The sequence below is a fragment of the Ricinus communis genome, chromosome 5 (genome assembly GCF_019578655.1).
Source record: "Ricinus communis isolate WT05 ecotype wild-type chromosome 5, ASM1957865v1, whole genome shotgun sequence".
Taxonomy (NCBI): domain Eukaryota; kingdom Viridiplantae; phylum Streptophyta; class Magnoliopsida; order Malpighiales; family Euphorbiaceae; genus Ricinus; species Ricinus communis.
This window is the reverse complement of record NC_063260.1, coordinates 30,485,225-30,597,362: the sequence shown is the minus strand read 5'-3', so window position 1 is coordinate 30,597,362 and position 112,138 is coordinate 30,485,225. Positions and strand designations below refer to the sequence as shown.

General features: G+C 34.6%; 20 protein-coding genes and 2 non-coding genes across 36 annotated transcripts; 10 read left to right on the top strand and 12 right to left on the bottom strand.

Annotated features, from left to right (window-relative positions):
* The first annotated feature begins 1,243 nt into the window (after positions 1 to 1,243).
* Positions 1,244 to 8,263, top strand: LOC8289828 (anaphase-promoting complex subunit 4). Its single transcript, XM_015722689.3, has 19 exons — positions 1,244 to 1,622; positions 1,707 to 1,818; positions 1,997 to 2,088; positions 2,379 to 2,462; positions 2,706 to 2,945; positions 3,528 to 3,608; positions 3,696 to 3,838; positions 4,042 to 4,202; positions 4,299 to 4,399; positions 4,484 to 4,558; positions 5,306 to 5,485; positions 5,823 to 5,905; positions 5,986 to 6,084; positions 6,237 to 6,341; positions 6,682 to 6,820; positions 6,920 to 7,147; positions 7,223 to 7,375; positions 7,457 to 7,538; positions 7,803 to 8,263. The coding sequence occupies exons 1-19, from the start codon at positions 1,554 to 1,556 to the stop codon at positions 7,895 to 7,897; spliced, it is 2,322 nt and encodes a 773-aa protein (XP_015578175.1). The 5' UTR covers positions 1,244 to 1,553; the 3' UTR covers positions 7,898 to 8,263.
* A 215-nt stretch (positions 8,264 to 8,478) lies between these two features.
* Positions 8,479 to 13,772, bottom strand: LOC8275403 (calmodulin-binding protein 60 D). 2 transcript variants are annotated; one of them, XM_048373886.1, is made up of 9 exons: positions 13,455 to 13,772; positions 12,958 to 13,158; positions 12,351 to 12,426; positions 11,976 to 12,034; positions 10,699 to 11,192; positions 10,402 to 10,562; positions 10,110 to 10,313; positions 9,709 to 9,946; positions 8,479 to 9,580 (listed from the first exon to the last, which is right to left on the bottom strand). In XM_048373886.1, exons 2-9 carry the CDS (start codon positions 13,068 to 13,070, stop codon positions 9,024 to 9,026), a joined length of 1,902 nt encoding a protein of 633 aa, XP_048229843.1. In that variant the 5' UTR covers positions 13,071 to 13,158; positions 13,455 to 13,772; the 3' UTR covers positions 8,479 to 9,023. The 2 variants fall into 2 exon arrangements, with proteins under 2 accessions (XP_048229843.1, XP_015578176.1); XM_015722690.3 differs by having other exon boundaries at positions 12,958 to 13,772.
* Positions 13,773 to 16,093: 2,321 nt separating this feature from the next.
* TRNAG-UCC lies at positions 16,094 to 16,165 on the bottom strand. Its single transcript has one exon. It is a non-coding gene; the product is annotated as a tRNA-Gly (tRNA).
* Positions 16,166 to 16,729: 564 nt separating this feature from the next.
* LOC8289826 (ribosomal RNA-processing protein 17) lies at positions 16,730 to 19,694 on the bottom strand. Its single transcript, XM_002524629.4, has 4 exons — positions 19,324 to 19,694; positions 19,115 to 19,220; positions 18,411 to 18,522; positions 16,730 to 17,181 (listed from the first exon to the last, which is right to left on the bottom strand). Exons 1-4 carry the CDS (start codon positions 19,440 to 19,442, stop codon positions 16,928 to 16,930), a joined length of 591 nt encoding a protein of 196 aa, XP_002524675.1. The 5' UTR covers positions 19,443 to 19,694; the 3' UTR covers positions 16,730 to 16,927.
* A 1,678-nt stretch (positions 19,695 to 21,372) lies between these two features.
* LOC8289825 (sphingosine kinase 1) lies at positions 21,373 to 25,568 on the top strand. Of its 2 annotated transcripts, XM_002524628.4 has the most exons (10): positions 21,373 to 21,950; positions 22,030 to 22,152; positions 22,233 to 22,333; positions 22,842 to 22,914; positions 23,455 to 23,541; positions 23,660 to 23,737; positions 23,939 to 24,009; positions 24,162 to 24,434; positions 24,728 to 24,850; positions 25,158 to 25,568. In XM_002524628.4, the coding sequence occupies exons 1-10, from the start codon at positions 21,632 to 21,634 to the stop codon at positions 25,347 to 25,349; spliced, it is 1,440 nt and encodes a 479-aa protein (XP_002524674.1). In that variant the 5' UTR covers positions 21,373 to 21,631; the 3' UTR covers positions 25,350 to 25,568. The 2 variants fall into 2 exon arrangements, with proteins under 2 accessions (XP_002524674.1, XP_015578185.1); XM_015722699.3 differs by lacking the exon at positions 21,373 to 21,950 and having other exon boundaries at positions 22,116 to 22,152; positions 22,839 to 22,914.
* Positions 25,569 to 27,544: 1,976 nt separating this feature from the next.
* On the top strand, positions 27,545 to 32,047 carry LOC107261692. Its single transcript, XM_015722693.3, has 9 exons — positions 27,545 to 27,973; positions 28,156 to 28,494; positions 28,822 to 28,855; positions 29,077 to 29,292; positions 29,879 to 29,968; positions 30,706 to 30,771; positions 30,855 to 30,946; positions 31,023 to 31,070; positions 31,497 to 32,047. Exons 2-9 carry the CDS (start codon positions 28,157 to 28,159, stop codon positions 31,612 to 31,614), a joined length of 1,002 nt encoding a protein of 333 aa, XP_015578179.1. The 5' UTR covers positions 27,545 to 27,973; position 28,156; the 3' UTR covers positions 31,615 to 32,047.
* A 125-nt stretch (positions 32,048 to 32,172) lies between these two features.
* LOC8289824 (glutaredoxin-like) lies at positions 32,173 to 33,741 on the bottom strand. Its single transcript, XM_002524627.4, has 4 exons — positions 33,490 to 33,741; positions 33,287 to 33,375; positions 32,746 to 32,844; positions 32,173 to 32,629 (listed from the first exon to the last, which is right to left on the bottom strand). The coding sequence occupies exons 1-4, from the start codon at positions 33,543 to 33,545 to the stop codon at positions 32,565 to 32,567; spliced, it is 309 nt and encodes a 102-aa protein (XP_002524673.1). The 5' UTR covers positions 33,546 to 33,741; the 3' UTR covers positions 32,173 to 32,564.
* A 1,390-nt stretch (positions 33,742 to 35,131) lies between these two features.
* Positions 35,132 to 40,671, bottom strand: LOC8289823 (isocitrate dehydrogenase [NADP], chloroplastic/mitochondrial). Its single transcript, XM_048374569.1, has 15 exons — positions 40,240 to 40,671; positions 39,858 to 39,901; positions 39,629 to 39,738; positions 38,966 to 39,003; positions 38,653 to 38,730; positions 37,844 to 37,897; positions 37,658 to 37,759; positions 37,482 to 37,570; positions 37,299 to 37,402; positions 37,096 to 37,164; positions 36,909 to 37,024; positions 36,487 to 36,521; positions 36,253 to 36,395; positions 35,794 to 35,916; positions 35,132 to 35,385 (listed from the first exon to the last, which is right to left on the bottom strand). The coding sequence occupies exons 1-15, from the start codon at positions 40,511 to 40,513 to the stop codon at positions 35,292 to 35,294; spliced, it is 1,473 nt and encodes a 490-aa protein (XP_048230526.1). The 5' UTR covers positions 40,514 to 40,671; the 3' UTR covers positions 35,132 to 35,291.
* A 2,427-nt stretch (positions 40,672 to 43,098) lies between these two features.
* On the bottom strand, positions 43,099 to 45,782 carry LOC125370221. The gene is made up of 2 exons (XM_048375173.1): positions 44,301 to 45,782; positions 43,099 to 44,097 (listed from the first exon to the last, which is right to left on the bottom strand). The coding sequence occupies exon 2, from the start codon at positions 43,890 to 43,892 to the stop codon at positions 43,359 to 43,361; it is 534 nt and encodes a 177-aa protein (XP_048231130.1). The 5' UTR covers positions 43,893 to 44,097; positions 44,301 to 45,782; the 3' UTR covers positions 43,099 to 43,358.
* LOC112535688 lies at positions 44,747 to 44,880 on the bottom strand. Its single transcript, XR_003079768.1, has one exon. It is a non-coding gene; the product is annotated as a small nucleolar RNA Z247 (small nucleolar RNA).
* A 2,471-nt stretch (positions 45,783 to 48,253) lies between the features above and the next one.
* LOC8289820 (polyribonucleotide nucleotidyltransferase 2, mitochondrial) lies at positions 48,254 to 59,113 on the top strand. The gene is made up of 16 exons (XM_002524623.4): positions 48,254 to 48,817; positions 49,881 to 50,036; positions 50,131 to 50,301; positions 51,758 to 51,883; positions 51,963 to 52,124; positions 52,320 to 52,439; positions 52,923 to 53,060; positions 53,186 to 53,348; positions 53,773 to 53,898; positions 53,985 to 54,115; positions 54,377 to 54,596; positions 54,711 to 54,794; positions 55,887 to 55,966; positions 56,581 to 56,724; positions 57,207 to 57,830; positions 58,156 to 59,113. The coding sequence occupies exons 1-16, from the start codon at positions 48,491 to 48,493 to the stop codon at positions 58,258 to 58,260; spliced, it is 2,877 nt and encodes a 958-aa protein (XP_002524669.1). The 5' UTR covers positions 48,254 to 48,490; the 3' UTR covers positions 58,261 to 59,113.
* A 3,173-nt stretch (positions 59,114 to 62,286) lies between these two features.
* On the top strand, positions 62,287 to 65,971 carry LOC8289819 (cysteine-rich receptor-like protein kinase 46). The gene is made up of 8 exons (XM_025158356.2): positions 62,287 to 62,953; positions 63,669 to 63,996; positions 64,096 to 64,221; positions 64,314 to 64,447; positions 64,553 to 64,763; positions 64,995 to 65,229; positions 65,382 to 65,532; positions 65,628 to 65,971. The coding sequence occupies exons 1-8, from the start codon at positions 62,405 to 62,407 to the stop codon at positions 65,901 to 65,903; spliced, it is 2,010 nt and encodes a 669-aa protein (XP_025014124.2). The 5' UTR covers positions 62,287 to 62,404; the 3' UTR covers positions 65,904 to 65,971.
* Positions 65,972 to 67,650: 1,679 nt separating this feature from the next.
* LOC8289818 (cysteine-rich receptor-like protein kinase 42) lies at positions 67,651 to 71,069 on the top strand. The gene is given in 7 exon segments (XM_048374364.1): positions 67,651 to 68,645; positions 69,045 to 69,154; positions 69,283 to 69,513; positions 69,516 to 69,593; positions 69,722 to 69,956; positions 70,052 to 70,196; positions 70,339 to 71,069. Coding segments are annotated over 7 exon segments (1,983 nt in total). The 5' UTR covers positions 67,651 to 67,842; the 3' UTR covers positions 70,720 to 71,069.
* A 1,305-nt stretch (positions 71,070 to 72,374) lies between these two features.
* On the bottom strand, positions 72,375 to 73,281 carry LOC8289817 (putative cytochrome c oxidase subunit 5C-4). 2 transcript variants are annotated; one of them, XM_015722660.3, is made up of 3 exons: positions 73,184 to 73,281; positions 72,963 to 72,991; positions 72,375 to 72,820 (listed from the first exon to the last, which is right to left on the bottom strand). In XM_015722660.3, the coding sequence occupies exon 3, from the start codon at positions 72,809 to 72,811 to the stop codon at positions 72,614 to 72,616; it is 198 nt and encodes a 65-aa protein (XP_015578146.1). In that variant the 5' UTR covers positions 72,812 to 72,820; positions 72,963 to 72,991; positions 73,184 to 73,281; the 3' UTR covers positions 72,375 to 72,613. The 2 variants fall into 2 exon arrangements, with proteins under 2 accessions (XP_015578146.1, XP_015578145.1); XM_015722659.3 differs by having other exon boundaries at positions 72,930 to 72,991; positions 73,184 to 73,258.
* Positions 73,282 to 73,617: 336 nt separating this feature from the next.
* Positions 73,618 to 83,034, bottom strand: LOC8289816 (DExH-box ATP-dependent RNA helicase DExH17). Its single transcript, XM_048374363.1, has 27 exons — positions 82,202 to 83,034; positions 81,491 to 81,671; positions 80,957 to 81,118; positions 80,430 to 80,667; positions 80,310 to 80,346; positions 80,183 to 80,229; positions 79,901 to 79,938; positions 79,668 to 79,689; positions 79,346 to 79,558; positions 79,082 to 79,238; positions 78,931 to 78,982; positions 78,416 to 78,487; positions 78,244 to 78,293; positions 78,023 to 78,140; positions 77,869 to 77,932; positions 77,714 to 77,797; positions 77,476 to 77,601; positions 77,197 to 77,393; positions 76,925 to 77,113; positions 76,561 to 76,812; positions 76,369 to 76,418; positions 76,096 to 76,113; positions 75,574 to 75,656; positions 75,294 to 75,492; positions 75,081 to 75,118; positions 74,623 to 74,991; positions 73,618 to 74,541 (listed from the first exon to the last, which is right to left on the bottom strand). Exons 1-27 carry the CDS (start codon positions 82,360 to 82,362, stop codon positions 73,976 to 73,978), a joined length of 3,783 nt encoding a protein of 1,260 aa, XP_048230320.1. The 5' UTR covers positions 82,363 to 83,034; the 3' UTR covers positions 73,618 to 73,975.
* A 735-nt stretch (positions 83,035 to 83,769) lies between these two features.
* LOC107261689 (pentatricopeptide repeat-containing protein At5g42450, mitochondrial-like) lies at positions 83,770 to 86,501 on the bottom strand. Its single transcript, XM_015722664.2, has one exon. The coding sequence runs from the start codon at positions 86,224 to 86,226 to the stop codon at positions 84,028 to 84,030; it is 2,199 nt and encodes a 732-aa protein (XP_015578150.2). The 5' UTR covers positions 86,227 to 86,501; the 3' UTR covers positions 83,770 to 84,027.
* A 414-nt stretch (positions 86,502 to 86,915) lies between these two features.
* On the top strand, positions 86,916 to 89,605 carry LOC8289815 (high affinity nitrate transporter 2.7). The gene is made up of 2 exons (XM_002524618.4): positions 86,916 to 88,160; positions 89,077 to 89,605. The coding sequence occupies exons 1-2, from the start codon at positions 87,016 to 87,018 to the stop codon at positions 89,327 to 89,329; spliced, it is 1,398 nt and encodes a 465-aa protein (XP_002524664.1). The 5' UTR covers positions 86,916 to 87,015; the 3' UTR covers positions 89,330 to 89,605.
* Positions 89,351 to 93,004, bottom strand: LOC8289814. Of its 5 annotated transcripts, none has more exons than XM_015722681.3 (7): positions 92,754 to 93,004; positions 92,569 to 92,679; positions 92,182 to 92,271; positions 91,864 to 92,090; positions 91,309 to 91,356; positions 90,041 to 90,218; positions 89,351 to 89,854 (listed from the first exon to the last, which is right to left on the bottom strand). In XM_015722681.3, the coding sequence occupies exons 1-6, from the start codon at positions 92,953 to 92,955 to the stop codon at positions 90,051 to 90,053; spliced, it is 846 nt and encodes a 281-aa protein (XP_015578167.1). In that variant the 5' UTR covers positions 92,956 to 93,004; the 3' UTR covers positions 89,351 to 89,854; positions 90,041 to 90,050. The 5 variants fall into 5 exon arrangements, with proteins under 5 accessions (XP_015578167.1, XP_015578168.1, XP_025014123.1 ...); XM_015722682.3 differs by having other exon boundaries at positions 89,351 to 89,755; XM_025158355.2 differs by having other exon boundaries at positions 92,008 to 92,090.
* Positions 93,005 to 93,088: 84 nt separating this feature from the next.
* On the top strand, positions 93,089 to 94,746 carry LOC8289813 (chaperone protein dnaJ C76, chloroplastic). 2 transcript variants are annotated; one of them, XM_025158352.2, is made up of 6 exons: positions 93,089 to 93,229; positions 93,311 to 93,485; positions 93,645 to 93,828; positions 93,902 to 94,008; positions 94,088 to 94,250; positions 94,384 to 94,746. In XM_025158352.2, the coding sequence occupies exons 1-6, from the start codon at positions 93,126 to 93,128 to the stop codon at positions 94,518 to 94,520; spliced, it is 870 nt and encodes a 289-aa protein (XP_025014120.2). In that variant the 5' UTR covers positions 93,089 to 93,125; the 3' UTR covers positions 94,521 to 94,746. The 2 variants fall into 2 exon arrangements, with proteins under 2 accessions (XP_025014120.2, XP_025014119.2); XM_025158351.2 differs by having other exon boundaries at positions 94,088 to 94,292.
* On the bottom strand, positions 94,697 to 97,036 carry LOC8289812 (sirohydrochlorin ferrochelatase, chloroplastic). 3 transcript variants are annotated; one of them, XM_015722685.3, is made up of 6 exons: positions 96,832 to 97,036; positions 96,542 to 96,750; positions 96,351 to 96,412; positions 95,661 to 95,771; positions 95,486 to 95,578; positions 94,697 to 95,212 (listed from the first exon to the last, which is right to left on the bottom strand). In XM_015722685.3, the coding sequence occupies exons 1-6, from the start codon at positions 96,882 to 96,884 to the stop codon at positions 95,111 to 95,113; spliced, it is 630 nt and encodes a 209-aa protein (XP_015578171.1). In that variant the 5' UTR covers positions 96,885 to 97,036; the 3' UTR covers positions 94,697 to 95,110. The 3 variants fall into 3 exon arrangements, with proteins under 3 accessions (XP_015578171.1, XP_015578172.1, XP_002524661.1); XM_015722686.3 differs by having other exon boundaries at positions 96,542 to 96,753; positions 96,862 to 97,036; XM_002524615.4 differs by having other exon boundaries at positions 96,542 to 96,753; positions 96,832 to 96,985.
* Positions 97,037 to 97,071: 35 nt separating this feature from the next.
* LOC8289811 (uncharacterized CRM domain-containing protein At3g25440, chloroplastic) lies at positions 97,072 to 100,673 on the top strand. 3 transcript variants are annotated; one of them, XM_002524614.4, is made up of 5 exons: positions 97,072 to 97,355; positions 97,964 to 98,396; positions 98,939 to 99,340; positions 99,906 to 100,060; positions 100,208 to 100,673. In XM_002524614.4, exons 1-4 carry the CDS (start codon positions 97,294 to 97,296, stop codon positions 100,056 to 100,058), a joined length of 1,050 nt encoding a protein of 349 aa, XP_002524660.2. In that variant the 5' UTR covers positions 97,072 to 97,293; the 3' UTR covers positions 100,059 to 100,060; positions 100,208 to 100,673. The 3 variants fall into 3 exon arrangements, 1 of the variants encoding a protein (XP_002524660.2); XR_001535598.3 differs by having other exon boundaries at positions 97,073 to 97,355; positions 99,906 to 100,152; positions 100,250 to 100,673; XR_001535599.3 differs by having other exon boundaries at positions 97,073 to 97,355; positions 99,906 to 100,152; positions 100,238 to 100,673.
* A 1,051-nt stretch (positions 100,674 to 101,724) lies between these two features.
* LOC8289810 (glycosyltransferase BC10) lies at positions 101,725 to 108,681 on the top strand. Of its 3 annotated transcripts, none has more exons than XM_015722698.3 (11): positions 101,727 to 102,605; positions 103,543 to 103,656; positions 104,018 to 104,118; positions 104,328 to 104,399; positions 105,545 to 105,626; positions 105,771 to 105,851; positions 106,295 to 106,333; positions 106,527 to 106,592; positions 107,035 to 107,181; positions 108,089 to 108,217; positions 108,390 to 108,681. In XM_015722698.3, exons 1-11 carry the CDS (start codon positions 102,357 to 102,359, stop codon positions 108,429 to 108,431), a joined length of 1,122 nt encoding a protein of 373 aa, XP_015578184.1. In that variant the 5' UTR covers positions 101,727 to 102,356; the 3' UTR covers positions 108,432 to 108,681. The 3 variants fall into 3 exon arrangements, with proteins under 3 accessions (XP_048230721.1, XP_015578184.1, XP_002524659.2); XM_002524613.4 differs by having other exon boundaries at positions 101,737 to 102,605; positions 107,032 to 107,181; XM_048374764.1 differs by lacking the exon at positions 106,527 to 106,592 and having other exon boundaries at positions 101,725 to 102,605; positions 107,032 to 107,181.
* Positions 108,682 to 112,138: the final 3,457 nt, after the last annotated feature.

Below are 112,138 nucleotides of genomic sequence, written 5' to 3'. Positions count from 1 at the left end.
GTCCAAAAATATTTATTCATGAGCTGATTCTATGGATCCATTTAATGTTTCTTATTCTGATTTACCTGGTATTTGCTCTTTAATCCGATAAGAATATCGGAAAACAAATGGGTTTTGATGTAATGAACCCAACTTTTAAATGTTTAAAACTATCCTAAATAGTCCATGGACAAATTCCTTTTCAGGAAATGATGCTATTTTCCACATTAACATCTCTTTGGAACGGGAAACAAAAACTCAGCACAAGAAGATCATGAGAAGCAAAGCTTGAACCATTCGGGTCTAATAAAGATTACCTGCCAACTTTATCAGAGAACAAGTTTACAAGTTCACCCTTTTTGCTGAACCAACGACGTAAAATTTCCAAATTCTCAACGGAAGGTGCTGAAATTTCAAGCACCGTACCATTCTGTATTCCATACCAATCCAGGATTTCATCGATAACCAACATTTTCAAGCGAGGCTTCCAAGAAAGATCAAGCTTATAAAATCCACGGCAGCTGAAATATCTTTGGAAGTGAAGCAGGGGAGTCCCATTTAATACATTTTCAATATCCTTGTCATTCAATTTAAGAAACTTTACATACATATTTATTCAACAAGCTAATCATATTATTATATATAAAATTAATAAAGAATAAAAAAATAACCTCATATTCTTCTCTTTTTTTTTTTTTTCTCTCTCTCCCTTTCTTTGTATATATTCCTTAAACACTGACTAAAACTATAAAAGAAAAAGTTATAGGTAGTGTCTTTTAAATGAGTAGACATTAGGGTTGCTTTTAAATTTTGAAATTAAGTGTGCATTGTTTAGTAATATAGTTATCTGATATATTGATTTGGAAAATAGATCTGTGAATTATTGCATCTAAAGATGGTTGTAACTGTGAGGATATAAGAAATGAATATGAAGAAGGGGAAAAAAATAAGATTATTTTTTTTAATATTTATATAATTTCCCTAGCTTATAAAATAGAGAGAAACTTATTTATTCGGTAAGTCTCAATCGGTCGAAAATACTTAGATGTACTATATGTTTTGGGTTTAGACAATTGATGAAATAAAAAAAATTAAAATACCAAAGCACCATCTTAATAATTATTTCTCTAAATAAAAAAGAAAAATTCAGAAAAAATTTCACTAAAATACTCTAAATTTTAATGGAATTCTACTTTGAAATTTGAGGTTTATATTTTATGATTTTGTACTTTATAAATATAATTAATAGCAAGCAACATTAAATTGCAATACTATTAATAAATGCATATTGATTGAAATAACAATAAATATTATGTGTCAATTGGCAACAAAATGTAACTTAACCGTTATTTATTAAGTGTCAGACATTGCTAAAAATGCCAAAAAAAAAAAATATAATATCTTAGAACAAAAATACTTTAAATCCAAAATAGTTTAATAAAAATTTTCAAAAAATTTAAAGGGTCACCCTTTGTTCTCTTCAGGTACTGGTAGCTAGCAGGTAGCTCTTCCCTCTACTCATCATAATAATAGTACTTCACGGCGCTGTTGCCATCGGCGGCTGTTTGTCGGCAATGGAAACCGATGACGAGCAGCGAGTGCTTCCATTTCAGCTTCAATTTGACAAACCAGTCGCCTCTCAGGTTTTAACGGATCTCTAACTTCTCAATTGATGCGTTATGTGTGTACTTCAGTGCACATTATAGTAATATTTATTCTATTCACAGATTAAAATTGCGGAATGGAATCCAGAGAAGGACTTACTGGCTATGGTAACTGAGGATTCTAAGATTTTACTCCATCGTTTCAATTGGCAGCGCTTATGGACTATTTCCCCTGGTAAGTTTTATACACAATGTCTAATCTGTTTGGCTGATATTCCTATTATTTAGATTTCATAAAAATGTTTTATTATGCTGTCTACTTTATTTAATTTATCATTGTACGAATGGACTTTTGAATTAGGCTACAAGGCCTTTTCATGATTTCTTTTTTTTAATTTACAATTTTTTATTAGGAGGTTGCATCACATCGTTGTGCTGGCATCCTGATGGTAAAGCAATAGCTGTTGGACTTGAAGATGGAACCATTTCCTTGCATGATGTTGAGGTGAATATGCTTTTCTGTACTAAATTTAGAATTTATAGGTTTTGTTGACAAATTTCTTAAGCTCGTGTATATTGTGATATAGATTAAACGCACTTAAGTAATTGCAGTTATTTTTTCTGGGTTTTAATTTTTTGTTTTCTTTTGTTGCTTTCTTTTCCCTCTCTCTATACCAATATTTGTATTCAATCTCGGATGTGCCCATAAGCATTGTTATACTCCTTTGCATTTTCTTCGTTATTTGTTATCTTGATTATTGTGCTTCTCTAATCCTGTCCTTGTATATCATGCAGAATGGGAAATTATTGAGAAGCTTGAGGTCTCATACTGTTGCGGTTGTGTGTCTTAACTGGGAGGAAGATGGACTAGTGAATAAAGTTGGTGCCCTTCTTATTTCATTGGCTATGCATAGGGATTAGATTTTTCAAAATTAAGTCTTTGTTCCCTTATTTGAAATATATATCCACTCAAGTAATCATAGTTGAAAACATTGATACGTTTCATAATCATGCGCTGCCTTATTACATTTTTCAACTGAGTTAATCTTTCTTTCTTTTTCCCTCTTCTCCAATGAGCAACGATTTACTATCATCCCCAATCATTATTCGAATTTGGTTCAGGATGATTTGTGTAACTACTTGACATATGAAGATCGCACTTCTCGTTTCTTCCCTCCTGCTCCAAAGCCCCCTCGGATGCCTGGTGTGGTATCTGGAGATACTGGTTTCATGGATGGCAGTGAAGATTCTTATCAAGAGTTATCAAGTTCTTCTTACCAACGCTTTAATATTCTGTGCAGTGCAGACAAAGATGGAAGTATTTGCTTTAGTATATTTGGAATTTTTCCAATAGGACAAATTGTGAGTCATTTATCTGTATCATTCTTTCTCTTCATAACTGTCTGCTTTTTAACTGTATCCCAAAATTGTTGAACCTAGTGGAATTCTAGCCTACGTTTATCAGCTTGCTTCTAATCATATTTGAAATTTGGTTTGAGAGACTGGTATAGGATTGATGATAAATTTGACAGTGTATGACCTGTGCAAATAGCTATGACCTTGTACTAAATCCGGGTTACAACTACTTGTATAAGTACAAACACAGGCACTAGGATGGGGGTTAATTTAAGATGAGCATTCGTGAATTCATTGACTGGTTCACTTAGGCATGAATTATTTTATCTTTTCCCGTATATTTTTTATTTATTCTAAGAAATTCATGCTATAAGGTATCACTGCAAGCATAAATGCTATCCATATGTCTTTTTATTGCTTTCAGCATTTTATTCTTAAATCAGCAAGTCATTTTATTTGTCTACTGATTAAGATAATGAGTTTTTAATCATGATCTTCAACCTGCCACTTAAATCTGCTATGTTTTTCTTTTCCCTAATCTTGAACTTGTGAATTTGGCAATTTGCTATATGTGCAAAATTAATGCAGAATATACACAACTTTTCTGTTTCTACTCCACTTGTGGATAAGCAATCAACTTGCCAGCTTATGAATGCATCCATTTACAAGGTATGCCTTGCTCTATGTGCTCATTCTTAATAGTTTAATTCTACTAAGGCAAGGTGATGTTCATATGTGCATATTTGTTGTCATTAGGTTGCTTTGTCAAAAGACCTTTGTCATTTGATTGTCATGTGCTCAGGAGAATTCAGTGAAAATATGGTTGAATCAAGAGAAAGTCAAATGACTGGGCATGGCTCACATAGTTTAGTGCTTGATACTTCTATATTTTTTAAGAGGTAAGTTATCAAAAAAAAAAAAAAGTGTAGTCACTCACTGGTTGTCTGTAAAACTAGACATTTGGTTTTGAGTTATTGGGATTTTCTCTGCTTTGTGCTCCCTGACCACTATTTCATTCATCACCAAATTCCAATGTTCTAACCTCGAAGAATACTTGTACTTGCTATTAATGTTCTTGTGATTGATTTTCCTGTCGTTTTAGGAAAAACGAACTCCATCAGTTGGCCCAACAAGCTTCTAACATTGAGGAATTAACTGAGGTTATCCGGGCATCATTATCAGTTATGTCAAAGCAGTGGTCAGATGCCATGCGCATGTTTCATGAGAAGTTTGGTTCTCTATCTACTTTGATTAACGACCATGGTAATTGCTGGTAACAACTAATATATATCATTTAATTGGTTGTATTTCCTATTAGGTCTGCCGTCCCATTTACTGGTTTCTACTGCTTTCATATAGCCCTAGAGTCTTCTCCCCAGGAGGAGTTTCTGAGCCTTTTAGGTGGTGCTCGCACTAGTCCAGCAATACATCAATTTCTGGTTAATAGTCTTGGTGAATTGGTAAGCTTGCCCTTATCTATTTGCCTCATGATTATAGTATTCATTCCATTCTTTTTTTATTTTTCTTTTCTTCATGGTTGACAGGGTGTCAAGCGTGTTTCAAAAGTTGTTTGTGGTGCTGGAAAAGAACTTCAGCGTATTGTTCTTGATCATATGCAGGTGGGCACTGTTTGAATTTGTTTTATGCGGTTAATGTGGTATTAAATAAAAGTCCTTTCTACAGTACCTTAGGTTAGGCAGTACTTCATATTGGATGGATCAGTTACCGGATTCAGGATTTGGGTATAACAGAAGCTCTGATGGCATGTATATTGAACTCTTTCAGTGATAGACATCATATGCATTCAGGAATTCACATAAAAATGAGTGTTACTGGTTGGGGTGCAATAATCTATTGAACATATGTATATATAGATAACACATCCATACATCTATACAAAATATGTGTTACTGCCATATAATTTATATGCATGATTATTTTAGCTTTCCTTTGAACTAAAATAATGTAGTTCTTTCAGAAAATTCACCATATTGTTATTCTTTTGTTCTTAGCAATGTCAAATTTATGAATCTCCCTCATGAATGGCATTATAGCTTTTTGTTCTTCCAATCCTAACTGAAAGGGTAATTTCTATAGGCTTAAAGTCTTATATGTTTGTTATTTCAAATCATATTGTTACATGGTTAACTAGCTGTTGATATGTGCCTTTTACTTCTCTTGCAAAATTCTAAAGCAGACTTCATGTTTAAGGCTTATATGTTTTCTGTTTATTTTCTCATTGCTATCTAGTTCTGTTAGCATTTGCTCTTGACAAATTTTAGTCTGCCTCGTATGGTTTTGTTTTGTTCTGTTCCTTATACCAAGAGGTTTGAGTAAAAACTGAGGGATAATTATTTATTCCCCAGCCTGCTGCAGAAATTGTTGCTTTCAGGATGGGAGAACTAAGAGGTCTTTCAAGATGGCGGGCACGCTACCAAGGTATTGGTTTAGATGAGATGCTTATCGATAATGCAACAGAAAAATCTGGCATGATACTAGTACAAATTGAACGGTTTATGAGGGTACTCTCATCTGTGGAGCAACAGGTACTGCGATTTGAGGAATCAAAACTCTATTAATTTTTCTAGAGCTAGTGAAACTACTAGATTATTTTTCTTCAACCTCAAGAGAAATGGTGATCAAAAGGACCTAAACTTCTGAATTAATTAAAGTCAGCTATTTTACTTTGTACTACTTTGTTTGAACCCATATTCTTGAAGATGAGATTCCTTTTAGCAAACTTTTAGGATTGCTTTATTGGCTGTTGATCGCGAACAATCAGTTAAAATAACTTGTTTTTGCAAGTAGTTTATTGCAAACAATCAGTCAAAAATACTTGCTGATTATTTTGTTTCAGCTCTAGTATCTTTTGTTCTTTTTCAGTTTTCAAATTTCTTCAGTTGGCTTCTTAAATGTATAAAGCTACTTATGCAAGAACCAAGCGATCAGCTTCTGCCGTACAGCAGGTTTTTCTTTCATTCATCTTCTTGCTGTTCAGTTGGGTACCATAATCAGTTTTGCGGTCAAACTTTTGCACTTTTGGCAGTGAACTCGTTGTCATATTCTTAAAATTCTTATACGATCAAGATCCGGTTAGGCAGCTGCTGGAACTAACTGAAGTTGGCCATGATATTGAAGTTGACTTGTAAGCTATGTATTCAACTGAAAGTCATTGTACTACCTCATATACACTTATGCATGTTTTTTCCGTTTTATTTTTTCTCACCAACAATCTGAGGTTGGAGCACAGTACCAATTTTGATTCTTCAACTAATTTGATGTTGCAAAAATTTTCAGGGAAACCATGCAAAGAGTTAAAGAATTAGTTCAGTTTGGAGGATTTTCAGATTGCAAATATCTGCAAAGGACATTAGCTGAAGAATTTCAACAAATGGAGTCTAGGTATATCTTCATTTCTTCTTTTGTTGCCTAATTTATAGACAAGTAAATCGTGTGGTGGAGAAGTTCCATTGTAAATACAAATAGTATGTTGACATAGATGTTAACATTGAATATTACAAAGTTCCCTTTTAAGGCTACCAAAGTTAAAAAATCTTAAAAATGTCAATAGCATTGTTGAGGATTGAATAGACAAGTGAAACTAATTTATTTCATCAAGCAAATCAAAACTAAGTACAGTTAGCTTACAGCATACAATGGGACATCATAGTGTAATTTTAGAGTTTCATCTTTGTTAACTGTTTTTTGACTTTCCATACAAATTATGGCTCCAAAACGTTAGCTTCAAGGAGGCGTTTCAGATGCCCTTCACTACAATTTCAAGAAAAATAATTTGCAATGATTTGCTGCCACTATTTCCACTTTCATCTTCCCCAGCATCTACAGCCATGAAAATTCCTCTGTCAATATCATACTATGAGGTAGGCAGTCTCTTTTTCCTGGGATAAACTACTTTAAGTTGCTATCTCTTAGCCAATGAGGAACTTAAGAGTATCCTTTCTTTTTCCAATGTCTTGTAGGAGGTTTCCCAATCTGTTTCAGTTCACCAAACTTATGAACAAAGCCTTGTTGATTACATATGCTTCCAAGTGCCGAAGGAACCTTCTTCAAATATTTCAAATCATATCGGCATAATGAGAGGTTTTATGCATGATTTGAGTAATATAAGGAAGGGCTATACTTCGTTGGAAGCTGTATTGTTGTCTATACCTGCTGGTTATAACTGTGTTGATCTCTCTTTATATAAGGTGAAATATCAGAATTTACTGTGACCTTTAGACTTCCCCTGGGGGGACGCTGTGTAACCTATATTATTTAAACAGGATAGTCAAATAGTCTTGCTATTAAATGCGATTGCAACATCATCTGAAAGCTCTGGAGATGCCTGTATGATGGTTGTGCAAGCTAGTGAGCTTCCGTTTGTTTCTATATCAAGATCAAGTTCTCTGAACATCTGGAGATTAGATCAACTTAAGGTAACTTCTATGACTTGAATATAATATACTCTGTACAGAATCTGAAATATAAACTCACTTCTATATGTATTGGACGTTTAGGATTCCTCTGTGCAACTACAAATGGAGAACGAAAAGGTCCGCTGCATACCTCATTCTGTTATTGCTCCCTTGGCAGTTAGTGGTAAGCTTTCCTCATGGTCAGTTGCTTATTTTTCAAAAGGGCCTTCATGTTCATATGCTTAATCTCCAAACAGATTCTGCATCGACTCCATGTTTTCTTGTGCTTGAAATTTACAACTGATTAGGTCCTCAAAGCGGCGATGCCTATTGCATTCATGACTTCTGATTTTCCCTTTCCATAGGACAGTTAATTTGCATCATTTCACCCAAACTAAAGTATAGAACTGAAAATCCCATAACCTTTTGTCAAAATTCTCTGCAACAGCATCTAGAGGGGTAGCTTGCGTCTTTGCTACAAGAAAGCGTGCCTTGGTTTACATCCTGGAGGAAGATGAAGATGAAGTTCCAGAAATAGAATGACTGTCCTCTTCTGCCTGTGGGTGAATTAATCCCTGTGTTCTGGAACAGTCTGCTGTTTCATGAGTTTCACATTCAGCTCCATGTATCAACTCTGTAATTTAATCCATTTTTATTTTCCTAATTATACGGTTATACTACACAAGCTCTGGTAAAGCAGCTATTGGAAGCCTATCTACAGAAGTTGAGGATCATGCATTGTGGTCAAAGGTACCAAGGGGGTAAGTGATGAAGATTTGAAGAAGATTGAAGAGGACGATTGTAGCTAATAGCTATTGGTGATTAAACTTCAATATGTAGCACTAAAGTATCATAACTCAACTTTCATTTTGTTCCAAGCTATCTAATGTTTTTATATTTTCATATTTACACTGATAATATCATTGCTGCATCTCTGACCGTGTCGGGCTCCTCCAATAGCCTTGGCCCGGGCCTATGTGAAATTGAAGTGGTGAGCTGCCCATCCCACCCGCCCGGTTGCACGTGGGATTTGCGAAAAGCAGCATCCTGCGATGTTCATAACCAATTGGTTCCTGCCATACCAGTAGGTACCAGAGGTCGTTGCTGCTAGTTTAACTAATAAATAAACTGAAAGAGAATAGATTTGAACAGGTACTTCGTCTCTACAACCAGCAATTATTTTAATGTTACAAAGGAACAACAATCATACGCCATTCGTTCATGTTGTACCTCGAATGACACAGAGCATATATAAAATGTACTAGCCAATCGTGGCTAAAAGTAGCCTCAGATTCTACCCTATCTACTTTCTAAAAATGCGGAAATTAAAATGCCCATGCTAAGCTTTCCTTGCTTCAGGAAGTGCCCTACTAAGATAAGACGTTTCTCCACCGACACAATAGAGAATTCCACCAATTAAACAGCCCTGTCAATCATCTTTGCCAAGAAGGTAACTATAGAACAACTGTTAAGAGATCATATATGCTAACTATACAGCAAAAAACTCTACAGTGACGGCGGTCACCAAATGCGAGGATTATACAGCAGGACCTCGAATAAAATGACTCTAGCCAGTCATGCAAACTGATAACCAGTCTCTAATCGAGTTAGAGAGGAACTTGCAGGAATTCAGAAAGTTGATTACCGAAACCTGGCCACAGGCCAAATTTTAGGGATCATCCAACTCTATAAGCTGTGCCCGCCTTTCAGCAGCTCTCTTCCTGACAAAGATGCCCCATCTTAGAGCAGCCTTGAGCTTTAGCCATCCAATGACTGCTTTGCCAGATGAACGAGATTGATCATCACCGAAACTGTAGTTTGGAGATGGGGCAGGTACATATGATGACGGGTAAGGGTACCCATCTTCACCCATATTAAGGGAGGAAAGGCCCTGACCTCCCATGTTGAAGATACGAAGAAGGTGCTGCATATCGTCATTTTCAAGCATCTCATTACTTCTCACTCGAAGATCCTCCTCTGGGAAGAAGTCCTCAGATCCCCTATATGAAGTAACATTTGGTGTACAGACACCTTGGAAGCTCGATGTAGATGATTGCGGTGGAGCAAGCGCCAGTAAACTGTCACTTCTTGAAAACTGATTTTGCTGCGAAGTACTCGGTAAAGGGTTCTGTAGAGGCATTGAAGCAGCATCAAATTGAAAAGGCGTATTGATATTTTCATTCTGTGCTTGCATTGAGAATCTTGCAGCCATATTATTATTATAACCTAGAGACAGAGCAACGTTCACATAGTCAGCAACCAAATATGTGAAGAAGCATAGAACAGCTCATCATGCTAACCAACTACTTTCTATGTGATTAATACGTGATATGATGATTCTGAACTCTATGTACCTCCAACTGTAGGACCTGAATCCATAGCAGGCTGCTCTGGAGGAACTGGAACTGATAGCGTTGGTAAAGTAACCTGATGATCATAAGAGTTCAAAAAATCTTCTTGACAAATTGGATTGTCAGTTTGGGAAGCAACTATGTTCTCATTCTGCTTAAAGTCTAGGAGTGTTTTGCCATCATACTCTATGACATGCATCCAATTTTCATATGCCTTCTTCACCAATCCATCCACATAAACCTGCAGAAGACAAATAATTCACAAAGTTCTCAGTACATCATCATTTTGTCCTTAAAATTTTGTTGGTTTTAGACTTGGTTTTCTGAGAGCATACTAACAAAATGATAATGGCATTAAATTATGCAACATCAATTGCAATGACCAAAACTGCAGAATCACTTACCTTCTGATTGTCGGAAAGAGATTCCACTGAATAGTACTGCCCAGTAGCAATTAAGCCACTTAGCTCATAGATATTGTTGAAAACAACACCAACATTCTTTTCATCCTCGGGATAGTACACATAAAGTTTCCCACTGAGAACACAAGTCTTTGCATGCTCTACAAGAACATCCCACATCTTATTTGACATGCCACTTCCAAGAATCTGCAAGAAATGGATTCATGATAGAATAAATCACAACCAATAATTGATGGATTAAAGTTGGAATTTCACAACCAAACTGCATTCTTACATTGCGCAATCTCTGGGAGTCTCTAACCACGAGTCTTAAGAAGTCTTCAACAGTAAATATCCCAGCTTTATTCAGCCTCTTGTGGAAAGATCCATCCTTGCCAATCTTTTCCAATCTCCATACCTCATCATGTAATGCCGGTGGATAGTGCTTCTTGTATACTGTGAGGAAACAAATAAAAGAAGAGGGATGGGGAAAAAGAAAAGCAGATTTAGGAACTTTCAGGTAAAATAAAACAAGCTAAAAGGGTACAGACATGAAATCTGGAATAGCTTGAAGCAACAATAATGAGCTCACATTCTCCTCGGTGATCCTTAACAGTGAAGGCGTCAGTTTTTGCTTCACGTATACGAATCGCATCACAAAAGCCTGGGGCAACCTTCAAACCTAATCTGAACTTTCTGCTTCTTATCCAGCTTGAGTTGTCAGTAAATGTCAGCTCGCCGAGAGTTCCTACACCTTCTTTCAGTGTCACTTGCAGGTCCCCAGTTAGAAGTGGCCTCTTACCCTCACGCTCTTTAACTACATGAGAGTCAAATTCTTCTGGAGTCCAATTATCATCATCTTCATTATTAAAATCACCTTCAAGAACAATTACATCCAATTTCACTGAGGATTCAGGACCCGATGTCACAACATGTCCTGTGTTTGCATCAATCAACACAATATGGACAGCAGCACCCTGCTCTCCTTCTACTTTCCCACCAGTAAAGAGAGGGAGGGACAACCTGGACCTGAAGTGCAATTGCAAGTTTCTTCCATCAGGCCCTCCAATACATTTAGGAGAAGACCTGCATTTTCTCAAACATTAGAGAAACAAAATCAGTCATGCTTTATGCATACAATTAATTCAAAATCAACAAACTGCATAGCGCATACCCTCTAATGCACAAATTATGACCCTCTACAATCCTCTCTAACTAGCAGAAAAATGATTGCATGAGAATAGTAGAAAGGATATCTGGCATCAGGAAATTGATCCCGTTGATTTAGGCTGGCTAAAGAGCCATACGCCGCCATTGATGAATGAACAGAGTAGAAAAGGATCTACCCAGAGTTAGATTGATTAACGTGGTACAGGAATGTAACGGGAGAAAGTTCAAGCATCATGGCAATTTAACTTATCCAGAGATGACGCCAAACATTGAAAACCAACTATACCGCATCACAGAAAATATATTACTCACTATACAAAAATGCAGAAGATGTAGCCCAAAATCATTCAGAATAAAGAAAGAGAATCCATATAGCCAACCCCAATTAATTTGGGTTTAAGGCTTAGTTGAGTTGAGTATGCAATAATGCTGCCAATGGCATCAAGAACATCCATAATGTCTAAACACCAATATCAACACCAAATCTGACTCTGTTAGGAGTAAAAACTTAGCATGGTTTGGTTGTCCAATAACTCAACACAGTTAAAGCCATGCAAGTTTACCAAGACAACTTTAAAAGGAATTATTTTGATTCAGCCATCTTTCTTTTTCAACTTGCCCACGCAGTGTATACTAAAGATAAAAGTGCCACTTCAGTTTTTTCTTTTCTCAAAACAAGTAGAGAAAGAAGTTGCATACCGTCCCGTAAGTTTGGCAGAGCCTAATTTTGCTAAAGCACGCTCCACTTCTTCACTAACCTGCTCAGTATTTAAGATGGTTAAAAACTCAAGAATATTCCTAAAGCACCAGGCATGAAATGTATAAACCAGTAAAGGAGATTCTTGTCGCATGCATGGCAAAGAAGTCACAGAAAATGCCTTATTGAAAGTCAGTTAATTTTGGCTTATTAATTCACCATTCCAAGGTAAATTAAGGGCTTTAGGAAAGGCAACTTACAGGAAGAAAAGGCTTGGCTAAAAACTTATTAGTCGGAAAACAATTTGTGAATAGTATTTTCAGATACTGTAATTAGAACAACACAAAATACACAAGAATCCATCCAATTTATCTTACAACTCTTCGAAGAATAGGCTCCAATGACGAACAAAGTTTCTGCAGACTATCCACCTTGAGAGCTTCAACAATTACACTGCAAGGAAATTGAAAAATGTAGACGATATGCAATAAACTTTAAAGCAAGTAAGAGGTAAGAAGGATTACCAAAAGAGACGATGAGAAAAAAGAAATAAAAGGAAAAACCATCAAATACAATGTTTAGAGTCTGGTACCGACACTGAGAACCAAGTTCATTTCATTGCAGAGTCATCAGAATAGAATCAAACGCAAGCAGAAGAATATATTTTTAGTGCATTCTGCTTTCAGAACCTTTCTCAAAACATAAAGCTTGACCAGGAAAATGATTTCTTTATCCCTCAGTTTGAAATATCACTCATTTTTCTTTTACGTGGATTACTATTTGAAGTTAGGTTAAGACAGATTCCTAGAAACAGAAATGAGTTTCCAATTTCAAACCCAAGTCAAAGATTTAAGTGAATCAACTGACAAACGTCTACAACTAAAACAAGTAACTGATTTAAACAGTCACGTCATAATCAAAGATAAACCTGCAATAGTTAGAATTATAAACAAAAAATCTTTAAATGTAAGTTATAAACTTTACCTAGCTAAAGCAGGTCTTTTTTTATCAGGCTGGCCTTCATCACCAGAGCTTGAATCCAATCCTCTCTTTTCTCGGGCCATACTACTTGATCTCTCCATGAACCTCGTTTGCATCTTTACCAATGCCCAGCACCCCCTTTTGTTTGGTTTCCCAGAAATAAAATAAAATAATAATAAAAAAAAGTAAAGCTTGCAAATTTACCTGCAATGAAAACACCAAGTTTCTCTATCTCGTAAACAAACAAAGAAAAAACACAGGCTAAGCCAAATAAAAATTTTAAACAGGTAAATGCAAATCCATTTACCAAACAGAGACTTATTTAATGAACCCAAATTCCAAATTCGAATAGAAAAGAATAGAAAGAGAATAACAAAAAGCTAAAAAGGCAAAAAAAAAAAGAAAAAAGAACACTTTAACTTTAATTTTATGAAGAGAGACGAAGAGAAAGACAAAAGCGAGCGGGAAAACAAAAAAAAAAAAGAAAGCGAATTCGATACCTTAAAGAGAAAAAAGAGACCATTATTTTGTTTAAATGTTGTAAGAATATAAGAAATTTCGAGGAAATAGCGAAGAATTTTCGACGTTAAAAGAAAAGAACAAAGATGATTCTGTATCACGAATTTTGTCGTCTATTTCTGATGTGCTCTGCTCTTATTCACTACTAGTACAACAACAGTGACGGCTCTTTACCCCGTAGGGGAACGAAGGAGGACAGTACCCCTTTTGTAGGGTAGGTCACAGATAGAAGATGAGAAGTTAGAGGCGTTGGATTTGGGACTTGGGTTTTGGTTTTATTTTTATTCTATTTTATTAAGGATTAGGGGCACGTGGGTGTTTTGGGGGTTTGGTTTTCTCGTATGTTTTGGTTGATTGTATGAGTATATAGTGGATTATAATTATGCGCACATGTGTCAGTGTCAGTGTCAGCGTCAGCGTCCACCGTATTTTTATTTTATAAAAAATCTATTATCCTGCTATTATTACGTTCTCTTGTCGGAGAAACCACTGGTTTGCTTGTTTAGTTTTCTCAGTTATTATTACTTTAATTATAATTACAATATTATCCTTATTTTAAAATTAAATTTATATAAATATTTAATATTAATATAATATTCTAAAAAATAACAACAAATTACTTATTTAAAAGCTTTTCTAATTTTTTTACTTTTATTAATATAATAACATAAAATATTTTTTCATAGATTTTAGTATTATATAAATTAATATTATCAATATAATTAATATTGTTATTTTTTAAAAAATAAATTATTATTATATAATTAAAAATATTAATTTATTAGTGAATATAATATTTAAAAATTATAAAATTATTATGTAATTTAAAAACTAATTTATTAATTAATATATTATAAAAATATAATTAGTATATTATTTTTAAAATAATTATAATCTAATTAGAAAATTAATTATTATTTAATTAAAAAATTAATTTAATATTAGTAATATATTTTTTAAAATTATAATCACTGTTGAATTATGAATGTAACTTATTAATTAATAAAATAATAATAAAAATTATAAAATTACATATAAATTTAAATATCATGTACATATGTCGGAAATAAAAATTATATATATTAAGAATTAAATATATATATTAAAAAAATTAAATTTCATAAATTAATATAATAGATTTTATACTAACTATCTTTCTTTAAATTAAGAAGATTTTAATTTTTTAATTTTTTATATATTTAATATAATATTAATTTTTTATTTTAATTTTTAATTAAAGTATATATTACAAATATCTATACATGATAAATTAATCTAATTTAAGTAATTTTCTTTGTTCTAAATAAATTACTAAAAGTTGATAATTAGTATAAAATAAATAAAATAGTAAAACATAATTTGCTAAAATTATAGATGTTAGAACTTGCTCCCACGAGGGCTGGCCAAACTGAAATTTATTAATTTATTTATTTATTATAGAAAAGAATTATTTTAAAATTTATATATAAAATTAAAAAAATAAACCTTAATTGATGTTACTAACTTTAGTATTATTTATTTAAAATATATATTATTCAATTTATTATAAAAATTATATTCTAAGACTATAAAATATCAAAATTGGTCATACATAATAATATTTATATAAATTAATGAATGGCATTTATAACAATTTATATACTTAGATGAATAATTGTAAGAAAGAGAATTATAATCTATAAAACAAATAAAAAATAAATAAATAAAAATATTATTTTTTAAAAATATCAGGATTATCTTTTATATAAATTCATTTTTTGTTTAGTTATGTCTATTTGTGCTGTGATTTGTAGTGTAATTTAAAAATATAAAGTCATGTGGATACGTGATATCTTTTTTTGCTAAATGACAATAATGGTTGGGGTAATATTTCAGCAATTGGGAGCTGATATTTGGACAATCTTTTAATCTATTTATGATACCACCTTTTCCAAAATTTAATGCATTTGTTTTGACACATTTTGTCTAATGCAATTTAATTTTATTTCTTTGTTCGTAGCTCTCTATGACATGATAAAAAAAGATAGCTTAATGTTATTTCTCTCAAATAAAATATTTACGGTGTATGTCTTTCTTTTAATTTATGTCGATTTTATTGGTTAATTTTTTAATATATTTTAATTTCAAATAAAATATGTATTAATATGACTCGTTTATATAAAAAAAAAAAAATAGTAGTCACCCATCGTTTGAAATTTATATAGAATTAAATAAATTTTAAAAAATTATTTATCAATTTGATACAAATTAAAAATAAAAATATATTTATAGAAAAAGATAAAGAGAAAACAGAATGTGCAGCTCAGGGGAAACTGGTAGACATCTAAAGCATGGCGGGGGCCAAGAAAGCTAATTAAAAGCTCTCTACAATTACTATAATTAATGCTAACAGCAGTTAGAAAAGCATCACACGGCAGTGGCACCAGTTTGTGGTTCTATCTTCTAATTTTAAGTTGTTTAACACTCTGCTAATGTACGGACATTACATACAAGGCAAAAGAATATAAGTTTGTTTGTGATTCCTAAAATGGACATTACATTACATAAAAGGTAAAAGAATAAAAAGACGGCATGAGTGGCGAAGGCAGCAGAGAAATGGCAAAATGTTCTAATTAAATAATGCGTTTGCCGGGAGTCGAACCCGGGTCTATTGCTTGGAAGGCAATTATCCTAACCGTTGGACTACAAACGCTTTCTGATTAATGTTTGAAAGTATAAACCAAGGACGTTAGTCAATCCCGACTCAATAGTGCCATCTAAGGAGTGCCGACACGGACACCGGGCCGTGGAACCCGCAATCCATCTCAACCTACTTGTACCCTAATATAAATTATCAATTTACATGAATGTTCAGGAACATATTAATGTTCTTTTTCATATATTCTTCCTTTTATCAAAAGCTACCGTGCAATTGATAGTCAAGAAGCATAATCAATTTGTTCTTGATTGTAAAAGAACTGAAAAAATTAAAAAGAAAAATGCTATTGCATGAAGTGCATAATGTCATTCACTGTTCTGCAAGCAACAGATTGGTCAGTATTCCTACAATCCCTCACACTCAGATCACAAGTCATTGCATTCAAAGACAAGGGATGAAACATGAGACCACAACAGAATGCATAATCAATTGCAGAACAACAGAGGAAAGGACAATATACGTAGACCATTATGACTGCCAGCCTCCCATGATTTTATATTTAAAAGAAATACAAAATTAATTCACTGATAAATCTGCTACAGTAAACCTGATTCAAAATTCAGCAAATTGTTTGGTAGTGATTATATTGTTGGAAAAGAATAAGTATTCCATCAACTAAGCTTTACTGCCAAACTATGAAAGAATCTCAATATCTCCCATGCCCTAGCATGATGTATAAGCAATCTAGCTAGTTATGTTCTCTATTCCTCCCAGTACAAAAGCAACTTCAATCCAATCCTATTGGTGGGAACACAACTACCGTTTCTTGTTCTTTTTCTTTCCCTTCTTTCTGTCCCTTTTATTATGTGTATTCGACCGCGCCTTGTGCTTTGAAACTTTCTTGAATGGCTTCTTTTTGCTTACAGCTAAATTGTGCCTCTTTTCAACTCCGGTCACAGTTGGCGGCACTGCTTTCTGCATTACTCCACCTTGGCCATCCTCATCTTCTCGGGAGATCTCACTAGTTGTCACAGTCACTTTCACGTCTTCATTGACATACTCCACTGTCCCTTTTGCCAATTAAACAACAAAGTTAAGTGACAAATGAGCAAAAAGCTTTTTGGATGCCCTCAGCAAGTTTTTAATATTATTGCTAAAATAAATATAATTAAAAAAAAAACTATGGCGCTTTATTTATGCTCTTATGATTATATGTAAAAATAATAGATAACAAATATCACTAAATTTCAAATAAATGATGCAATTTATAGAAATGAACTGTGAGATGCAAATCTGATCCAAACAAATGAAACTAAAAGAAACAATTGGGCCTTTATATATTACAATTAAGCTTCAAATCTAAGAAATTCAAACAAAAAAGAGTTTCATATTTTTTTCAAATAATAATTCGGGACTCCTAAACATTAAAAATTAGCTTCAAGTCTAAAAGTTCAATCCTTTTTGTTCCACGTGTATATAAAAAATTTAGAGGCCCCTTTGCTTTTGGGGGGCCCTAGGCCTCAGTCTAGGCCTTCAGCCGGTACTGTGTCCCAAGACACTGTTAATGATATTCTCAGCTAACATGATTACAGGCTATTATTTGTACATAACAGTATCTTCTGAATCAGCCACATCACATAAGATTATTTCAGGTCCCATCATTTATGGTAGACCTCATCATGGGCTGAGGGACCATAAAATTATCCACGTCAGACACAATTTCTCTCTTTGGACCCCCAAAATCCAACCAAGCCCAAATTCTCTTTGGGTGGACTTGCAAATGATAATTCCTTAAGGTAATCCGGGATATTGTTAGGCTAATTAACCATTCGAAAAGATTCATGTAAGGATATATGTCTTGTCTTTCCAGATGGGCTTGGTCAAAAAATCAAGTCTGGGTTCCCAGGCTCTGGCCTAGATCCCAGGTCCAACCAAGCAATTATTTTCATATTACCCTAACAAGTACAAAGTAATTATTTAAGATTTTTCGTATTGTGTTTTACATTACTCTAGAAACTATAAGATAACCTATCTGAGGGACAAAAATATATTTACTGAAAGAAACCCTCAAAGGAACTTGTCAATATGTTTTTAAGGTGCCACATATCATGACAAGAATCCACACTGATTCAATGGAGTGGTTACCAACCATTTCCATAATCTAGCTATTGGCGAAGTCAGGACGGACAGAGATATCGACAACTGGAAATACAGTTATTCTAAAGGCTTAATAAATTAATAAACTTTCAGGTACGATGCATATATTATATATCATCAGCCTGCAGTTTGTGAAAAGTACCATTTACTGATGCGATTGTCTCGATATCTTGATCATCTCCGTGGTCCTCATCGCTTTCATCAGATGGTGGTGGAGCTCCTCCATATAAAACAAGTTGTCTTTCCAGTTTCCTCTAGCACAGGTTAGGCAGTAATAATTTAGGATAATAAAGATATAAGATATCCTGTTCAATTAAAGGAGCAAGCAGTTATGTCGGAAATACAGGTACACACGCAACAAAAATATTAGCAAAACAAATCCAAGAGGATGTGTGACTTTAAAGTTTCAACAGCATCAATCCTTTTCTCCTTCAATAAACTATCTCTCCTAATGTCCTTATTTTTTTGGCTATGCAAGATTTCAGTAGGTACATGATACGGTGAAAGTTATGATGTTAAACTAGATGCATCTTATATGGGTGTTCATCACTGACAAATTTGAGGAGACTTTTTCCTTGCGACAGCAAGAGAGGATTAAGTTTTTTAACTCTCACTAATTTTATTGGCAACCTTAAATTATAAGCAAATTCCCATTAACAATCTGACTGGTTTTACATATCAAAATTATCAGCAGTCAAACTATGCTGTCTCGTCACTTCTTATAAAACAAATTGAAAAATGGTAAACCTGAATTCTTATCTGACTGTCACAAACTTAATGATACTAAAGATTATCGATGTAAAGGCCAAAAAAACTTTGGAATTTGGCAAATAAAAGAAATTCTACCTTTTTACGCTCCTCGATGCGCTTGCGCCGCAAGACCTCTTCTTGCTGTTTTTGGGCTTCTTTTCTCCTCTTCTTCTTCCTCTTGTGAAACCCAGTTACAAAATCCCTTTAACAAACCAAACCGAGATGATCCAGTTCACCAATCGCGTTAAGAATAAACAAATTAAATCCATTAAACTAAAACGCAAAGCAACATAATGGTACAGTACCTGAGATCTTTTTCGTTGAAAGATACCGCCAAAGCTTTGTTCTTTAGAACTCGTTTTTTTATATGCGGAGTTCGGGTTGCTGGCAGCTGTGCTTCTCCTTCTTCAATTCCGCCTTCCATCTTTGCTTTCTCCAATTGCTGTTCTGCTGTTTACTTCCTTTCTTCCTTGTGGTTTAACTAACCGAATCAGTTCGAGCTGCTGGGTGTTGAATTGACATGGGCTTTTGGGTTTCCGTGGGCTGGCAGCTGGAAGTTAATCTGCTAGACTTAGCTCCAATTGTCTTAGGAGTCCATTGTCTTCTCTCTTGTTCATTAGGTCATTCAATTTCAGTGCAGTATTTGCAGTTTAATTATTTATGACAATTTTTTATATTATGGAATTGACGGATTTTTATTTTTTTTAAAGTAATGAAGGGAAAGAGTAAAGCGTCATGTCCTGTTCCTTTCATATTTTAGGTGCATAAAAGGGTACATCGGACATTTAAATATGAATAAGGGAGTAGCAGCTCCTAGAATAATAATGTTGTAAACAAAAATTAAGATGCATTTTTACCCCTAACATTTATAGGCAGCGGGGGATTGGCTCCTAAATATTTTTGTTTGGTCCAATTAACTATTTAATCAAAGAAACTTTATTCCATGACCCTTCTTAAAAATTTGAAACTAAACCGAGTTAACATCAATTTGATGTCTATTGACTTGGGAAAGAAAATGGATCCTCATATTGACACACCGTATTTTTCTTTTTATATTTTTTCTCGTTCTTTTTAAGTAAAAATTGATTAAAAAAGTGATTAATCCTGAAAAGCCAATCAAAATCTCACTCTTAAACACTATTGAAAAATTGAAACTATTTGTGAGACATATGATAACTCATTTCAAAAGGCTCACTCAAAACGAATTATGGATGAATGATAAATTGATACTCATTGAATATTGACATTCAAAAGTCACATGAAATATCAAAAGTCATATGATATATCAAAGGTTATGGATTAATGGTGATTTAATCATGATATACCAAAGGTCGTGGACTAATGATGAATTAATCATAGTATGATAAAAGAACATAATTAATCATGATATATTAAATGTCTCAAAATATATCAAATGTCATTTTCCTACACTAGTCACTATATATATATATATATATATATATATATATATATCATTCATATTTATTTTTTTTATTCAAGGTGTGTAATAGATCCTCCTATCTTTTTTTTTTTTGCTTTCAAGTGCAATAAAAACTCCAACATACTTCAAGTTCACTGGTACAATTATTGCAGTATTCATCAATTGTGTTGATCCATTGTATCATGGAAACAGACATCATATCATCCTCAAACACCAATAGTGTGGAACAGACGTTATATCATCCTCAAACACCAATGGTGAGGGGCGAATCGGTTTAAAGAAAATTGTGTGATATACAAGCCTCGTATTGTTGATGTCCTAATTTCTCTTCATTGGTATTTTGATTTCGTTACACTGATATGCCAAAATTTATTCTTGGTGTCTCTCTTCAAATTCAAAAATTCTCAAATTATTTACATACTATTTTTCTTATATATATGTCCGATTTTATTACTTTATTATTCATATATTTGTATATTATTGTTTTTATAATTTTTATAATTATTATTTAATTTTAAATTTTAATTTTAGCATTTTTATATATTATTATTAACAAACATATCATTCTAAAAAGTTTTAGTTTTTAAAGAAAATATAAAAATAAAAGACAATGTAAGGGCCCTATTGGTTGAGGTTGCTTTTGTTCCATTGTTCTTGTAATTTGTTGCTACTGTTATAAGCTTGTGAAATGATGTTGTTGCCTTTTAACTAATGCTTGATTGTTGTTTCAACAAAGGAGACACAACGAGGTTTGTGGACTATTCATTGATTTGATCAACTTTAAATTATGGATTTTCTTAATTTAAATGTTTAATCACGTCCAAAAATAGTTTATGTGCTTATTTGCACCCTTTTACCAAACAATAATGGGAAAAAACTCTATATATATAAAAAAAGATGCTATAAAAACGACAAAGGCTGTGAGAAAAAAGAAAAAACGACAAAGACGTCTCGGAGAGAAAGGAAAAAACGACAAAGGCTCGTGGGTTTGAACCCTAAAACCTGATGAGAGCATGAAACTACTCGAACTAAGCCCCGCCAGCGAACACCTCGAAGCAATCACAGTCCATCCGTATACTTAAAAGCCATCTCGTCAGTTCGCCACCAAAAAGCCGCCTTTAGTCCGGTTCTCAATATAAACCGAACCGGAACCCAAGCAAAACCGAGCAGAAATGGACTCGTCGCCACAGCCAATAATCTCGGACCAAGTGATCGTCAACGGCGCAACGACTCTGTTAACTTTGACCGCAGGTGGAATTCTCCGGTGGACGGATCGAGGTCAAAGGTGTTTGACCGTCGAAAAAGAAGTTCTTGGATTTGTAATCGAAGGAAGTAAGATAAGAGTGAAAACTATTATCGATAACGGAGATGGAATCTGCTGTGCAGGTAATAGTGGAGCTCTTGTGAGGAAAGATTTCGTGTTTCAGCCTCTAACTGAAGACTCGCAGCGAGTTTTGTGTAATCGTCTCCGTGATTACCTCGATTCTCTAGGTAGACTAATTCGATTGCAATTCTTATGCTAATGCTCTGATTGGTAAAGTCTAAGAAAAATAAAAATGTGGTTTTGCAGGTCGTCCAAAGAGATTGCTTGTATTTGTGAATCCATTTGGAGGGAAGAGATCTGCATCAAAGATATTTTTTGATACTGTCAAACCTTTACTTGAAGATGCTGATGTTCAGATTACATTGCAAGGTTCAATTTTTATAACGGAAATTTTTGGATTTTTGTATATGCTAAAGGGTGTTTGTTTATGCTAAAATGTTTTATTTCAGAAACTAAACATCAGCTTCATGCAAAGGAGGTCACTAGCACTCTGGATATTTCTAAATACGACGGTATTGTTTGTGTTAGTGGAGATGGTATTCTTGTGGAGGTTAGTTGCCTTGGCTTTGCCTATTTGGTTCATATTTTGTGTTTTATAAGGATCATTTTGAGGATACTAAAATGGTCCAGAATGATATTTTCAACACTAGGTTCGAATGTGAATTTGCCAAGATCATTATCCAATTGAATTTTCCTCAACTTTCAATTTGCTTTTACTGAGGCCCCTTATTTACACACAATATAGACTGTCAGAAAGACAGGCAACTTTTAATCTTGAAATGATGAATCTACCTGAACGATTTTTTTTTAAACACTTGAGAAAGTCTTGCTACCTTGTCCTGTCAATGATAAAATTTGGGCAACTGTGGTCATATCTGCATACATCATGCATCACATCCACCTTTCTACTTGAAGATTGTCTATTTACTACTGTGCAACTGCAACATAATATTTTCTTGATAGACATGTTTTGCGCATTTTGTTTAGTGCTTAAGTATGACCTTCTAGAGGGATATCTGTTCCTTTCTCCTTCTCAACAGTGTTGTGCTTTTTAGTAGGTGGTAAATGGACTTTTAGCAAGAGAGGACTGGAGAGATGCAATAAAGCTGCCTCTTGGAATGGTTCCTGCAGGTCTTTTTCTTTATAAAATGGTTCTCTGTCTTAATAGCATAAACTCTTCTTAGATCTTATTTCAAGAACACGGTCATTGAGGACTGGGAATTCATGGCTTGTGATGCGTGGACCATTAAGTTACTTCAAGATGTTCCAGAATTTGGGGCTCTAAGTTTCACTCATCAATTAATTATGGTCAAATACAAAGTTCTAAAATGATTTTGACTGAGGCAACCAATTCAGATGAACTTATTTTAATTGGACACTTCATTGTAAGTGAGCTAAGATTCAGGTTTTTTCTCCAGAATCTTGCCTTGTTGAAATTGAGGCATTCTTTCATCATTGGAGCTACACTTTTCATTCTGCTTTGTGGGATAAATGTGATATTACAACAAAATTGGATAAATTTGAGGATACCGTCCCTCCACACTCTACTGCATTAATGATTTCCACTTTACTCATTATGATCTTGAAGTATTCAAAGTTTTGGTGCTGGTTCTTTCATTGCATGATTGTAACAGTTCATTTTCACTTTTTAATATTTTGCTTGAACTGCAGGTACAAGCAACGGTATGGCAAAATCTCTTCTGGATTCTGTTGGTGAACCCTGTAAAGCATCTAATGCCGTTTTAGCAATAATACGAGGTTGAAAATGGCAGATTGATATTCATCTTTAGTTATGTGGAATGTTGCCTTTATCATTGATTGCAATGTGATGTTCTAACTTCTAAAATTTTCTCTACTTTTTGTACTGGTCTGGTAGGTCATAAGTGCTCACTGGATGTTGCTACTATCCTGCAAGGAGAAACAAAATTTTTCAGTGTCTTGATGCTTTCATGGGGTACAAATAATACTAGTCCTGTGTAACTGAGTTTGTTTAAGCAGGGCTAGGTTTGGTTGAGCTTTTGGATTTTCAATTTCCATGCTTTTAGTTTCTTGCACTTGGATTTGATGTTGGTTACAAAAATCATGTCTGTAGCTACAACCTGCAGTGAGCTTTAGTCATGAACTTATTTTGACTGCTATTTTCATATTATTTAAGGTCTAGTAGCAGATATTGACATTGAGTCTGAAAAGTACCGGTGGATGGGAAGTGCTCGTATTGACTTTTATGTACGCTCTTTCTTTCTTTATCTCTTCTTATCCTTTTCTCCCCTACTAAAATTTGATTGATTCAGCAGTTCATTTTGATGGATGTGATCCTGTTTCTCATTGGATTTTGTTAGAAACTGACTTTCTCTTTTTCCATTTCCCCTTTCTCATAGGCTGTTCAACGAATATTCCACTTAAGGCATTATAATGGGTGCATTTCTTTTGTGCCTGCACCTGGCTTTGAAACTTATGGGGTGCCAACCAGTTATAATGCTGAATCTACTAGCAAACAAGAGCAGCCTCTTAAGACTCAACATGGTTATCAGGGACCTGATGTTAACTTAGTCAATCTGGATTGGAGGATGATCAGTGGACCATTTGTTTCAATATGGCTTCATAATGTACCTTGGGGTGGGGAGGATGTCATGGCTGCACCTGATGCAAAGGTTAGTTTATCTTGCATTTGCCTCGGAATATCTTATAATCACGTTCTTTCCCTACTCCACTTTCAACCTTTTGCTAGAGTAGTAGTTGTATGGCAAATGAACCATTTGATGCTGTCACTTTTTTTAGATTTTGAAAACTTCATCCAATTAGAGAAGATGGTGCTATTTGTCTTCTTTAGAACAAACTCAATGTAGTATCTAAGATGCATATTTACTTGAAGCTCTCTTGTTGAGTCCCTGCTCTTTGCCTGCAAAATAACATTTGAACAATCCTGTTGCATTTCAATTTCTAGTTCTCAGATGGTTATTTGGACCTGATACTCATCCAGCAATGCCCGAAATTGTCCTTGCTAGCATTGATGACAGCGTTGAATAACGGAGATCATGTCAAATCACCGTATGTTATATACCTTAAGGTTAGTTCACTAATGTGCACAAGTGACTCAGCCTATCTTGTATAGTTTCTGCAGTTTTTCTTGCTAATCTCATTTGCACGATTTTTTTTCTTTGGTTTGATGCACTTCACTTGGACTATGATGAGAATGTATAGTTGTTTGTAACAAGCTGATTTATTCTTAGATGCTGTAGGAGAGGGAAATCCTTGTATACCAATATAGTCATCTATTTTTTGCATGTCCTTCTATGCAAACATTTAATGATAAAGACGTACCTTTCTGTTAAAGAATCCTATCCACTAGTATTTTATTTTTCAACAATCTGCAGGTGAAAGCATTCATATTGGAGCCTGGTCCACGCACTGATGATCCGACCAAGGGAGGGATCATAGACGTAGATGGTGAGGTCCTTGCCAGAGGAAACGGATCATACAAATGCGACCAGAAGAGTCTGATGGTCTACGACAAGCTTCACATGATGGTCGATCAAGGTTTAGCTACTCTCTTTTCACCTGTATAAACATTTTAAAGGCGTTTACCATGGACCTGACATCTTAGTTTGATTGTTTTTTACCATAAAGATCAGAATTCTGATTTTCACATGTATTGTGTACATAACCATAGAAGAGAAATAATTAATAATGACATTGTATGTGAAGAACATTCTTTAAAGGTTGCTTCATGCTTGTTGGATGGAATTTTTCTAGTTGAGTAACGGGAAGAATTGTATTTTTCAGTATCTTGTTTACATCTGTGCGATTGTCTGTGAAAAAGGATAAATGAGGATGTAAATATTTCTGTTTCATCGGGAGTCCAAGTAGGCTAATCGTCATTAATTTTCTATATTCATCTCCTTATTAACTCTACTCTCGTTGTGGAAATTGATGCGCTCAAGATTTTATATTGCATACGCCTTGACAGGTTTAGAGATACCAATTATCATCCATTACTGTTATTGCCATCGACATGCTTCAAGTTCCAGTATTGTTTTCAGAAGTGAACATTGTTTTTATGAATCGGAAACTAGAGGGCAAGAAATTTGGTAGAGGTTCCATTTAGTAATTCAAGATTTATTAGGTCGTAGTTCCATATAATGGCTGCTGGGTTAAGGCACTCTTTGTAGTGGTTTCTTTCATCCGTGGTAAATAAGGTAATGATACAAAGTTTTAATTGTATGATAAAAAGATGATGAATGGATAATTCAGTCTCCTTTACTATTTAAAGTAAGGCAAAGGCAAGTAGAATTTTTTAAGTTAGAATTCAGGTTGATCAATACACTCTCCATCAAATCAAAATTCGAATGAATCTGAGATTAGTTTTTATTATAAAAAAAAAAGAAAATATTAATAAAATATAAAATTTTACTTTAATTATGTAAAAATATAAATTTATATGAGTTGGATAATATTATTTAATTTAATAATTTAAATTAAAATATATTATTCAATTGTGTTTATTAGATATAAAATTAAATTTTATTCTAATTTAATAAAAGATTTATTTTTATATAGTTTGATATTTAGTATAAAATTTATGGACCATTTTGAACTTTTTACCTGGATTAAGTCCTTTATTGGACTGAATTGTAACTTCTGGCGAACTATCGAGCAGAAAGTTTTTGCGTAAATTCTTCGCCTGGACGGACTATCCTTGGGATTGATTGCTTGCACATTGGTTTCTAGTTTCTACTGCATCGTTTTAATTGAGCTTTCAGTAAACTCATGGCAACCGACACTTTAGCCTTTTAAAAACTGATTTAAACAAATTCGGTAGATTCATATTTTTTCTAGTAACTAACAAAAATAATTTATATTAGATTAATTAATCAATCTTTTTATGTTTCTTAACGAATCTTAAATTTATGATATAATTTTTTATCTTTCATAAATATTTGTAATATTTTATAAATTTCTTTTGACATATTTTTCAGCTTTCAATTCTTTTTAATTCAGTATTAGCATTATTAGTCGTTTATTCGATATAAAATTAAATTGATAGATACAATTTAATAATATTTTTAATATTTAATATTAATTTATAATATTTTAAAAAATAATAGCAAACTAACTATTTTTAAATATATTTTATTTTTTAATATTTTATTAGTAATAATAATATAAAAATTATTTTAAAAATATTTATTAATTAATTTTAATATTATATCACTTAATACTATAATTGATATTACTATTTTTAAGATTAAAATTTTATTACATAATTAAAAAATTAATTTATTATTAAATATAATATTAAAAATATAATTTAAAATTTTATATTTTAAAATCAGAATTATTATCTAATTAAATATAATATTAAAATATAATTAATATGTTATTTTTAAGATAAAATTAATATTATTATCTGATTAAAAATTTATTAAAATAATATTAAAATATAATTAATGTGCTACTTTTTAAGATAAAATTAATATCATTATCTGATTAAAAATTTATTTATTAGTTAAATTATAACCTTACCCGTAAATTTAAATTTTATGTGTCAAAAATAATATACATATAAAAATAAAAAATTTACATATTAAAAATTAAATACACTTATTAAAAATATTTTAAGTCTCAAGAATTATTTATACATATTGTCGAACTTCTAAATATGTGAAATTTTTATTTTTTCTGAAACACGGTAAATTTGACATGGAACATCCAGCAAAAGATTGACAAATTAGCTTTTTCGTACATAAATTCAAAGTGCCTGTTATTTGAATGGTCAGCAAGAGTCGCTTCGCTTTGTCTCGGTGCAACCATGAGTTCCATGTGGCAACAAGATGCATGATTCATCCGTTCAAGTCCTACTCTTCCTCTGTAAAACAATTCCAAATTCCAAAGACAAAAGGAAAATGAAGAATGGGGGTCCCCATCCAGACATGTCCATAAAAATTTGATCGCTCAAGAGAGAGAAACTCCAATGAACTTTCGCCATTGAATAACCCAAAATTCACTCTATTATCTGCTTTCTTATTTGCATGAATTCTCTGTATATGCTATCAAAAGAACAGAAAAAGACGTGACCTTTACTATGAAAGACAAGCTTATAAGCTCTTCTTTCGAATTCATTATGTTAGTTTCTTGATTTAATTAGCTTCCAATTCACAGGAAAAAGAAGCATTTATTCATCATTTCGTCTGTAAGTTCTCTTTCACTTACTCTTTTCTTGGGTTTCATTTTCTTTTCTTATTAATTAGCAAAATTGTCTATGTGGGTTGTGTTTTTATTGTTTTCATTTTCAAAGCAAGAATCTTTATTGAATAGTTGATAAAGAATCAAGAAAAGGTTATAGAGGTAACAATTGCCATTTTCTTTTATCAGGATGCAGCTATTGCTTATTCCTGATTCTACCACCTTGAATTACTGGTTGAATTGGAGGGTGTTGCTATGTGCAATTTCGGTCTTAACCCCTATGCTTGGAGCTGTATTCATTCTTTGGAAACGTGAAGGTTTGGATCATTTGAGATCTTGCAGAGGAAAAAGTCAGCAAGAAATTATATCCAATTCTTTGTATGAAGATAGAGCTTGGAGGCCATGCCTTGATCAAATAGACCCTATTTGGCTGTTGTTTTATCGAGTTATCGCTTTCTCTGTGCTTTTGGCATCCCTCATTGCCAAAATTTCTGTTAATGGATTCCTCATGTTCTTTTACTATACACAGTATGATATTTCTCAACTCTATTGAATAGAACAAATTTCAGGTTTCTATAGCAACATTTTCTTCATAGTTTATAGAAGTGCGCATCTCCTTCTATGTAAACTTTTAACTTTTAACTTTCTTTTAAATATTTTTGGGATTGATGTTTCTTGCAATGTGTAAACTTCAACTAATTCAATGCCTTTTATGGCTTGATTAGGAACTTGATAATATGACCTTGAAGGCATCTGTGCCATTTAACTTTCACATTTCCAGCTGATTTTAAAATGCTTCTTTTTCTGATTAATTTTTTTGTATTCTAACTTGAGCTTAATTTGGCTGTTGCACAGATGGACTTTTACTTCTGTTACCTTTTATTTTGGGGTATACCTTCCTTCTCTTCACCTATCTGTTAAAATTGAAACCCCTAAACTTCTGATTAAGAGTAGCATCCATATACATTGCTAATTGCTGCTACCATAGTCATTGGAACATTCTGCTTCTGAGCAACCTTTTGCATATGTTGGAGGTTTAGTTTTTGAATTATTAAGAACTTGGATGTTTAACTAATGCCAAGTTCATTATGGTCTCAACTTGACTTGTAGTTTGGAATCCTGCTATCCATCTGTGGTTGTTACCAGTATCATAGAAGGGGCAGGGCTCACTCAGGGAATGATGCTGAGCAAGCTTATCATGTTCCTCTATTGTATGAAGAAAGGACCAATATGCATGCAGAGAGAAAACTCTCAAATCCCCGAAAAGAAGTTTATGTTTCCCAAGTAGCAAGTATCTCAAGTTATCTGTTTCAAGTTCTATTCCAGGTAGACATTTTTCCAAGGTGAAGTAGCTTAAATATAGAGAGATGTAGGGGGTGTTCAAACAGTTCTGGTCTGAATGTTCAAATGTCTGGCGTCAAATCTTTTAACTGCATCATTCTCTCTTTTGTTTTCCATTTTTTTTTTTGAAGATGGACATGTTTTTTTATTACTTATATCTTTTGTTCAATAAGTTGTCTATGTAGTTTTCCAATGCAACTTCGTTCTATTGTTTCCTCTCCTTTATCCTGCCTTAAAGGTCCAGACATCTAAATCCATCAAGCAGTTGTATTTGCACTAAAAGTTGGTTTTGATACACCTCACTATTGATCGTTGGTAGGAGATTTTTCTTTTTGGTGGATGCAAAGCAACTATTTTGGTGGTTCTGAACACTCTAGTTGGATATTTTTACAATAGATAGATATTGACAAAGTCACTGTTGGCCTAAAAATGGTTTATCTCGAAATCGTTTATCTATTAGAGTTGCTCTCCTTGTGAATAACTTAAAATTCATTGTTTGAGAATATTACTTCTCCCCGTGTGCTTGATATTTTTTCTCACAGTTTTCCTCTGTTTGATTTGTTGTGAACAGATGAATGCTGGAGCAGTGATGCTCACAGATTGTGTATATTGGGCCATTATTTTCCCATTTCTTACCATCAAAGATTACACTATGAATTTCGTAAGTAACTCATTTTGAATCTGCCGTTGATTATGTTATGAGTTATTACCTTGATCTATCTCTAAGCCCGTTTGCTACAGCAACATGTTGAAAGAATTATTGCTTCATGTTGGATCCTGACCTACTTTTTTTGCAAATATAGTTGTACTACATTTTGAAGTGCTCTGTTTGTCTTATCTGTAGGATGTTTCTATAGAATATTCATATCGATATAATTCATGCTTTTGACATTTATCCAGCATTTTGGCTGATGTGTTATCTACTAGACATCAATTTTTGCCTATCCAATCACTTTTGGGTGGCATTGGCTGATTAGGAAGGTAGCATTGTGCTTAGACAGGGAGATGCACTTGTGTAATTTGCTACTTCATTGTATTGGTTCTTAAGCAGTCAATGTCTTAGTCACCGATTTGCTGACGAAAAATGGGGCTAATGCTTTGACATTTTGTCCTACATTTCACATTTTACTGATTAAGGGTGGTATCAGTTAGTATCTCTTAACACTAGTACATGTTTTTGTTTAATTATTATTCTTACATTGAGCTCCCTGCTGCTCAGAAATTGCCCATCTCTCGGACCAATTGGAGGCATTGCTTATAGTGGCAATTCTATATCATGCTTCAAAATTCTGCTCATCTTAGTTATCTATTTTTATCTTTTTCTGTTTTCTAAAATTCATTTTCCGTGTTACTATAATTTACCATATATGTGATTGATCATGTCTTCAATGATATCAGATGACCGTGAATATGCATACACTCAACGTCCTTGTACTCCTTGGTGATGCAGCTTTGAATTGCTTGGTAAAGGGATAGCTTTTCCCTTCTCTCTTTTTCCTTATAATTCTTTTGTAATTATTCTTGAACCATCTCTGTTTCCGTTTCAGCCATTTCCTTGGTTTCGGGTTTCTTACTTTATTCTATGGACGGGTGCTTTTGTCATTTTCCAATGGATTCTTCATGCTTGTACATCGACTTGGTAATTTTTATTTCTTCTCCCATTCATTGTCCTCATATTTGTTCGTCTCACAAAAGTGGTGTTGTCCATGCTTCAGGTGGCCATATCCATTTCTTGACTTGTCATCACCATATGCTCCGCTATGGTTAGTACCTCAAACATCTCATTGCTGTTCTTGAATTGGAGATTTCATCTAACCTATGCTTTATAACAATTTTTTACACAATTTTGGACCATAAGATACTTCAAGTTGTAGATTTATGGAAAGCAGGAAATGAACCAGTTATCCCATGCTGTCTTATTGTTCTTGTTTTTGGGATCTAATTAGATGTTGGAGGTTCTACAGTTGTTGACAAACTCCATTTAATGTTTTGATTTTAATCTTGGAAAACAAACTTAAAACTATAGCCTAGGACACCATTATGAAATAGAGATATCTGCATCATACTTTAATTTTCTTTCTGGTTATGAGGCAAAATTTTTGTTTTTGTTTTACATTTTTCCTCTCCCATGTACATGGGGTTTACGCTGTGCGACATATTTGATTGCGTTCTTAAACATGGGTTTGCAGGTACTTGCTGGTGGGATTGATGCATTTTCCATGCTACGGTTTCTTTGTGTTAATTGTCAAAATGAAACATGAGCTGTTGGCGAATCAGTTCCCTCAGTCTTATCGATGCCTAAGATGAAGAATGAGTCGGTGTCTTCCTTAATGAGTAGACCCGAAATGAATTTGGGGCTCCATATCAAAATTATACACAAGATACCCTGGCTGTAAAATGGCAGGATTGGGATTTTGGTTAGCAAAGAGAATGGCTGAAAATACAGAATGCAGTTTGGAAGGTGGTAGCTCTGAGATGCTTACACCGTTCTTATTGTTTCGGTAAAGTCAAGATTGATATGTGTTCAATGATGAACCTAACATTCTTCATCACTCTGATAAGAAACAATGAAGTTAAATAGGGTAAGGAATTGTACAGGTGCTAGTACGGTAGTATTTCAGTGTAGACTTTAAACAAACTCACTTCTCAGAAACAGGTTTCTCATTTCAATATAGTGCCTTGACTATTTATCTACTAATGTATTGATTTCTTATTATAAATGGACAGTTATCACGTGTTATTTCGTTGTTTTGGAAACAAATTTTATAGACTTGTATCAACTAATTGAAATAATTTAAAAGCCCAATCAAAATCATAAAAGCAAACAAGGTTTTTCAGGCCCAATCATGTGATAAGCCAGATAAATGTTGGAAAAGCTGCCGCCGGTGCTCTTACATTACGAGAATAAAGGGAGAAATTATACGGGTACACGGACAATAATTTCTTAATAAACTTTTCTACTCATAACTATACATATCAAAAAACCAGAATCACTTACTTCACTCATATTATCAGGCAGTCAGCACCACCACGCCAGAGGGTTAGGTTCTTGGATGACCATTAAAGACTGCTGAAATTTATTGAAAACTACACCAGAAATCATCCCAACACACACAAATAGATGCATTCAACCTTGTCTTAAGCAGCCTCCATACATTTACCAACATAAACCAAACACAATTGCGCAAAGTTTTGTTGTTTATTGCTAGACTTATTATCTAGATAGTCAAACAAAGCTCTCCTTGTAAGAGGCTTGTCTATACAGCTCCAGCTTCTGTGAGCAGAGGAACCAGCTGCCCTTGGCTGTGCTTGGCTGTTGTACCTGGAACACAGGACACAAACCCATTAACAAGTCGATAGCCAGGGGATCCAATTACAGAGACAGGAAACAAGGCCAATATTATAGAAAGTAGAAAGCAACGGAAGTAAAATCCGTACTGTCACAGCCACCGATGTGCTTTCCGCCAATGAAAACATTGGGCACGGTGCGTTGTCCGGTCCACTCTGCCAGAGCTGTTTGAATCTCACTTCCATCACCTTCAAAACATAATATAATAGTAGTTCCCTCAATCTTATTTTCGCTTCAAAGTAGAGGTTACGCTCATAGTAAATGAATAAAGAAAAACCAAAAAAACTAGGATAACGCTCTGTTTTAACATTATAACTACCATACTCGAAGTACCATCCTAAGGCCTTGTTTGGTTTTAAAAGAATTCAAGTGAATACTTGAAAAATCATATCCGAGTGGCATGATTTCATTTCTTTCAAAATGCCTAATTTTAGAATTGAATTTCTAGCAAGTCTGACCTTTTCAAGCTAAATAAAATCAAATTGAATGGAATTATTGCATTTTTAGACTTCCCAAACACACTATTAGAAATGGAATTAATAAATAGAATTGAATCCCTCCACAGCCAAAAAAATATATAAATGATAAGCAATACTGAGTTTCAATTCGATAAAATAATTAACGACTTACTCTCGGTATCCAACTCCACGACCTTATATTTAGCTCCCAACTGATCCAATAGCTTCTTCACGCTCGTGCAATAGGGGCAGTACGTCTTGCTGCAATTTTTATTTTTTTTCAAATTAAGATGTTTTTTGAAAGCCATTTTCTGGTACAAGAAAAAATTCATTAGATAAAATAAATTGGATAAAAAGAAGAAGAAGAAGAAGAACCTGAAAACGACAACAGCGTTTGAGGAAACAAGCTCTTTGGTCTTAGTCATCGCCATCTCTGCTGCTCTTGATCGTTAACCCTAAAACCGTAATGCTTCGTGAATTATGTTTGAGCTGGTGCAGCGAAGATGATGGATCTGTATTTATAGAGAGAGGGGAATTATAACATGCAAACCTGTTTGACCAATTGAATGTTAAATGAGAAATGGTTAAATAATCTGGACCGCTCCTTTCGATTTAACGTTTTATATGCACACCACGAAGCTGCATCTGCATGATTCTAAGAATTTGTTGGCCATAGTGAAATATTAATAAATAGACCACTGAATTCGCTATCAGTCTCTTGACCCAAAAACAGATTTTTCATATCTCACCAAAAGAAATTACCTTTCGATTTGAGTTTTTATTTTTCTTAACCAAAATTTCAATTCAGTTTTAGAGTAACCGGTAGTTTGATTAATCCAAGAATTAATCTTTTAATTACAGCTTCTAAAATAATGAAAAAATAAAAAAAAAGGTTACTTTACCAGTTTTCTTGTTAAGAAAATTTTAAAAGTTATTTACCAAGCATTTAAAAAGAAGTTTTTAATTTATATAAATTATAAAAATTAAACACTGAGAATGTAATCTGCACCGTGCTTAATTAGCTACTATCTATTTTTAAAATTAAAAATAAAAAGATTAACTTACTAATTAAATTTTAAAAACTAAAATTAAATCAACAAATTCAGTTAATTAACTTAATTTATTCGATTTTAACTATTTTGATTTTTTCTAGATGTTTTTCTTTTGGCTCTCCCTTACTCATCATTCCCGCAAATCTTATATCCACTGATAGTTATAATTATTCAGTTTTAACACATCTTTTTAATTATATCTATAGAGGAATATATTTAGACACATAATCCTTAATTGAACGGAGTGTAATTAGTATAAATAAATAAATATTTTTAAAATATATAATAATTTCTAAATATAATAACATAAAAGTAAAATTGAAAAAGTCAAATATAACCAGACTTATAAAGGGGAAAAAGATTTTTAATTTTTTTATATTAAAGTGTAGACCTTGGACAGGTATAATCAAGTAAGAAATTTAAATTGGAATTAAAAATATCTCTGTTAAACCTAATTGTTAAATCTGAATTATAGGGAACCGAAGAAATCTCAAGATAATACCAACGCTACAAGAAGTGCTGTGATCTAAGCAACTAATAATCTTAATAAGCAAGACAGGAATAAAACGACAGAGGAGCATTGGCGTTTGGACTCATCTCCCCGACTGCGACTGAGTGCAATGCAACTGCTTTTATTTTTTTAAGTTTGGATAATCAAGACAGAACTATTCAATTTGAAGTCTTCGGTTTAAGTCTTCCATTTTAGTACAAGTGGCAGCCTACATCATCAAAGACTTCACTCTTACACGTCGCCACAACATCATTCAAGGCCATGACCAGTGGAAGCAGCACCAGGCCTCTTTTCCGGAAATTCCTTCAAGCTACAGGGATTAGTTTCACAAGAGGAGCTTTCAGGATCTGAGAAGCTGTATTTTTAAGGAAATCAAAATAATTCAGGAACAGAATAGAGAGACACAGGACATGTATCTATATTATTAAGTTACAAGTTGCCTCCGCCAAACTTGTAAACATCGCCAAGTTTTATAAAGAAAAACTCGCAGAATTTCCATTGACAGTCAAACCAAGTATATGTTACGTGCCAAAAGAATCAACCATCCTTATGAGTATTCTTTATTTACTGATTTTGGTTTTGTTTGGGAATAGAGTACAGATAGAATATTTTGATTACACAACTGCAGGTTCCCGAAGCTTTGACTCCAGATTCTGAGCAACAGCATCAATAAATTCTTCCGTGTTCAAATAAAATTCTCTTGACACCCTGCATGTATCAGCAGCATCTCAGCAATTATCCCCACTCACTAAAACTCAAAGTGAAAGGTTTACCAAATTGGAGAGCTACTGTTCTGTCCAATTCAATTACCATAATTATACAGATAGACCAGTTTACACGCAAGGCCACATATATGGAAAACAACTTAAAGGGGAGCAATACGAGAACAGCTCAGGGAACTGATGCTCCTGTACCGTGGCTTGGAGAATAGAGGATATAGCTACTTAGATGGGAGGGCAGATATACTAAGTTACAACTATTTGGAGCGAGTCAATGAAACACTATGCAACTTCTTGAACTTAGTGATCGTTGACATTTATCCACCAAAGAAAAGAAAATCCCAAGCAATTGAATCAAGAATTGAGCATAGAGAAGGGGCAAACAAGATACACTTACTTAGGACCGTGGATCAAAATGGCAAGGTCTTTTGTCATTTTTCCTGCTTCTACTGTCTCAATGCATGAACCCTCTAACTTGTGCACAAAATCAAGCAACCCTTCATTCTTATCAAGTTTGGCCCTGAGGAAAAAGGTAGAAGTAAATTATAATTAAACAAAGATTAATAGATATCTCCAGTAAAGCAAAGTAAAAATCTGAATAATGATTTGAAATCTACAGTAAATATGGAAATAAATGCCACATAACGTTCTCACGAGATCATGATTCAAGTTCAACATTCTCACATCAATAATAGTCAACCACCCAAATGCTTAATAGTCAACCACCCAAATGCAAAGGCAAAACAAGTGAAAGTGTCATGAAGAGTGTACCACTAGAACCAAACTCTGAATTACAGCAAAATAGATTTCCAAAATGAAACATATGTATCATTTCAACAAAACACAGTAAAATTACCTATGTTCTAATCCTCGTGTCCATGCAAATATTGAAGCAATACTGTTTGTGCTAGTTTCTTGTCCTTTCTGAAATAACCGGAAATGACGAGTTACAGTCCCATGAGCTGCCTCAGCTTCTAGTGTCTTTCCGTCAGATGACAACTGCACAGTTTGCACTTATCATTATGTCACACAACCACAGAAAGAATAACCAGCTCAGCATTAGCTGAGAAATAAATAACTAGATACGGACCAGCACCGACGTCATGAGGCCCAATGAGCCAAATCCTGCAGAAACAAACTAAATTTAGAGAGGTCAACTAAAAATACATAGTGAGTGAATACTTAAGGTCATTTCTATCGACAACAGAAGCACTAATTATCTATTCACATTGGCACTTGTTATGCCTCTTCAAGTCAGTAAAAGAAAAGAAAAAAAAAAAAACTATTGATGGACAAAAGTTTTAATAGAGTCCATTTTTTTAATAGCTATGGGTTCAACTTTCATCTCAGCTTTTCTTAGAATCACCACAAAACTGGGAAAAAACACCCTTTTTTAAAGAGAAGATTTTCCTGTCTGGAGTAAAATAATCTGAGATGTGCCTATTGGGCATTATTAGTGCTCTAGACATATGTGTAATTTAAAAAAGGTAAAGAGTGACCAATTTATAGCACCTTGAGCAAGTAAATCACTTTGGACATCTCCGTCATAATTTTTGCAAGCCCAAACATAGCCACCTTCACTCTTTACAGCATAAGCAACCATGTCATCAATTAGTCGATGCTCATACCTGAAGACAGAGGCTTCCATAAATCATTTAATCACAATGAAGAATCGAACATAAGACGTATTTATGCATACCATATTGAATGTTCCTCAAACTTCTGCTTCCACTTCTCTTCATATACCTCCTGGAAAATGTCCTTAAACCTATGAAAACACTGCTTGTAAACTTATTGCGCTTTTTCACTTTAAAAACTTCGGACATTCAGCTGATACACCAACAGAGGCGAAATTGTAGAGGCATGAGGTATGAGACGTTCACTGAAACAAGAAACAGTTACCTGCCATCATATTTCTTCAGAATAGTGTTTTTGGTGCTCAAGTAAAGGGGCCACTTCTTTGCAAATGCTAGTGACATTGATGACTCGGCAAAAGCTCGAATAGACTGATCAATAAAAAAAGATCAGGAAAATTTTTATATATTGCAGTGCGCATCTTCAGGTATATGCATGAATAAGACAAACCTGATCAACATTATACATAGCAAGCGCTACACCTGGGCCCTTAAAATCATAAACATCAAGTTCCAGTGGCGTGTTGCCATCCTCTGGTACTGCATAACAAAAGAAGCATGTAAAGAAACTAGTGCCTTAAAGGAAAGAAGCATTTTAGCTTTGAAATAGACAGGTTGAAAGCTCACCAAAAATCATTTTAAGTTTTCCTGGCCCTTTAATAAGTGTATCTGTGGCACGATATTGATCACCAAAGGCATGTCTACCGATGCAAATGGGTTTCTTCCAACCTGTAGGCCTGTTTATAAGTACTGAATAATGCTTCACATCACAAAATACGTACTCATGCTTGAAGAAGGGGCAGAACATATTACCAGGAACAATTCTTGGAATATTCAGGCAGAGAATAGGTTCACGAAAAACAGTGCCTATAGAAGTAAGAAATCCTTCCGTTAGAAGCATTCAAATAAAGTTTTATCAACAGATCGTAACATTCAAGTTTCAGCAACCACATCAAAATTGGACAGTAACAAGATAAACAAAAGTGCCTGCTCTGCAAATGCCATATCCATGCCATACACATGCAAATAAGATGCCCCAAAAGTCAATAACAAAGACCATATAAGAACTTCAATTTTCTCAGCTACAGTTTTTCATCTCTTATTACACCGATAAAAGTGTCTGCTGTAACCTAATAAACTGAAGGTCATTGAGAACAAAAAAATGTTCTTGTATTTATTTCAGCAACTACCCTTGATAATGCCCTCCCCCCAAAACCATCCTAGCAAAAATTAAGTAAATGGAAGAAGTAGATTTAAGAAAAGAAAAACATTTTGATACATGAATGTTGCATTTTGAGATGGTTGTTTAGTAAGAACTAAGCTTTCATAGAAATCAAATCAACATGGAAAAATTTGCCAGAAGGGAAAACTAACAGTTAATCGATATTTCTTTCTGTCCACTATTTACGAACACCCTGTTTATAGTGGGCATAACAGATAGTCAAAATATAATAAAAGTAGAAACTTCAAAAGCAGAAGATATAATCCTATGGTGTTCTGCTGTTCTAAAACGTTAGTACTAGTTTAAGTAGTAAGATGCTTTCTCTATAAATATTGTCGAATATTCAACCATTCTTGATATAAAACTAAAATCAAAGCGATATTATTTATCAATAACATACCATTTAAGATGTTTCTAATAGTGCCATTTGGACTCCTCCACATAGATTTCAGGCCGAATTCTTTAACTCTGGTCTCATCTGCAGATTATGGCATAAAAAAAATGAATAGTACTTGATGCTACATAATCACCATCAACTAAAATTATTGTAATGCACCAAGAACATCGCTTTTAAAATTTAATCAAAGAGCATATCTACCACTAGTCCATTACATAAACTAGAACATTCAGCAAAGTCAGCTTCTTCCCAGAACTAAAATTGCTGTGATCAAGATAGATGGCAAAAGAAGAGGATAATGGACAATATAACACACCAGGAGTTATTGTAGCACATTTTACAGCAACATTGTACCTGCAGCACATAATAAATTAGGATGAAAAATCAAGCAAAGCAAGACTAAGCATCAACTCGTCACCAAAAAAACTAGCAGAGATAACTTCAGTTTCATCCTAATCAGAACCTTTCTTTTTTCCTTTCTTCCTTTGTTGCATTCTAATAATATGTTGCCATGTGGTTATCCACATAGGTATTTTATGAAGAACACAAAAACCTGATTTTCATTTACGAGACAAGAATCCATATAGAAAAATATGATTCTAACAATTTCATCAAACAAGGTACTAAAGTTACCAAGGGTTAAACTTTATAGTACTTATTAACATAAAAAAATTTCCCTGTCTTTAAAGTGGCAAAGTAAACCATGCAGTATTGGTTTTGAACTTTTACAAAACTACAATTACAGTCGTTATGTGCACCAGCAAATCAGCAAACTTTAATTTCGTCTGCAGCAAACCAACTAATCAGGCCCTTATCACGCACTTTTAAACCTTATTAATTGACTAGAATCAACACTTGAGTTGCCTTGTCACCTAAGTAGCAAACAACAATCCAGGTGCTCAATTATTTACAATTCAAGTTGCACTGCCCCATCCATTTTATCTTGCAATGAAAGCATAAATTTAGAATGAAAGCTTACTTAAGAGTGGCCTCTGCACTTTCTACAGTGACCTTATCATCAGTAGCATCACGATTCAATATCCCCAAATCGAAATACTTAATATCCAAATCCAGGTAAGGAAATATAAGCTGCAATCACCAAAACAAATAGTTAAAGCTACATGTTTATTTGCATATATAATAAAAAAAAAATTGGAAACTGAAAAGGAAAAAGAAAAAGGTTAGATAGGACAAATATGAATCAATACCTTATCTTTTATCATTCTCCAAATGACCCTTGTCATTTCATCACCTAATCAAATAAGAATATCATTGAGCGAACCTAAACTCACTTATTGATTAACAAGCTATGCCAAGATTTAAACTGATGCAAATAGAGTTAAATTCAATTCAATTCAATATAAATTTAATTAAAAAGGTTTGATAATATTTTAGTTTCAAGATACACCGCTTTCCAAACAACCCAGATTTTACAAGAATTGGAAAAGTTAATCAGCTTTGCATTTTATTTTCACTTTCCAAATAGACCTAAAAGAAATTTCACTTATATAATCCTTAAATAACCACAGTTTTTAATTTAATTTAATATTTTTTTAAGAAACTGAGGTTTTAGGGAGGTTTTAGAAATACCGTCCATTTCAACGATAGGATTCTGAACTTTAACTCGATCAAATCCCGTAGAGGAAGAAGAAGAAGAAGAAGCAAAGCATCGAAGAGAAACGGCGGCGTTAGCGAACTGAGAAGAGAAAGCGAGGCGATTATACTTGCCAAGTCCTCCGTTGAAAAGGAGATTTGAAGAATTAGAAGAGAAACCGCCTTTGAAGGCTATAGACGAGGATTTGGCAGGCGATAACATCTTAGCGCTGGACATGGCGAGTAATCGGAGTTTAACAGTGGTTAGCATTCGAGTGAAGTGAAGGAGAAATGAAGCTTGCGTCCAATGTTAGTTCTGGTGTTTTATTTTTGCCTTCTCCGGAATTTGGAAAGTAAAATGCGAGCCTTTTTGTTGTTTACAGCGTTGTTGAGTTTTGATGGCCGTTTTGGTGGGTTTTGCTTTGGAGGTCTGCTGATCTAACTATCTTCTAATTTTAATAACACATTTTAAAATAAATTTAATTTTAGCTTATTACTAAGTTATGCATTAAATTTATTGGCGTAGATAATAGAAAAAACAGCCGAGTCTGTATAAATATATAATTAATTGATATTTATATATCATTAATTATTTATATTAATAATTATAAATTATTTTTAATAAATAGTATTATATATTTATTTATATAGATTAAATCTATTTAATAATTATTAGATATTATAGAAATGAAATTGAAGAAAAAATTTCGTGAGAGTGGCGAGGCTGGGATGAGAAACGACACCCCGTTGCCATTCCGGTACAAGTGATAGTTAAGTAGTTGGAGTCTTTCATAGTAATCTTATCTTGATAAGATGGTGGTACCATGTTTTGTACTTTATGGGATTTGAGTTCTGTAAATCCTTTTCAAGGATTCTCTCGTGTAGACAACAAGAAAACTACAAGGCCATGTATGTGGAGAAAAAAGAATGATTCATGTACGAGACAACAAACTAATTGATATGATTGCTTCATTATTCTTTACAGAAACAGCAATGATATGCGGCAAGGCAAGGCAATTAATTTGAGGGTACGGACACAGGAACTTTCGTATTCTTTTAATAATTTTATCGTTTTAGAAATACGTAATTTATGCATATATATATATATATATATATATATATATATATTTTTATCAATATCAAATATTATACAAAGAAAGAGACTTATTTTTATAACCACCAGCTTTTAGTGTGGTGGCTAAACATTTAATATCGAGAGTTGAAATATCGAGTTAGAAACCACTCTCTTTAAATGCAGTTATTTGTTATTTTCTAAAATGAAGATTTCCTCTAATCCCTATAATGTAATAAACTAAAGTAAAACTTTGCTATAGATTGGCTGGACAAATCTCAGCATGATAGCAGCTGAGAGAATAGATCATATATGTATAGGAAGAATGTGAGCATTGCCCTAAACAGCAAATGCCAAGAATGCTAACACGTCACACCTACAGGAGTTGTGATCAACATTGGATCAAGAGCACCAACAAACAAAAGACAGCAAAGCAAGAAAAGGATAAGAACAAACAAGAGTAGCCTATAAGGCACATTGACAAGAAGAGAAACTACAGGTCGTTTGTATTCCTTGCTTCAACATCCCCCTTCAGACTTGGCAGTGGTGAAGGTTTCTCTGTCACTCCAAGCTTGTCTCTAAGAAGCTGGAATCTTGAATGGGATAAAGGCTTTTTCAAGCAATCTGCTATTTGGTCAAATGATGGAATATAACGAACTTCAAGTTTCTTCCCAAGAACTTTTTCACGAACGAAGTGAACATCAACTTCTATGTGTTTGGTCCTGGCATGATAGACTAGGTTAGCAATAAGAGCACTTGCACTCAAGTTGTCACACCACGTAACAGAGGTGCTTCGTAAAGGGAACTTTAGTTCTTCCAACGATGACTTTATCCAGGCTATTTCACATGCTACATGAGCTAAGGCTCTGTATTCAGATTCTGAGCTGGACCTTGCCACTACCCGTTGCTTCTTGGAGCTCCATGACACCAGAGTTTCACCAAAGAACACAAAATGCCACGCTGTTGATCTTCGATCTTTTGGGCAGCAGGCCCAATCTGCATCTGAGTAGCCATTAAGGGTTAGAGTGGTGCTGGGTTTTATGTGCATTCCCATGTGCTTCGTTCCTTTCAAGTACCGCATTACCCTCTTCACAGCTTGCCAATGTTCTGAAGTGGGGTTCTGTAAGAATTGGCTCAGCTTGTTGATAATAAAGGATATGCCTAGTCTTGTATGAGTCAAGTATTGAAGAGCTCCAATGACACTTCTGTAGCTTGAGGAATTTTTCAAGGGTTCACAGTTTGTGGCAGTTAAGGTTCTCCCTACGGTAGCAGGATTTGGACAAGGTCGAGCATTCTCCATTTCTGTTCTGTTTAGCAGTTCCTCTATATACCCGTCTGTGTCAAATACATGCCAGTTTCATCCCTTTGAACTTCTATCCCTAAAAGTAAGTGTAATGGAGCCAAATCCTTCAATGCAAAGAGCTTGTTTAGCTTTTCCACAAACCTTTGCAAAGATGTTGTGTTATTCCCACTTACTATCATGTCATCGACATAAATGAGCACAAAAATAACCTGAATGTTACTGTTGAAGTAGAACAGTGGTGAGTCACACTTCGAGTTCTTGAACCCCCAATTCGACAATGTTGTTCTCAGTTTTTCGAACCAGGCCCTAGGGGCTTGTTTGAGGCCATATAGGGCCTTCTTTAGTTTGCAGACATGATTTGGTCTTTGAATGTCAATGAAACCTTCAGGTTGTTGCGCAAAGACAGCTTCCTCTAAACTCCCATTGAAGAATGCGTTGTTAACATCGAGTTGCCTTACATTCCAACTCTTGGATACTGCCATAGACAATATGCTTCTCACCGTTGAATCTTGAATTACTGGACTAAAGGTCTCGCTGAAGTATATTCCAGGTGTTTGATGGAAGCCTTTGGCCACTAACCTCGCTTTGCACCTCTGGAAGCTTCCATCTATCTTATACTTAGTTTTTGAACACCTATTTGTTTCCCACTATATTCATAGATGGTGAGTATGGAACTAGAGTCCATGTATCAATCTTCTTAAGAGCAATAATTTCTTCTTCCATAGCAGACTTCCATGAATTTTAGAGTAGGGCTTCATGGACTGAGTTGGGTTCTTTGGTGCTCTCTTGCTTAGTGGCTGTGTACAGTTTGAAGTCTGTGAACCTTTTAGGTTTGTGAATCCCGTCTTTGGCTCTAGTAACCATTCTGTACCCTTCAACTTCTTCAGGTTCTAACTGATGATCATCTCCATCATCATGATCATGAGTAGATGTGAGGCTGTTATTTGAAGTAGAGTTAGGATTGCTGGGACTGTTGTGGTTTCCCCCTTCAAAGGACAGTCTCACAGGCTGCTGAGGTGAGCTAAGAGCTGTATATTTGTCAATTGATCGAGGTCTTATAGACTCAGAACAGGAAGGTGAGGCTGCAAGTGATGCTTCAATTGGGTCAGTATTGCTTGAGTTGGAAGGAATCGATAATGAATGAAGGGGAGTGCTTTGGTCAAAAGGTGGCACAGGATTGAGAAAAGGCGAAATTATGACAGCTTGAGGATCAGATTGCCTTGTGTTTGAAAAACCAGACTTAAAAAGGAAATTCACTTTCATTGAAGATGACATGTCTGGAAATGTATAATCTTCCAGTAGAGCTCAAACATCTATACCCTTTGTGAGATTCACTAAAACCTAAGGAAACACATTTTTAAAGTGAAATTGGAACTTGTGGTTCTGATATGGCCGTAGGCATGGAAAACATGCACAACCAAAAGTAATATAGACCCTTCTTAAGCTTCCCTTGCAACAGCATTTGGCTCGTTACTTTGTCCTTCATAACACAACCAAATGAGTCAAATTCAACAGCAATATTATTGTGAGATGTCAATTTAGAGATGCTAATCAAGTTTTTCTCAATTTTTGGGACATGGAGAATGTCTTTAAGCATTAACATTTTATCATTATTACTGACAAGGCATGTTGTATGAGATATATCTAATTTCTCACCATTACCAACAACTAGATTAGCTTTACCATTATATCCATTCTTCTGTTGCAAATTGTTGATATCATTGGTTACATGGTTGCTGGCTCCACTATCAGCGTTAAACAGGATCACTCCATGATGTCTGGAGATGCTATAAAAGCTGAAGGTTGGCTTGGCTTGTTCTGTTCTGATGGTGTTCCCATGTAGCCCTTAATGAACCTGAAATAGCAATAGGCTGCTATATGCCCTATCTTGCCACAGACTTGGCATATGAGCCTTGAATTATTATTGAATCTACCCTCTCTGCCTCGAAAGGATCTGTTCCCTCTGAAGTTGTTTCCGATGAATCTTCCTCCATGTTGGTTTGTGTGATTTTGTTGAGAGCTTGACCTGCTGTAGTTGCTGGTATTGCCTGTCCCCTTGTTGATTTAATTGGCAGTTGGTTGACCAAGATTAATAGATGTAATGCCTGCATTCATCTGTTCCAATCTCTTTTCGTAGCTCAGCAGCTTTGCCTGTATTTCCAGCCAAGATATGCTTTCCTTTTCTTGTATCTAGAACACCACAGGATTATATTCGTGTGCATCTAGACCAGTAAGAACTTGTGAGATCAGATCCTCTAAAGGTACATGATGCCCAGCAAGAGTTAGATTATCAGCAATTTTCTTCATGGTTTTCAAGTAATCATTCATGTTCATACCTCCCTTCTGCATCTTTTGGAATTCTCTTTTGTAATAAACAATGTTTGATATGATTTTGACACTAAACAGATCTTTGATAGCATCCCACAGTTTCTTCCAATTTTCGAAACCCATTACTTCATATGCAACATCAACATCAAGTAAGTTATATAACCAGCCAAGGAAGATATGATCATTCACCATCCATTCTTCATACCTGGGGTATTCCTTGAGCTCACTTTTCGCGGAGCCTTCAACTCTTACTTCAACAACTCAGGTGGTGGTGCTTTGGCTCCAGTAATGTATTCCATTCTGTTGCTTTTGATTACTAGGAGTACCATATTCTTCCACAACAGGTAGTTGTCATGGTTCAGCTTGATAGCACAATATGACCCAAGAGGATTTTCTGACGAGCTAAAAGACTTGTTTGCTTCTGTTGCATTAATGATCTTCTCCATTGCATTATCTTTCTCTCTTGTAGAATCATCTCCTTCTGTTGAAGGGTTTCCTGCCAAACTCGATTCCTTACTGGCGCTAGCCATTTAGTGCTCTGATACTAAGTAAAACTTTGCTAAATCTCAGCATGATAGCAGCTGAGAGGATAGATCATATATATATATATAGGAAGAATGTGAGTGATGCCTAAACAGCAAATGCCAAGAATGCTAACACGTCACACCCACAGGAGCTGCGATCAACATTGGATCAAAAGCACTAACAGACAAAAGACAGCAAAGCAAGAAAATGATAAGAACAAATAAGAGTAGCCTATAAGGCACATTGACAAGAACAGAAACTACAGGCCGTTTGTAATCCTTGCTTCAACAACCAGCACATGCTAATTATATCATTATATTTACTCTTACATTAGATTAAAAAGATGATGCAATTCCAATTGATTAAGATTAAAAGAAAACTGTCATAGCCGATTCCCAAATCCCAATGAATTCCTGCCAAGCTGCTATCATCTCCATTTACTTGAATAATGCAAAGTGCCCTATTGCATGTACTATATATGGAAATTGGTGTGAGAAAGTTTTGCCAAATTGTTCCAGAAAAAGAAAGAAGAAAGTTTTTCCAAAATCCACTCCTTTCAAGCTAACCGTCACCATCCCGAAGCACAAAAGGGTACAAGAAATGTGAGAATTTTAATTTCATAGGAGAAATGAAATGCAAGAAACTGTTGCTGCTGCTTGTGATTGTCTTGATGCTTATGCAAGTGCATTTGCCAATTGTCAGCGCCAATTTGAGAAGCTTAGACACCATTTTCTCCAAGAAACCCACAAACACCTTCAACTTTAACCAGGACAGCAGTGCCTTCATTCATCACCAAAGTAGCCATGCTTCTGAAGATGATGAACAGAAGAGAATCACACCAAGTACTGCAAATCCACTCCACAATTAATAAGTTTGCATATCATCGTAACCTTCTTTCTTTTTTCTTCTTCTTTTGCAGTTTAAACTAATAAGTTTTTGACAATTAGAAAGTACAATTTCTCAGTTTGTCTCAGCTGGTTTCTTAACCATGGATTTCTCATTCAGTTTCTTGGATTAAAAGTCCATCTAATTAACAGTTAGCAATTCCTATTCTTTGCCGAATGAAATTATGCATCCAATATACGCGCAATACCCTCGCGATTTTGCACATAATCTCACTCATGTGTACTAATTTTTATTCTCATGACCATTAATCTGCATTTGAAAACTGATTTTAAACAGTGATACCCAAAAAGTATGACTAAAGAGATTCGTCTCTAAACCATTCTCCGAGTGTAACAGCTCAAACAGTTTCCGAGTGTTGAGTTTATATAAAAACAATAAAAAGATTTTTCTTTTCTGAGACAGTGAAAGGCCAAGCGGGGAGAAACCAACGTGGCGACAAGGCACGCAAATTCTCAGTGAAAGGTCGCAGTGTGATTGAGAGAAGCCTATTTGATTGGAAAACTAAGAAAGAAAAGGACCACTAATAATAGGAACTTCCCTTTCAGTCTGTCTGCTCATTCATCAAAGAAAAGAAGCTTTAGTTTCTCTCTTCCTTTCTTGTTCAGGAAGTTAATTGAGGCATCAATTGTCTACTTTCATTAACTCCAATAGAAGGGGCAAAAAGTTATCCGTTAAGGGAATATCAAGTGATTTTCGAAATTGATTCTTTTTTTACATAATGTTTGAATATATATAATGCTTTTTTTTTTTTTCTGACATATGCCTAAATATCTATAGATTAACAAACAAATTAAAATAAAATGATCTTGCAAATATCAATGAAGGACATAGTGATAAATAAAACTGCAAATAAACCAAACCACAGTGCACAAATAATATAAAAAGTGTCGAAAAGAACAGTGTTTGGCAAAGCTACAGATTGCAAAATCAAGAACTCTGTTACCCTCTTCTTTCAACAGAACCCTATAGTGGGCAGGTAATAAAGAAACATCAACTTTTGCTCAGAGATTTCCATTTTTATTGTTTTTTCACTGTGTACTTGAAAACACTCATCATATTATACAAAATATACATTTATATAATTGTGTTTTGTTACCATCAGTTCCCCAGAGATTCTTCTCTACTTTTTGATTTCATTTACTTTGCAACTGTTTTTTTTCTTAAACTTTGGAAAGCCATCTCAAATGCTTTTCTCATTTGTAAAGACAAAGATTCAGAGATGCTCATCCTTTGCCTTTCATCCTATTTTACCAGGATTACTTGAACTTTGCTTGTTTACTTTTCTTGAAAGTGGTTCCTGAATTAAGAGGAACTCTTTTTTCTTTTTCCCTACAAACTTTCAGAAAAATGACTTCCCTAAATAGAAATACGATGCAAGGTCCCATATTTATGAAAGGTTATGAGAATACTGATCATACTCTACGACAATTTCACAAATAAATTCTTTTATTGTAATCCTAAAGTTATGTAATTATAATAGATTGAGATTTTTCTTTTGAAAATTAATAATTTATCAATTAATATTAATATTTATTTATAGTACAGTTTCTTTAATAATAAATATTTCCTTTTATTTTAATTTTTTCAGAAGAGTAAACTAAGTGAGTGTGGTAGTTGGATATGTCTCAACCAGTCATATTTTTTGTATAAAAATTACTGTTATTTTTATTACAATATAATCAATAAATTCTATTTACATATATAAAATAAAAATAAACGAAGATATATTAATTAAAAGAAAAATTAATTCTGTGCAGTGTTCCTTATGAGAATTTCTGTAAAATTCGATGGACAGTAACTCGAAAATACTCTAGATTAACATTAGCCGAAATTCATACATAAAAAACGCGACCTTCATTTTTCAGTTGAAGCAAGATCGTGGCAAAAAATCATAAATTTAATTTTTAAAAACAAAATATATATTAAGCGCGCGAAGGGGATGAACACGGTACGTTTTGGTGTAATAGGCTTGCTAAAAGTAATAATGGCAGTGTAGCCACTGGCCAGTCACAAAAATGCCTTAAAACCCTAAACCCTCAACCTCCTTAAACCCTGAACCAGAAACTTCTCTTAAACCCTAAACCCTCTTCTCTCTCTCTCTCTCCATCAATGCAATGTCGGCAATAGCAAGAAGCAAAGCCAATCCACTTGTCAATTCTCTCCCTCGCTTCCTGACGCGGCGATCTTTTAACTTCCGCACCATCTGCAGCGGTCGTCTCGGCTTCGCTCCTTCCTATCCGGACCGTCCTGTCGCCGGCACTAAAGTCTTAGAGACCTTCAAAGAAGAATTTGAGATCGGTTCACAAGTTATTTCTCTTGAAACAGGGGAAATTGCCCGGTTTGCTAATGGCGCTGTCGTCTTGAGCATGGATCAAACTAAAGTTCTTTCTACTGTAACTTCCTCTAAAGGCGACGCTGTTCGTGATTTTTTACCTCTCACTGTATGTTTGCCTTCCATTTTCATTTTCATTTTTTATTAAACTAATTGTATTTTGTTTATATAAATGATTAATTATTATTTTCGATATAGAATAGAATCGTAGAACTATTGATTCATTTAAAATTGTTTCTGCCTTTTGCTAATCACATGAAATTTATCTATTAGATAAAGTTATTATTTCGAAATGCAATTTATATCACTAGTAGTTCACTTTGGCATTGTTTGGAATTAAAAATTTGTGCAACATTTCAATTGAATTGGATTCTTGCAAAATTAGGTAATTTTAACATGATTGCTTTTCTTTTCAGAATTTCTTTTTGTTCTTTCTTTTTCCTTTAAGCCAAGGTTTTAAGTGACGGTATGGAGAAACATAGATGATTATGGCGAATTCTAAAAACAATTAGCAAAATAATCCAAATCAACAATAAATGAAAAATAAATTATATATGTAACACTTTAAGTTAATAAACACTCAAATAAGCACTGTTTTTACCTTATAAACACAAATTACGTAAAAATATTTATAATTAGAGCATAGTAACTACTACTAAGTTAAGTAAATTCGTAATAGAATATTGTCTTGACCTAAAAAGTACAAATTACAAAAATAAATATCAGCACCAAAAAGGAGTATTGTGGAGGATCGATAATGAAATCTAGACCAAAAGGAAAACACTTCTTTTACAACATATTAATGAAAAGAAAAATTCTTCTTCTTCTTCTTCATAGTCAATATGTATCAGTCTGTATCTTATGGCGATATGAAGCTGATACACCAGCTCCATCCCACTCCCGCATATGTAACACCCTTGTAATGTAACATGGCCTTCATTTTCCAATATGTAATGGTCGATATTATTACATCATCCTTTTGTTAAAACCTGATTATAGCAATTATTGAATTGAATTCTTGCATTTTTGTATTTTCCAAACAAGGGATAATAGCACTCTTTGCTAATTGCTACTGCTATTGGATTCATTTCCTGAGGTGATGTTTCTGTTCTCTTTTGGGGTTTTTGTGCTGGTAATTAGTGCATCTTAATAGTTTTTACTTCTGAAATAAGGTTGATTACCAAGAGAAGCAATTTGCGCAAGGTGTAATTCCTAATACATTTATGCGAAGAGAAGGTGCTCCAAAAGAGCGCGAGCTTTTATGTGGTCGTCTCATTGACCGACCTATACGACCTCTCTTTGCACCTGGATTTTACCATGAAGTTCAGGTAAATTGTCACTATCTATAATTTCTCTCCTTTTCTTTTTTCTTTTTCCTGCCAGTTAAAAGGATGTCTCTTGAAAGATATATTCAATTTGCAGGTAATGGCGAGTGTTCTATCTTCGGATGGCAAACAAGATCCAGATGTAATGGCAGCTAATGCAACATCTGCTGCTCTTATGTTGTCAGATATTCCTTGGGGTGGACCCATTGGGGTGATACGCATAGGAAGGATCGGTGGCCAATTTATCGTTAATCCAACCATGGATGAGGTAGTTATCCACAACAAGTTGTTTTCTAATTTCAGATTCTTGCCAACACCCAGATTGTTGTCTATTATGACACCAGTTCTTTCACTTTCGAAGATTCATGCCAAGCTTGCATCATTGCTTTTATTTATTTCTTGTTATTTTCTCTCCTCTGATATTCTGAGACTTGGAAAAGAAATTGTGTAGACGGTAATATCGTGAACTTTGGAATATAAAAGTGAAAAGGTCCCTTATATAGCCATAGTTGACAGTTGACTGAATCAAGTTGACTAACTCTCTTCTGGGAGATCTAACTTTCCCATGACTCTGTCCATCATCCACTCACAATATGCCTTTGCTTCAGATCTGAAGACTCAGTCTTATAGCATTTGAAAGTATTAATCATTTAACTTCTTGGTCCTGTTGAAGCACGTCCTTCAGCTTAATCTTCTGTCTCCAAAACTATCAAATAGCAATTGAACTTCTTAAATATTCTCATAAGGATATTACTTACTAGAATGAAACGAACAACGGATGTGATTTTCTGCGATTGGTTGGTCAAACATTTTCTAATAAGAATTGGCTTCTCTAGCTGCAGTTCAAGCACCTTTTTGAAAGCGTCAACCTTCAAGCGGATTGAAACATGCTATAAAGGTGTTCCATTGATAACACTGAGTTTATTTTTTTTAGTACTGTTTATACTAACTGAAATTCAGTTTGTCATTACTATTCTGTTTCATTGGAAGAGGAAGAAAGGGCGCCTGGATGGGGATCTATTCATTCAAACAATTAGGACATTATAGACACAGTGAAAAGCTGTTGTTAAGTGTCAATAGTTTCTTCTAATATCAGATCTAAGTGGTTCCTTTACTGCATTTGCAAATTTTAGTACATACTTTGATGCAGCAAATTATGGTCCTGGAGATGGGCATGTGGTCATCTCTACTCTTGGCACTTGTATAAATAGCTAGATTGTGTACTTCCCTAAGGGAGTATGAGGAATACCTCTCCTTAAATATGGTACTGAAAAATAATGCACGTCTGGCCTATATAAACTTAAATGTTCTGAAAATTGCCAAATTTCATATTGTTTGTTTCCTTTGCTTTTTTTCTTTTTAAAAAAAAAATATTTATGTTTATCTTTCTTTATGCCTTTTGTAGTACTTGAAACCTGATACTCAGGTTACTTTGGCTGAAAATGTATGAGTATTCCACATTCCTTTTTTTTCACTTCTATTCTACTGCAATTCTTTTGTAAAAGAAATTCTTTTTGTTTTTATTATCCCTTTTATAAGGTTGTGCACCACTATTGACCATATCTCTTGAATTTTTAATGGTTGCTGATGTAACAATCATGATTTACCAATTTTGAAATTGCTTTCAAGTAGTCAAACCCTTACAAAATCAGTGCCTTTAGTACATGAATTTCCTAATTGGTTTTCATCTATGTACTTGATTTGTCTGGTTGGTTGTAATGCAGCTTAGCTTAAGTGATCTGAACTTAGTATACGCCTGTACAAAGGACAAAACCTTAATGATAGATGTACAAGCTCGAGAAATATCAGAAAAAGATCTGGAAGCGGCGTTAAGATTGGCGCATCCAGAGGTCAGTGATTCAGATTCCTGCATCTCCTGTTGAAATTCTGTTATGGAAGGTATTAAGATGGCTGTCTTTGATCTTCCAGGCAGTTAAATATCTTGAACCTCAAATTAGACTTGCTGCCAAGGCTGGGAAAGATAAGAAGGACTATAAACTATCTATGGTGTCTGAAAGAATATTAGAGAAAGTCAGAAACTTAGCAGAAACACAAATTGAAGCTGTTTTCACTGACTCCTCATATGGCAAGGTGCATAAAATTTGTCTTTGTGAAACAAACATATCATTTGAGGAATTAAATTTCTGAAATGAGCTTCCTTTCATGCACAGTTGTGTGTATATGCATGTCTGTACATGCAAGGAACAACCATAGCATGTGATTATGTATATCTTATACTTATATTTTTATTCTGGTTATGTATTTTGCATTTTTTCACTCCTCCAGTTTGAACGTGGGGAGGCTTTAGATAACATTACACAAGATGTAAAAAGAACACTTGAAGAGGAATGTGATGAAGAGAGCTTAAATGTTCTACGGAAGGCAGTAGACACAGTGAGGAAACAGGTAATCTGTCCATAAAAGAATACAGAAATCCAGTTGATTTATTATTTATATGATCGTATAGCAGTCAAAATTATATCACCAAGAATGATTCATGTCCTTCTTTTGTTTGTTTTCTTACTTTAGTGTATGAAACAATGAGCTGTCACCAAGGTGCATATTTTCATGCCATTGTTGTATTTTAGAAACCTCTAAGCTGGACTTGAGGCTGAGTTGAGTTAAATTGTTTGCTTTTTGAAATTTCTTGAGCTGGCAGATGTAATTTTCTTTCAGTTGTGTCTATCTTGATGTGACTCTATTATAGAATCATCTTTTATTGCTTCTTGTGGTATAATTATTGGGATGTAGCATCCTGATAAGCTATTTAATGAAAGATGACTGTGGTACTGGGGTGGCTTACCTTTTTCCCCTGAATTTCCCTTTTAGGTTTATTCTTATCTTGGCTCTCACATGCTTACGATTTGTTCAATCTCACAAAAATTTCAGGTTGTCCGCAGGAGGATTATTTCTGAAGGATTTAGAGTTGATGGAAGACGTCTTGATGAAGTCAGGCCATTGTTTTGTAAGGCTGGTCCTTTGCCTATATTGCATGGATCTTCACTTTTTAATCGTGGAGATACTCAGGTAAGTTTACATTACCTTTTGTGATAATTAAATGTTGAAAAGGGCAAGAGAGCTACATGCTGAATTATGCTGTATTTTGGCAAGTTTGATTAATGGGAAAAAAAAATTAATTTTACTCTATTTAGGTCCTTTGTACTGTGACACTTGGAGCTCCTGGAGATGCTCAGCGCTTGGAATCCTTGGTTGGACCCCCTACAAAGCGCTTCATGCTTCACTACAGTTTTCCACCATTTTCAATTAATGAAGTTGGTAAACGAGTTGGCCTGAACAGGCGTGAAGTTGGGCATGGTAAACTAATTTATGTCTTTTATTGTTATTCATCCTCAGCAATTATTAATTAATATAAGTCTCATTTGTTGATTTGTCTTTTCTCAAGTTTAATCTTGTCAATTTTCTATCACCAGTCCATGCTTGAATTTTCCTGTTACTATTTTGAACTGCCAATACTGGCAACATTTGGTAGCCCTCCTCTCTTATAATGCATAATTATTATTTTTCTATCTGCTTTACTATCAACAAAATGTGGGAGAATTTAGATTAAGTAGTTTTGAAATGACATTTTCCTACCTTAACTGGGCCATGATTTTCTCTTATGGCATCAAATTAGGATGTCAAATAACTTTTCTATGACGTTATTGCTGATTAAAGAATCTAGTGATTTTAAAATCTTTCAAAGCAATAAATTGCTTGCGGTGTCTTCACCTGCTACTAGGAACTCTTGCGGAGAAGGCACTACTTGCTGTTCTGCCTCCTGAAGATGATTTTCCATATACTGTCCGTATCAATTCAGAAGTCATGGCATCTGATGGTTCAACATCAATGGCAACTGTTTGTGGAGGTAACCTCTTCAAGTGAGCCTGTTCCATGGAGCGTTGTGTTAGCTGCAGAATGGCTTGCATAACATAAAATGCCAATTTTTTTTAGGTAGCATGGCTTTGATGGATGCTGGCATTCCATTAAGAGAACATGTAGCTGGTGTCTCTGTGGGGCTGGTTAGTGAAGTTGACCCGTCGACTGGTGAAATTAAGGACTATCGAGTATTGACTGATATTTTGGTGAGATTCTTGTATCTGCTCAAGTTATTACAATATGGTGGCTTAATGCACGTCTTCTTTTTTTTCCCCCCTGCTGACATATGCATTAGAAGTCCTTGAAAGATGTTAGAAGCTTTCACCTGCTAATCTTTCTCCCTGATCATATGTTTTTACTTTAGACCTTCATTGCTATTGGGCAAATGATTTTGACTTCTAAGGAGTTTTTGTGCATGCTTATCCAAACTTTTCTCAATCACTTTGCTGGATGTTTGATTTCTCCAGGGCCTGGAAGATCATTTAGGGGACATGGACTTTAAAATTGCTGGAACACGTAATGGAGTTACTGCAATTCAATTGGATATTAAACCTGCTGGAATTCCTTTAGATATCATTTGTGAGTGTTTGGATCATGCTCTTAAGGGTCGTCTTCAAATCCTTGACCACATGGAACAAGAGATTAATGTGCCACGTACTCAAGTTGATAAGACTCGCCCTCGACTAGGTTAACTTTTAAGCATCTGCTTTGCATGTGTTCTATCTCTAACCACTTCACTGTAACATCCTGACTATATTCTTTTCATGCTTTAAGTCAAAATATTTTTTATCCATGATACAGCTACCTTTAAATTCAGCAATGATACTCTTCGTCAGCTAATCGGCCCTCTTGGCGTCCTTAAGAGAAAAATTGAAGAGGAAACAGGTCTGAAGTATCTGTCTTACAAATCATAGTTTATTGTACACTAGATTGTAACTCGCTCTTTACCCTTTGATGAATAGGATATTCTTTTCTGTTTTATTTTTAATCAATGTCATTATCTTGTTTTCAAGTGTTCTTGTTCACTCGATAAAAGGGTTAATTTCATTCATAGCAACTGAAATTATCACTAGATCACTTTGTGGTCATTACCAATCAGGTTATTCTAAATTCTAACTTAAAAAAAAACATATGAAGTTGATTCCATGCCCATCCTTTCAATCTTTTACTGTTTGCTTCATCCACTTCCTTTGTTTTTCAAGCGGATAAATAGAACATATCACATAAAAGTTTTGCAGAATACAATTATAAAGATTAACATGGCAGAACACACCACGTGATTTTTTCTTCTGAAAACTGAGTTAGAGGAGAAGATTAACTCACATTTATGTTAAAAGTTTCATCTCTAAATTTAGTTTGCCTGTATTCCAGTTTGGGGTAACCAATTTTTTACCAAATCAAAACTTCAGGTACTTTTAAGTGACAAAATGAAGTTTAGTGACCATGAAATGATATACTATAGCTTCAATGGCTATTAGTGAAATTAACCCCTCAAGGAAATGCATTCTTACAGTGGCAGTCACTGGCTTATATTAACATTATCTTCCCTGTTGGAGGTGTTATTGCTTAACTTGATTCAAGCTTGTGGGGTAGTAAAGATTGCTGGTTATGTGCTTATGCTTGCTAATTGCAGTCATATTTCAGGGAGAGTATCACTTATTGCACCCTTCTTTTTAGTTATCTGTAATTTGTTAAATGCAGTCCAATTGCTTCATATTAGAGATGATATAATGTATAAGTTTTCCACAGCCATTAGTAACAAGGAATGGCAACTATCATGCCCTCACATGCATTTGCACAGAGTACTTGCCAATCACCTTTTGTTTTTCAGGATCATATACTATTTTATATAATTAAACAATAGGCATTGGGTTTTTAGCATGTGTGCTAATCTGGTTAAATTCACAGCTGCGAATTTAAGAAAATTTCAAATTGTTATGTTACTGATGATGGCCATGGTATCTTTCTTTGATCTAGGTGCACGATTGTCTATTAGTGATGGCATGCTTACTGTAGGTGCTAAGAATCAGGCCGTAATGGATAAAGTACAAGAAAAGGTATCATTGAACTTGGTTGCTTATGTCTCTTTAGTTCTAATTGAAGCATTGTTATCTCGAGTAGCATAGTGTGAAGTGGATTTGTATCAAGCAATTAATTTGTACTTCAAAACCACATTCATGGTACTAAGGCTTGTAATTTATAAGGAAAGAAAAGTTGCTTCAAAATTTAGCTATCCATGTTAATTTGGGTACAAGTTTGTTTGGAACCAACAAGGAGTGGAGTTTATCACGGAACAAATTGTCATCGGCCTGGCAAAAACTTTAATTATGAAAATTTAACTATGCTTCCATCCATATGTGGAGTTTGCTGAGCTATTAAGTTTCCCTAGAAACATAATTCCTTTTGGTCAATGCTTATAACCACCTAGTAACATGAAAAGTTCTGCCATGTTACTCCTGTTGCTCTTTAAAAATGCATTTATTCTTCACAGTGAATTGCTCTCATGCACTCTGTCAACAACTTTTTGAAGTAGTTATGTCCTAAAACCGTTGCAATTTAGCCCTCTATATATCATATATTACCTCAAAACTTTTATATTAACCATTTGATTAGTGGTCAATATAGATATTTAGTCTTTTTAAATGCCATTGCTTCTTTTTCTGTTTCTCAGATTGATTTCATAATTGGCTGTGAAATTGAAACTGGTGGAGTTTACAAAGGCATTGTAACATCAATAAAAGAGTATGGTGCTTTTATTCAATTTAATGGTGGCCAGCAAGGTCTGCTGCATATTTCTGAGTTATCACATGAACCGGTATGTATGGTGAAATGTTACCTTGGATGCTTGTTCGTTTTTCCTTTCTTTTCCTTGTTGAATACGAGTGTAAGAAGCTCAATCTCTCGAACTCATGGCATCTAAAACAATTTGATTTTTGTAGTACGAATTCTATGAGTTCTAGCCAAGGCTTATTATTTTACTGGGTCTGTTAGTCAGGTGTTTATGTTCTGATTATTCGGGAGTGATAGAACATGTTAGCTGAAGAGTAGGAAACCAATTCACCGTTTGAATATGGCTTTCAAAAGTTGATTGTAGATTTGTTATATGCAATTATTAATATTTCCTTTCCTAATTTGGATATTTTTTGTGCTTTCAAAAGGTTACTGCCACTGAGAAATCTGCCTGATTTCTCTACCGAATGTGGATTAAATGAATAACCTATATCCATTACAACTATTCTTTTTTCTCTCGTATTAGCTTACCTTCACATATTCTTTTTTTGCATCTCTTTCCGCCAGGTCTCCAAGGTTTCAGATGTAGTATCTGTTGGCCAGCAGCTTTCTTTGATGTGCATTGGGCAGGATGTTCGTGGTAACATTAAATTATCTCTTAAAGCAACTTCACCCCCGCTAGGATCCAACACAAATATTATGGAGGAAGGATCTGTTCCTGTCACGAAAGAATTGCCCAAGGTTTGGGCATCAGTTGAGAATGTGTCTGATGGACGAGATGAGCAGAAACCTACTGCAGAGTTTCCTCTGGATAGCAGTATGGTAAATTTTTCAACTTCATCTGCACCAGCATTTCTAATTCGAAGTATTGCAGAGTGTGATGAGGAGGAAAAAGATGCCAGTCTGAATCGAGATTCCAATAATGCACCTAAAATTCTCTGGACTGCGAAACGAGATCATAAGCTGAAAACAAACCCTCCTAAATATGACTCTCATTCACCAGTCCCAAATTCCAATAGCCTTTCACATACTAAGAATAAGTTGAATAATGTGGAAAATGAAGTTGAGAGTCCTATTAATGCGAGAAATTTGAAACTTGGGACAAAGGTTGCTGCCAAAGTCTATCAAATTCGCAAGCATGGATTGGTCCTTGATTTGGGTGGTGAAGTTCGTGGAATGTTTCGCTTTGAGGTATGTATTATCTTTGTAATTTTAAGTTGGCCTGATTTCTTTGGACAGTATGCCACAACTTGTCCACTGTCACTGCAGTGTCCTTGTTTGAGGACACAATGCAATTACCTCACCTCTCTGCACACTTCATGGAGTTTTACTACAATGGCAATTTTTTCAATCCTATGATTGGACTTGTGCTGAGCATTGCTTATATATAATGCTCATATGTAAAGCTTTTTATTTCTAGAATCCTAAAAGTCAATGATGCTCCAAGTTCTTCTTTACTCCTTACCTTTTCCTGTGGAGAGTTCATGGGAGTCACCATTGTTTCACTGCCATGCAGGAAAATGGCAAGAGGGACTTTGAGGTAGGTGATGAGCTGCGAGTCAAGTGCACAAACTTTTCCAGCAAGGGGATTCCAGTTATGTCTTTGGTGGATGATGAGTAGCAACATATTAATCCTTACATTTCTGACTGAATTGCCACATTAATTGTAAAAGACAGAAGCTGAGTTGAAGAGATTCCCCTAGTAGTACAAGCTTTTCCACCAAGGGGATTCCAATTATGTCTTTGTAGATGATGGGCAAGTAGCATCACATGAGACATTCCATCCCTAAATTAATGATCAGATGACAAATGATACACAGAAGCTGAATTGGAAATATTCTTAGCAGTAGCTAGATATCAACTTATAGGCACACATTTTGCATTGACCTGCATGTGGGTGAGTCTTGTTTATGCTAACCAACCTGATTGCGGGAGTGGCTTTGGTTTGAGCTAGCCCTTGTGCTCTGACTAAATGTTACTGAGGAGCTCATTTCAACTTCAAGATCAACATTCTTTTTTGGAGCATTTTCACTCAGTTGTTAAGGCATTATGATCCATTGCCACTGGACCTAAAAATTTTGGTCAGCTAGGTGCTTTTCTTGGCTTATATCTGTCTATCTTGGATTCTACTGTTACGGTAAAATGGTCATTGGTCTTTTGTTGACAAGGATAATGAAATTCTTGCCCTCCGCTTATATAGTCTTTGCTAACAGTGTAATGAAAGAGTATTAAGAGAGATTGTTTATGATCGGGCCAAGGACATTTTTCGCTTAGCTCATGACAGTTTGTACATACTGAGAACTTCTGGAGATTCTGCTGCCCTCGTTTCTTTGAGCCCTCCTTTTCTTGTTGGATTGTGGATGGTCAACTGTTTAATATGTTGTACTGGAAATATTTTGTTCGTTAATTACACTCGCTGTAGTATGTATTAGAAAGGTCACTCTAGTACTCAATAGATGGTCTCTTTCCTGTAAGTTATGAACTCTCGGGTGCGAGGACGATCTCTGCAAATCTGGTGCTCAGGCTCTGGTAGGGTACTTGCATTCTTGCCTTTGCCTTTACTAGTGTATTATATCAATCAATCCAGCATATAAATGCCACCCAATCTCTAGGGTTGTTCATCTCATTGGAGCTGATATAACTCGATATCTTCCAATTGTAACATGCTTGCTAAATAAGAATAGAATAGAGAGCAAAGAAATGGTATTAATTAGGGCCGAGTATGGATCGGTCCAATTCAGTTATGTATAAATTACTAGTACCATATCAAATATCGGTTCTTTTAAAAGTTTAGGTACTAGTATCGTACCAAATATAAAAGGATCCGTACTGTATTGTACTAAATTTTACGGTTAAATACAGTTCGGTTTAGTACTATTTTTTGTTCTAAAAAAATTTAAAAAATGTAACTTTAATCTCATATTTAATTAAATACATTTAGAAAAATATATGATTAATAATCTAAAAGAGTAGCATAAAAATCTGAATTAGAATTGTAATCACATTCTTGAACAACCTGTTTTGTAATTTAGTCACTTGCAAGTATAATAATTCATTCAATGTTCAAATACACACCATTAAAATATATGTTACTGCTAGTATAAAAATATTTTGCAAATGATAAAATAAAATATTTTTCACAATCTATCCATCAAAAGTAAAAATAAAAAAGTAAAAAAGAAAAGAAAAATATCCGGGAATGAGCAACGACGACACAATTATAGGAAGAGAGAGCGCTAAAGAGGAAGACGTCTACGCGAGCCAATTCTTGCTTCTGCCTTTCTGCGAGCCAATTATACGTGGCGCTAAAGAGGAAGACGTATAGGCGAGTCAATTTCTTTCTTCTTTCTTTTGATTTTCTGTCTAGAAATTTATCTTAAGGATTTTGTCTTTCTGAATAGAAAATTGAGAAGTGCGGTAGTATGTTTTAAAAAGGAAGACGTCTACGCGAGCAAATTTCTTCCTTCTTCTTTTTGATTTTCTGTCTAGAAATTTGCCTTAGGGATTTTATCTTTCTAAATTACAAAATGGGAGATGCGGCGGTGTGTTCTAAAGAGGAAGACGGTGTGTTCAAATTGTTAGGTGTATGCTTATAGTATGTGGTAAGAAAATGTATTAAGGTTAAATTAGTAGATAGTAAATTATAAATTTAGTATTAGAGTAATGTATACTAGTATCAGTATATTATATGATATATTAATGTATAACTTATTTTTCTTATAGAGTATAAAATATATTATAATATTATAGTTATTTTTAATATGTAATATTTTTTTTATTTCGATAATAATTGCTTGAATTATATAAAATTAATAAATATAAAATAATTTTTTATAGAGTATAAAGTATTTTATAATATTATAGTTATTTTTAATAAGTATTATTTATATAATATAAATAATTATTAATAAATATATCTACGTTTTGGTCTGGATCAGTACAAGACGGATCGGTTCTGGTACGGTTATGGTACGGTTTTTATTAAAGAGCCGTTACCATACCGTAATAAAAAAACAATCCGGATAAGTTCAATTCAGTTATAAAAATTTTTAGTTATTTCGGTTCTGGTATTTTTCGGTACGGTTATTCGGTTCGGACAGGAATTACCGAGATCCATGCTTGGCCCTAGCTATTAACGGTGGTAGTATTGATTGGACTAAAGAAGCAGATGTACTTTAACCTATGCCAGTTTATAGTGAATAGCAGTGTGGTAAATTCAACTTCATCAGCACCAGCATTTCTAATTCGAAGTATTTCAGGGTGTGACGAAGAGGACAAAGCTGCCATTCTTGAGTCAAGGTTCCAGTAATGCCCCTAGAAGCTCCCTAGACCGCAAAACGAGATCGTAAGCCGAAAACAAACCCACCTAAAGATAATGACTCTCATTCACCAGTCTCAGATCTCCCACGTACTAAGAAGAAGTTTAATAATGTGGACACTGAAGTTGAGAGTCCTATGAAGGCAAGAAATTTGAAACATGGGAAAAAGGTTACGACAGATGTCTATCAAGTTCGTAAGCATGGATTGCTCCTTGATTTGGGTGGTGAAGTTCGTGGAATATTTCGGTTTGAGGCATGTTTTATCTTGCTACTTGTGATTTTAGATTGGTCTGATTTCCTTGAACAATATACCAAAATATGTCCACTGTCACTGCAGTGTCTTTGTTTGGCGTATTATACTAGCACCCCGTGTGTACAAGTTCTTCCAAAAAGGGAATTTTGGTGGATGATGACAGTGATCGTACATTTCTGATGGAATGACCACATAAATTTTGCATTGACATGGTTGTTGATGAACCTTGTTTGTGCTAACTAACCTAATAGCGGATGCGGCGTTGGTTTGAGCTAGCCTTTGCTCTGACTAAATATTACTGATGTTAGATCACATTTCTAAACCCAACATTTCTTTTTGGAGCATTCTTACTTGGTTCATATTATTATGAATCATTCCCACTCGGACCGTAAAATTTTGGCCAGTTAGATGCTCTGCGTTGCTTAGCTCATTTCTCACTCACTCTTTCTCGCTCCCTCCATCAATTACTCAGCATTGTAGTATGAATTAGAAAGGACTATTTTTAACAGCTTTTCCCTCTCCCCTGAGTTATGAATCATATGTTATTCAGGCTCTTCTTGCTTTTTGCCTTTACAATGTGTATTATACCAATCTATCTATTGGGTTATATATGTTCACCTTGATATAGCATGACATCCTCTACATGCTAATTCAGTATAGATAGATAGCCAATAAATGGTAATATCGATGCTGGTCTGTCCTTTTTACGACTACTTGGATATATTGGTTTATTTTAAGCCTTCTTTTTAAAATGATGTATTGCTTATTGATGCTATTTAATGATATTCCAGTTTTCTTCAAAAAAATAAAAAAAGAGTAAGAAATCTGTTTTATGCTTTTGGTATTATTGGACAGCAATTGGACTGGAGAGCTAAAGCTCGTTGCTGAAAATGGTTATTCCAGTCAATTTGTTGTTCTTTTCTTTTAATAAATTGCTAATCTCTTTATATATATATATATATATTCTTTTATTTGATTAGACATCTGGATACAGTCTTCGCCTACTCGAGCTTTTTGATCGGACCAAACCATAACCATGAAACTGTACCTCTCAAGGTATTAACATAAAAAGAAATTAAAAAAAACGATTGGATTGCCTAAGAATGTTTATAACATCCGTAACAAAACGTTACCCATATTTTTACAGTTTCAGTTGCATGCGTTTGTTTTGCCACCTACCTCTCTTCTCATAAATGAAAAATAATATCCTCCATTTAACACCACAGAGGGGAAAAGAAACTAAATATAGCCAAAGTAACATTGGAAAACACAAAAAGAAAATTCATGGAAACCAAAAATTTTCCCTCTCTCTTCTCTTTATTTTTCTTGTAATGGCAATTTCTCTTTTCTCTTTGATCATCTTCATGTCATATTGTATCAATCTTTCTTATGCAGACCCTAGAACTGAAATTGTTGCACGGATATGTGGAAAAGAACATGTTCAAAACGTATCAAATTACTTCATGTACTACTCCCGAATCACAGATTACATGCAGGATGAAATTTATCGTAACAAGTTTGCATTTAAGGACGTAGGAAAGCCACCTGATCGGTTGTATGTTCTTTCTCAATGCATGGATGATCTCTCTGCCGATGAATGTGTTGTTTGCTTTACGCAGATCAATACCCTAATCCCAGGTTGCTTTCCCAACACCGGTGGCCGCGTTTATCTTGATGGATGTTTTATTAGAGTTGAGAATTATACTTTCTATCGCGAAGCCTTGGGGAATCAAGATACTAAAGTAATTTTCCCTCCTCCTCCTTCTTCTTATGTAGAAGCAGAAAATTTTGTGCACTGAAAATACCCTTTTTCTTATAGTATTAAAAAAAATTCTCGTATTGTGAAAAATGAATAACGAAAAGTTCTTGAGGTGTTTTTGAATTTTCCACTGGCGTGCCTCGTCTTTCTTTCATTTTACAAGTGTAGATAGCTTGAGACTTAAAATGGTAGGATTAGATGGAGCATTTCGGAAGAACATTGATGAAATACAATTCTGTATCCTATATCACAATATTTTCTGGCCTGGATTTTTGGGAAGCTTATGTATGAGACAGTATTAGCTAAGAATTCATCCGAACTTTTCAGTTGCTAGCTGTTTAACCTAGTTACCAATTATTAAGAAGTAAACCTTCTTAATTAGTTTCAAAGTTTCCATTTGGCTTGTGTACTTATATTCATATTTACTGTCTTCTAATTCCCCTTGACAGAGAATATTTATATACTGGTCATAGTATCTTCCGAAGACTGACTGCATCACTAGTTGAAACAAAATGTGTTCACTAGAGCAGTATAAATTTAGGCCGCTGGCAGATTGTTCTGCTTGTTTGAGATTCTTTTTTCCACCTGTGAATTAATTTGTCTTCTATAGAAGGATTATCTGCATCTGATTAATACTATGCAATAGTTTTTTTGGTTAAACATGAATATAACATCACATGCATATATTATGTAAGCAGAGGTGCGGCCCTGATGCAAACACTGCACAAGAATTCAGAGAAGCAGTAGAGAAAGTGCTGGAGGGATTATTACTAAAGGCACCAACAGCTGGACCAATTCGGAGAGGCTTTGCAATGCAGCATGAGAGTGCACAGGGCATGGCAGCATATGGCATGGCCAGTTGCTGGAAGATTTTGGACACAGATTTGTGCTATACTTGCCTGTCTGACGCAATTGCATCCGCCTTGTCTTGCCTTCCGTCTACAGAAGCACGCGTGCTTAATGCTGGATGTTTTCTCCGTTATGCTGATTTCCTATTCGCAAATGAAACCCCTGGTGAATCAAGAGGTTAGCTCCCATTTACAGAGTTACGTGGTCATCTCATTTAATTAACCAATCTTAACATTCAGTGTATAGATTTTAATAAGTTATTTTGTTTATTTGCAGGAGACATATTTTCATACATCGCGTATATTTTTGGCATTGTCATAGCCTGCTTAACGGCGATAGGCATTGGAGTATGTGTTGGCAAACATACTTACAGAAGAAAGAATGGTATAAAAGCAATAAGAGGTAACGTTATATACATTTTTAACTGAATACTTGATATTGGAGAGCAAACTATGATTAACCAAGTAATTTTTTTTGAATGCTGCATTTTAAAGGAATGGAGGACTTATTATTACTAGATGAAGGGCGGCAATTCTTGCAGTTCAACTATGCAACAATACGAGCAGCAACAGAAAATTTTAACGAAGTTCTCAGGCTTGGCCAAGGAGGATTTGGTGAAGTATATAAAGTATATTTATAGTTGCACTTCGGTTTCATCTTTGTTTTCCTTTCTGCCATTTCTGTTAATCTAATCTTTAAAATATTTCTGAATGTGATCTATGAAAATGAGCAGGGCACCTTGCCAGATGGTAGAGAAATCGCCATAAAGCGTCTGTACGTTGGTAGAAAGAATGGAGTTGTGGAAATCTGCAATGAAATGGACATTATTAGTAGAGCTCAACACAAGAACTTGGTTCGGTTTCTTGGTTGTTGTTTCACTAGTATGGATAGCTTTCTTGTCTATGAATATCTAGCTAATAGAAGCCTTGATCTCATGCTATTTGGTAAGCTATCACCTCTAAACTATTTTCTCTTCACTCTTTTTCTCTATATTAAATTCCTTTTTAATTGTATTCGAGCCTCTGATACCATGTTAGACGAAATCTTATGTGCTCTTAAATTATTATTGTCATTATAATTAGCAGTAGTATTAGTTAGTTTTTTCGTTTCTTAGAATTATATATCAGTTCTTTCTAAACAATCTAATTTTGTTTTGTGCAACAAACGGAAGAAAGATCCAGCAAAGAAGAAAGAACTCACTTGGGAAAAGAGGCTTCTAATTATCACAGGAACAGCAGAAGGTTTAGAGTACCTCCACAAGGATTGCCAAGTGCGAATTATTCATCGAGACATTAAAGCTAGTAATGTCTTACTAGACTTGAAATATAAAGCAAAAATCTCAGACTTCGGATTGGCTAGATTTTATTCTTGTGATCATTCCTTGATCAACACAGCAATTGCTGGAACACTGTAAGTAGATTGATGGTTTTGTGGGCATCTCAATTTGGTTTATTCTAGACCTTGTGGCCCAGTTTTAGCACATCTACGCACATAACATATAATTTCAAACTCTATCTTAATATGAACATTTTTGTTTTTTGTGCATATTTCTTGGGTTAAAGAGGTTATATGGCTCCTGAATACATCGCCAAAGGAAGATTAACAGAGAAAGTTGATGTTTATAGCTTTGGAGTTCTTGTAATCGAAATAGTAACAGGTGTAGAAAACAACAAGCATCAATCTGAGGATCTATATGAAACCCTAGTTTCCCATGTAAACTCCTGCAACCTTAGCTAAGTATTTATATGCATGTGGAATTGATCTTCATTTATTAACAGGAGATACTCCCTTTTTCTTCTATAACACAGTCATGGAAACACTTCAAATCAAACTCAATACCAGAAATCATCGACCCAAGTATGGAGATAGAAGACATTGAAGAGATTGAAAGAGTGATCCAAATTGGTCTGCTGTGCACTCAAGAATCGCCAAGCTCACGACCAACAATGACAAAAGTGGTTCAAATGCTCAGAAGAAAGGATCTTGAAGTGCCTCGACCATCGAAGCCCCCTTTCACAGATGAACACATGGAATTATGTTATTTAGGTACTGATTATCAACGAAGACATTCTACTTCTGATTAGTTAACTAGTGTACATGTATATATATTATATATATAATTCCCACAAATTCTTTTAGCAATTTTTTCCTGAACTTGTGTCTGCATGTTTAGGCTAATATTAGATACAGGGACCTAACAAATTGTTAATTAGTGCTTTTCCCTCTTAATGTGTATGTGAACAGAGCGTAAGACTCTGCATGCAAAAGCAAACTCCGATATATTTTCCTTAATGTGTAATGTCTGCATGCAAAAGCAAACTCCGATATGCTAATATTTTGTTGCCAAACTGACCTTATTAATTAGATGGAAACTATTCCGTGGACCACATGTATTGTTTTGGAGATTTGAGAATCAAACGAGAGTTTGCTATTGACTTTAGGAAGTCCAAATGTCAAAGAGTGGTTGATAAAATCATTATTTTGAGAATCTTTTTTCTTTTTGGCTCTTTTGTATATATAAAGATGATGAGAAAATGGAGGGTTTAGCTAATCATGTAGAATTATGTTAGGGTCAAAGATGATTATGGCAATAATCAATCTTTATTTAATTACATTTTGAAATATTTTATATAAGTTAAAATAGAAAATTTTAAGATATTTAAACAATTTAATACAGTAATGAATGTAATTATTGAGCTATCCATAATTAAATATTTAAAAATTAAAAATATCTGTTTAAATATTTCAATTTGATATCATTATTTATAAAAAATTTATTAGTATTTTACGCGATAAAAAAAATTATTAAATATATATAGAATGTCGATTATCACAATATTTTAAATTAATTAAATAAACAATAAATATGATGATCTGTGATAAAATAAAATATATGATGCTGAAAAATAAATATCATTATTATCGGATTATTTACTTTTTTATTCTCAGTCTAGAGAAAGGTATTATATCTTAAAAAGATAAAAACTTTATTTTGGTTTTACAAGAAAAGAGGATAGCATGAGCGAGGGTATATCATACACCTCTACAAATCCAACAAAAAAGACTGATGTCACCGACAAGTGAATGCTGCGATCATCAAAGTCAACAAAAGTGGCCCCATCAGACGGTGCACACTGTAACCAATTGAAAATGAGTGTGACAGACGGATGTCTCCATTTCTACACTTTCTTTCTTCTGTAGCCCTTTTTCTTTTTGCCTTAGAAGTTTGACTTATGAATACCAGTCGACTTGACAAGATTGCCGAGAGCACCCCTCACCTTTAAAACCAAATCAAATTAAATTTTTTAGTTTCTCAAATAAAATATAATGATTATAATTCATCATTACACAAATTTAATTTAAAAAATAATTTTATGTATTTCTGAGAATTCATTGTATATGTTTAAGTTTAATTTGGATGTATATATTTCTACTGATACCTCAATTTAAATGAATTTTTGTATATAATAAGAAAAGGGACACATAATTTGCACATCTCTTTCAAAAATGAAGATTGTTCATATAGATTTATGTTTCTTTGTGTTTTATTTCATTTAAAACTATAATTTTTATATATTAAAATACTTATTACTGTTTTAAAAAGATATATTGATAAATTATAATATGATAACAGTGTATAAAATATCCTAATTATTGGAGCTCAATAAATATCATAATACAATAATAGCTAGTTAAGTGAAATTAACAAAACAAATCTTATTTGGGCAAATCAGGACAAATAATCTTTTCTAGTTTCCAAAAATGTAGGAAAGTGATCCTTTCGAGAAAAAAGAAAGAAAGTAGGAAAGTGATAAGAGAGAAGAAAGATTGCTCAAAGAAATAAACCGAAGAAAGAAAAGTAACAAGTAAAATACTGTCTGAAACCTAAGAAACACATAATATAAAAGAACACAAGTACAATTCAATCTTTACTTCCTCTTCTTCTTCTTCTTCTTCAAAACTCCATAACCCACAACCATATACACACAGTAAATAGGAAGAAGAAGAAGAAAATAAAGTTTCATGAAACCAGAAGGCATGGTTTCCATTTCCATGCATTCTTTAGACTACCCATATCAAAAAATTATCTTCTTTACCTTCAACATCATTTCTTTCTTCATATCTCCCACACTGTCCGATCCTCGCATAACACAAGCTAACCTTTCATGTGGCAAAACAGCCAAAACACCAATCACACCAACTGGCCTAATCCCAACTTTTGTTAAAGAAATGGAAACTTTATCACAACTCATTACTAATAGCCACTTTGCTACCTACCATTTAAACTCCTCACTTCCTATGTACGTATTAGCTCAATGCCATCAAGACCTTTCCCAGACTGATTGTCTCCTTTGCTACGCCGTCTCTCGGACTAAAATCCCTCGTTGTTTGCCTTCTGTCTCTGCTCGTATCTTTCTTGATGGTTGCTTTCTTAGATATGACAATTACAACTTCTTCGAAGAATCTGTTTCGGTTTCTTTTGATGAAGTAAAGTGCAGCCAAGAAAATGTTTCGGGTTCTAATGGTGAGAATGACAAGCTAAGGTTTGTAAAGAGTGTTGAGCATGCTATTGGTAATGTGAGTAGTAAAGCGGTGGAGAATGGCGGGTTTGGTGTTGTTGGGATTGAAGGTGTTTATGCTTTGGCTCAATGTTGGGAAAGTGTTGGTAAAGATGGGTGTAGAGAGTGCTTGAGAAAGGCAGGGAAAGAAGTAAAAGGATGCGGAGCTAAAAAGGAAGGGAGAGGATTAAACGCTGGTTGCTACTTGAGATACTCGACTGAAAGATTTTATAATGTTGGAGGGGAATTAGAAGCTGGTCACAGTAAGTTTTTATTCCTCTTCTAATACTCGTTTTCTTTTTGAGTTTTTGAGGATTTAGCTGAAGCTTAGTTTACTTGGGAGCTTTTCTTGGCCTAATTGCTTGTGAGGAAGAATGCAGGGGAATTTAGAGGAAGCCTAATTTGATTGTTCTAGTTGATTTAGTGTCTTGATATTGTAAATAAAGGTAATTATGCTCAATTGCATGGAAAATTTACGCTTTGGGTATTATTTAATAGACATTTTTAATCGAAAGCTCAATCTTTGTTCCTTCGTAATTTGAAAAGTTTTCTCGGAAGATGAACAGGTCTTTAGTATATTGACACCCACTTTTCATTCTTATTCTATTTGGTTTCTCAGTTCATATTCATCTGGTGGATTTCATCATCAGGTTCTTTTTGTTTCAGTTTCAGGGTTTAGCAATTGCATTTAGTAGTTTTAGCAGCAGCTGCAGTCCTCATGCTGTCAATCTTCGCAGTTTATGCTGTCTATGTAAGACGGATGAAGAACAAAGCAGGTACTAGTTAACAACAAACAAAAGATTAATAGCCTCAAGATTATACTTTGATATCAAAACATATAACAGTAGTAGCCTCAAGATTAATATTCTAATTTTCTTTTTTTATTGCATTCTCCACTGCCTAGAGCGCATCAATCTCGAAAAGATATCAATCAATTTCAGCAAAACAAGCCTGAATTTCAAGTATGAGACCCTCGAAAAGGCGACAGATTACTTCAATGCCTCAAGAAAAATAGGCCAAGGAGGAGCTGGTTCTGTATATGCGGGAACTCTTCCAAATGGGGAAACTGTTGCTGTTAAAAGATTGACTTTCAACACAAGTAAGTTAAACTTAATCAGCGGAATCTTCAATCTTGTGATTTGGGTACTGAAGGTCCTGAGAGTCTTCTGGTTTATGAGTATGTTCCTAACAAGAGCCTCGACCAGTTCATTTTTGGTAATTGTTTCTTCTTTTAAATCATTTAATTAATGCATACGAATTCTTCGATGCTTATGTAATAAGTGGCTTGATGTGTAACTAAAAGATTTAGATCAAATTAATGATGATTCAACTTTTCTATGCAGGAAAGGATAAACCTACAACTCTAAATTGGAAGCAACGGTTTGATATAATTGTAGGAACAGCAGAAGGACTTGCATATCTCCATGGAGGTTCTCAAGAGAGAATAATTCACAGAGATATTAAAAGCAGTAATGTTCTTCTTGATGAGGACTTCACTCCAAAGATTGCGGACTTTGGACTTGTTCGATGTTTTGGTGCTGATAAGAGCCATCTTAGCACTGGAATTGCAGGAACAATGCAAGTCCTCACTTTGTTCTATCCAAGTTTGAATCTTTAGTATAAAAGGTTTCTCTCTTTTCTCAATTAAACTGTCTTATGCATTGGCGATGCAGGGGATACATGGCGCCCGAGTATCTGATCCGTGGGCAGCTTACTGAAAAAGCAGATGTTTATAGTTTCGGAGTACTTGTTCTAGAGATTGTAATGGGTAAAAGGTGTAATGCTTTCACAGAAGACTCAAAATCCCTTCTACAAACAGTATGGTCTCAAATCTTTTTTGTGCAAGATTTTATGCAACAAAACTAGTCCATATAAAAGCTACATAGACTTGTGCATCTCTTTATGTTTGATAATTTGACAGTCTTTTACTTTTTTCTTGGTTTTCACCATTTGGACTCAGGTATGGCAACTTTACAGATTAAATAGATTGGTTGAAGCAGCTGATCCTAGCCTAAGAGATGATTTTTCAGCAGAAGAAGTGTCGAGAGTGCTTCAAACAGGACTTTTATGCACACAAGCTTCAGTTGCCCTAAGACCATCGATGGCAGAAGTGGTTGTGATGCTAACTAACAGTGGTGGTGAAATCCCTTTGCCAAGCCAACCTCCTTTTATGAATGCTACTTCACTAGAGCCTGAAAGCTCAAGAAGATCTTACAGCACAAGCAGTTTTGTGTCGAATGCAGCAAGAAAACTTGAAGCTTATTCCTACACTTCCACTGAGTCCTCTAGTATGCAAAGCTCAGACAGGGCATCAAGAAGTGAAGAATCAAAGCAAAATTAAATTCCCTAGTAAATTTTCCCAATGTTCTTAGAGATTACCAAGTAGAGAAACTTGTTTTGTACACTAGTTTTTGAGGTTTGCTTGGTTTTTCGTGGAGGATAAACAGTGATTTTTAGCTCCTTTCCTTGTGGAAGTTCTATCACCTGAGAGATTGCAATTTGCAAGCAAGGACATGCAACCTTTTGCATAAATCCAGAGAGATACTGCAGAAAACTAATGAAGATTTACAGAAAGAGACAAGCTTGTCTTCTTTTCATTTATCCTTTTTTTTCTTTTCTTTCACTTTTTTCAATGGTGTCATTTTGTATGCAGCAACTTATGATATGTACGTATGTACATAATTTTGCTCTCGCTCTCATTGTCTCCATTAAATTCATTCATAATTCTGAAAAGTTTTGGTAGGTTTGGGTGGTTCTCTTGGGACCCATCCGAATATGCAAATGCAATTTTTGGTAATGGGCCACACTTCAGTTTTGGTCTCCTTCAACAGAATTAATGGTATGGTATGTCACACATAAGGTAGTTTTCTTAATTAATTAGCTAATACAAGCACAGCAGGTGGTGGGTATACGTAGAGATGGACTATAACGCTATCAGCTAGAGGCAAGCCATGTGGCAACTGTTTTGTGGAAAATTGCAAGACTACCATGCGACAATTACATTTAGCAACTCCTTTGTCCTATTAGATACGGATGGCATCTCTTCACAAGAATTCTGCAATTGTCTTTCCTGGCCACAAATCTTCTTCAGAATTATCAGGTCACCAGTTCATGTGAGATTATTTCATGATTCTTAATCCTAGAACTTTTAATTCATTTACTGTTGTGAAATCTTCCGCACTAGTTAGTGTTCTATAGAGTTGGTGTTTTTCTTGAGTTACGCAGTAAAAGAAGTCATTTCATTACACTACAAAATAAACGCAATCATTCCTTAAAACTCATCACGGAATAAAGTTATTTAGAAGACACAAAATCACAATAGCAAGTTAATCTTTAGCGTTTTCCTATTAATTACCCATCACCAGATCAAGAACAAGAGCCCTTAACAGATTACAATTTGCCTTGCGGATAGGTACAGTAGGTTTCAAATTGGCCTCGCACAAAATCAAGAAAGGAGACGGGTATCGGCTTTCTTTAAGTAGACTTTATGATAATAGTTCTGGGACTGAGCTAGGTTGTTTCCACTCTTGCTTTCATTCATATAGAATTGATTCTTTCGCAAAAATTACAAGGGTTTTCCAGAATCATGGCCCATCAAATTCTAGAATGTAGCTTGATTTTCCGCAACTGGGCAGGATCAATAAGGACAGGCTGGTTCATATAGTGTTGTGGGAAAAGCTCCCTGCATTGGCAGGGAGGACGACTCTTCCAACATCAATACATTAGTGCAGAGGAAGAATTTTCAAGGCCAATTTACACAAAACTTACCTCTAAATATTCTCATCACTCCATTTTAATAGTGGACGAAGAAGATTTTATACTTCCAACTATGACAAGTTAATAGGGATGACTCCTCCTCTCTAATACAGAGTTTAGATGAGATAAAATGAGAGGACAATTAGTCTCCCTAAACCAATTAGAAACATATACTAACAATCTGATACTACGAATAAGACACTAATTATCAAAATAATATAAGAAGCAAACCCACAACCCAATCGCAATGCTATGCCCTTTTCATTATAATACTGACCCTTTACTCAGATTGCAAAGTATGCATAAAACAGTCATTATATCTCTTGGAAATGACTAAAATCTTCTTAAAAGCAGTAACAGAAGCATAATCAAAAGGAACATAAGTTGGCTAGAAACTTTAACGTATATCCTAGTTCCATATTAATCCACCTCTTGAAAGCAAACAAAGAAAAAGGAAAGTCACGTCCTATAGCTAGATGCTACTCATCCTCCACCACAACACTAATTTCACCTCTTTCAAGAAGATCGTAGAATTCCTTAGCTCTCTTCTGGTTATTCCAATGGTGCATTTTCCATAATAATCCAGCACCAAGGCCGAGACTTATACCATAAATGATCTCTTTGATAATACTTGGACCGTTGTACGCAGCATGTGCAACCTTACGAGCAGCAGCCATGTTTTTACTCTGTTAAATTCCACACCCTCAACTATGTTATTCTCACAATTATTATCATAAGATATAGGAAATATCTTAACATATAGCTTCACAAAACAAAGCACATAATATATATTACTATGCACTGGTAGTTCAGTGACCGCCCACTAACCAAATCTCAGTGATCCATCAAAAGGTTTACTGAGGAAAAAGAAAAAAAAGAAAAAGATTATCGGTACATTTTTATCTCGTAATTTACCATCAATGTTAAGCAGAGCCTAGATTTTTGTTTAAGGAAAAAAAAAACACCACTCAGTACCATAACACCTAATAACAATCAAAATCATAATAATATAGCAGTTGTAAGCAAAGTTAGAACTAAGAATTACTTACAAAGTGATCGAGAATGGAATTTGGAAGAAGGGATTGCAGGGAGCGAGCATACAGTAGCAATTTCTGAGAGAATCTTATAGAAGACAGCTATAGAAGAAAAACTTGACGCACCGCCACGGCTACCACGTCAGGTTTAATACAGATGCGCCACATAAGTTTGGCATGCAAAGCATGTCAGAAGTATTTATTTATTTTCGAACAAAATGTCAGAAGCATTTAACTTGTAATGTTTCTATTTAAATCATATTCGTATATTTAAAAAAATTCCTATTAAGAAAATCTTTTACTTTCAATCACTGACTGGAATTATAATTTCCTTATTAATTAATTGTGATTTCACAAAATTATTTACTTTGTCACTAATAATGTCTATGCAAGAAAAGAATAATCACTGATAATGTCAACAATCCTGCATCAATGAGAAAAGAAGACAGTGATCATCAATACCAATTTCTCAGTGAGTTTCACTTGCGACTGATATCGTATTGAAACTCCAATCCAATAACATATATCTTCCAGATTTTATTTTTCAATACGGCAAAGGTGCAGAGAGTATGCAAGGAAAAACTAAAATTCCAATTTGGCACATGTTGAAATACGGAGTTGCACCTTATGAAAAATACCGTTTCACTTGGTAATGCTGATGGCGTTGGCACTCGCTCCAGTATTGAAACGTACTATAACCAGGAGTAAGGAACTAAAACAGATGAATCACATGTAGACTGACTATTGTCCGTCCACTCATATTACCTGAAACTCTTGTGTGAATTTCAAATAATAAAAGAAAGACAATCAAAGAAATGAAAACACACTTTCAAATCCAAGAAATGAATCTACTTCACTTGTTTTGCCTTCCACTGCCAGCGAGCAGCACTGCCTTTTTGATCCATTTGAGGAATAACGCTTCTTCCTGTTATACTCCATGGAGCTTGCTGTGTCCATCGATCCAACGGTATCCTTTATCATGGAGATGTCAAAAGACAAAATGCCAATTGAAGATGGAGCATTACTGATGTTTGAAACTTTTGGAGGAATACTCAAACTCTCGTGCGTTCCACGTGGGCTACGAGAAGATTTCCTTTCAATCACCGTTGCCCCACATGCATCACCAACTATTCCTCCAGGCTCCAGTTCTGAAATGATTATACTGTTCCTCGTAATCTTGTCGTCAGACTTCATTTCTCTCAATGCATCAGAAGCACCAATGTGAAAGTCAGGCAGATTCTCAGCGTAGTGTTCCATTGTCCAGGCCGGAGATTCCGACTGCTTAATCTTCGATAACACAGGAAAATTATCGGCTTTTTCCCTTATGTGCCCAAATATTGTTTCTTCAGTTAAATTTCGCATGTTATGCCCACCTTGAAAATGAAAATTATTCATCGATTAAAATAATACGAAGCTAAGAATGATCGAGTACTGTTATCTGGTATAAGACACACCTTTCTCTTCCATCAAGTTCATCGTAAACAAACTTCTAGCAGTTGTGCTAGGCTGTAGAGTCGGAGAGCTTTTGATATTATGCTCATTGTGCTCCATCTCCCTGAATTCTGAAGTCAGATTCAGGACAGTCTGTTGTGAAGTTTTGCTTCCCTCTGTGACCTCTATAGCATCCGGCTTACCATCAAGCATAAGGTCATTCTCGTGACGATGCTTTCTTGTGAAAAGATGGGTCTCTAACGATGGAGAACAGGCAGTTCTTGAGGGAGTGAAGTTGGGGAAGTTCTTGGCTTTTTCACGTATATGGTCAAATATTTCTTGTTCAGATACAATTTTAGAATTGTCCTTTTCTCTTTCAACAGCCGGCGCACCTTCATTTGTCCACATAAAACAGTGGGTGAAGACAGGTTCACCCAGATAAGATTACGAAAAGATTGACCAGATTTACTTTAAGTTGTACCTTCTTCCAACTCTTCATCTATGAGTTTGAAACTCGGCCTGGATGGAGAAATTGAATGATTTAATAATATTGAACAAAAGAACATGTTAATGACCAAAGAACTATATAGTAAGAGGTCATTGCATCTATGATAAAAACTTTTACTGTCAGGTAAATTTATCATCAAAAGGGCAATCTTACCAAAGAGAAAAAATCTGGAAAACAAACACTCACATTGAGCTGTTATCTGCTTTAGATTTTTCCCAATTGCAAAGCCTATCAGATGAAGCATAAGATATAGTTTCATTGTCATCTTCTATGACACAGACTACCTCAGGCGGAGGAAAAAATGAAGGCCGTTTATGCCCACGTTTGGAGTTCATGTCTGAATCATTGTCCATCAGTACAAGTTTATTATGGAAGTCAAGACCAACTGCAAGAACACAAGGGTTTTCACTGTACGACTTAAGGAACAAGCCGAGTTAAAAATAAGACATGATAGAAGGGCTTTTACTGTATTCTTCAAAAATAAGATCAGCCTTGACTGTCATCTTCTGTCCTTCAGAAATTGATAAAAGGAGTGTTGCGCTGTAGGGACTGCATATGAAAATGAACCACCCAAGCCACAAATAGTATAACTATAGAAGCAGTTGGCAAAATATTCTATTCTAAAAAAATATAAGCTGTTCTTTTTCACACATCTTATTTTCTAAATAATCAAGTCTTATTGCTAATGATAGCATAGTGTTGCAAAATCTTATAGGTGACTGGTGCTGATAAAAGTTGTCAATATTAGTAGGGAACATTCCGAGTAAAAAATCCAAATCCTTACTATTTTAAAAAAATTACAATAGGAAAATCTCTTTTCAGGTAAAGAAACTGCCTTTACAAATCACTGTGCCTTAAGTCTAGAACTTCTCTTAAAAAGTTCGAATAAGTTTAGTCATATCATACAATGGGAAGGAAGAAAATTTATAGGAAGACTTGGAACACACTAGTGTTTCTAACATGATAGCCTAGAGTTTTAAGTCTGTACCTGGTGAACTCGTCGACTCTGCCATCTCCAAGCAGATGAAACAGAAAGAAGTGAGTGAGAAACAATGATGCTCATAAGAGACTAAGCATAATATAGAGTTGGTATTACATAGATATTGTTTATATGAGAAGAGGAAATTTTCTGGTTCAAAAGCTATTGGGAAAAATATGTGAGTATATCAGAAATTTGTTTGGTAGAAATCCCTCTTACATTAATAAGCTTGAATTGCTAAACTAATATGCAACTCCTCAGGGTAAACAAATTATTCATCACCTTATTTTCTCATGAAAATGAATCAGGTTATCTTCTTCCGTAGCAACAATCTGTAACAAGAAAATTCACTGTACTCAGGCGCATTTCTTTTGAAACAATAATATCTATCTCTTATTCGTGCAGTCCTATTACATTCTGCTGGCATCAGTTCTGCAAGAGTTGAAGAAAATGAAAAAGAGATCCTCAACATACCATATCAGCATAATGTCGTTTGATTGATTGGACGGGTTGTGATAATCTAGTCAATGTCACTACTAGTTTGGACTTCCCTTTCCTCTGGCAAACAGTTTCCTCAATCCTAATGTTGACTTTTGGAGGTAATGACAGCAGAGAATCCTTGATATGATTCCCAAATGGGAACTTCCGGCCAGTAACTATCTCTATTCTCCTCGGATCAGCTTCAGCTAGTTCACCAAATGATTTGATACCCATTGAATGTAGAGCCTGAAAGCATAATTTATAGGACATAGTGAAAAATTGAATGAAAACATTTAAGATGATAACGATTTTCTCAAAAAGAAGATAAAATAAATAAAAACTGGATGTGTTCTTAAACCTTTGCTGTCACCATGCCTATACCAGCCAATTGTTTCAACAAGTATGGACTATCATCCCATAGTTTCTGATACAATGATTTGGCTAGAAGGATTGAGTTCACAGCTCCTTTATAATTCTTTTTGAAAATAAAGTACTCTCTCATGCACTTAGCAATTCTGCACCCGTTTGAGCATATAGAATTTGTGTCCTAGAAGGGAACAGCAGGTTTTAATTTTATCAGTTCTCAAGCATGAGATAATCAGATATTTTAAACTGACAACAAAATAAAACCTGGGTTAGGGATAAATCATGAGCTGAAGGATCCCCAGTCAAGCAATCATTTGCTAAAACAAATATCTTCTCTTCTCTAGTTTGAATACGTTTTTTCCGTTTCCCTTTATCTCCATTTATGTGAAAGCGAAGTCGGCCATCTTTGTCGATATTGATGTCATTTAGAAGCTTCTTCTCAGTGCGTCTGAGTTGTATCCCTTCATTTCAGCAACTAAATACATCATTCCTTCTGGTAGCCATTATATTAAGCATATAACCATTATATAGGTGTATACATACAAGCAATTTCCTCTGCACGGCAGATAACATTAAGTGCATCTTCCAAACTGCATTTATCTGGGGTCTGCATGATGTGTTTCATCGTATCAAGTTTCAGATAGTACTTGGTCATCAATCTTCCAAGCTCTAAGGACACCAAAGAGATGGGAGATAGAAACTTTGTCCATGACACCAAAGAGATGGTAGATGGAAACTTTGTCCATAACAACTGAAAGATTCAGCTATCGCTTTCTAATACCTAGTGGCTTTAGAAGGAATCCATCTTCACCCGTCCAGATCATTTCGTGGCGTGACAACTCATTAACTTTCTGAAGAGAAATCTCTGGCATGACATTCCATTGAGGAGCAGTCAAGAAGAGAAAATAAAAGTAATTACCAATGTAAAAACAGTACCTTGTACATGCTTATCTATTCGATCTGTAGAAATCCCTTTTCTAACTGCATATCTCTCAGGGTTCTGAAATTCAATGCATTAGAAGTTTCAAAAGTATTAAATGACTAAGAATATCAAGATGATAATGTCCAAGAGATGCTCAGGAATTCGTACCTTTTTCATCCTCACATATAAATATGAGCACTTCACCCATTCGATTGCCCTTGCAATGTCAGAAACAGTCAATTGAACTATCTCTGCAGTCAAGTGCTCTGTCACACATGAAAGTAATCTAAAAAGAACAAGGGAAACATCAGCAACCAAATTATAACAGAGTTTTTCCAAAATGCACCAGTTACAGAAATCACTATGGACAGCACAGGTTATAAACGTACTGCGATTCTACCATTTCACATCCATTCAAGAGATTCTCATATAGATGAACCTGTAGTCACGTATCAAAATGTATCTCAAAAAGAATCAAACACTCATGACATCAGATGGGACTAATTAAATTAAAGAAAAGCAAATAAATACAACAAAGGGCGAGAAGAAGGTTTAGAATACTGTTTCTCTTCTTGTCATGATTATAACCAGTCCAGTATCATCAAATGGAGGCCGACCTGCTCTCCCACACATCTGGATAAGAACAAATAAGTAAATTAACTAATTAAATCTATGTAGTAAGACTAAGCAACTTTTTTCCTTCTAGGGAAAACATGGTTACTATGGCATTGCATATGTTTCCACCCATATAATGTTTTTATCGTAATTTTCCAAAGAATAACTGAATTTTCAGGTCACTTTCAACAAAAAGCTTGGGTTCAGAAAGTAGTGCCTAATTTTCAGTTAAAATGTTTGATTAGCCAACATACAGCAGCTTACCGTGGCAAAATTAAGAGCAGTCCCTCACAAAATATTCGTTTTTCCATATCTCTATTTTTTCTTGATGTAATTATCATTTATGAACAAACAGAACTACAGCTCTGGTGTTCATATTTCAAGCTTATATATTTATCACCTTCTGGAAAATAGATTCATTACATTAAGTGCTTCACATTGCATCAAGTGAAGAAGAGCACCTGCAGTATTGTGGATCTGTCATACTCCATGTAAAGACCTTTCTCCTTGTTGCTGAAATAGAAAAAAGATTTGAGTGATTAAACATGAATAAAGGTACATTCTAGTTTCATAAATCCTACTAAAAGTACTTGGAAAAATTTCTTGGCATACAAGTGCTGTGTTGATTTTATGACAACTGTATGTGCGGGTAAGTTGATTCCATGAGCAAGGGTGTTTGTAGTACACAGGATTTTAATATCACCCTTGAGAAAGAGACTCTCAACAAGGCTGCGATCCTTCAAGCAAAGCCCCCCATTGTGATAACCAACTGTTAAAATTCAACTAGTTAAATAAAGTTTCACTGCTGGAAATAAACTTGAGGAAGGGCGTAATCATATTAGGTATATTGTAGTGGGAGTTAGGTCACCCATGTACCCCCGTAAATGATATAAGATTGCATTTGTCTGTCACTACATGACAGTGAAGCCTCCCTCAGCCTTTCCTGCTGTTCTTTGTCTTTGATGAATGGATTTGAATAGCCAAAGGTCATTGCTGTCTGAGACAGTCGCTGTGCTGCTTCTTGGGCTCCTTTTCTAGTTGAACAAAAAACAAGAGCAGATTTCCCTCTTGAATATTGCATCAAAATATCTGCGTCCCAATTGTAACCACATGTTTAAGCTATAATCTCTTTCGATATTGAAAATTCAGAAACATATCAAATAGTTCTCAGCAAGTTTGTCCAAATGTTGTCACTTACCAAAAACATAGTTTTGAAGGCGCTGGACATGAAAGCAATACAAGCCATCAGAAAAATGAGATGTGATTATTGTTCTGTATACAGGTTCCAAATGAATAAAATGTACATACAGACATATATATATATATACATATACATTTTTATATATGTATCTATGTGTGCGCGCGCATGTGTATATATATATAGAGAGAGAAAGATACAGATATCTGGGACTCATTATGATGAGCACTTACCTTTTCAAATAGAAAGTCATTCTTTGCTGGTGTGTAGCCTGCAATGGTTGCAACCATGAGAACACGGTAAAACAATGGCTAGCTTAAGGCAGAAAATGGCCATGCCCTAAAATAGAAGTCCCATGTGCCCAAAAGGCCCAAAACCATGTGAAGAAAAATGAAAAAATATAAATGATCTCCCAGTATCATGCATCTCATATATTTATGATCGTTATAGTAATCGAGTAAGCTTTCCATAAGAATCAAATTTTGAAATGAGGAGATCAATGAAGGCAGGTATACCAAAAACTTTAGTTGTCAACTTTACAGGCCTCATTTCTTCTCCAAACCTGCACGTTATTGTAACCAAAAGTGAGATGAACTTACTGAAGGTGAAAGAAATACATACACAGAATAGCATAAGAGATACCTTTTGATTCCTTCGACCGGAACACTAAGCCATTCAGCTGCAGTTATGAGATGCCATCCCTAAATTAAATTAGTCCATATTGACAATATAGCACATACCAACATGGGTTAAAAAGTTTACCAATGTCCTCAATGTTCGGAATTGTGGCTGAAACTGCCAGAAAACGGATACAAGATAAAGGACTTGATTTCATTTCAGGGTTATGAGCAAGCATTTTTATTCTACTAACTATTGCCTCCAATGCTGCTCCCCGCGGATCATTCAGTAGGTGAACTTCATCGATAAGCAGAAGAATAATGTCACTAAAAAAGCTCAAACCACCATCCTTTATGCGATATCGAGTCACAGCATCAAATTTCTACATAAAGGAAACACTAAAGAATCATTATTAAGTTGAAAGCCAAACTAGAGCGCGTTCAACTAGAATAAGAAATCTGATTTAGGTAGATTAAATCAGCTGTGAGATGCCATTAGTCATTTGAGGTATAAACTGATGCATTTAGGTCTGTTGTTTATCAAAAATTATGTAGATATGTCTGTGGTTTCTGTGATACTTGCCTGCATACTTACATCAATAGCTCTCCATATATTCACTAGAAATAAAAATTAATTAGAAGTCAGGGCTCTCCGTAGTTTTGCATACTGACCTCAGGAGTAGTTAGGATAATATCTGCTTCTTGTACCGTCCTTTTGTTGTAAAATTCATTGTCCCCTGTCAATTCCAAGCAATTTATACCCAGTGGACCAAATTTCTGATTCCAATCCCGGAGTTTTTCCTGCACTAAAGCCTTAGATGGCGCTATGTAGATCTTCTCCCCATGTGGAAAGAAAGTAGAAGCAGGAAATAAGTAGCAGGCTATTAACTAGAGAGAAAAAAAAAAAAAAAAACTTATAGTCTCACTAATCCACTACTAGATCGTATCAAATTCCTGATAAAATAATAAGTTATCAAACAATACAATGCATATCTCTGCCTGAAGTGGAATGAAAACATAAAGAATGGAAGTGGAAAAAAAACAAAATTAATGTCAAAAGAAAATCGGTGGCTCAGCCACCAAGGTCTGTACTTCTTTGCTTTCCGAAGATATGAGAATCAAGAAATTGTTTTCTTGTATCGCTACTGAACTTCAAAAACAAAACATCTAAACTAACTTTCATTATAACTGTGCTTGGGAACTTACTGTCTTCAGAGTTCCCTTAATGTGATTAAACCTCCCTTCAGATATGAACCTTGACAGAACCCTCAATATACAAAGCTCAAAGAGCACTGTTTTACCACTTCCAGTTGGTGCTGAGATAACCATATTAATATCGGAGTGGAAACAGATAGGAAAGCACTCACTTTGCAGCGAATTAAAGTACCTGCATGAAACAAGATATGAAAATTGAATGTTTATATTTAATAACCCAGCACCAAAATTGAAGGAAGATATAATAGCCTGATGATTGAGAAAGAGAAATTGTTTGACATCATTTGCACATCGTGCACAATCAGGACATGTATGATTATGTATATATAAGAAGGGGACCAATGAGAGGAATAAGGAAGGTCTATAGCATATGTTTGGCAGCGTAACTATGTCAATGAGCAGCATGTTCATCTTACACATACGGTTATTACATGTTTGGTTCACCTTAGAAATAAACGTTACTCTAATTTATTTTTGGAAATATGGTTACTCCAAAATTATTACTTAATATTCCAGATTCCTTTTCCAGATAAATTCAAATGGAAAAGAAAAGGGAAAGAAAGAAAGAAAGAATCCTACTCAAAGAATTACAATCCATTCTCATTTCTAATGAACTTAAATTAGTAGCGGTGAGAACACAACCAATAAAATGTCATATCCAATGTTTCCAATTGATTTAACTTAAATTAACTTGAATATTACCTGAAGCTGAAAATTGAACGAAATATTTCTGGCAAATCTGATAGAGACTTCAGAGTATATGAATCCATTGCCAAGCTTGTTTGCTGTGAGAATAAAATTAAAGAAAAAAAATCACAGCTATTACTAAAATCAAAACATATTAGCATGCAAATGATGAACATAACTTAATTCATAACTGCAGCTATAACCTGTCCAAAAACACACAGCATTAAAAATCACCAAACAGTAATCTAAAGCTATCGATCCAATTACAACTGAACACTAACCACACACACACACACACACACAAAAAAAAAAAAAGAATAAAACAGTAACACACTCAGAATTAGCACATAAGCAAAAACTGGAACAAATTTGCAAAGTAATTATGCAGAAACGACATCACTTACAGAGAAGACAACAAGAATGCAAGGAAAAATCAATCTAAAGCGGGAATATTCAATGCAAGCATCAGAATTACGGTAAGAAAATCAAAGAAGTGAAATGTGAAAGCAATTTGCGATCCCTAATTACTTTCTTGAATGTTGAATTCGCTAAGTGACCGCTTAGGTAAGTACGTACGCACAAGTAGCAAATTCAGCGAAATTTGAAATTTCAAAATGAGAAGGCCAGAATCGAATATAAGTACGCAAGAAAAAAACGCGCGAAGCGCAGAGTACGTAAAGATGGGCCGGTGCTGTTGTTTGGATTACTTGATTAACCGAGGAATGAATTTGCATTTGCAACGATGTATATATAGCTTTTCTTTTCTTGTTGGGCTAGCCTGGGTCAGCAACCTAGGGCTCACTTGATAGTTAAAGCCTTGTATGGAGGTCTTAAAATAAAAGCCTTTATTTTATAAAATCTACAAAAATAAATAAATAAATTTAAAAGAACTAACTTTTGATAAAATCTAATTTTTATGCATATAAAATTCATGAAATCCTAAAAAAGTCAGCATAAATCAAAATTGAATTGTTCTTCATTCATTAAATGGGAGAAGCAAAATCCACCAAGTATGCGAGTCTTAAGTCCATTATTTTGACAATTTTTAGTAGATTCTTTTTGATAATTTCTAAACAATGATGAATTTTTATATGAGCTTTGCTAATGCTTGCAGTTTTATTATTATGATTATTATTATTTATGAAGGGCTTTTGTATCAGAAAATTAGTTTGTCTTTCATATAAATCCTCAAATGCTTGTTCTCTTTCTCGTCAACCACCAATTTCAATTTGTCGCCAATTTTGGAAAGCTGGCAACTAGGAGAAGTAGGACAGAGGCGTATTGCTTCATAATTAATGCCGCAAATAAAGTAATTATTAGGCTCAACTTCTTATCCTTTTGTTTTTTTATATTTTCTTCTGACATTGTTTTCTAGTGCATGTCTTTTTGTGCTTTTGCATGTGGAATTTGATTAATTATCTGATGAATTTATTCCTTGAATATTTTTCCTGATGAAGTGCATCCTATGTTTCTTCACTCACATAAATGGGTTTAGTGCTGCAAACCTTTTGGAAGTTCGAGATGGCAATTGAAGCTAGTTTACTGCTGCAAAAAGCAAGTACTTCCTTGCTACAGAACCCAAAAAAATAAAAATCCTGTCATATTAAAATGAAAGACCTGCTGGCTACATTTGATCTTTGGTGCCAGTAGAATTGTTGCTATCTGCTAAAGAATTTTAATTCCCCTCTCCCTTTACCTTGGTTTCTATTCTCTGTTGTGAAATCGACCGGAACTGTGCTGTTTTGGTTTATCTTTGGCCCTTGTAAGTAGCCTCGCTCATACATTAAAAAATAATTTACAGAAAAAAAAAAATTAAGAAGTAAGCAACTCTGGAGGTATGACTATTTTCTAAATAACAAGCATTTCATTTCATATCCTAGGAGCTCTAAGATCTCATAAATCTCAGCTGACTGGGAGTGAGCTCCATCTTCTGAATAAAAAGAATGGACTCGATCTCTAATCTCAACCCAACTACAACCACCGCTCTTTTTCAATCCCTTTGCCTTCATTAGTTTCCTAACTTTTAAAACATCCCTCCATCTTCCAGCTGAGGCATATATATTTGACAGCAGTACATATCCTGCACAGTTTTTCTCTGCCATTTCCCAAAGTTTCCCGGCCACTCTCTCAGCTAACTCCTCATTTTTATAAGTCTTACAGCCGCTTAATAAAGCTGCCCATGCATTAGTTTCCGGTTGAAATGGCATGGAATATATAAACTCCTCCGCTTCAAAGAGACGCCCTGCTCGAGATAGCATATCTACAACGCAAGTAAAGTGTCTTCCTTTAGGCTTCAGTCCATAAACGGCCTCCATCGAATTAAAATACCAGAGTCCTTTATCAACTAATCCGGAGTGAGAACAAGCAAACAGAACTGCCAAGAACATGACCTCATTCGGAGCAATAGATGAGGTCTTCTCCATTTCCTCAAACAAAGTAAGAGATTCCTCTGCAAGACCACTTTCTGCAAGCCCTTGAATCATCGCAGTCCAAGAAACTTCATTCTTCTTGGGCATTCTATTGAAAACCTTCTTAGAGCTCTCAATATCCCCAGATTTTGCATACATGTCAGTAAGAGCAGTCCCCACATAAGTATCACATTGAATCCCAAGTTTAACTATCTTTCCATGTAGGTTCTTACCCTTGTCCAAAGATGCTGTGCTTGCGCAAGCACAAAGCAAGCTAGAGAATGTGGATTTGTTTGGAATTTCTCCTAACAAAATCATTTCGTTGAAGACCTCAAACATTTCATCAAATTGTTCACAATCTAAATGACCAGCAATTATAGCACTCCAGGAAACATTGTTGCGCACCGGCATGATATTGAACAAATACTTTGCTTCTTCCATATGGCCATTCAAACTATACCCTCCAACCATAGCATTCCATGAAACCATATTTTTCTCTAAAATCGTATCGAATAGGAAGCGCCCATCCTTAGTTTCTCCACATTTACAGTACATATCAATGAGAGAGCTACTGACAAAAACGTCTTTTTCGAACCCAATTTTTGTAACATGTCCATGGATGTTCATTCCTGCTTGTAAGGCTTCAACACTAGCCAATGCACTTAGAATACTAGAGAAACAAGATATATTTGGCTTGAACCCTTCTTGAATCATACGGCAGAAGAGTCTCAACGACTCTTCAGGGTAACCACTCTGACAGTATCTTGCTATCATTGCACTCCAAGAAACCTCGTTTCTTTGTGGCATCTCGTCAAAAATTCTTCTAGCTTCTCCCAGTTCATCCATTTCCACATACAAGTCTAGTATTGCTGTCCAAGAAACAACATCTTTCTCCTCCATCCTATCAAACACTTCCCTAGCCAAGTGTATTTCACCCATTCTCAAGCATAACGTAATCAGAGAATTAGAAACTGCTAAATCATGTTCATATCCGGTTTTAACTATCAAGCCCAAAACGCTCATTCCCAATCCAAAATCACCTAAATTTGCACAAGCTCTAACCACAGAGGTAAATGTGACTTTATTTGGTTTGACCTCAGATTCAAGAAGTTTGATAAATAGTTTCATAGCTTCAACACTAAAACCATTTTGCACATACCCACTAATCGCTGCAGTCCAAGAAACCACATTTTGAAATGGGTTTCTTTCAAAATACCACATTGATTCTCTCACTCTTCCATATTTCATAAACCCCGAAATTAAAGCCGTCCAAGAAATCTCATTTGTTTGCGGCATTTCATCGAACAACTTACGAGCTTCATCAAGATTCCCCCGTTGTACGTTAGCAGAAATCATACAGTTATGTACAACAAGATCAAACCCATCAAAATCTTTCGAGATCTGATCAGCCTCAGCTGATTTCCGATAATTTAAGTACATAATCAAGAGCTTAATCGATATATATTGCTCCGAGGAAATACCCGTTTTGAATAAATGGGCATGAAGGGCACTCCCATCTCTGATTAAACCTTGGTTAGTGAGATTTTTTAAGAGAGAAACACAAGTTTGTGCATACGTTTTGAAATGGGTTGCTGGATTTATAGCTAATAGAGTTTTAAGAGTATTTTTCATGTGGGACAAGGTAAGAGGTAGTTAAGTTAGTTAGGAGAGAATAAAAGGAGGCAGTCCTTTGTGTTATGCCGTGTTTGGTTGTGCATGTACTGTTTTGTAATTGTCAAATAGTTTTAATTCATTTGTTTTTCTTTTGTAATTGTAAAATTTTACCCTAATTTCTTTTGTCAAACATTAAAGATTTTTCCTAATGATAGATCATAGTTTTGGTATAAACTCAGGTATGGGAATTTGAATAACGCAAAATGGTATCACAAGTCTAATGATTTTCTATTTTTCTTTTCATTATTGATTTTATGATCGATTTATGTATCACAAGTTCAATGAATATTACAAGCTTGAACTCAGATACATTATTTTGATTTGAAATTACATCAGCTATGTTTTTAACTATTTATTACCCTTTATTTGTTTTTAGATCCAAATCCAAAATCTTGCTTCAGTTAAAAGATATATTTACAGTGAAATTAATTTGATAAATATAATTTTGAGTTAGAGATATTCATTTCATTCATTTATGTACTAGTGAGCAAGAACGTTGTTGATTCAGGCAGAGTCCAAGCCAAATATGTGAAGGAGTCGTGTTTGAGACTCGCTCCAGAAAGCATGCCTGAATATATTAATGATGCATGGGCACCATACACCTAAGAAATTAAAGGCCGCATATATATTTTTCCTTTTTATTGTTTTAATATTTTCTTAGTAATTAAATTATCTATCACTCCTATAAAAAACTTTTAAGTTATAAAACCATTGCTGCACTTTCTTTGTTTATATATCTCAAAAAACATGGAACAAACTCCCTCTCAAAAACAACCTTCCATCTCTCTTCGTCTCGACAATGAAAACAAAGCAACTGAATTCCGTCCACTCTCATTATCATCACCTCACATGGTTGCCTTTCACTTGGCATGGCTCTCTCTCTTCACTTGCTTCTTCTCCACCTTCTCAATTCCTCCTCTTGTACCTATCATCCGCCGTGACCTCCACCTCTCTGACACCGATATAGGCCATGCCGCCATCGCCTCTTTTGTTGGTTCCATCTTCTCCCGCCTTGCCATGGGCCCTGTCTGTGACCTCCTGGGCCCACGAATTGCCTCTGCTTCTCTCTCTTTAATCACGGCTCCCATCATCCTGTCTACATGTTTCATCACTTCTCCTTCTTCTTTTATTCTCATTCGATTTCTGGTTGGTTTTTGTCTAGCCAACTTTGTAGCTAACCAGTTTTGGATGACTTGTATGTTCTCTGGTTCTGTTGTTGGTCTTGCTAACGGGGTAGCCGCTGGTTGGGCTAACACTGGAGCCGGTGTGGCACAGTTAGTCATGCCACAGATATATTCTTTAATCAAGACTTGTAGGCTAACATCTCCATCTACTGCTTGGCGTGTATCATTTGTTATTCCTGGAATCTTTCAAGCTTTTATGGCTGTAATGGTTCTCGTTTATGGCCAGGATTTGCCTTCTGGTAGTTGTAAGTATAAAGATTCTGAACACTCTAAACAACCTAAGAAAGACAACTTTCTTGGAGTTCTTTTTGATGGGCTAACGAATTATAGAGGATGGATACTAGGATTAACATATGGGTATTGTTTTGGGTCAGAATTGACAACCGATAATATGATAGCAGGGTATTTCTATGATAGGTTTGGATTGAACGTTCAAGTTGCAGGAATGATTGCTGCAAGTTTTGGGATGGCAAACTTCTTTACAAGGCCAATGGGTGGAGTTTTATCAGATAGGATGGGGAAGAAATTTGGGATTAGAGGGAGATTATGGGGGCTGTGGATGGTACAGACGATGGCTGGGATTTTGTGTGTGATACTGGGAAGGGTTAGCTCGCTTTGGACGTCTGTTGCTGTCATGTGTTTGTTTTCTGTGTTTGTTCAAGCTGCTTCTGGCCTCACATTTGGTGTGGTTCCTTTCGTTTCCAAGAGGTACTCTCAAAATCTTGTCGTACTCTACTGTGACTTTAATTTACGAATCTACATATAGGAGCCTCAATGAGTAATTATGTATTATTGTAGTAAATATTTCAAATTCTTTTTTAATGCTTGGCCTAATTGACAATGGATCCATTTCTCATCTACATATTAAGGTTTCAATATTGATTATCAAGAAGTGAATCAAAGCTAATTCCTAACTAGCAACTTATTATAAATCTTTTTTAACAAAGTATTATAATTGAATTAGATTCTATTAACTAATTATATTCTCTATTTAAAAATATTATAATCATATTAAAGAATAATACAACTCTATAAGATTTAATTCTATTGAAAAGAGGTCTATGTAATCCTGCATTAATTTTTTTTTTTAAATTGAGGGGCAAGATTTTGTTTGAAAAGAATCCTGGCTTATTTTAAAACATTGGTTTGGTGCGATGACTACTGAATGCTGATCCCAAAGTTCAATTGAATTTCTTATATTTAATATTTAAGAATACTTATATTTCCATTTATTGATATATTTTATATAAACTAAGACTGTTTTCTAGTTTTCTATTATTATGAAATTAATATTCTAAATGTTCTATAATTTTTTAATTCACTAAATATACTAATCCTGAGAGTCGACTGTAATTAAGGAGGTGTCAGGCATGCAGAGAATAAATCAAATTCGGCGACTAAAAATTGACGTCCCTTTGTCTTGTCTGGGCGTTGCATTTCTTTAGTATAAGCTTGCTCACACACACACACACACACACACACTTGTCCATCATGCACTAACTTGCTAGTTGTAAGCTTACGAAGTTTTCAAGATTAGTCTTGTAGTAGGAAGTGTTTACATAAGCTGGTTCCCACGTGTGTATCATGCACCATTTGTATATATATTATGAACCTGTGATTGCAGATCACTGGGAGTGATATCAGGGATGACAGGGAGCGGAGGAACTGTGGGGGCAGTGGTTACCCAGTTATTATTGTTTTCAGGCTCTAGATTCTCCAAGCAAACAAGCATTTCTCTTATGGGACTTATGATGATTGTATGCACCCTCCCTGTTACCTTAATCTACTTCCCTCACTCTGGCGGTATGTTCTGCGGCCCCTCCGGCGATACAAGTTCGACGCATGAAGACGCTGAAGATTACCACTTGCTTGTATAAAGATGAGGGAAAAGATGGAGCTTAAAAGAATGAAGTTTCATCACACCTCAATAGGAGTTAAATTCACTACTCAGGTCCAAGATTTCAAGGAATTCAGAGAGCGACTAGCTGCTGCAGGCCAACAAAATTTATCTCAAATCTAAGAGAAGATCAACCTTAGATTATTTACCAGGACCTCCAAAAAGCATCTTCAACAATGTAGCATTCTACGTTATTTAAAAAAAATTTTGCAGCATTCCACTTCTACTGCATATATAAATGCTGTTCGTTATTTTACGTGGTAACTTGCAGACTAACAACTAAAATTCCAGATTGTGGTTTCCTATTTTTGGTCTAAAGTGAAAAAATCTTCAGTGGCTGAAGCATACCATTCTTTTTGCCATACCACGTTATACCTGCTGTGCAAAGAATCTCTTTCATTCGACTCTGCAAATGTCAAACTCAGCACATGCTCTGTTAGTTGCAGTTTGAGTAAGGATCAGTTGATGCAGTCACATGTTGCATAAGTATAGGGCTCATCAAAAACTGCGGAAGATAAGAAATTGGGGAAGAGACAGAAGAGTGCAGAAGACCAGAAATTCCTTCAAGGGTTGGAAATAAAAGGCTAGGTCTTTTTCAAAGACTCGTAAAACATAATTAACTATTCGAAAAGCTAAATGCCATGACTTCTATATAGGTTAGGTATAAAATTTGACTGCGCAGTTAATATACCTGCTTTTTCTCAATAAAGTGCACTGTCCCAAAACACAGAAAATGCTCTCTGTGAAAATGGCAAAACCCACCAGCCACCAAGAACTCCTACTAAGGTCAGCTTCTGGTCTTTTACTTCGACTGTGGCAAGGCAAAAAAGTTTGCAGTCTTGGACTTCAACTTTGTTAGCATATAATGACTGCAAAGCAAAATATATCTAATCAGTAAAAGTGGATAAAAGAAATTCTAGTTGGTAGTGCTGGTCATGGTGCATAAGAATCCCAACTAAAATTACCAGAAGTGACTCAGTCCTTATTAAAGGCAAGATCTTATAACATTCATTTTCTATTTTTTCGCTGTTGTCGGGAGGAAAAATGCAAATCGTTCCACTCAATATATATCCAACATACTCATTTTACATTCAATTCCAATCAATCCTCACTATCAAATAACAACCTCTGCGTTTATATCTGAATATACAGTCTAAGATGTTTACATGTCAAATCTTTTTCTCTTTTTCATTCTGCTTGCCTTTGCATTACAAACAGGATAGTTGCTCATTATGTAAGCCCGAAAGATGTCCTCTTTCCTTGAGAGAAAACAAACTGCTCTAATCACCCATCACCCATGAATGTAGTCAAAGGAAGAACGGATATGAAAGCCCACAAGAACTTCAGCATGTATGCAACCTAAAAAATTTATAAGCCTCAAAGAAAGCTTCCCACAAGAACTTTCTAAAGAGCAGATGTGCAATTTCTTGGATTGTATTCCCTCCTGAGGCTTTCAATGCCTTAATTTTGGACGTTGCCCATTGTGGGGCTTTTAGTGCAATGATATTCCATTTGCAAGTTCAAGAAAAAAGAAAAGCTTCCCTTAAATCACTATCACTGTGTTTAGGAAAAAGTGAAGCGCATAAAGAAAGGACAGGACAAATAACAAGAGAATAATGATAATAGAAATACACCTTGTTGTCTGAATGGAAGGGAAAGAAGAAGAACTAAAAATGGAGAGAGACTAATTTAAAATGATGCCAATTATGCTTCCATACTATGTCTTTTCTTTTTTCTGTTTTTCTATTCTATTTTACTTGCACAAAGTTGTTACAAAGACATCTATGTGATTTAACCTATTCTCTCTTTTCGCTTAGAGATATTCTTTATTGGGCTTCACGTGTCATTTTCCCCTCTCCCAAACAAGAAGGAACAGTCTTCTTCTACCCTTCCCAAGCATTCTCAAAGTGTCATAGAAAATATTAAATAATTTGTTAGCAGCAGGCCCAGGGGACATACCTTTAGTAAGTACAAGTAGGGTTTTTCACGCACGGATTGCTTGCACAACTGTAAAGTAAAAAATTGAGGTCAAGATCATTTCCAGTAATAGCCATATTCATAAGTAACTTGATCAGACAAGCACCTCTCTCTTTCTCATTCTCTCTCTCACAATGCATGCTAAACAGGATCAATAGCGCAGAATGAGACATTAATCATGACACAACAAGTGCTCGCTGTAGTCAGAGATGCAGTAATGATCACGACTATAGAGCACCTCCCTTTGTCTTCAAACTCATAGCTCAGCACAACTCTGATAACATCATTATCTAGAACATCACAAATACTTAAAGTAATTGTAATCTTAACTCTCCCAACTTTCATACTAAAGGCCCAAAAATTTATCAAGTATCACCTCAACTATTTCTCTATTGTCTTTCAAGTACTTAGATATACATCAGAGTAATATTTCCATCCATATTTTTACAAGTATAATCATGCAGCGATAACAATAACTCTTGTAGTAGAACTATCATCTAATGAAAAGGGTAGAAATAAGTAGCAATGTGGACAAACCTGTTCAACGAATACATAAACTGATAAAGGGCTAGGCTTGGTACTAAAGAGGAAAAGCACAACTTTAGTCATGAGTATAATAGGATGATCCCAATTCACCAAAACAGTGAGAAAGAAAAAAGCAGGAAGCCATAATTTTCTCACATATATCCAAATCAAAGGAAAATCTTTTCCCACGTTTGATGAGCCACCTGAAAAATCTCTATCATCCACCAATATATCTTGCCCTAAAAAGTCAGCAATATCCAAATATTTAGGAAAACTTAGTTAGGGTTACAGAATCGCACAAGCTTCAAATAATTATAATAAACTTCTCACCATCCATTGCATATGCAACTTGCTGATAGTAGCCTAAAGATCCAATTATAAATGATACACCAAGCAATCCTCCAAAACTTAATGCATTTCCTGCAAATTGCATACAAGATAATGGGTTGCAGAATTAAATTCATCAAGGCCTTGTTTGGAATTTTGTTTTTTTTTTTTTTGTAAAATCATGTCCGTAGCGTTTGGGAAGTGTTAAAACAAATCATGTTTTTTTAATTTTTTTTTTTAGTTGAAAGAATTGAACTCTAGATACTACAATCTTTTCAAATTGAATCAAATAAATACAGTTCAATTGAATTTAATTCTTGCTTATTTTTAAGACATGCCAAACACTATTAAAGGCAAGAGATTGAAGTATATAATTATTAATAAAATTACCTGATAAATGTACATTAGGAATATCTTGATGTATAAGTTTTGAGTATAGAGTGTATCGTTTAGGTTCAAACTGCTTCATCCATGTTCTTATAAGCTCAAATTTGCCATTTACTGCATTAAGTAAATAAACACTCAAAATTAACAAGTGAACAAAAGAATCAACGACAAAAATGAAAGGAAATTACCTGGATGTCTTCTAAAGATTGAAGTGCAAGATAGTTTAATTGGATTAAGGAACTTTAAACTGCATGCCATTTCTTTGCTACTGTATGAACAAAGCCTTTTTTCTTTTACGAAAAAGCTCAAACGGTGGCTCTGCAATCTAAAAATTTTCCGAAACGAATCTACTAATGCTGTTGATAATACGGCGTCGTTCTCCTTAAGCATTTGTTTTTATTATTATGGGTTGCACGTGTGCTGTGTTGTGGTTGTGGGTCCTTAAATCTCGATCTTTTTAATTGCTGACATGGGATGTTGAGGAAATATCTGCATTTGGCTAGAGAATATAGATATTCGTTGAGCTTGGAGACAGTACAAGAAAATAAGTAGTGGTACTAATGAAGGGTATGTCACTTTCTATAGTCTCAGTTTATTATCCTTTCTCTCTGCCAAAACTTTCTCAATTTCATGGCTGCTTCAATCCAAACAATACCTGCTCAAGGTACTGATTCTTACGCAGGGCTAATTCTAATGGCATATTATAGACTATATAGTGTCAAATCTGAATGTGTCTTGTTTATAGATGGAGGCAGAAATGCCCAAGAATCAGATGCTGTATTAGACAGACAGCAAGTACAAGAACAGACAAGAATTACTATGAGTTGCTTGGAGTTTCTGTCGATTCAGATGTCAAAGGAATCAAAGAAGCTTACAGGAAGTTGCAGAAGAAATACCACCCTGATATTGCTGGCCAACAGGTCATGATTCGTATCCTCCCCTAAATTTTCAGCTATTCAGTAAGTGGAAAAAATTGTTCAGTTAATTTGTATCTATGGTAAAGACATGACCACTGAATCTTTATCTTGCTAATGGCCTACAATCTGTATAATTGAAGTCTCTTATTATCTTCCTTTCAGGGTCATGAGTATACTTTAATGCTGAATGAGGCTTATAAGATCCTGATGAGGGAGGATCTAAGGAGAGAGTATGATATTTCCATTGGTCAATATGGGAAAAACAATAATGTTGTAATGGGTTTCAGCTCCTGGAGAGGGCCATTCAGATCCCAAGCTCTATTTGTTGATGAAAACGCATGCATAGGTTTAATATCTTAACGATGCCATCCATTTCTTGTCCGTTTCATGAAAGAGTCCTGAATGTAAGTAGTTTGCAGGATGCAGAGAATGTGTGCACAATGCCTGCAACACATTCGTGATGGATGAAGCTAACGGAAGTGCAAGAGTCAAAGTTCAATTTGGAGACGATGACCAACAAATTCAGGTATATACAAGCAACTTTATCACAGAGATGGTGCAATAACATATACAGTACTTGTATTATACTCTCTGCGCGCATACAGGTTTCAGTTGATTCATGCCCTGTGAACTGCATTCACTGGGTTGATACGGAAGAATTAGCAGTGCTTGAGTTTCTGAATCAACCTAAACTTAAGGAAGGATATGGTGTATTTGGACAAGGCTGGGAAAGACCTACTAATGTTTTTGTGGCAGCAAAGTCATTCAGTAAGCAGTTAAAACAACAGCCTGACTATTTTCAAAGTAATGGTGGGCTCTTGCATACTTTTCCATTACTTAAAGAGGCCATAATCTCTATTTCTTTACTGAACTGTGCTTGATAAACATTGTTCTTCTGCAGCACGATCAACTGTTGAAGAAGAGACGCCTGCTCAAGCTGAGGCTCGAGCCAATGCTAGCATGAAAATCAAGATGGAGAGGTTTTCAGAAATTTGGAACTTGGTTAAGAAAACTTTTTGGTTCAAACATGAGGAATAGGAAGTGAAACGACCGTGCATACCACAAAAGGGTACTTTGACCTTTCAAAGATCTACCACAGAGCATACAGTCTCCAGCTTCCAAAAACTAGATCGCAAATATAATGTAAAACATAGGAAAAATGCAATGTGTACTGCAACTTATGCTTCATATATATGTAGAGCATGTACTGTGAGTGAATGTAAAATACTATTTGTATATTTCATAAAATGTCAGTTTCTCACCATGACAGCACTGCATATCGTTGCAGAAAATGAAAACCAAGAGCCTCACAAGGTCTCAGAATACTCAGTTACACAGCAACTGGAAAAGTACTCAAAATTTCTTATGAGTTATTGAGCTACAGAGAATGCCAGAATATGCCTACTCAAGAACTATAGATTCGCAAAAGGAATCTACATTACACCAGAACTATAGTTTCATATGATGCTGAAAAAAAACACATATGTACATGGTTTCCTCCCAAAGGTCATGCCACTTCTCAAATTAAAACTCATTTTCATGCATTCAATTTTCAGACATCTCCCACCTTTCACACTGAGAACAGCAAAAGCCATCCTGAAGAACAGTTTGACTTGCAGCTGCATAGACTAATAAAGCTTGCATTTGCCTGTTCCAACACATGCTGCACATTCATCTGCATCTCCTGCTACATGGCTTAAGCAGTGTTCAATCCTGTCATTCAAAACATCCTGCAACATGAACGACCAAAATAAATTAAAGAGACATCCATTTAAAACTATATAGGGCGGAGTGTGGAGGTGGCCCATGATAATGGAAAGGATAAATTATCAATACAGGAGGGATTATCAAGTTGCAGGAAAAAGAAAGTATCATCATCATATCAGATCCATTAGAAATAGCGAAGATACAATATAATATTTTCCACATTCGTAAATAATTAACTTAAACTGCTAAAATTATTCACAATCAGGTGTAGAAAAATGGAAGCTTAGTTTGCATACCACAAGTAGTTCGTGCAAGCCAAGCGGTGCAGTTACAATATAAGACACACCAGGGTGCTCCTTAGCAGCCTCAGCAGTCAAGGAAGGAATATCCTTTCAAATATTATGTGAAGAGTCTTTCTTAGCCACCAAAATAAAGTTCAAAGAACCAATTTAAATTTGGAAGAGCAGTTACCTGATGCCAGTGCCGCCCAGGAAAGAGAAAGAATGGGCTTACAATCACCCGATTTGCCCCTTGTTGAACACATAAACCAAATGCATCTTTTATTGAGGGTTCCGCAAGCTCCTGGTTGTGTTAAAAAGTTAAAAAGAAGAAATACAAGAAATGTATCCTTAGCAGTCCTAAGCTCCAATAGGATTCTCAAGAATAAAGCAGATATTGTATAAATGTGTTAAAAGAGTTGATCTTCCAAAATGAATGTCTATAGTCTTTTCTGCATGTACTGTACAATTAAACAACCCTTATCCCCGAAAACATTTCTCCGTCTATCTTTATCATGCCAACAGAAGCCGAAAGCCATTTCCTGTTCAAGTTCCAATAGGATTCTCTACAATGAAACAGAAAGTAATACATCGCGATTTGAACAAAATGTGACTCCATGAAGCAGATCAAGCCAATCAGCTAAATTATAATAGAGAGAATGAAGTAAAATATATATATACACAACACAAAGGAAGAAAAATGTAACATTTGTAAAAGCTCAAGCCACTAGGAATGGACACCTGCGCATTACAACAATCCTGAAATTTCAATTGCCCCATAAAGTTGAGAGTCAATTAGAGTCTGGTTAAAATAAATGTTCTTATTCCTGTATCAAATTAGAAAATCAGGACATGAAAGGATGCAAAAGAAGAACAAAATTACCATATGAGCTGGCTCAACAATTGGGTATCCCGTTCTGTCTCTAAACATGTTAACAAACTCATCTGCAATTAATCAAATTTATAGAAAAGAAAGGAAAAAAAAAACATTATTAACCACTCAGAAGACATCCAAAGCAAAAACAATAAAGCCCGAAATCAAGAACAATTAAAGGAACTATTAAAATAGCTTACTTAGCATGAGGTTTGATTCCTTACGACGCGAGCCATGGTCAACAATGATCAGTCCATCTTCGTCTCCGATAATCCCGTCTGTAAATCCACTATTTGCAGTGCTCAAATACATCCGTGAAGATAAATACTTGGTTTTTGAGGGACATGTCGGGAATTTTGCAAAAGCAGGCTGTGTCCATTTATAACTTGCTCCAGTCTCGCTCGCTGAACTACTGTAACCAACAATTTGATAGAGAAATTAGAAGAAAAAAGAGAAAGAAAGATAAGAAAAACAGATGCTGGTCGGTTACTTATTAACGGTAATTTGAAGAGGAAGAGACATGGAGAGAAACTTCAACGACATTTTTTCTTTTTAATAGTCCCAACCGCAATGAGTGAAGCTGTGAGAATGGCGCCGTTTCTTCCGTGGAAAAGACAAATGGCTTTGCATCTGAAGTAAAAACGCTGTCGTTTGGTAGACTTAAAAAATAAAAAAGTTGCCTTTGTGCCAAAATTGTCCTCCTTTTCTGTTCTAAGTTGCTAGTTACCGTCTTCTGGGTATGTATGATTTTGGCTTGCCGCGCTTCTATTCAGCTTGCTTTCTGTTATTCCGAGCAATTCTTCTATAGATTTCCACCTTGAAAAAAGTCTGAACCACTAAATGTGGTGTGGCATTAGATATCTGTTTAAATGAAGAAATTTATAGTTCGAGAGAGAGCATAAACATAATTTTCTGTGGGGAGGCCCAAATTCAATTGTAGAAAACCACTAAAATGTTTGCCGGAGAATCCATCAGAAGGTTTATCAATTCTGGATTTAGCTATGCCATCAAAAGGTGCGTTTCCCTTCATTGCATTACTTTAACTCCTAATTGAATGGTGTCTTAGTGCGTATTCTTTAGGTCTCAAGTTTTTGTGATTAGTTTTCAAGATTGTGATCTTGAAATAATTTATATTTTTCTTTTATGGTAGATTTATAGAACAGTTTTAGAGATCCTACTAACTGTACTATATTACATAACATCTGCTTGTAAGATATTCAACCGAACGAATTTGAAGGAATCAATATCTACAATTATGGTTCTAAGAGTGTTCACTCTCCTAAGCGTCCACAGCGGAACTACTTCACTCTGCGGACATTGAACCAGCTCCCATAATTCTACTGGTAATTCAATCTAGCCTATAGGTAGCCCTTCCTAGTTCCAGCTGCAGGTTCAAGTATCAACTATTAAGTGACTTGGGAGAAAAGAAGAAGGAAAAAAGGAAAAAAAGCTATCCGAATATAATTTTTCCTATAACTAACTTATGTTGGACATTGGGCTGTGAAAGATAGATTTTGGGTTTTGGCAGTGGTTACACCTAGGCTTTCTTCGTTACATTTGCACGTCATGGTTAATTGTATTGTTTGAAGTCATATTAACATATTTATGTGCATTTTATGCAGGAAATATCTAGTTTGGTGCTCTGGTCTTGCTCAGAATGAATATCTCTCATTGCTGAGAACCACTTCTTGTACTCCGTCTCTTAACTACATCACCGCTGTGCACCTCAGAAGTTATGATTATGTGCCCGCAATTTCTTTTATAGAGGCATCAAGTGTATCTTCTCCTAGTAATTTTTTGTGCGGAAAATGCGTATACAAAAGATACATGAGCAGTGCTTCAATTGAGCTGAAGACAGACAGTGATGTTGTCAGGTTTTCTATTAGTAAATGCCCTTACAAGATTCCTTCTTCAGAAAAGGGAAAGAAGCCTACCAAACACGTTAAAATGTCAAAAAAAGCCAAACTGAATGAGCTGAGGTTTTATCGTCTCAAGGCCAAAAAGAAGATGAATTCCCCCAATCCAGAAGTTAGGATTAGATATAAACTTGAAAAGGTTGAACTCCTCTCTTAGTTGTCTTGTTTTCTTGAATATTATTAAAAAAAGTTTTAATTTTGATGTACTGTCTTGATATTTTTTTCCCCTTATTGTGCTCATTCCATCAGCATGATGGAGACAGGATGTTTCAAGCAAAACTTATGCAGCGTGGCTGTAATGCTTGTGCTGTAGCTTTGCTGCATTCAACTGGGTCCTTGGTAGATAAAGGTTCTAGTAACCTTTTAACCATAATGCTGGATATTTTAGGCATAAAAGATATATACTGTTGCTTCTGTAGTAGTCCTCATAACTCATATAGAGGAAAATATTCTTTTCTGTTTATTCTTTTTCAAATTGCAACAGAGAAAAGATTAATTACTTGTTTTGTGGAATGGTCCTTTTCAGTGATTGTACTGATTAGAAGATAAAACAGCTTCTCAGCATTTGGATAATGATGTTCCTTTTATCTTTTAATTTTTAATTGATTGTCTTTTCCAGTTGTTCTGACAAATGATCCGCTCTTTACATACTAATTTGTGTTTATTATCAACTCTGTATAGGCCAAAAGAAAGGAAGCATGGTTGATTGAGAAGTTGAGTAAATTTGAGGTCCCTAAATTACGAGCTGAAACATGTGATCCTGAAATGTTAACTGAGGAAGAGAAGCATTATCTCAAGCGCACTGGGGAGAAGAAGAAGAATTTTATTCTAGTTGGAAGGCGAGGGGTATTTGGAGGTGTTGTTCTAAATATGCATCTGCATTGGAAGAAGCATGAAACAGTCAAGATTATTTGCAAACCTTGCAAGCCAGGGCAAATTCATCAATATGCTGAAGAGCTTGCTCGACTGAGCAAAGGCATTGTAATTGACATAAGACCTAATAATAGTATCATATTCTACAGGGGAAAGAACTACGTGCAGCCAACAGTTATGTCCCCTCCAGATACCTTATCTAAAAACAAGGCAAGTTTGTCTATTTCTTTTCTCTCGAATCATTTATCAGCTGCATGCACTCTATTTACAGGTTAACAACATACCCAACCCCCGCCCTAGGGCCATACATGCCACAGCCTTTTATATAGCCATGGAACCTTATGCTTATTAAATAATTCGTTCAATTTATACCTCAGTTTAGCACTTCGGATCAGCTAGAAATATCTATAAACCAGCAGTTGCAGTAATCTGGATTCTGGTGTAGTATCTGGACTTGGAAAACTTTCAGAGGGCCACTGGTTCCTTCTTTTCATTTTCTTTAATGTCGATTTTCAGAATGAACTTTTCCTTTGCAGCTAACTCTTTTTTCTGTGTCACTATAAACATTTTTAGTGAGATATTAAAGTTCAGTTCTGAAATATTTCGATAAAGTATTTAGAAGAAAATTTATGAGATTAGCCAAAGTGTTTTCAGCTCTTTTGTTTTGGGAAATACATACAATCAGCCATTGAAAAATGTAGCTGAACTAGTATCTTTTTCTATTGTTAAATAGAAGTAGTTTGATTCATTATTGCCAACCCATCTGTTTTTGCAGGCCCTTGAAAAGTATAAATATGAACAGTCCCTTGAGCATACAAGTCAGTTCATTGAAAAATTGGAGAAAGAGCTTGAAGAATATCTTGAACATGTAGCCCGTTACAAGAAAGGAAAAGAGGGTTTACCACAAATCACTATTGCTGAAGCATGATGGTATCAATCCAATAATTGTTTGGAAACAATCTACAAAATACGTTTGTGAACCCAAGGAAATGAAAGTCAAAATCAACCCCATGGTTAGCTAGGTGCTTTTCCAACACATTTCTCTTTTTGTTAATAACTTGCATACTTACTTTGCAGGGTAAATTCTGAACAAATCAGTTCTAACAGTTTCTGTATCAGAAAGACGACATGTGGCCTCTTCAGAAGAGATGATACCGTCTTCAATGTAGTTTGATGAAATGGATTACGAATGGTAAAGCTTTCTTTGTAAGGAATGCTGGTAGGCTCTGTGCAGATGCGCTTGATTGCAGAATTTGTAAATTTCCTCGGCGGGTTTGCGTACTTCTATAATTGTCACTTGCACTAAAAACAGATAAGTCGAGAGTTTTAGAGATTTTAAGACAAAACCCGAATCGAATCAATGGTGTTCTATTGCAGGGTATTTCTCATTGCTGAAAACGAAACATTCTTCGACTGTTGGACTACAAATTCTGCAAGAATACTAGGTGCCTGTAATAGTCAATTTATTTAGGTTTAATTTCTATAATAATTTTAGATACTCCATATATAATATATATTATCACCCGAATCTCATTTATTGGTCTTTTAATCTCCAACATGTTAGAAGATATTTTCACGTTCATTAACTCTTTATATATATATATATAGAGAGAGAGAGAGAGAGAAAATGGGCTTCCTCTCAAAATAAAGAAAAAAAGAATATTGTCGATAGAAAAGAATCCAAATAAATATTTTTACACGAAATAATGATTAGTTATGTGTTTTCTTTTCCTTGTGTTTCAAGTAAAATGAATTAACAAACCTATGATGGCCCTTGATGTTGCCAACCCAAGCAAATGCAAAATTGCTATATAAGATATTTTATGTGGGTGAGAAAAAGAAAACGATTAAAAGTTTAATTAAGTTTATATGTTTGATATTCTATATCTATAAGATATATTAAATGATTAAAACACCAACACCAACACATTATTAGTTAGATGCTTTGTTTTCAATTTAAGTAACTCGTATTATTATTATTATGTATTAAGAATATCCCAGTTGGTAGTTGCTATGTTTCTCTCACACTCTGCTGAACTGAGTCATTACGAGTTTACTTTTTACTGTTTTCTTTATCATCATATTATTACTCACTGCTTTCTTGTGAAGTTATCACATCTTCCTTTTTTTTTTTAAATTGAACTGATTCTATTTTTGTCACTTATTATTGAATTTGGAGTTTAGTCCTAAAATCTTTGCAACATGAACATTGTAAAATGTAAAGTAATTAAATTAACTTTTTAATTACAAAAGTAATATAAATTGATAAATTAATAATCTATATATCAAAACAGACATGCACATTAAAATTCTTTTTTACATGTCGAAATCTTCATTTCATAAATATATAAATAATATATAGATGTAATTTAAATTTATTTTCTATGTACTCTTCTTTGTATCAAGTTATTTGTTTTATGGGAGATTAAATATTGCTTTTAAAATAATTAACTTTTTAATTTTATAAGAAATGCCTTTGCCCCAATGATAATTAGTCTAAGAAAATTATTTTTAAACTAAGAAATAATCTTGAAAAAGGGAATATTGTTCAGAAAAATAACTCAAAATTCTACCATTGAGTTGAGAATTTATGAAATTTGGGAGGGAAAGAAGATGATGCATAAATTTTGATGTCTTTATTGTTATTATAATAATTATCTTTTCATCATTTCACAATTTTATTTTTATAATAATACAATAATAAAATAATTAGCTTCCTAATGAGTAGAAAAGAAAAAAGAAAAAACAGAAAAAGGGTTCTGCTACCCTGCATCTCACGCAAGCCTTTACAAGAAAGAAAAAAAAAAAAGGTTGCAACTTTACGACACCTCTCTCGACTTAATAAAATAAAATAAAATAAAACAAAGTCACTCGCTCGCTGACTCACTCGCTGACTAACTCAGTGTATCTTCTTCTTTGAACTTTCTAGTCACTTCCGACTAGTTCCTCCTCTCCTCTCCTTTCCTTTCAATTCAATTCTCCAAACACGCCGGATTTCACGTGACTCTCCACACAGACACCGTATCAATCATGCGGATCACACTCTAGTTGGAATTCAATTCCACGGCAACTTCCAACTTCCAACTTATACATTATCAATGGATCTAATACTGATTACTGCAAATTCAAGCCATTTTCTTTCTGTATAGGATTCTTCTTTTCTTTCTTCTTCTTCTTCTTCCTTTTCTCTTTCTTCTTTTTGTGGAGATTATTGTAAGGTATATAAATGAAGCAGCGAAAGGTGACACTGCAGCAGCAGAAATCTCAGTATAATAAATGGAAGAGAAAAGTAGTGGCAGTGTTGTTGTTAGGGTTTTGTTTTGGGAGTTGGATTCTGATGCAAACTCATTACACGAGAGTTCTAGCTCTTGCTTCTTTGCAGTCCCGTTTGCTCCCTAATAAGCCTAAAATTGCTTTTCTTTTTATTGCTCGAAATCGCCTTCCTCTTGACATGGTTTGGGATGCCTTTTTTAAGGTATTTTTATCTTATCTCTTTTCGGTGCTTAATTTTCTGTTAATGTGCAGTTCTTAATTTAAAAAAACTATTGGCTTTTGTTTTCTTCTTGATTGATGCTGTGCATGTTATGGTATGAGCATAAAACTGAGATATGTTAAAGTCTTTGAAGAATAGTTGTTGCAATTCAAATAGGCTTTTTCTTTTTTTCTCTTAAAAAAAAAAAAAGGAAATTTTCACTGTAATAATTGAACTCTACCAACTATCGACTTCCCAAACATGAGAATTGACTAAATAGAATTGAATTGAAATAAATTCTTACATTTTTAGACTTTCCAAGCAAGAGATTTGTGAATTATTTTCTGCGTAATATAATATTCAGCAGTGAAGAGAGGAAACTGCACCCGAGATTGTATCTTAATCCTTTACACTTATTGAGCTCTTAAAAAAATAATGAGAGGATGATCAATGAGATGTCTAGCATCCATTATGGAGCATTTTTCTTTTTTATGATTAGGATATAATCTAAATTACCAATGTCATAAAGAAATCAGATCTTGGTCCTCTGATCTTAGTGGGGATTCTCTTCCTTTTTCTACAAAAGGATTTTGGTTTAGGTTGCACTCCTATTATAAAAGCTCAAGATATCCAGCTTGGTAGGCTGAAAAAATAGCAAAGATACTTTCTGGATCTTTAGATTAGTCCACATTTGCATCACTAATGTCTCATAGCTTGATTTGTTCCTACTCCATTACCTTCTTTTGGAGGACAGGCAAATACTTTTTCTCGGTAGCTTTGCTTTGTGCATGTAAGACAGGAGAAAAGATCAATTACTCCCCTTTTGTTGTTTGCCTTAGACATGCTATTCTTCTTCCTTTTTCTTGAATTGAAATTTTTTAATCTTGACTTTTCTGTCTATTTTAAGCTCATATTGATGAAGCATTAATGGTGCCTGCAGGGTGAAGAATCTAGATTTTCAGTTTTTGTTCATTCTAGGCCTGGATTTCTGCTCAATAAAGCAACAACAAGATCTGAGTACTTTTTAAATCGGCAAGTTAATGATAGCATACAGGTTGTTGTTCATACCATGGTAGCTTTTTTTTTTTTTTTTTTTCTTGGAAAGCCATTATCACGTAGTGACAATTGCTTTGAGGGAAGGGCAAAGGGCTGCAAGTTGCAACGAGAGCTAAAAAGAACTTTGAATATTCTAATCATAGGGCAACCTATATTGAAGTTGACAGAGTTTCATTATTTGCTTTACAACATGAAACAATGTCTTATGAATCCTTAAAAATGTCAAAATAATTATTTTAGTTGTGTTCTTAACTTAGTTCATCTATTCATGTCATCTTAATTTATAATCAATCTCTCTCTCTCTCTCTCTCTCTCTCTCTCTCTCTCTCTCTCTATGATATTTCTGCAATCAATTCCAGGTAGATTGGGGAGAAGCAAGCATGATTGAGGCGGAGCGTATATTGCTAATGCATGCATTACAGGATCCTAAGAATGAACGTTTTGTTTTCCTCTCAGACAGGTGAGGATTGGTGCTAATAATAGCTACTTGATTCTATAACATGCATGTGTCTTTCTGTCTTGGATATCAATCTCTCTGTCATTATTTATTTTCAAACCTTAAATGTGTAAGAGATGCTAGTTTGTTAATGGAATGAGAAGCTATTTTGTAGTTCAAGCTTATTATTTATTCTTAACTAACAATTTCTTAGTGACATGATCCCTTCTCAGCTGCATACCTCTTTACAACTTTGGCTATACTTATGAATATATCATGTCAACATCGACTAGTTTCGTAGACAGGTTAGTTGGTCAAGCCCTGTGTGTGCATTCTCATAGATTTTATGCTGCTCTTGATATTTAAAGCTGTATGTTTTAACAGATGTTTACACCATTTATGCCGAGTATATTAAAGAAATTAGTGTATGACTTTCAACCTTCATGTTTATCTTTTTCAAATATTAACTTTCACATTTGAGCTTCAGAGCCTCAATGCAATCTGTATCAGGGATAGTATCTGAACAATTTTTGTTTTAAAGAGGAAATAATTGTTCATGTTCATTTAATTATGATTACATATTCTATAGATGCCTGCATATAGCATATGAAACTGCTAAGGATGTCAAAACTGTCAGTTACAACAAACCTCCTAAAGTATCAGCAGATACCACATAATACAGACTCTATAGTCAACTTTTATCAAATTCTCATTGATCCCTCAAGATCTCTATTTCTTTTTACTTTAAAATATCCATTTTTATTGATGTCTTCTAGGAGGTTTTGGAACCCAAAATACCTTTAGTTTGGTCAGGAATGCATGCTACAATACAAAATAGAATCTTTTCACCTTGATGTGCATAAAGCTCTTAAATCTGGGAATTTGACTTTTAATCATAGAAAGGGTGGCAGTTTAACAACAAAATGACAAATCATAAGATCAGGTCCACCTGTGCTTGACCAGGCCAGTATTTTGTTGTTTACTGGATATCCTAATTAATAAATTGATTGTGAATGAGGTAAGGCAGCTAATTGCCTGTGCATTGTTGTTACTTTATTCTACGAATTAGTCTTTTCAAGACTGCACCTTGTGCAGCTGTATTTTCTTAAACTATCTTATACTTTCTTACAACAGCAACTGGAGATCTATTCAATCTTTGTCTGAATCAATTTAGCTTGATTAAGCACAAAGTGTGCATCACATTGAATTGCAAGATGAGATATCTTCTGAATTAGATTGCACGCGGGGTACTAGAATGTGAAGTTGCTATAGCACCATAAAGGCAACTCACCTATGAGTTCATTTTGTGGGGTCGCATGATAATTTCTCAATCTTAAAACATTATCATGTTTAGGAGATTATAGCATTGTCTTTGTTGGATGCCAACTTCTTTTGCAGTCTCAAATTTTCAAATGTCTCTTGTAATTTGCAACTTATATGGTGGAAGCAGCTTTGCTGATAACAAAGAGGGTCGTTACAATCCAAAAATGGATCCAGTCATTCCTGTTCATAACTGGAGGAAAGGATCTCAGGTAAAAGTTGAATTTCATGGCACGATTGCATCTCAAGTTCAATGAAAAGCTTCTAACAAAATTTTATGAAATTTTGATGACATTATCTATCATTCCATGTTACTGCATATTATCTAATTCTGTCTTTTGCTTGTCTTGCTGTAGTGGGTTGTTCTGACTAGAAAGCATGCAGAGGTTGTAGTGAATGACACTACAGTCTTTCCTATATTCCAACATCATTGCAAGGCAAGTTTATATCATCGACTTATTTATTCTGAAGAGGAAAAGGTTCTTGTGCCTAATTTGATGAAAACATTGATAGTTAGCATATTGCTCTTGTTTTTTGTTGGAGATGAAATGCAGTGAATGGTTAGTGCATCTGATTTTTTTCAAACATGGTTTAGTGTATTTTTGTTCATTCTTTAATATGTAGCTAATAGTTCTTACTTGATTGGGCATATTAAAAGCTGAAAATGGATTTAGAAGAAGTTCTTTGGCTATGGGATACTATTATCACTTTATCTTAGTGATTACACAGTAATAGATAATGGTCTCTTTAACTTTTCTTCTTCATTAACAGTAATCTACTATTCCACTTCAGGAAGTTGGTTTTTCCTAAATTTTCCTTTCTTTTAAGAAATTATTATTTTTCTCTTATTTTTCTTTATCTGTGAATGATACTTGTGCAGAGGAGATCGCTACCTGAGTTTTGGCGGGATCGCCCCTTTGTAAGTATCTTGCTGTCTTTCTTTCCTTTATTACTAAATCAAATATTTTATTATTCAACAAAGCAGTTTGGCCCATGCATTAAAATATAATGACATATGAAAACTGTTTGCATATCCTAATTTAATATCTACTTCTGAAATGGGGATATTGGAAGATGTTATGTAGTAATGATTCTGCATCTGTCATGTACAGCCTGCTGATACAGCCAAGGAGCACAATTGTATACCTGATGAACATTATGTCCAGACATTATTGGCTGTAAGATGCATTTTTATCCATCTATGCCAACCCTTGTTGACATTAAGATCAATTTGGTTAAAGTCATAAGTGGATGGCAGGCTTCTGCTTGTAATGTACATAGTTTATGTTTTGTGTATAGTTTGTAAAGCATTGTTATGGCTGGCTACTTGTTAGAAATGTTTGAATGCAGTTTGTGCTATTTCAAAACTGACTGTTTAGCCAGAGCTTAGATGGTTCTAGACTTCTAGGTTGTGGAATTCTTAAATGATGCAATTCTTAAATGATGCAACTGAGAAAAGAAATACATGTTCATAAATTAAAGAGAGAACATGCTTAGCAGGTTTAGCCTCGATTTAAATCTGAAAGTTATTTATAAAAAGAATATTTAATAATTTATTTCTATTCTTTTGTTTTCTTTCCCCCCTCTCTCTGAAGCATTCTTGTTTGTAAAATTTAGCAGGAAGGCCTTGAACGAGAAATCACACGAAGGTCGCTGACACATAGTTCATGGGATCTGTCATCCTCAAAGGATCCTGAACGCCGCGGATGGCATCCTCTTACCTATAAATTCTCTGACGCTACTCCCATGCTTATAAAATCTATTAAGGTATTAGCAAGTCTTGTTAGTATATGAAGTAATTAGTGCCCTACTATGTTACTAGCCTTGAATTCAGAAACTTTAAGTGCTTTATACTGCTGAGGTGTTCATTATTCAATCGGCTTGTGTTTCATCTTGAAGGCCTTATTTGGGATTCAATTTGAATCTTCTGGGTAGAATTTCAAGTCTTTCAGAAAATTGAATCACTCATAGCCAGCTAGCATAAGAATGTACTTAGTCTTTATGAAAAGGAAAAAAGGAAAAAGGGTCCTTAACACCCTCAAATTCAGGAATTGAACTATGTTCTGCGTAATATGCCTGTCAAGAAGATTGTGCTTATACAGTTTTGTCACATGATTTATTTCTCATTATATCAGTCTGCCATCATCACTGTACCCACTGTACCCATCACCTCAACAACGGCCAATAGGATATGATCATGCTACCAATACAATAGCTGTCAAGTAGCACCCTATCTCACTTTGTTCTTGAATTTGATACACTGGATAATAATAAAATCCTTCCACATGGGTATCTCCACTTCACTTTTAAATTTCTTTTGAAACCTCATGCAACCTTTTGCTTTGTTTTATAAACCTTGTTTTTTATTATGATTTCTTTAGATAATTTCCAGGCAATATTGTGGAGAATATTAATTGGCAGGCATAGGAACAACTTCGTTTTGGTGCAGTTTATAATAACACGAATCCAAATTAGGAGTGTAATTTTCCCTATCCAGAATCCCCTTCATTTTTATAGTGTGGATAAATGAACTGGAACATGATTTACCTAGTTTTCCATTCTGAATTTGAATAATTTAGTGCAAAGATATCTTGGAAGTGTTAAAAGGGTAAATCTCAGTGTGATCACTTTAATGGAGTTATCAAATGCATATAAGTTTTGATTGCTTTTGCAGGATATTGACAATATTTATTATGAGACTGAATATCGTAGAGAGTGGTGCAGCAGCAAAGGGAAACCATCCAAATGCTTCCTTTTTGCAAGAAAATTCACCCGTCCTGCTGCTCTTCGTCTTCTTAATATGGTAGATTTCGTATGCACACTCAATCTTCTTTCTTAATTAAAGGAATTTAGCATTAAGTTGACAAATGAATTTCATATATGAATCATACTCTCATTCTTTCGTGATACATGCTTTTCACATTGTTTCTTTCGTATTGGAAACCATTTGCGATTCATGTTTTTCTATTTGACAGTCGGTGCTGGGAGCTACCCGTAAGTCGGCAAATAAGTCATGATTCCTGACAGTGCTGAAGTGACTTCCTTTTGTAGGCATGATGGTAGATACAAATGTTTAGCCTTAACCTATACAGATAAAAGTAGTGAAATGTTCAGTGAAGAGAGCTGTAAATTAGAAAGGAAAGGAAAATTTGTTGAAAACAAGAAGAAAAAATATCTTAAATACAGTGTACATTTTTCTCATTTGTCCAACCACAAAAGAAAAAGAAAAAGAATAAAGGAAAACAACGATAAGTTTGATTTGCTGCACCCTGATTTTTACTCTATTGTGTCTGTTTTTTAATCTAGTAGACAAACTCTGAGGATGAAATGCTATACAAAATCATTGGCTTCTCGTCTCGATCTCTTTTGTTTTATGGCAGCTATGAGATGGATTATTAGGCCTAAGCATTATAATAAAGTTGCAGAGGATTCTAAGTTGCTGGATTGCTATGAATCCAATGAAATTTCTTTTAATTGATCAAAAGAAAAGGGTAAGGGACTATACTCTTGATCCTTGTTGGAAACAGTGTACAAATAAATATGGGGCTGTTTATTCAGCCATCTTAAAGTATGTAAATCTAAAACAACTCCAGGCGAAGTGTAAACAACCCTTTTCTCCCTTTAACCTTTTACTCAAAAGTATCTCTTACATTGTGTTTATTTCATATTCAATGTGAAACTCACTTCACTTGGAAAAGAAATAACTTTGATCATGTTTATTTAGAAATAAATTTCCGTACTTGGTATCCTGTGTAGTAAATAAAATTGGGAGAAATTAAGAGTAATATCTTGTGGTTTAGGAGTTTGACACATTTATGGCCGTTGTTTGTTTTATATCAGTTTAATAATTTAAATCTTTCTTTGTTGAGATTTTTATTCTTTTTTAACTAATAATCTTCATTGGCTCATTGCCTGTAATCTGGTTCCAGAGTGTTAAGTAACACAATCTCATATTGTCAAAGTAATAGCTTCAAACACTCAAACATACAAACCCATCTTACGAATCTGAATGCTTGGGTGAGATTGAATAATTAATTAGGTCCCATGAATCCCACCATCAATGAAAGCAAGATTAATATTGAGGATTTCATTTATCAGTATTCCTATTATTTAGCACAAGAGTTAATTGAAGCCTTCTCCTTATCTTCTAGTCTACACCCATTAATGGACCAGCAATTGCCTGAGTTGAGGCATGAGATTCAAACATTCAACACAAAAATGACACACGTCCATCAGAATTTCTGCCATCTCTCATTTTTAAATTAATTAATTAAACATTTTACACTTTAATTGTAATGAAAATTTGCTCAGCAAAGTATGTCAGAAATAGTTCGTTTGATGGTTATTATTATATCTTTGCTTCATTTTATCTTTCTTTTTTTTTTTTTCTTTAACTCATTAATGGGACCAACATTATTAGCATAAGCATTTCTTAAACTGATGAGCATGTCATTTGCTACCAATCCCACGAGTGTTACTGTACCTAAGATCTATCCTCAGCAAACCGCCATTGCCACAAATTCATACCCATGTGCTCGTGTCTTAAGGTCTACACTTAATTTTCAACTGGTCCATACATTATCCTCTTTGAATATCTGTTCGCTGATGTCTGAAGAAGGACGCTTTCTCTATTCATATAATTTTTTTCTACTGTTTCTTTTCTTTTCTTTTCTTTTCTTTTTTATAAATTTAGGTATGGATAGAGACCAACTTTCTCAGGATTTCCCAGTGACTCGACTTTTATTTTCTGTCGGTTCTAGTCCACGTTTACGCGCTATGCCTACGTGGTACCTTCTTATTGGTCATGGTTTTGGTAGTTGATCCTAACCGTTTTTTTCTTCTTTTTTAACATTTCCTAACCGTTTTTACTTTGACGACTGAATTCTTGCTTGTTAAGTATAAATACGTGTCAGATTGCGGGAAATATCCACGTACTACGATGGTCGGCACGACACCGCCGGGTTCATGAATAGTTTATATTACTTTTTCTTTTTAATTTTATAATATTCTATTTATTCCAGGGCCTTAATCAACGTTTGGTTAGATACTACTGCGTACTTGGCACTGTTTCTTTTAGAAAGAATTTCACAAGATATATTATTATATATAAAAAGTTAGAAAAGAAAAGTAGCACATAACTTGGCATGGTTTTAGAGGTTAGAATAGCAGAGAGACCCACTATTATTTAGGAGCTCACATTCTTTGAATAAGAATATTATCCATTTTCTTTTTCTTTGAAGAGCATACAGCCTCTTTTTTTTCTTTTCATTTTAATTAAGGAGACCTCCTGATACTTAAAATAAATAATCAAGAAAAGGCACTGTTTGCTTGTCTCCACCAGTGTGTTTGTTGTGACTAGTATTATAGTGGGATAACCAAATTACTAATTCCATATATTCCTGTAATTAGAGAAAAGAGAGAGATAAATGAAGTATAAATGTGAAGGGACAAGTGTCAGTAGACCTTTATCAAAAGATCTTGTCACCAAGACAACCAGCAGTCCTCATTTTATTCACGACAGTTAATACTTTAATTATTCCTATAATACTATATGCTTCTTCTTTTTTCCTTTTTTTTCTTTTTCAATTTTTAAACTTTACCTTTTTCTGATTATTATAGGTTGGATGTGTTCAAGTAGCTCCTTAAATGAGGGGGACATTGATGCCGCCCCACTCCAATCCCTTTACAACTAATAAGGAACTAATTAAGTTTTTCCATTTAGAGAAGTGGAAGTCAATTATTATATAAAGATCCAATTTTATCAAAAATAGTTTACATAAATAAAATGGTAATAATTTTTTTTAATTTAATTAAAATTTGAATATATTATAATTACCTTAAAATTTATAAAATAGTGTTTTATCATTTATAAGAGCTATACTCAACACGCTTTAAATTATTCTATACCATTAAAAAAAATAAACCAACTTCCTAATTGAGACACATATATTTATATTATATATGAAAAAGCTCAAGGCATTTGTTATATGAGTGAATTAATTCTGGATAGTTATAAAGTATGTTAAAGTATATAAAAAATTAACTAATGTTTTTTATTTTTACGAAAGAAAGAGACGTAAGAATCAAGAAAAATGTTCAAAAAATAATTTTTTTTTTTTTTTAAATGGAGAAAGAAAAAAAAGAAGATTTCCTTTTCTCTTTATAAAGGATAGAAAGTATTAAGTTCCAAAAATATGATTCTGTAAGAACCCTAAAGCATTGAAAACGCAACGCAAGAAGATTCCTCAAAATTGGAAACTGACCCTATAATTGATTTGTTTGTGAATTGATCGTTTCAACTTGAGTTGTTTTGTTTTAGTTTCTTTCTCTATGTGTATTATTGAACAAAATATACATATAAAAAAGTAATGTATAATTTTACTGTTTTGTAACTTTAGATATATAATTACAAACTGCAATAAAAAAAAAAAATTTACTATTAAAAAATTTTGATTTGTAAGGATTTGGTCACTTTCACCTTAATCAATAATTATTATTATACTAGTCATATTTAATAATATGAGTTTAGAATTTTACAGTTACTAATTTCAATATTTAACAGTCAAATCACGGTTTAAGAAGTTATTAATATGATTATATCGATTTTTTTAGCTGTCAAATAATAACATTTTGAATTATTAAACTTTAAATTTATATTATCCAATACAAAAAATATAATAATTATGGCCGATCAAAATGACAATGGCTAAATTTTTGATAATTG

Coding starts and splice junctions, on each gene's coding strand:
- LOC8289814 (XM_015722681.3), bottom strand. CDS start 92,955: ATGCTTAAGGAGAACGACGCCGTATTATCAACAGCATTAGTAGATTCG. Junction 92,091..92,181: donor AGTTGCATATGCAATGGATG/GTGAGAAGTTTA, acceptor CTGACTTTTTAG/GGCAAGATATATTGGTGGAT. Junction 91,357..91,863: donor TTTATGTATTCGTTGAACAG/GTTTGTCCACAT, acceptor TTTACTTTACAG/TTGTGCAAGCAATCCGTGCG.
- LOC8289813 (XM_025158351.2), top strand. CDS start 93,126: ATGAAGGGTATGTCACTTTCTATAGTCTCAGTTTATTATCCTTTCTCT. Junction 93,230..93,310: donor CCAAACAATACCTGCTCAAG/GTACTGATTCTT, acceptor TCTTGTTTATAG/ATGGAGGCAGAAATGCCCAA. Junction 93,829..93,901: donor TGATGAAAACGCATGCATAG/GTTTAATATCTT, acceptor AGTAGTTTGCAG/GATGCAGAGAATGTGTGCAC.
- LOC8289819 (XM_025158356.2), top strand. CDS start 62,405: ATGAAAAATAATATCCTCCATTTAACACCACAGAGGGGAAAAGAAACT. Junction 64,448..64,552: donor GATTTGGTGAAGTATATAAA/GTATATTTATAG, acceptor GAAAATGAGCAG/GGCACCTTGCCAGATGGTAG. Junction 65,533..65,627: donor ATGAAACCCTAGTTTCCCAT/GTAAACTCCTGC, acceptor TCTATAACACAG/TCATGGAAACACTTCAAATC.
- LOC8289815 (XM_002524618.4), top strand. CDS start 87,016: ATGGAACAAACTCCCTCTCAAAAACAACCTTCCATCTCTCTTCGTCTC. Junction 88,161..89,076: donor GTTCCTTTCGTTTCCAAGAG/GTACTCTCAAAA, acceptor CTGTGATTGCAG/ATCACTGGGAGTGATATCAG.
- LOC8289816 (XM_048374363.1), bottom strand. CDS start 82,362: ATGTTCATCATTTGCATGCTAATATGTTTTGATTTTAGTAATAGCTGT. Junction 81,672..82,201: donor CGTTCAATTTTCAGCTTCAG/GTAATATTCAAG, acceptor TGTTTCATGCAG/GTACTTTAATTCGCTGCAAA. Junction 78,294..78,415: donor TCATGACAAGAAGAGAAACA/GTATTCTAAACC, acceptor ACGTGACTACAG/GTTCATCTATATGAGAATCT.
- LOC8289825 (XM_002524628.4), top strand. CDS start 21,632: ATGGACTCGTCGCCACAGCCAATAATCTCGGACCAAGTGATCGTCAAC. Junction 23,738..23,938: donor TGTCTTGATGCTTTCATGGG/GTACAAATAATA, acceptor ATATTATTTAAG/GTCTAGTAGCAGATATTGAC. Junction 24,010..24,161: donor GTGCTCGTATTGACTTTTAT/GTACGCTCTTTC, acceptor CCTTTCTCATAG/GCTGTTCAACGAATATTCCA.
- LOC8289810 (XM_002524613.4), top strand. CDS start 102,357: ATGAAGCAGCGAAAGGTGACACTGCAGCAGCAGAAATCTCAGTATAAT. Junction 103,657..104,017: donor AAGTTAATGATAGCATACAG/GTTGTTGTTCAT, acceptor AATCAATTCCAG/GTAGATTGGGGAGAAGCAAG. Junction 105,852..106,294: donor TATTCCAACATCATTGCAAG/GCAAGTTTATAT, acceptor ATACTTGTGCAG/AGGAGATCGCTACCTGAGTT.
- LOC107261692 (XM_015722693.3), top strand. CDS start 28,157: ATGCAGCTATTGCTTATTCCTGATTCTACCACCTTGAATTACTGGTTG. Junction 30,772..30,854: donor ATGCAGCTTTGAATTGCTTG/GTAAAGGGATAG, acceptor TTTCCGTTTCAG/CCATTTCCTTGGTTTCGGGT. Junction 30,947..31,022: donor CATGCTTGTACATCGACTTG/GTAATTTTTATT, acceptor TCCATGCTTCAG/GTGGCCATATCCATTTCTTG.
- LOC8289828 (XM_015722689.3), top strand. CDS start 1,554: ATGGAAACCGATGACGAGCAGCGAGTGCTTCCATTTCAGCTTCAATTT. Junction 5,906..5,985: donor CAGCTTCTGCCGTACAGCAG/GTTTTTCTTTCA, acceptor CACTTTTGGCAG/TGAACTCGTTGTCATATTCT. Junction 6,821..6,919: donor TGTCAATATCATACTATGAG/GTAGGCAGTCTC, acceptor AATGTCTTGTAG/GAGGTTTCCCAATCTGTTTC.
- LOC8289820 (XM_002524623.4), top strand. CDS start 48,491: ATGTCGGCAATAGCAAGAAGCAAAGCCAATCCACTTGTCAATTCTCTC. Junction 50,302..51,757: donor TTAATCCAACCATGGATGAG/GTAGTTATCCAC, acceptor GTTGTAATGCAG/CTTAGCTTAAGTGATCTGAA. Junction 53,061..53,185: donor TTAATCGTGGAGATACTCAG/GTAAGTTTACAT, acceptor TACTCTATTTAG/GTCCTTTGTACTGTGACACT.
- LOC8289817 (XM_015722660.3), bottom strand. CDS start 72,811: ATGGCTGCTGCTCGTAAGGTTGCACATGCTGCGTACAACGGTCCAAGT.
- LOC107261689 (XM_015722664.2), bottom strand. CDS start 86,226: ATGAAAAATACTCTTAAAACTCTATTAGCTATAAATCCAGCAACCCAT.
- LOC8289811 (XM_002524614.4), top strand. CDS start 97,294: ATGTTTGCCGGAGAATCCATCAGAAGGTTTATCAATTCTGGATTTAGC. Junction 98,397..98,938: donor TTAGATATAAACTTGAAAAG/GTTGAACTCCTC, acceptor AACTCTGTATAG/GCCAAAAGAAAGGAAGCATG. Junction 99,341..99,905: donor ATACCTTATCTAAAAACAAG/GCAAGTTTGTCT, acceptor CTGTTTTTGCAG/GCCCTTGAAAAGTATAAATA.
- LOC8289826 (XM_002524629.4), bottom strand. CDS start 19,442: ATGGAAGGCGGAATTGAAGAAGGAGAAGCACAGCTGCCAGCAACCCGA. Junction 18,523..19,114: donor GCATCGAGGAGCGTAAAAAG/GTAGAATTTCTT, acceptor AACCTGTGCTAG/AGGAAACTGGAAAGACAACT. Junction 17,182..18,410: donor GACAATCGCATCAGTAAATG/GTACTTTTCACA, acceptor AATTGGCAAAAG/GGACAGTGGAGTATGTCAAT.
- LOC8289824 (XM_002524627.4), bottom strand. CDS start 33,545: ATGGCGATGACTAAGACCAAAGAGCTTGTTTCCTCAAACGCTGTTGTC. Junction 33,376..33,489: donor AACGCTGTTGTCGTTTTCAG/GTTCTTCTTCTT, acceptor TAAAAATTGCAG/CAAGACGTACTGCCCCTATT. Junction 32,630..32,745: donor GCACATCGGTGGCTGTGACA/GTACGGATTTTA, acceptor CCTGTGTTCCAG/GTACAACAGCCAAGCACAGC.
- LOC8275403 (XM_015722690.3), bottom strand. CDS start 13,070: ATGCAAACGAGGTTCATGGAGAGATCAAGTAGTATGGCCCGAGAAAAG. Junction 12,035..12,350: donor AGCCTATTCTTCGAAGAGTT/GTAAGATAAATT, acceptor AATACTGAGCAG/GTTAGTGAAGAAGTGGAGCG. Junction 9,947..10,109: donor CTCTTTCCGACAATCAGAAG/GTAAGTGATTCT, acceptor TGTCTTCTGCAG/GTTTATGTGGATGGATTGGT.
- LOC125370221 (XM_048375173.1), bottom strand. CDS start 43,892: ATGTCATCTTCAATGAAAGTGAATTTCCTTTTTAAGTCTGGTTTTTCA.
- LOC8289823 (XM_048374569.1), bottom strand. CDS start 40,513: ATGCTAACCACTGTTAAACTCCGATTACTCGCCATGTCCAGCGCTAAG. Junction 37,165..37,298: donor CTGAAGAAATATGATGGCAG/GTAACTGTTTCT, acceptor GTGTTTTCATAG/GTTTAAGGACATTTTCCAGG. Junction 36,522..36,908: donor AAGTGATTTACTTGCTCAAG/GTGCTATAAATT, acceptor TTGTTTCTGCAG/GATTTGGCTCATTGGGCCTC.
- LOC8289812 (XM_002524615.4), bottom strand. CDS start 96,884: ATGTCGTTGAAGTTTCTCTCCATGTCTCTTCCTCTTCAAATTACCGTT. Junction 96,413..96,541: donor GGAATCAAACCTCATGCTAA/GTAAGCTATTTT, acceptor GATTAATTGCAG/ATGAGTTTGTTAACATGTTT. Junction 95,772..96,350: donor TTGTTGAGCCAGCTCATATG/GTAATTTTGTTC, acceptor TAACACAACCAG/GAGCTTGCGGAACCCTCAAT.